Source organism: Hippopotamus amphibius, chromosome 12 (genome assembly GCF_030028045.1).
Source record: "Hippopotamus amphibius kiboko isolate mHipAmp2 chromosome 12, mHipAmp2.hap2, whole genome shotgun sequence".
In the NCBI taxonomy this organism is placed as follows: Eukaryota; Metazoa; Chordata; class Mammalia; order Artiodactyla; family Hippopotamidae; genus Hippopotamus; species Hippopotamus amphibius.
The window spans coordinates 88,365,283-88,500,641 of NC_080197.1; the positions used below are offsets into that span (position 1 = coordinate 88,365,283).

Below are 135,359 nucleotides of genomic sequence, written 5' to 3' on the forward strand. Positions count from 1 at the left end.
CTGCCTTTGTGATTATCCTCCTGTCTGTTGGTCCCCTACCCGGGGATGTGTGTCTTGACTACACTGTGTCTCTGCCCTTGCTACCCATCTTGTTGTTGTTCCTTCTTTACAGCTTTAGTTGTGGAGAATCGTTTCTGCTAGTCTTCAGGTTGTTCTCTTGATAGTTGCTCTATAAATAGTTCTCAGTCTGATGTGCTTATGGAGGAGGTGAGCTCAGGGTCTTCCTGCTTTGCCATCTTGCCCACTCCACCAATGTAGAAATTTAATCCAGCACTTAATTGTGAATTCAGTGAAATTTAGTGCTTCCTCAGTCATTTAAGATTTAATAGCTGTCCGTGTTCAAGATTTTCCTCTTCTTGTCTCTTACTGGGAGGTCAGTATTATGCTCTGCAGCCTGACATTATAATAACAGTGGTGTTGGTGACCAAGGGCATCTACTTTTCAACAGTGGCCTGGCTTGGTCCTGTGCTGGTCTCCTGCTCCACAGGTAATTTATCCCCTCTGGTCCTTAGGTGTGGCCCTCTCTGGTAATCTATCATTATATAGATTATCCTCTTTCAGTTACTGGCAAGACTGTCCACAGCACATCTTCTAATTCAACTTTTGTTTCAGTCATTAGACCCTTTGCAGGCCACCAACTCTCTCACTGTAAGCTAACATCCTTGCTCCACTAGTAAAACCACTGCCTTCCTATGTTGTTTTAAAGCTAAGGGAAATTCAGGGGGTGATCTCTGATCTCTTATACCTACATTGTTCATTCTGCCATTTCTAGTTTATGGTTGTTGCATCATAATCTGTGGGAGAATTCTCGAAGGGCTTACCTTTTTTTATGTACTCTATAGGGACCAATCTGAGTAAGACCAGAGGGCAGGCCAAGGCCTCTGGTGGGAACAGTAGAAATCTCACCATTGCTATTCATGTTATCTTAGCCTTTCCACGGTTTTCCATCCTTTTGGGGGTTGATGGATACTTTCTGAGTGGAGGGAAATGATGTCTAAGTTAATTAATTTGAACTATTGATTATTCCAGCCACTTGAGTTGAATCTAATATAACAAATCAGAGTTAAATAGAAAAGCCTGACTCTTTAAAAATTTTTTTAAATTAAAATATAGTTGAACTTACAAAACAGAAATAGGCTAACAGACATAGAAAACAAACTTATGGTTACCAAAAGGGAAAGATGGGAGGGAGAGATAAATTAGGAGTTTGGGATTGAAATGTATGCACTACTGTATATAAAATAGATAACCCACAAGGACCTCTAGGTGGATGGACCTAGAGTCTGTCATACAGAGCGAAATAAGCCAGAAAGAGAAAAACAAATACAGTATGCTAACTCATATATATGGAATCTTAAAAAATGGTACTGATGAACCCAGTGACAGGGCAAGAATAAAGATGCAGATGTAGAGAATGGACTTGAGAACACGGTGGAGGGGTGGGGGTGGGGGACAAAGGGGAAGCTTGGACGAAGTGAGAGTGTAGCATTGACATATATACACTACCAAATGTAAAATAAATAGCTAGTGGGAAGCTGCTGCATAACACAGGGAGATCAACTTGATGATGGGTGATGACTTAGAGGTCTGGGATAGGGAGAGTGGGAGTGAGTCGTGGGAGGGAAGGGATATGGGCATATATGTATAAATACAGCTGATTCACTGTTGTACAGCAAAAACTGGCACAACAGTGTAAAGCAATTATATTCCAATAAAGATAAAAAAAAGAAAGAAAAATCAGTATTTTCTTAAGTTTTAATGAAATAGTATATCAACACAGCATTTTTTCTCCTACAGCTTTATTGAGGTATAATTGACAATTGAAAGTTATGTATATTTGAGGTATATAACTGGATGTTTTGGTATATGTATACATTGTGAAATAATCACCACAATCAAGATAATTAACATATTGACTACTTAACATAATTACCACTTTCTTTTTTTTTTTTTTTTTTTGTGGTGAGAACACTGAAGATCTACCTTCTTAGCAAATTTCAAGTGTACAATACAGTATTATTAACTATAGTCCTATTGCTCTCCATTAGATCTCCAGAACTTATTTATCTTGCATAACTAAAATTTTGTAACCTTTGACTAACATCTCCCCATTTTCCTTTCCCTCCCAGCCGCTGACAACTATCATTCTCCTCTCTGTTTCTATGAATTTGACTATTTTATTTTCTTTTATTTTTTATTTTATTTTTTTTTGAATTTGACTGTTTTAGATTCCTCATATAAGTGAGATCATATTTGTCTACCTCACCCCGCATCACATGGCATGTGGAACTTCTCCTATCAGGGATTGAACCTGCGCCCCCTGCAGTAGAAGCGTGGAGTCTTAACCACTGGACCACCAGGGAAGTCCAGTATTTGTCTTTCTGTGTCTAGCTTATTTCACTCAGCAAAATGTCCTCCAGGTTCAACTATGTTGTCACAAATGGCAGGATTTCCTTCTTTATTAAAGCTGAATAATATTTCATTTTATATATACATCTCACATTTTCTTTATCCATTCATCTATTGATAGAATTTCAGTTGTTTCCATATCTTGACTATTGTGAATAATGTTGCAATAAACATGGGAGTGCAGATATCTCTTTGAGATCTAGATTTCATTTCCTTTGGGTATATGTTTAAGAAGGATCAAATGTTCTATTTTTAATTTTTTAAGGAATATCCATGCTGTTTTCTATGTTGGCTGTACCAATTTATCATCACTGACAGTGCACAAAGCTTTCATTTTTCTCCACATCCTCACCAACACTTGTTATCTTTTGTCTTTTTGATGGTGGCCGTTCTACCAGGTGTGAGGTGATATCTCATTGTGGTTTTGATTTGATTCCCTGATAATTAGTGATGTCAGGTACCATTTCATATATATGTTGGCTATTTGTATGTTTTCTTTGGAGAAATGTCTATACAGATCTTTTGCCCATTTTAAAATCAGGTTTGTATATACGTATGAATGTATGTATCTATTTATTTAGCTATTGAGTTGTATGAATTTATTGTATATTTCAGATCTTAACTCCTTATCAGTCATACGGTTTGCAAATATTTTCTCTCATTCTGTAGGTTGCCTTTTCACTTTGTTGATTGTTTCCTTTGATTTGCAGAAGATTTTTAGTTTGATGCAATCCCAGTTATTCCTGGTTTTGCTTTTGTTGACACTTTTGGTGTCATATCAAAAAATCATTGTGTAGGTCAAAGTCAAGAAGTGTACTCTCTCTGTTTTCTTCTATTAGTTTTATGGTTTCAGGACTTACATTTAAGTATTTAATCCATTCTGAACTTTTTCCAGCTTTATTGAGATATAATTGACATATAACATTGTGTACATTTAAGGTATATAGTGTGATGATTTGATACATGTATATATTGCAAAATGTTTTACCACAGTAGTTAGTTAACATATCCTTACCACATGTAATTACTATTTTTTCGTTGATGTTTTTCTGACGAGACCATTAAAGCTCTAGTCTCACATTTTACTTTCAAGTATACAAAAAAGTATTGTTAACTGTAGTCACTATGCTCTGCATTAGAAACCCAGAACTTATTCATCTTATAACTGAAAGTCTGTACCCTTTGACCAACATATCCTCATTTACCCCCCCCCAGCCCCCAGCAAACACCACTCTACTCTCTGTTTCTATGAGTTTGATGTCTTTAGAATCCACCTAAAAATGAGATCATACAGTATTTGTCTTTCTCTGACTTATTTCACTTAGCATAATGCCTTCAAGGTCCATCCATGTTGTTGTAAATGGCAGGATATCCTTCTTTTTTTGTGGCTGAATAATATTCCACTGTAGGTACCTAATTTTCTATATCCATTTTAAGTTGATTTTTGTATTTGGTATGAAATAATTATCCAGTTTCATTCTTCTGCATGTGAATATGCTTTTTTCCCAACACCACTTATGGAAGAGACTATCCTTTCTCCGGTGGATGTTCTTGGCTCCCTTGTCAAATATTAGTTGATCGTACATCTGAGGAATTACTACTGAGTTCTTGATTCTGTTCCATTGAGCTATGTGTCTGTTTTTATGCCAGTACCATAATGTTTTGATTACTGTAGCTTTGCAATAAAGTTTGAAGTCAAGAAGTGTGGTGCCTGCAGCTTTACATTTCTTTCTCAGGATTGCTTTGGCTATTTGGGGTCTTTCGTGGTTCCATACAAATTTTAGGATTGTTTTCTCTATTTAGTGAAAAATGCTATTGGAATATTGCTAGAGATGGCATTGAATGTGTAGATGACTTTAGGTAATATGGATATTTTAGCAATATGAATTCTTCCTATCCATGGACACAGGCCATGTTTTCATTTATTTGTGTCTTCTTCAATTTCTTTCATCAAAGTCTTTTCCTTTTATTTGATGAGTTTATATTTCTGTTATTCTTATAATGTACACTTCTTGAATTTTTCTGTGATGTTATAATTTTTAAACTTTTTTTTTTACATTTTTATGCTCTTTTGGTGTTATTTTATTTTCTATCATTTGTTTGTGACGAAAATGTCATGCCGTCCTTACACTTCTGAAGAACATTAAATACTGGATGATAATATATCATCTATACAGAGGTAAAAAGATGAGAACTCCCAAATTCTACAATTAGGCATTTTCATTTATATGTAGGGTCAAAATAAAAAGATTCATAGACTCTTAAGTCCCACCCTAGACCTTCTGACTCAGAATCTGCATTTTAACAAGACCCTCAGTTTATGAGCTCATTAAAGTTTGAGAATTACTGATTTAAACCAACCGCATAGTCTTAGTTCACAGATGGAGGTAGGGAAAATCAGTGAAGATTTTACCCAAATCATGTGTGTGACTTCTTCTGAGGGTCCTCTCTACATGCCTCCCAAGCTTGATTTTGAAGTTCAGGCACCCCCAACCCTGGTTCTGGCATGACCTTTTAAGGGGAAGTATTAGAATCTCTCTATGCATGTTTTTAATTTTTCAAGATGCTATACCTGCTCACAAACTCCTTTTTTTCTTACTTGCTTGGAGTGGGGGTGGTGGGTAGCATGTTTGAATCTTAGGACTTTCTTAAAGTGAAAAATCATTGTTTCCAAATAAGTACTTGCTTGTGCTATGTGACATCTTCTGCAATGTATCAATAATTCATTGGTAAAATAACTCTCCAAAGTGAAAAAAAAGAGATTCATAGATATGCAAGGTCTTAGAATATTTAATAATGTCCGTTTCTTAAAAAAAGATCTAGACAAGTGCACATTACAACAAAAGAAAAGCAGAATGAAATAATGAAGTCATGAATAATAATGGGTAACATTCAGATGGTGGGTATTAGTGCTCTAATGCTCTATATGTTCATTTAATACAATGCCTATATAATGTAGGTATTATTACTATATTATTCATAGGAAATTGAGAGAGAGAAGTTAAGTAATTTACTAGAGTCATAAAGCTTATATGGGTAGAGCAAGGCTATGAATACAGGCAACTGGGCTCTTAAGACTGTGCACCTAACCATTATGCTCTACTGTGGAAAGGGAAGCAAAAATGGAGAAAAGTGCTATGAAAGGAATGCCAGTGAATATTAAATAAATTTAAAATTAGAATGATCCCAAACAACTCTAGAAATTATGATTAAAATCCATAATATAATTGATTAAAAAGTCACATAATGTAAAGATAATAATTCGTGGATGATACCCAGGAACAATAATCCCAGAATGTAGAAGAAAAAGCAGGAAGGGAGTGAATTAAAGTGGTAGAGAGAAGAGGAGGATTATTAAACTAAAATAAATATATAATTTTTCATGGGAGGTGTCAACGTATTTTGTTCTTAGGGTTTAAATTCATAAATATATATTTAAGACATTTAAAGTTATAGAGAAAAATAAAAATACCATAGAGCACAACAAATTGAACAAAATCTTTAACAAAGTCGATTAATAAGACAAAAAATAATGAGTGACAAGATAAGCTATGTAAATGATTAATTCAGGAGATACAACATCAAACTCTGAGTTTTATAAAGAAAGTGATAGTGGTGGTGTGAGAGAGCTGAAGGGAAAACAGACCATAGGTCTACAGGTAAAAACCAGATATAATTTCTTGTGTTTTATTTTTCACTCTCAATATAGCCAGGGAGAGGGTGGTATAGGGCTGACTTAAAGTTAGTGGTCTGGAATTCTACCTTAAGTTCAAGCACTTGGCACACAAACTTATTTCCTTTTATTTTCTGTTCTTGTTCACTACCTAAAATATTGCAGATATTTCTTGCATGTCCTTTTCACAGCTGCCTTCACCTCCATGTTCTTTAGGCTGTAGATGAGGGGATTCAGCATGGGTGTGACTGTACTGTACTGCAAGGAGGAGAGCAAATCTAGGGAGGAACCAGAGGTGGGCATAAGATAGCGAATCAAACCTGACCCAAAGAACAGGATCATTGCAATGAGGTGGGAGGAGCAGGTGGAGAAGGCCTTGCTTCTGCCTGTGGTGGAGCTGATGCTCAGGATGGTGGAGACAATGCGAGCATAGGAGAAGAAGATTGGGAGGAAGGTTCCAAGACCATGCAGTAAGGTGGAGCAGATCAAGATGTCGATGTTTATGGAGATATCAGAGCAAGACAGAGGGAAGAGGGAGGGCAGCTCACAGGTGTAGTGGTGTATGATTTGGGCCTCACAAAAGTCCAGGTTAATAGCCAAAAGCACAATGACGACTGAGTTGAGAGAGGCCAGGCCCCATGAAGCCAGTACAAGCTTTACGCAGAGCTGGTTGCTCATCACTTGGCCATAGAGCAGTGGGTGGCAGATGGCAGCATAGCGGTCATAGGCCATCACAGAGAGGAGAAAAGCTTCAGTCCCTGCGGTGATAAACACAAAGAAGACCTGAGCCAAGCAGCCCTCGACAGAGATGGTTTTCTTCTCAGACAGGAGGTCCTTCAGTAGCTTGGGCACAGTGACAGAAGAGAAGCAGAGGTCTAGGAATGATAGATTACTCAAGAAGAAGTACATGGGTGTGTGGAGGTGGAAGTCAGCCCTGATCACCAGCAGCATCGTCAGGTTCCCCATCAGAGTCAGGAGGTATATTCCCAGGAAGAGCATAGAGAGCAGAGCCTCGATGCGGGGGTCGTCTGACAGCCCAGTGAGGATAAACTCGGTGATGGTGCTGTGGTTCCTTAAGGCCATTGTGGAGGATATTTCCTTGGAATAAAAAAGAGGGATGAGATCTTGTGGGAAAACATTCAGATGTTTTTCTGAAGCCTTGAGAATGTAACAGAAAATATGGCTAAAAGTAGTTAATGTGCATGGGCTGATCAACTGGGAGCAGGATGTCCTACTTGTGCAGTGGAGGAGCGAGGGGTGCGGACTTGGGAATGCCGGGTCAGCGCAAGTTAGAATGCTGCTTGCGCACGCAGATTGTTCTTCTGCTGTTCTTGCAAGGACCACTGCCCGCAGTCATGTGATGCCCTTTATACAAGGAAAAATTGGTTACTTCAAAGAAGACATTAATTGTGGGTTGTAACTGGGAGCATGGGAACCTTATGCTATCTTACTTCCTGAATGCCGGGAGCTCAATAAAAGCAATGTGGGATGAATCAGCGGGCTCTCCATCCTAGAGGTCTTGAGTCCCCCGGTCCCATCTTTCTCTTAAGTCTGTCTTTGTGTTTCTTTATGCTTTGCGGCACCCGTCATCCGCCCTGAGTTGCTGAGCTGGTCTTGGCAAGATCTTCTATTTTTTTCAGAGCTTCACTCATCTTCTTATACATTCCTCCCTGCTCTGCCTAGACTCTGTGCTCAGACATTTCAAAGCTGCCCTACCTGTATCTTAGTAAGTGTTTTCATCCTGTTTTGTTATCACTGCTCTTGGTTCCCAGTCTTCATATACTTCAGAGAATCCTATTCTTCTTCCATAGGCATTTACTGGAAAAATGAATATCTCTGGCTTGCCTACACATTCATAGTATATAGATTCTGCTCCACCCTTCTTATAGCTTAGAAATCCTAAAAATTCTAGCACATATCTGCAGTGATTTTCTAAACCTTCTCATCTCTTTTCACTTTCTTTTTTTTTTTTTTTTGGCACACGGGCTTAGTTGCTCCGCGGCATGTGGGATTTTCCTGGAGCTGGGATCGAACCCGTGACCTCCGCATTGGCAGGCGGATTCTTAACCACTGCACCACCTAGGAAGCCCTCTTTTCACTTTCTTAATCATAATTTTTTTGTTCAAAATCTTAATAGGATTGACATTAATTAGGCACAGTAGGTACAGTGCTTAGGGTCACAATTTTTGGTGGCTGATGAAAATGCTTTTCTATTTTTTTAATCAGAAGATAAAAACCAAATATAATGCAGATTGGATTATATTTGTCTTTATAACTATAATCATAAAGTATAAGTTTAAGTATATTTTTATGGAAAAGTGGACCACAGTGGCAAAAGTGTGTGAGGCCCATAAAAGTCATAATGTGTCTCTGCTCCTTACTTCATAAATAGCACATTTAACTTTAATAGAACTTTATTAAATACAGAGCACTTTCCAACATCAGTAATTATCAAAGAAATGCAAATCAAAACTATAATGAGGTATCACCAGTCAGAATGGCCATCACCAAAAAGTCTACAAATAATAAATGCTGGAGAGAGTGTGAAGGAAAGGGAATCCTCTTACACTGTTGGTGGGAATGGAAATTGGTAAACCGCTATGGAGAACAGTATGGAAGGTCCTTAGAAAACTAAAAATAGAGCTACCATATGATCCAGCAATCCCACTCCTGGGCGTATATCTGGAGAAAAACCATAATTAGAAAAGATACATGCACCACAGTGTTCACTGTAGCACTATTTACAGTAGCCAAGACATGGAAGCAAAGTAAATGTCCATCAACAGAGAAATGGACAAAGAAGATGTGGTACATGTATAAATGGAATATTACTAGGCCATAACAAAGAACGAAATAGTGCCATCTGCAGCAATATGGATGGACCTAGAGGTTATCATACTAAGTGAAGTAAGTCAGACAGAGACAAATATCATATGATATCACTCACATGTGGAATCTAATTTTAAAAAATGATATAAATGAACTCATTTACAAAACAGAAACAGATTTGCAGATATTGAAAACAAACTTATGGTTACCAAAGGGGAAACGTGGCAGGGGTGGGGATCTTGGGATGAACATACACACACTAGTATATATAAGATAGATAACCAACAAGGACCTACTCTATAGCACAGGGAACTCTGCTCAATATTCTGTGATAACCTATATGAGAAAAGAATCTGAAAAAGAATGAGTATATGTATATATATAACTGAATCACTTTGCTGTACACCTGAAACTAACACAACATTGTAAATCAACAATAATCCAATAAAATAAAAAAATACAGAGCACTTTCTTGATCGATCATTATCTTAATTGTTTCAAGGCAATTCAGTGAGATTTGATGGAATTATTATCCTTGGGATAGGGAGTTTTATCCCCATTTTACCTGTGAGAAGTCTGATATTAAGGCATGTTTTGTAATGTCATGTTGACAACAAGTAGAACAGGGACTAAATCACATTTTTTTTCTAATTATCAGCCCAATGTCTAGACTTAGTCCACAGGAATAAGGAACACTTTTTTTACTTTGACCTTCAGAGTTCTTCCTCATCTGCCCTTAACCTTTCAACCATTTTAACTGCTTTCAGAAAGGTCTGTTTATTTCCGTGTCTTTGCTTACATTCTTTCTCTTTTCAAATTCCATTGATCCAAATTCTTATGGGCCTTCCAATATACCCTTTAAACCTGCTTATTTCCTTATAGCCTGTCTTGATGGCTCTCTCCTTCAACACACAGCTCTCTGTTCAAATCACTTGCTTTCAGTTGTTATGTCATAGTCTGAATTCTGTTACTTTTCTTATGTTAAACATATATTCAGTGTCCCCCCTGGACTGTGAGATCCTTGATAACATGTGCCATAACTTAACAACAATAACCATAAATCAGCATTTCCCTGGCTCTGTTCCCACTTATTCTGTCCCCACCCATTAGCTTCTGATTACCTCTCCAATTCCTCTTAGATTATTTTGGAAGCCTCTATATGGCATCTCGTGTATGCCTCAGACAAGGCTTCTTGATGACTCTAAGTACAATCTCATGCTTTCACTCCAATGGCCCCAGTTACACTAATGCCTGGCAGAAGTATTGCTGATATTGTTGTTGTACATCAACATTGCTATGCTGCCTATCTACATTGCATAGGGGCTGCTGTTGTTGAATTTTAACGATACTATTGTGTGCACAGGTGTGCTATCGCACATCACTGCAGCATCGCTTTCTCATTTTTGTATAATTCACAAGTGATTTTGCCTTCATTGCAAAAACTCTTACATTCATGTTATGGATACATCATTCTTTGATTTTCCCAGAAGGGTCAAAGTGAAAACAGTCTCGTAATTTTCTTTTAAACTTTTCTTGCATCCTCTTACTCTAAGTATCAGCTGTGTGTCCAAGAGGCCCAGTTGGTGAGTAGTTTATATTAAAGGTGATACTGAGAATCATTTTGAACCCTAATTTCTGGGACTGTGTGGTAAGTCACTGTCCTATGTGAAGATTCCTGCCTCACTTGGACGTTTTGATGCTAATTTACCAGTATTCTGTTTTTGTCTGTCAGTCCACAGTCTGATCCCATAGTAATCTACTGTCCTCACAAAAACATAATCTTGCTGATTCAGAGAGCCATTTCTGATCCTTCTAGCTTGCCAGCAATCTATCATCAGGGGTGCTAACTTATATCAAGAGAAGCTTAAATTCTGATTTCATTAACAAACCCAGAAGCCCGAGCTGAAGTCCATCTTAGACCCAAGTCTAGGTTACCTGTGTGCCAGGATAAACAGGGCAATGTTCACCTTTGTGTGTCTTCAGGATGTTGGCTTAGACTCAGTGATGGTGAAGCATAACAGCTGGAGAAATGTCTTTTGAGGATCCTGCAAGGATAAAATGTAAATACTTTTGAAAGCAGTATCTTGAACCTCTACAAGCAAAATAAATGATGAATAGGAGCCAGTCTTTCCAATGATTTAGATATTTTAAAATATTTATTGATATGGCTATCTTTAAAATTGCTTCCTTTCTCCCACTTTCACTCACAAAGGGGAAACTGGCCAGTGTCCACAGCGGCTTCAAGCTCTCATCTTAAGAACACAGTAGCATTTGCAGAGAATCATTTTCTGTCCTGCCTGATATCCACATTTTATGTGAATAAAGGTGGCAGCTGCTTCTCAAGTTATCACTAAGAAAGGAATCCTCCTCTCCCTCACCATCCCTAAATAGTACCTCAAAGTGATAGCTGAGATTTCTTCAATGACTAGGGACAACTCTTTTCATTTAAATTCTATAACTAAGCATAAAATAAATCAAACTTGCAGTTATTCTTAGAAAGGGAAGATATTAACTTCATTGAATCCTGAGGTATATGAGACTGATGCCAGATTTAGAATATTTTGAGTGAGACCAGGAAAAGACTAAAGAGAAAGACAGAGAGGTTAATCATGGAGGGGTAGGAGATGTACAAAGAGGATTTCAGAAATGTCTTAGATAAGCACCTGTGTCACCCTTTGCCAACACAGATACTTCCTATCCGTAGCATACCTGGCCATTTGATCAATTTCTCTTACAAAGAGATGAAGTAGGATATTGGATATGTCTCTGATTTTATGGTTCTCAGAAGGTTCACTAAAATAAACATCTTCCTTAATTCAGCTGTTAGTAGACAAAATCACAGAGTTATTTCACCGATTTAGGCTTAAGCTCAAAGTTAAGAAGAACAACGCTGATGGAGATATCTTAGTTACCTTACCTCGCCTGGATCAGTTATTTGACAGCAGGTTTCCATAAAAAGAAAGCTTCTTTAAGTGTCTGGCAAAGAGCCTTGCTCACATTGACTGCTTAGAGACGTTTCTGGAATGAAGAAATGAGTGAAGGGTGTGTGTGTGGAAGGTCAGGCTGGGCGAGGTGGCTTGAAGGATCCAGCAGGCTGAGGGGTAACACCCCTAGGTGCATGGGGGAGGACTCTGAACTGGGGAGAAGGATACCAGCCCTGGAAGCAGGAAGGACCGAAGACACACTTCATCCATTTGAAATGACTGTCAGAGCTGTCCTCTGCTCTGCTCCCTTGCACTATTCACAGTGTCTCTGAGGTGACTAGATGTGAGAGTGATTTCAATAACGGAAAAAAATCTACTATGGTTCTTGTAACTGGAGTACTGAGCAAGCAGATAAATAGATACCTCAAACAGTGCAATATCTGTCTCTGATATCCTTATTTCATTCCAGACTTCAGCTTTCTGCAATCTTTTGGGATCCTGAAGCAGAGAGGATTTATGCCTAGGCTTTAAAGTGTCACTGTCCTGAGTGTTAAGCAGAGAGGGAAGGTGTCCAAGGCAGCTGTACACATGCACCATTTGGAAAGACAGATATTAGAGTCCCATCTGGGGGAGATGGTCTGCCAAGTGGGAGGATATTTCTACCTCTGTCTTAGGGATGAGGAATGGGTGGATCAGGAGCCTCCGGCTTTAGGACAAATGGAATGGCTTATGAAGTGGCAGGAGGTGGAGGTGGAGGTGGAGGAGAGGACAGGCAGCAGAATTAAAACATACACAGAACTTTACAGGCAGAAAAACAGGGGGAACGCCAGAAAATCAGAGGAGATATTACCATTCTTCTGGCTCTTCTTGGAGGAGGCAACTCCACATATTCTGTCTTTTCCTTCATGGGTAGACAAGTCATAGGTAAAGTCTCCCTACAAGAGAACCTCTGTCACAAGAGTCTGACTCGTTACAGAGTAGGTAGCTTTTTATCTTTGCCATCAACTAGTGAAGCAAATTAGAATAGTTTAAGCTCTGAAAGAGCTGGGTATGCCACAGAATCATGATTATTCCCCTGAATAACAACCTAGAGTGCTGTCATTCTGCAATGCAGGATACAGTATAGAAAGATAAGGACAATTTCTCTAAAGAAGCTCATATTTTGAACAACAATATTTCATTAAAACCTTCTTACGTGATCTCAGGTACAGTAATGTGCCTTCTTTTCATTTATTTCCTTTGTTGATTCTGAATACTCTTTTAAGAGCATCACTTAAAGAAAAAAACTCTCTAATAGCCTCTCTGTGCTTATATAGTGAAGGGCTGGGTTTGGGACCCAGTGGAAGCTGGGCCACTGCCCTGTATTCCCTGAAGTCTCAGCCTGAAGCCAAGCTCTAGACTCACTAACTACACAGTTTCCAGAAAGTTAAACTAAGTAGGAGGCACAGGGGATTCTTTCCAGGGCAGTATCTGAAGCGTCTGAATTAAGGCAATTATTTCAAACCTAGAAGAGAACTCTTATTAGGCTTGCAAGGGTGGGGGCTAAAAAGGGAGAAAGGAGAATAATAATGCAATTTTAAGAAGTATTTGACAGCTGAAAAGTTGACATTTTCCTCAGGTAACATGGAGCTGAGAATGTGCTTCAGGAATTGTCAAGGGAGCTAAGCTATGACACAGTACTGATCTGCAGGTCATTTTTGAGTGTACACTTGAGTTTTCCTTACTTTCCCAACTGAATTGTCTATTATGATTGAGAGAAGATAATTCCACCCTGAGAAATTGAGCCTCAAGTTTCTAGAGTTTCTATTGTTAGCATATAATGAATTTTTAAAAGAGTTTGTTAAAGAGTAATAATTCAAGTATATAATGAAATATTTTTAATAAATTGTACAATGGGTTTATAAAATATCTAAAGTCAAATTTTTTAGTATTTGAGGCAGAGAAGAGTCATCAACATTTTAATGAAATTTATGAATAAGTAACAAACACAGAGGACATGTTACTCAAATTAACCCAAGTGATGTAAACATCAATAAAACACCATTCATTTACCATTTCTTCAGTAAAAAGTGAGTGTCAGGCACTGAAAGATCCTAGAATGAACAAGATGTGCTCTTGCTCATCCACTTAAGTCTTCCTAGATGGAAATAGGCATTATCTTTAAATGCCATTGTTTGAGAGAGATTAAATCCAGACTTAACTGATTGCTTAGTATCTGATGGCATGTCAACAAATAAATATTTCAGTTCTAGAAAGCAAACATCACTCCTTGTAACAAAGGCCAATTTAGTATGATTTTTGTGGTTTTGAGACAATGTAGATCCTTGACTGGCATTGCATCTGAAAATATGAGTGTAAATAAGTTAAGAGCACTTAACATTTCTGGCAGTTTCAGACGACGTAAGTGGATGAGAGATAGGACCCATCTTGCTGATTGAGCAGTAGTGATTTCATGTAGCCTTATTGGTAGACAGGGAGAAGAGGGGCATAAATGAGTGAGGCTAGATCTTCTTAAGCCCTCAGTTAATCCAGAGAAGTTTCTACTTAAATCACTTTTATTTATGTTTTTATGTAAGATTAAAAAAATAATATAGTTAAGGCTGAGGTACGTTTGAAAACATTTGATCTGGTTTAGCTCTTTGTGTATTTTAAATGAGACTTGTATAAGATGAGGCAAAGCATGGTTTTCATGCAATAAATGTTTATGATATTCATAATTTAATTTATGCCACCAGTCAGATGCAACAAGCAGGATTATGAGGGTTTAACACTTATTAATATGAAAAATGCATGAGAATGACATCATGGAGAATAGATTTTATGGGATGCTTGGTTCATAGTAGGTATTTTAATAAATAGTTGTTATGTAACCACATGAATAAATTACTCTATTTCGTATATGTTGCATTTGAGATGTGTGTATAACATGTGGTAGGATGTGTGGGTCTACAGTCAGGAAGTTAGTTTGGACTAAAGGTATAGGTTAGAGTCATAGCCGTATGGGTGGTGATTAAAACTGTGGTGGTGAATAGAATAATGCCAGGAAAGACAGCATATGGAAAGAGAGGTTTCCCAAGGACAGAATTGTGGGAATAGCATCATTTATAGAGGAAGTAAGAAAGTGAAAGCTGCAAATGGACTGAGGTGTAGTTGTCTTTAGGTCCAGGAGTGACATCCAGAGGATCTAAAACCAGAGTTACCAGAGAAAGTAAAGCCTTATCAATACAGTCAAACTGCATGTTACTGACAGTACATACTGAAGGACCTGGAGGCACCACTTCAAAGATCATCCTTTAACAGTAAGTCCTTTGATTTACATAAATTTCTTCTGATGTTCCATACCCTGATTGTGTTAAATATCCATCTTCTGAGCTCTGTTTTTAAAGATGGGATAAAATAGAGCATGTTAAGTCCTATGGAAAAATGTTTATATTTATAGAGCAGAAGTTAAAAATGTAGGATAAAATGGTAAACAGTGATGAATATAATTGCTTTACAATGCTGTGCCAATTTTTAAGGTACACCCATATGAATCAGCTGTATTTATACACATATCCCCACCCTCCCACGACTCCCTCCCACCTTCCCTATCCTGGCCCTCTAAGTCATCACCCATCATTGAGTTTGTCTCCTTATGTTATGCAGGAACTTTCCACGAGCTATCTATTTTACATTTGGTGGTGTATATACATCAAAGCTACTCCCTCACTTCGTCCCAGCTTTCCCATTGCTCCCCCCACCAACCCCTGTGTCCTCAAGTCCATTCTCTACATCTGCATCTTTATTCTTGCCAGGTCACTGGGTTCATTAGTACCATTTTTTTTTTTTAGATTCCATATATATGAGTTAGCATACTGTATTTGTTTTTCTCTTTCTGACTTATTTCGCTCTGTATGACTGGCTCTAGGTCTATCCAGCTCATTACAGATAACTCAATTTCATTCTTTTTTATGGCTAATATTCCATTGTATATATGTGCCACATCTTCTTTATCCATTCATCTGTTGTTGGGCATTTAGGTTGCTTCCACGTCCTGGCTGTTGTAAACAGTGCTGCAATGAACATTATGGTACATGTTTCTTTTTGGATTATGGTTTGCTTCAAGTATATACCCAGTATTGGTATTGCTGGGTCATATGGCAGTTCCACTTTTAGTTTTTTAAGGAACCTCCAAACTGTCTTCCATGGTGGCTGTACCAACTTACATTCCCACCAACAGTGCAGGAGAGTTCCCTTTTCTCCACACCCTCTCCGGCATTTATTGTTTTTAGTAACTTAAAAATTGGCACAGCATTGTGAAGCAATTATATTCCAATAAAGAGCTTAGAAAAAGTATGCATATATTCAAAAATTATATGAATATTGGTAAAATTAGTTCCTACTAAGACATCTTCCCTTCTTGACACCTGCAGTTATCTATACCTACTGCGTTAATTCAGTCATTGCAAACCTTAAATAAGATGTAGGAATTTATTTAAACTCTGAAGTGATACAGGACAGCTGCATGAGTCACACTCAAAGCCAAAGACAAACGAGAGCCTGGTGGAGTGAGGCTGGTTAACAACTGAGAAGAGAAAAGCTGAGCGGGATGACAACAGTTCAGAGGAAATGGATTTGAATATCACACAATAAAGAGAAGTGCTTGGAATTTATGAAGTCCTCAAATACTCTACAAAAATGACCATTGTATAATTGAAATGTGAAAGTAAAATATGAAACGAAGGATGTCCTATTCTGCTATTGTACAACTTTGTCTGCAAAATTACTCCCCAAACCCTTTAAACACTTGATTTATTCTTTATTCTTTCTAAGAATTAGTGCACAGTTGCCATTATAGTAAAAGTTTAATTAAATAAAAATACATTTATTTTTATCATTTAAAAAAATGATGAAAAAAAAAATGATGTAGCAAGGTCCAGGAGAAGGTGGTAAAAGATTCACACAGCCCAAAGATTCACACAGCCCAAACACATATAGACACACATGCATGCACACACACCCCGCCCCAAGATTAGAAGTTATCCTTATGGAATTTTTCACTGGCACTGAAAGAAAGTGTTAAAGTTATGAGCAGATATAGATAGAATTTTAGGCATGGCGGAAATGATCAAGTGACTGTCAAGTATAACAGAAGATCATCTACTGCAATCTCTTGTTAGGTGTTAGGAGGAAGGAGGATGTTAGTTCTGAGTGTTAATGTATGTTTGAAGTATAAACAAAATTCCATGGAGGTTACTGTCCTGGATATAGAAATGGAGAATGTAAGTGTGGCTTGTGAATGCAGTAGAGGAACAAGTGGGCAAAGACATTGAAGGCATAGATATGAGAGTTGCTGAAATGATGCATCAGTAGTTTAAGACAGAAAGAAGTCACATGAAGCTCTCACAGGTTGATAGTGATGGATGGAATGAAGGGATGGACCGAAGGACTAGAATTTTTAGAGAGCTAGTGAAAAAGTGAGAAACTGGGTGGATAGAAGATTACAATCAGAGATTAAAGAACAGTGGTAGTACCATTCAGATAAGATGAATGATCAGATCTTGATGGTTACCTGACCAGTACAAGGCTAAAGTCAAGTTGAGCAACAGTGGTTAGAGTTAGACATTATAGAAATTTGAAATCAGGTTATTGGATGACTTAGCATTAATGCTGAAGTTGGCTATTATGACATTGGGAAATTACAGGAACTCAACACCAAAGTGTAGTTTGAATGGGAAGGAGGGATGAGAACAGCTGATAGAGCGAAACAGTGAAGGAGAAAAAGAGTGTTTTAGGGGTGACCTCCCAACTTCTGGGCTTAAGTGCGCCTGACCTCCATGCTCTGATGGGCCCATTACCTGGGTGTAAACAATTATAGCATCCAAGTCCCTTGGTCACAGTGATTAGTCTAGGAGTTATTAGACTTAACCAGCCTAATATAAAGTGCTTCCTTGGCAGTTTTTCTATTTGAACCTCTCAATTCTCCATTTTCATTCCTTCTTCTTCATACATAAATATGGTCAAACCTTTTTCCTATTAAAAAAATTCTCACCTTGACATCATTTCTTGTTATTTTCCTCTTTCATTCTTTTTAATGCTAAATTCCTTGACAGTGTGGTCTGAATTAACTGTTTTTTATTTATTTTTATTTATTTATTTATTTATTTTTTAAATTATTTTTTATTTATTTATTTTTTTAATTAATTTTTTGGGGGTACACCAGGTTCAATCATCTGTTTTTATACACATATCCCCGTATTCCCTCCCTTCCTTGACTCCCCCCACCCCGAGTCCCCCTGAATTAACTGTTTTATTTTATATCTTCCCACTTACTCCACACCCTGATGTCTGGCTTCCACCCACCCCTGCTACCACTGATACTGCTTTTACATATTCATGTAGAGAATTTTCATAGTGCGAGGAGCCATTCTGTGGATATGGATGGTCCAGGATTAACTTGACTCAAACCAGTTCTCAAGACAAATTAGTGAAAAGCCCATTTATATAAATGCACATTTACCTAAAACTTTGACTGCCAAATTTAGATTTTTCACATGATGGGATGGTTTCAGTCCCTCTGGTGACATAAATAATTCTTTCTTAAAAATATCACTTCATCGAGGCATGATTGACATAAAAAGTTCGTACATAGTTAACGTATACAACTTCATGAGTTTGAAGGTGTGTATACTTGTGAAGCCATTATGGCAATCAATGGTATAAACATATCTATCACCTTCAAAAGTTTCATCCAGCCTTCTTTATTTTGTTTTATTGTTGTGATAAGAACATCTAACATAAGATCTACTCTCTTAGCAAATTTTTGTTACAATACAGTATTGCTAACTGTAGGCACTATGCTGTACAGCAAATTTTTGGACTTATTTGTCTTCCATAATTAAATTTTGTACACTTTGACCACTGCCTCCCTGTTTTCCCTTCCCCCCCCGGCCCTGGAAACCACTTTTCTACTCTCTGCTTTTATGAGTTTGACTATTCTAGAGCCCTCACATAAGTGGGAGCATGTAGTCTGTTTCTGGCTTATTTCACTTGGCATAATGTTCTCCACTTTCATCCATGTTGTCCCAAATGACAGAATTTCTTTCCTTTTTAAATGAATAATATTTCATTATATATATTATATATGTAATATATATATTTATTATAATAAATACGTATAATATGTGATTCAGCATATGCTCCAACTGGATTCATATGATCTAGCAATCCTACTTCTGGGTATATATTAAAGAAATTGAAATCAGGATCTTGATGAGATATCTGCACCCCCATGTTCATTGCAGCATTGTTTACAACAGGCAAGACCTGGAAACAACGTAAGTATTCATCAGTGGATGAATGGGAAATGTGAGATACACACACACACACACACACACTCACTGTAATAGTATGCAGCCTTTAAAAGAAGGAAATCTTACCATTTGTGACAACATGGATGGACCCTGAGGACATTATGCTAAGTGAAACGTCAGACACAGAAGGACAAGTACTGCATGATTTTACTTATATGTGGAATCTAAAAAGTCAGCTGTAGTCAAGTAGAATGGTGGTTGCCAGTGCATGGGTGGTGGGGGAAATGGAGAGTTGTTGCGCAAAGGTAACAAGGTTTCAGTTGTGCGGGATGAATAAGTTCTGGAGATCTACTGTACAGCAAGCAACTATAGTTAACAATATTGTATTGTACACTTGAAATTTGCTAAGAGGTTAGAGCTCAAGTGTTCACACACACACTCATAATTATGTGAGGTGACGGATATGTTAATTAACCTGATTATAGTTATCATTTCACAATGTATACTTATCTTAAGATATCATATTACGTATTAAACGAACAATTATTTTTCAATTATATCTCAATAAAGCTGAAAAAAGTTTCAAAAAACATCTAATAGTTATTGACAGTATGTATTAAGTACTCACCTTTTTAACACATAAGGATATTATTTAATCCACACAACAACCCTAAGAGTTAGGGAGTATTATCAATCCTATTTTATATATGAGGAAACAAGGCACAGACAGGTTCAGCAACTTGCTCAAAATCATTGAAGTAAACATACTAGAGAAAAGGACATGGAAAATCATCACTTTTGTTTAAAGTATAAAACTGCTGCCTAATCCCAAATCACAAAGTCATGTACTCAACTTTCCCCTATACTATAAACCCCTGATCCTGCTTAAATCAGAAAACCACATGTTCTCCAGGTGCTCCTTAAGGTGACTCAGCTAAGTAAGTTTTTAGCCTAGATCTCAGTCACTGAAATAATTTTCTTTGGATAATCTGTTGGCACACCATGAAGTTCATCATCTTTGTCTCTTGGCCGTAAATGCAGGATAACCCAGCGGAATAATAATACCATCTTACTTTTGTTTGATAGGTTGTGTGTATTAATTAATTTTTAATTTACTGTTTCAGGAGTGCAAAATTATGACTTTATTTTTTACAGCTAATAATTTCTCTTTCAAGCTGCCATTTAAGTCTGATGCAGAAACTTATTTCAGCCACTTAATTATGAACTGAGTGAAAGGCAATAATTTTTTAGTCATATACAGTTTAAAACTCATTCACATTCATGATTTCCACTTTCATGTCTGTTACCATGGGTAGTGTTATGCTTTGGAGCAGGCACCAACTATGGTGTTTGCGGCATCTAGATCACAACAGCAGCTTCCTTAAGTCCTCCACATGTGACTCATCTCTTCTTATCCTCAGGTATGTCTCACTCCTTCTTGGCAATCCATATGGCTTGAACCACCCTCATCCAGTTGCTGGCAATACTGACCATGCTGAATCCTCTAATTCAACTACTACTTATTCCACTCATAGGAAACTTGACTGATCGCTAGCTCTCTCACTGTAAGATAATATCCTTGTATCTCTCGCAGAAACACTGAAATCTTCTTCTGTCTTCCCATGCCATTCTAACTCCAAGACAAACCCAGGAGATTGTCTCCTACCCTCTTAAGTCTACATAATTCATACTACCTTTTCTGGGCCATGGTGGTTGCATCATTGTTCGTGGGAGAATTTCAGAAAGCTTACTATCTTCCTGAGCCACACAAAGAAGCAAGACAATTCTTTTTTACTGTCACATCTTCATACTTAATGAGAGAGATAATCTTTAGTACCCATAGGCACTCAACAAACATGGTGAAAGGGTTGAGTGGCAGGGGGCAGAGCACCATTTGCTCTCAACTAACTCTCCTGAATTTTCTTCTGACTCTGTTACCCAGTTTAGTAAGGGTTTATATACACTTGTATTTTTTCAAATATTTTCATATGTTTTCAACTTAGACTCCAAGGATTTTGGTGTCTTTGTTCTCTGGTTCCTCTGTGCCTGGGCAGATGAGAATAAACTTGGGTAAAAAGTGAATAAAGCATAGGGTGGGAGAAAGTATTGGAGTTCCATATACTTTCTTTTTACTTTATTTACTTATTTATTTATTTGGTCCTCGTTGCTGTACATGAGCTTTCTCTAGTTGTGGTGAGCAGGGGCTACTCTTCATTGTGGTGCATGGGCTCCCCATTGCGGTGGCTTCTCTTGTTGCAGAGCATGGGCTCTGGGTGCATGGGCTTCAGTAGTTGTGGCACATGGGCTCAATAGTTGTGGCTCACAGGCTCTAGAGTGCAGGCTCAGTAGTTGTGGCGCACGGGCTTAGTTGCTCCATGGCATGTGGGATCTTCCTGGAGCAGGGCTTGAACTCATGTCCCCTGCATTGGCAGGCGGATTCTTAACCGCTGTGCCACCTAGGAAGTCCCCATATGCTTTCAATAACACCCTGTAACAGATGCTCCCCAGTTGTCTTTGTCACTTGACCCTCTTACTAGCTCCACGATGGTGAAAGATCATATATTATAATCTCAAGTTGGTATTCAGAGTTATTTACATAGAAGCTCATTTTCCTGACTAAACATCCATGCTGTTACTTTTATGTCTCTCATGGTTTTAAAACTGATATAGATATCATTTGCTTTTTCTAACCCATTTACAAAATTGTTTGAGGCAGCCCTGTCCTTCTTCTGTTTTTGTTACACTGTCTGTTCTCCACAACTGTGCCCTTTCTGATAGATAAGAATTTAAAAATTGTTTTGGGTAATAAATTTATTTAAGTAGACTTCATCTTCCAAAATGGTTTGAATGGATTAATTCATGCTAGGAAGGCTGAAAATGGAGGTCAATTTTGTAGTTTTGTAGTACAAGCCAAACCAAACTAAAACAAAACGGAATAGAACAACTAATCTTAGAATGAAGGAATGGCGGGTTTCAGACATGTTAGCTCATCTATGTATGTTTTCCTGCCTCAAACCACCTCTGTTTTTCTATTCATATCTGAGTGAGAACAATGGCCAGAACAAGGACTGAGATGTGTGGGAGCAAGAGAAATCTCACTATTGCTAGTGACCTTATCTTCGCTCTTTACCTTATCCCCTTCCCTAGGGGTTGTTAGATACTTTCTGTGTGAAGAGAAAATATACTTAAGTTATTAATTAGAAATATTGATTATTTCAGCCACTTGAGTTTTGAATCTAATACAGTAAATCAGAGTGTAAGATAGAAAAGCCTGACCCTTCTGAAAAGTTCATGGAATTCTGACCTCAAAACCATTTGCATTTCATATCGAATAATATTGCTAGACCAGAGGTGAGAGAGTGAATCCCTGTCCCATTTCTCCCTTTTCACATTTAACCCCAGTTTAAACACTGGAATCGTTCTTAAAAGGGGATTCACTTTTTTTGTTGGGTCACTTCTGCAGTTTTGAGAATTAGATGTAGATATCTGTGAGCAGTGAGGGTACCGGGGATTGCCTGAAATCCTTTGGCCTTCCAATATCTTCAGCACCTTTTTTCTTTGATAGATACTTTTTTTGTTTTCCCAAGCTTTCATGAGATACTGCACAACCTCACCACTCTCAGCTACTTTGTGTGTCCCAAGGCCCCTCTATTTAGAATTTGTAGATTCTCCACTGTCAGCAGTGATTTTTGGGAGGCCTGTGAGGGGAAGAGCTCTGTGAGCATGAGGTCCCATGACCATGCTGGCTGGAGGCTGGACTGGCCTTTTAATTTTGCATTGGTGGATCAGGAAATAAAGTTTTAACTTGTTTTAAAGGTGTTTCAATTTAAGTTAAAGTGTAACTGAAGGTGATTGTTGAGTTAGGAGGCATTATTCTCTGTTCTATGAGCAAATTTAAAGAAATTTAAAGTGTTGTTAGAAGTGCCATCATTACTTTAAATCTGTTAGTTGGTAACAGCAGCACTGATTTGCAAGAAAAAACTGCTACTGTGCTGAACCCAGGAATGGCTGTTTAGGTCACTTACATATTCAGTTCATGGCTTCCTTCAGATCTCAAGGAAGAAAGGGAATAAATTTTAGTACCCTGTAAAATGTCTCTTCTAAGAAGCCTCTCTTGGGTCTCTTAGCCAAACCTACTGGGGTGAGGCATCCATTGAGGAAACAGAACAGGCTCAGTTCAGACTCGCAGAATGTGGAGGCAAGTGCTCACAAGCTGTAAGAGCATCAGTCGGGAAATAAGGAACAAAGAGCTCAATAGACAGGGCTGTCCCCAAAGAATGTGATGGATATAGACATTTAGCTGTGATCTGCCAGAAAAATTAACTTCTTAGTCCAACGTTATTTTTTGTCAAAATTTGTAAAACCCAATCTCTGTCTTTGAAAATGCACATATCTGGTCACCAATGTCTGAGGGACAGTGATGACATCAGCTTTTACTTGGCCTTGTGTGAGGGCTTCTTATTGGCAGGATCTGAACTGAAATGCAGTTGGCAAAGGAATACGGGAAATGTAGTGCCCAGGCTTCTAACCCTTGTAATTTGGGAGGTCTTAGAAGAGCAGAGATAGTGCTAAGATTCAATAGACAATATCTAGCACAACTATATTTCTAGTTCTGTCAATTTTAGACAGGGTGCCTTTACTCCCTACCACATAACATGGATACATTATTTCTTCTATTCCTTGTTTCTCTTCTCCTTTAATTTTCCATTTCTCAACACTTTTCTGCTTTCTCCATATTTTACATTATTCAGGACTTTAATAGTTACCCTCAGTTTCGTAACTTTAATAGTGTGTTTGTGTTGGAAAATTGAATACCAAAAGCAATGGAATAACTGATGCAATATTATTCTCTGAGGAATGGTAGTGTGGTTCAACCTGTTAGTGGCACTAGATTTGTGTTGCTTATGGGGCAATAGTCTAAACCTCAAGTTTAAATTAAAAATTTTTTATATTCTACCCATTTCTGGTGATAATGCTACATTTAACAAGCTTGGCAGATTTATTTTTTCTTGCATAGATTAATTTTTCCCTATATATTGTAATTGTGTTTTTTAAATTATCGAAAGAGGAAGCCCGTGTCTTCTTTAATATATTCCTACACTTAAACATTTTCCTAATCATATTATTTGTTGAATAGTAATATTGGGCCCAATCCTCTATGAGATTCCTGTTAGTTTATTGTATACACATTTCTTTCCATAGTGTAGCAGATGCTGTTGATAGCTATCCTTCTGCTCTCACCATTACCACTTCAATGCACACTGGCCCAACTTCCAAACGTTAGTCGTAAATTTTTTTTTCCTGAGGCATTTCTGTTGCTGTTGATCCATGGTTGCTGTCAGCATCGCAACTACCCATATCTTACCTGTGGTGAACTGGGAAGGGAAATAGGTGCAGGAGAAAGCACTGGCGTATGCAATATCTTTAGCAATTGAAACATATAAACACAATGTCAAGAATAAGAAGTGTGCAGTGGCTTGTTTTTGAAATATAGTTGGTGTACTAAAGAAATAAAAAGACAGGCTTGGTTTAACCACATATCAACGTAAAGCAGAATATCAGAGCCAGGGGACTTTTATACCATTGTTCAATGACGTGCTTATCTCCTTCAGCCAGTAAGTAAACTGTGCTGAAACCCTGGCCTGGAATCTGAGTGTGTGAGCAGCTGAATTACCAAGAAAGCTGAATTCACAGTCAACAAATCTGCTATGTCCTTAGAGTAGATATATAGTATGCATTTAGTAGATACTGCCCAATAGTTTTCTAAAGTGGTTGAACCAATTTACAATCTGACTATCAATGTATGCGAGTCTAATTACTCCACTGCCTCATCAAAACTTGAATGTATGCAGTACTTTTATTTTTAGCATTAGAATGATTCCATTTATGTAAAGTTCAAGAACAGCATAAACTAAGTAACACTTTTTTTAGAAAAAGTTTTCTTATGTATTGTTTAGACCATAATGCCTAGAATTGCAACAGTAGGAACAAACTTGAGGATAAAACCCAATATATGAGGACGGCATATTAAAAAGTCTGAGTCACTGATGATTACTGAATCAACTAGAATCATTGATCTCCAGATTGCTTATAAATTCAGTGATATTCTTATGGGTTGTATAATGTTGATCATATTTTCTAGTACTGAAAGATGAGAATATATCTAAAAATATATCCTATATTAATTTAAGCATCTTTTATGTCATTGAGTTGTTTTTGTGCATATTAGCACTCATTATGTACTCATTAAGTTTAATCCTGAGGATTTTCTATTGAACTTGTGATAACAAAAGGATGCTTTTCTACATGATACATGTTTTTGGTTTCTCAGTTGCTGTTAGTACATAGAAACTCTATTGATTGTATCAATATTACAATTTTTAACCTATTCAATTCTTTTGGTGTGCCGATAGTTCTTTTTTTCCTAATAGAATTTTCGTAGACATTTCATGTTATATTGTCTTCAAATATTCATAGATTGTTTTCTTCTCCCTACCAAAATTTAAATATCAAATCTTATCTTCATATAACTGCCTGGTAGAGAAATTACATAATTCTGTTAAGTTATATGGGCAATAGTAACTGTTCTTTTCTGATTATATATTTCAACTGTAATTTTTCTAATCTGACATTCTATTATGAAGGGGGAATCATCTGAATCTTTTATTATGAAACATTTCAGGTAGAAATTGTTGTGAATTTTACTTTATACTCTTTGAGAAATAACATAATCTCTGTATTTTATTTTCCTCCCTAATAATTTTCTTGTATTGTTGATGTGCTTTGTGTAAGTATGTCTACACATTCTGTCCCAATCAACATGGCATAGAATTTCCAAATGGGGGTCCAAAATCAAGGGCTCCTTTGTAATCATTACTTGGGATGTTCAGGGAAACTCTGGGATCTTTTGTGTATCATAGTTGACTCTGTGAGGTGGGAGGGGTTGGGAACATAAAAGGAAGTTTAATTTTTGCAATTATGCTGAGTAAATATGACTTCGTTCACTACGTGAAATATTGCAAATATATTCTCACTGTTCTTTTCACAGCTGTCTTTACTTCATTACTTTTGAGGCTGTAGATGAGGGGATTCAGCATGGGCGTGATCACACTATACTGTATGGAGAAGAGTAAATCAAGGAAGAAACCAGAGGGAGGCATGAGATAGCGAAGCATACCAGAGCCAAAGAACAGGATCACTGCAATGAGGTGGGAGGAGCAGGTGGAGAAGGCCTTGCTTTTGCCTGTGGTGGAGCTGATGCTCAGGATGGTGGAAACAATATGAGCATAAGAGAAGATTATTGGGAGGAAAGTTCCAAACCCATGCAATAAGATCGAGCAGGTCAAGATATAGATATTGATGGAGATATCAGAGCAAGAGAGAGGCAAGAGGGAGGGCAGCTCACAGGTGTAGTGGTGTATGGTTTGGGCATCACAGAAGTCCAGGTTAATAGCCAAGAGCACAATGATGACTGCATCAAGAGAGCCCAGGCCCCACGAGATCAACACCAGCCTCACACAGAGCTGGTTGCTCATCACCTGGCCATAGAGCAGTGGGTGGCAGATGGCGGCATAGCGGTCATAAGCCATGGCAGAGAGCAGACAGGCTTCAGTCCCTGGAGCGATAAACATGAAGAAGACCTGGGCCAGACAGCCCTCTACAGAGATGGTTTTCTTCTCAGACAGGAGGTCCTTCAGTAGCTTGGGCACAGTGGCAGAAGAGAAGCAGAGGTCCACGAGTGATAGGTTACTCAAGAAGAAGTACATGGGTGTGTGGAGGTGGGAGTCAGTCCTGATAACCAGCAGCAGCATCAGGTTCCCCATCAGGGTCAGGAGGTAAATCACCAGGAAGAGCACAGAGAGCAGAGCCTCGATGCAGGGGTCGTCAGACAGCCCAATGAGGATAAACTCAGTGATGGAGCTGTGGTTCCTCAAGGCCATTTGTGGAGGATATTTCTTTGGAATAAAATAGAAAGAGAAATGAGATCAACTACAATTGTCTCTTTCCTTCAGTTCATCATCACTTCTTCTCATCATCGCACCCTGGTCATCCTGAGTACTGTATTATAACATCTCAAACTTGTCCTCGCTGTGTGTCAGTAAGAATGTTTATCCTGCTTTTTTCCTTACTGATCTTGGGTCATAGTCTTCTGAGAATCCTATTCCTCTTCCATTGGGAGTTAACTGGAACAATGAATGAATCTGGCTCCTCTACTCATATATGGTGTTTAGTTTCAGCCGGATTCTTCTTATAGGTTAGAAATCTTTATAATCATTTAGTTTTTTAAAAACATCATAGCACATATCTGCAGCAGTTGTTCTAAACCTTCTCTCAGCTCCTTTGTTTCCCAATCATTATTTCTTTGTTTGTGGTCATCAATACCTTTTAAGTTTAACAGCATCTTAACTTTAATGAGATTTTTATGTGTAGGGTCTTTACCCAATCACTCTTCCAATTTATTCTCACTATGATTTTGTGATTTATTTTGGCAGTCACTCATGTTCATTTTACTCATGATGAAACTGACATTCATGAAGAATTTGCAAAGCTATGCTGAGAAACAGTATAAGAACCAGGAAATAAATTCAACTATTTTTTCTGAATCAGTTCTATGTTTGGTGCATAGCACTATAGACTGTTTTCCTATTCTTACAGTTGGAGTTCTTCATTTTTCCTTTACTTTCCACCCTTTTAGGTTACTTTTGATACCAGGTAGATTTATATTTTCCTGTGTCTGTGCTCACACTGTTCTCTCCTTCAAATGTTGTCCTTCTTGATTCGTTTGTTCCAAATTCTCATGGCCTTTCCAGCCTGAGCTTTTCTCTTGTAGCCTGTGTTGACTCTTCCCTCCTCTAAATCCACAGCTCTCTGTTCAAACACTGGGTTACTTGCATTATGTCATAGTCTGAAATTTTCTTCTTGTCCTATTTAATGTTATAAATGTATCTTAGTTTTCCCCTGCAGTCTGTGAGCGTCTCGTGAACATGGACCCCATGATAACAACAGCAATCATAAATCACCAGTTCCTTGACTTCATTTCCACCCATTCTGTGTTAGCTTCAGATTATGCCTTTTAGATGATTCTGGAAATTTATATATGGCATCTCATGTGTGCCTCAGACAAGACCTCTTGACAACTCCAAGCACAATCTCCTTCTTTCACTCAGATATCCAAATAGCACTAATGCCTGGCAGAAGTTCTGATACTGAATTTCAAGGATGCTATTATCAGCACAGATCATGTTATCTTATGTCACTGCAAAATTTCTGATATATATTACTTTTTTTAGAGGGCACAGGCCTTGTTCCATAATGGAAGAAGCTCCTTACAGTTTTGGTGTGGATGCATTAATCTTTTATTGTCCTACAAGAGGCAGAGTGAAATATTACTAAAGTTTTCTCTTAACCATAACTTTCACCCTCTTACCCTCAGTCTCATTAAATTGTCCAAAAGGACCAGGATGGTGAGCAGTACATATGAGAGAGGATGCTATATTCTAAATGATTTTGAACCCTAATTCATAGTTCTGTGTCCTAGGTCATGTCCTATATATGAAGACTCCTGCACATCTGGGACATTTTAGGCTGACTAACCAGTCTTCTGCTTTTGTTTGGCATTCTATTGTCTGACTCAAGGTAGCCTTCTGAACTCACAAAAATATTAAAACTACTGTTTTCACAGAGCACCTGTTTTTGGCCATTCTATCCTTGCCAACAATGTATGACCCTGAAGTAAATAATCAAGAGAATCATAAATTCTGATCACATTAACTAACCCATCGCTTAAACTTAAGCCCATCTTCCCCCAGGCTAGGTTACCTGTGGGCCTGGACAAACAGGGCAATGCTTACATTTTGTGGGCCTTCAGGACTTGGATCCAGTGACGGTGAAGGATTAGCAGCTGGAGAATTTACTTTTGAGGATCCTGCGTGGATAAATTTGTAAATGCTGTTGAGAGCAAAACTTTTCCATGAAATCTATAAAAGTGAATTAAAATAATAAGTTGGACTTTTTTCTTTTTTGCAAAGCTTAGCTATTTTAATGTATTTCAATTATTTTTGTGTATTTTCAAGCTATCCTGAAAATTGTGTCTATTCTTCTACTTTCACTCACAGAGAGACCTGACCACAGGGTCTCTGGTAGGCTCAGGGTCTCACATTAAGTGAGAATATTTCTGGAATCTGTTGTATTTATTCAGTGTGGTATTCCTGGAGAATGTTCTTCTCTCTTGTTCTATATCCACATTAGTGTGCATGAAGACATCAACTACTGTATCACGTGATTTAGAGGGCATCACAGAGAAAGGAGCCGCTCCACCCTCCCCATCCTAAACAACACCTTAACAGCTGTGATAGATTTCTTTAAACACTAATCAAAAGTCTTGCCATTCCATCCCAAGGGCATGAGGATGGGCCACCAGAGAGAGGCCAGCTCCTTTGCTGTAGGGACAGGATGCCATGCCCTTCTAATCAGTCACTTGCCAGGAACACAGTGCTGTGGGGGACACCTTTATGCGCCCATGACCACTGAAGAGCCCCCAGGAGTAAAATCACTGTGGCCACAAAGGCACCATGTTGGCTGTGGGCAAACTGACTCCACAGCTTCCAATGAGGATGCACAGTGTTGGCATTACTATGCCTCATTTTGAAATGATTTCTTAGAATATGGATGCAAGAATATATTTTCTTGGCAATCTTGGTCCTTAGAAAGACTAATTGAAAACTCCATCTATAGGAAAACAGGCAGAGAATAGGTTGGGTAGCTCAATTGAACATGTATTAAAATGCTTGTTAGGGGTTTTAGAACTGCATCTCAGAGTGTAAATTTGGAGAAATCTCTCTTCCTGCCTATATAGTTAAATATATATATAAAACATAATATTACATAGATTAATTGCATAGATATAAAGATGTTTTATCTACGTGATTTAGGTAAGGTTTAAAAATAGTTTTCATGAAAATTGTTGAAACTTGTGATGGTTATATGACAGGACACTGTACTCTTTAATTACCCTTTGTCCATATTTAAGTTTCCATAATAAAACTTTAAAAAAAATCATTAAAAAATTCTTGCAATTCAAATTCTGGATCAAATCATTAAGGTATAAATCTGAGTTTTCATTCACTTACCGCGTGGAAGAAATTAGCTTCACTTCATACTTTCCTATGAGAGGCTGAGTCTCACAAGGGTGAGAATAGGAGAAAACTGTGGAAAGTGAAGGGTGGGGTGATTGATCTGCTGAAGGGTAAAAATTGTGAAAAGAGAATTTTAGAGAGATTCTAGACAAGTCTTGCCCACAGTGGTTGTTTAAAGATGCTTTTAAAATGAATACCTGCATTAATGGTGTGTGTGGGAGGTCAGCCTGGACAGGTTGGCTAAAGGGACCCCAGAGATGAGGGGCAGCATTCAGACTTTAGGTGCATGAGGGAGGAATTTGAACAGCAGAGAAAGATAGGAGTGCTGGAAGTATGAAGGGACTGAAGACAAACTTCATCCACTGGAGATTATTCTCAGAGCTGTCTGCTCCTGCATTCCCTTGTGTTATTCATACTGTCTACATGGGAACCAGATCTGTTTAACTAGCAGAAAATATTTTCTGCCATCACCCTAATGGAATTATGGGATAAGCAGCTTCAAAAACCCAGTATCTATCTGTGATACCCTCATTTCATTCCAGGTGTCAGCTTTCTGCTGTGAGAGGATTTATGCCCAGATTGTAAGATATCCCAGTCCTCAGTGCTATGCAAGGTGGGAAGAGAAGCCTTTCTGATAAACTGTGCAAGGCAGCTGGAACAAATGCATCTTTGGGAGAGTAGTGGTATCTGGGTCCCCTCAAGAAAAGAAGTTGGCATTCCAAGGAGTGGGGAGTTATCATCTCTAGCTCAGAGGGGAGGGAAGGGTATAGTGGGAGCCTCAGACTCTTGAATGAATGGAATGCACCATAAAGTGGCAGTGGTTAGGCGTGCAGGAGAGGATAATCAGCAGATTAAAACACACACAAAACTTTCCAGGAAGAAAAATAATGGGGACCATTGGAACATCAAGGACGATATTACCATGTTTTTGATATTTCTGGAGGGAGCAGCTCCTGAGTTTTCTGTCTTTCCTTTCACAGGCTGACACATCAGTGGTAAAGTCTCCCCATAAGAGAATCCCTGTTACAGGAGTTTGACTCTTCACGTACCATATAGCCCTTTCTCTTTGCTGCCAATGAATGATGGACATTAGAGTCATTTAAGTTGTAGAAGCACTGGAAATGTTACAGATTCAGGATTATTCCTCTGTATATCTTAACTTAGAGTGGTGTCATGCTGCAATGCAGGCCACAATTTGGAAAGACAAAAACAATCTCCCTATTGAAGCTCCAATTCTGCACAACTGGCATATGCTTCTTGAAAATCTTCTCACATGAAATCAAGTGCAGTAATATGCTTTCTTTTCATTTATTTCCTTTTGTGATTCTGAATACTCTTCTAAGAGCATCACTTCAAGAAAGCACTCTTTAATGGAACCAATCTGAAGGCCGACTGTGCTCACGCAGCCATGGGCTGGGTCAGGCACCCAGGGGAAGCTGGGCCATTGCCCTGTTTTCCCTGAAGTCTCAGTCTGATGCTGAGCTCTGAACTCACCTCACAGTTTCCAGTTAACTAGAAAGTCAGGCTTATTAGGAGGCACATGGGATCTCTTCAGGGCCATAGTTGAAATTTCTCACTTAAGGCAATTATCAAAAGCCTAGAAGAAGCTATTATTAGGTTAGTTGGGACTGAAAAGGGGAGAACAAGAAAGGCATTAAAGAAGTAATTAATCTGCTGGAAAAGGGACATTTTCCTCATGACCACATGGGGCTGCGAATGCCCTTTTGGAATTCTCGGGGGCTCTGAGTTGTGATATATCACTGAGCTCCAGGTCATTTTCTAGTGTAGATAAGAGTTTTTCTTTATACCTCGAGATTGTCCTTTACATTGATTACCTGAGAGGAGATAACCCCACCCTGGGAAAAATATTGGGCCTTGATTTTGTAGCGTTTTTATATTCCAAGCATATAATGAATTTTTAAATAGTGTGTTAGAGTTAATAGTCCAAGAATATAATGAATTAGTATTAATAATTTCTGCCATGTGTGATTAGAATGTCTGAAGTCAATGTTTTAGATTTCTTATCTGGGATATGTTAGATCACATTATCAACATTTTAATGGATTTGTATACAACTGAAAAACACAGAGGACACGTCTCAATTTAATTAAAGCTATGTATGGTCAGCAGAAATTTATTCATTGAGTACTTCTTGTTTTCTTGCTGTGTGCTTGGTACTGACAGATGATGGGGATTCATGATAAGTAATACATGTTTCTTGTCATCCATTTAAGCCCTTCTAGGTGGAAATTGGCATTATTTAGCAATTTCATTTTCTTGAGAGACGTTAAGTCCAATTCTAACTCATTCTTTAATATTTGACTGCACGATAGCAACTAGATGCCTCAGTTCTAGGAGGTGAACGTTTCTCTTTGTAATGGAGGTCAATTTGGCTTGATTTATGTGTTGTTTAGAAAATGTTGCTCATGGACTGTATTGCATCTGTGTATATGAAGTATACATAAGATGAGAACCTTTAACCTTTCTGGCATTTTTGAACTTGATGCTATTTTGTGAGAGATAGAAGAAATCTTTCTATGTAGTTGCCAAGGAAACAGGTGATTGAGCAATAGCAGTTTTACGTAGCCTTATTGGGAGTAGGAGAAGGGGAGGGTTAGGTGAATGAGGTTATTTCTCAATCCTCCAGTTAATCCAGAGCAGTTCTACTTTAATCACTTCTGTTTTTGTCTTTATATAAGTTTTAAAAACATAATGCTGTACGTTCATCGTCTTTGCAAATTGGAAATGTTCATTGAATGGTGTGAAGTGAAACAGGAAGTAGGAAGTGTACGTGATCAGGTATGAATAATGAAGTCACAGGATATTAAAACTAAATAGGCTGATAAGTTTAGAATATATATATGATATCCCTAGAGAAATAATTGAAACAATAAAAAGATATATGGCTAACTGTCCATTAGAAGAAATAATAAATAGTAATAATACTATGGATGATGCCATGAAGTAGGTGGCAATCCCTAATCATATATTTGTTGAACAACCCAAGGGCTCTTCCATTCTTGGCAAGAGAAGTGCTAACATCTTCTTTCCTAACAACACAGATTTTTTTGAATAATGTATTCAGGGCTAAAACATGTTGGTAAAAGTGCAGTCTGGTTTAACATTTTTTTTTTAATTAAATGAGGAAATGAAAGTGGCTTATGGAAGATGAGACCGTTGCAGAGCATGATATTCATGCAATAAGTTTTTCTGATATTCACAATTTAATTTATGCCCCCAGCCAAGTGCAGCAAACAGAAGGACTCTGAGAGTTTCACATTATGAGTGTGCAGAATGTATGGGGATGCCATAATAGGTATTTTAATAAATATTTATTGCTTGAAGATATGAATAAATGTACTCTGGTAGTGCAAATCATGGTGGTGAATAATATATAGTTGACCCTTAAACAAAGTGGGGGTTGGGGTTAGGGTCTCAAACCCTCCCCACAGTCGGAAACTGGCCTATAATTTATATTTGGCCCTTTGTATCCTTGGTTCCACAGCATTCAACCAACTGGGGATCATGTACTACTGTAGTAGTATCTAGTGAAAAAAATCTGCATGTAAGTGAACCTGTGTAGTTCAAACCCATATTGTTCAAGGGTCAACTGTAATGCCAGGAAAGAATGAAAGGTATTAAAAGAAGATTCCCATACATGGGGAAGAGAATCACTTTAAAAGGTAGTTGAAAAAGTGGAAACTGCAAATAGACTGAGGTGGAGTTGTCTTTAGATCCAGGGGAGACAGCCAGGAGATTCAAAAACAAAGTTTCAATAGAAAGACATCATCAAACTGTATCAACACCGATTAGGATGGAAGAATTTGCAGGCAATAGTTGAAGAATTATCCTTTGAGAGTAAATCCATTGCTTTAGATAAGTTTTTTTTTTTTCTTGATGTTCCCTACCCAAATTATTTTAATATTTATCATCTGAGCTCTAGGAGTATTCTGTGCACTGAATCTGAAATTGAAATTATACTACTGTGATATAGTTACCTGTTTATATATCTGCCATTCTCACCTAAAGGCAGAACTGTGTCTTTATTCATCTTTGTGTCTTTACAGTACCTGGGTGGCGAATCACCTTTACCATGTATGAGAATCACTTTAAAGATAGGAGAGAGATAGGGCTGAGGGCAACAGAGATGAGAGGGGATTACTATTTATTTTATTTTTAAATGTGAGTGAAATGAGCACATGTATACTTACAGAAATGAAACTGTAACTGAAAGCAAGTTCATGTGCCAAATGCAGTGAGGCCAAACAATACTGAAACATTGGAGTTTGGAGCAGAGCAAAGTTTATTGCAGAGCCAGGTAAGGAGATGGGTGGCTCATGCCCCCAACCCCCCTGAACTCTCCAAAGGCTTTCAGCAAAGCATTTCTGAAGGCAAGGTGAGGGAGGGGTGTGGTTGGTTGTTGCAAACTTCTTGTTCCAGCTGTCCATGTAGGTTAGGTCACCATGTTCCTGTAAACCTCCAATGAGACAAATGTTATTCTCTGTTATTCTCTGTTCTGCAACTTTATGAATGGAAAACTATTATATTCTTAAAGGTCAGAGCCTTGAGAATGGGCTACCCTGTATATTTCAGGCTATAGGCAACATTCTTTTACAAAAGATGCAGAGCCAGCATGACTAAGCACAGACAGCCGAGCACAAAGGTTAAAGGGGAAAGAAACAGATCAAACATGGAGTCAGAGTTGTTCTCTATTACAGCCGGACTCCTGGTTAAGTTTATGGAGAAAGAAGAATAATAATTCATAGGGTCAGGCTATGTTTGAAGTAGAAACCAAATTCCATACAGGCTAATGTTCTGGATATAGAAATGGAGACAGTAGGTGGGACTTGTGAATGCAGTGAAAGAACAAGTTGGCAAAGATATTGAAGGCACAGCCGTAAGAGTTGCTAAAATGTTTTACCATTGGTCCAGGATAGAAAGAAATTAAATAAAGCTCAGATGGGTGATAGAGTGATGAAAGGGATGGACTGAAGAACTGAAATATTTAGAGATCCATAATGCAAGTGAAAACATGAGAAGCTGGAGGATAGATTACAGTAAGAGATTGAAGATTACAGAGTTTAGATCACTCAGATAAGATGAATGATCATCTTTTGAGGTCACCACATAAGCATAGTGCTGAAATCAAGTGAAGGACTGTGAATGGAGTTACACATCATAGAAGTTTGAGATCAGGTTATTGGATGATTTATTCATATGAATGTTACTGTTGCTTATGTCAGGAACTGAGATCGAGAGGAAGACTGTGAGCCCATGACCAAAGTACACAATGAATGAGAGAGAAGGGGAAGACAGTGGCAAAAACAAACAGTGAAGACAAAAAGGGGCATGTTTTAGGGAAGAGTTACCAATGTCTGGGCCAAAATGCATCAGATCACAGTACCCCAATCTCCATCCACTGGCTCAAGACCTGGGTTCAGGCAGTCATAGCACCAAGGCATAGTGGCTAGTCTAGGAGTGACATTGAACCTAACTGGCCTAATATAAAGCATTTTCCTAGCAGTTTTTCTATTTGAACCTCTCAATTCTCAATGTTCAATTTTTTCTTCCACATTTTCTTCTCTTATTACCCATGCATACAATCGAGTCTTTTCTTATTAAAAAAAAAATCTTTAACCTGACGCCACTTCCTGGTACTTTCCTCTTTCATTCTCTAAACCTAAACTCCTTGACAGTGTAGTCTGAATTAACTGCTTTATTTTACATTTCCCTCTTTACTCAACATGCTGAAGTCTGGCTTCCACCTGCCACTACTGCTACTGATACAGATTTTACACATTTATGGTAGAAGAGAATATTTCAGAACATGAGAAGCCAGCTGGTAGCTTTAGACAGCCCAGGGTTAAATTGGTCCAAACTAATTCTCCTCAAGACTAATCACTAGAAGCCTCTTTGTATAACTGTGCACTTGCCTAAAATCTCTTCTACCAAATTAGATTTCACATATGATGGTTGGTTTCAATCCCTCTGGTGACTTAACCAATTCTTAATATAGTTTTTCTACTTTTTTTCCCTTTTAGCATTCCCAGAATTTTAAATTCAATTTCTCTTAATCCAAATAAATTTGCAATTAGACAGGTAAGTTTATGCAAATAAACAATTGTCATGCAAACAGACTCTCTTAAAGTCATACAAATAATTGTAAGCAGCAAATCTGAAGGTGAGTTCATCTAGAGAACATTCCCTTGTAACTAGAGAAACAAAAATTACAGCACTTCTTATTTTGTGTTTTGCTTGACACTGGGGTGTAAAAAGCAAACGGCAAGTATGAAACGAGATTGAAGTTTACCTTAAAGTCTTTATTCTCAAATCCAAAAGCAAGTTATGTGAGCATGTTATCGTCAGTCAGTTTGGTCTCAAGGAATAACCCTCACTGAAGTAATGGCAAGTTCGTTGTAACAATGCTTGTGAAAAGGATCCCAGGAAAAGCCAAATCTGAATTTCACGAAGAGCAAAAGTTATTACAAAGTCAGGGCACAGGAAGAACAGAACCTATAACAGAGCTGGACCAGATCATCTTCATTTAGTCATTTCCCCATGACAGTGACTCACTGCATGAGCATTTTCCAGTCAGTGAGATAATATCTTAGGACTTCCAGTTTAAACTCGAGAGAAGGTGAATATGTTTGATTCAGGCTATTACATATTTGCTTAATTTGAACAAGGTCCCATCGTAGGCTACTGAATAACCTATGGGTTATGTTCTTTCTAACCATTGGCTCACTTGAGTTTTGTACTTTTTGAAACTCATTTCCACTGAACACCTAAGAATACGTTAATGTAAACAACCTTTTAATGTAACGTAAATGATACACTAGTCATACTGCATGCCGCTTGGGAGAAGTTTATTTTCTCTGGATTATGAATTATGATGTAAGGAGTATCAAGATAAGCAGGGCAGATCACAGTGACTGGGTTTATATGAGCTGAGATTTGAACTTCATTCTTTTTTTCTCCTTTTTGATTTTTTTTTATTACTCAGGAAAGCTTCATTTTTTTTAAAGTTAGCTTTTTGACTCTGTGCTTGTGCTTTCAACACTTTCACAATGTTTTTCTGCTCCTCAATAAGGGAAGCATGCTTGATCCTGTCACGGACACATTTAGCACACATGGAACCACCATAGGCTCTGCTAACATCTTTTCGTTTTAGACAACCTCATAAGAACTTTAGGTCTCACAGCATGACCTCCTCGAAGTTGGCCTGGGCACACACCACATGCAGAGTTTGGTGCTTTGCCAGCTTTTTGGTATAAAGGTAAACAGTTCTGTTACAAGGGGTTCGGGACAGCCTGGTTTTGTTAGAGGCTGTATTGTAGGACAGCCTGTGATGGTATATGAAATGCTGAACCATATATCATCCCCAGAAGAACTGAACTTTATTCTTTAGGAAGGGAAAGTGACATGCTCTGATCTGTATATAAATTGATCACTCGACTGTGTGTGGAGACATAATGCAGGAGGAAAATAAGTAGGGTAAAGAGATTAAGAGGATTTTTTCTTGATTAGAGTAGGGATAATGAGGATGTGGAGAGTTTCAAGAACTATTTATTAGGTACGTTTGGAAGGACTTGGTGGTTGTTAGTGTGGGAAGCAGGGGAGAAGGAAGAGGAGGGTGATTACTAGGTTCCCAACTTGGGTGCTAGATAGATGGTATCACCAGTGACTGAGATACCAAATAATACAAGAAATTAACTTAAGGGGGAAATAATATATTTTAAGCTTGTTGATACAGGGGCATCAGTGGGTTGTAAAGAGTGCGATATCCAGTATTCAGATGGATAAAGAGATAAACTCTAGGTAGTGCTCTGGTCTGGGATGCAGATTTGACATTAAGCTGGAAATTAAACCACAAGAATTGGTATGAGCTCCTACTGAGAGTGAGTAGAATGAGGTAAATCATGAACAATGAACAGAGTCTTAGAGGATGCCAACATTAAGGGAGGGACACGAGCAGTTCTAATAGCCACAGTGAAATACAGCTAAGAGCTTTGGAATAATAAATGTTGCAAAAGACTATAGCATTTTGCACTTAAGATATTTTGAAGCTAGAACAGCTTTAGGACTTGGGGTCAGGTGATGAGAATATAGTAGGTTTAGCAGATTTCACTGTGGAAGCTTATAACTCCAAACTGTTAATGAATTAAAACAAGCATTTATTTCTTGCTCATTAATATGGTGTCTATCTCGGCTTGGCTCTGGTTTGGCTGAGATCATTTGGGATCAGAATCAGTTCTCTTCTATATATCTCTCATTCTGGTACCCAGGATGAGCATCAGTAGCTACATGGAGTAGGCTTTTTTTGTGGCAGAGGGTAAGCATTTAAGGAAGCAAATGGAAAGGCACAATGCCTTAAATTTTCTACTAAAACTGGCACACTGTCACTTCCACTCACATTTCATTGGTCAAAGCCATCCATATGGCCAAGTCCCATCCAGTGGGAGTTGGGAAACATACCAATCATAGAAGTAGAGGGAGGGGAATGTCAATATTTGATGAACAGTAAACCTATTTAAACATAGTTGGCAAAAATGGGTAAAGGGGAAGGTCAAATACTCTTTAGGAGGTCTGAAAAATAGCCAATAATTATTAACAATTAATATGCGTCAAGTACTATTTTAAGATTTTAACGTATAGGAGTATAATTTAATCAATATAACCACCCTATGAGTAGGTAATATCATCAACCTATTTTATAGATTAGGAAAGCAAGGCACAGAAGGTTCAGCGTCATGCTCAAAATCACTTAAGTAGAACTATCAGAGCAAAGGACATGAAGGGCCATGAGTTTTGGTTAAAGAGAAAGACTGCTGCCTAATTCCTAAAGACAAAGACAACATACTCAGCTTTCTCCTACTCTAAATCAGGGAATCATGTTATTTTTAAGTGCTTCTTGAGGTTCATCAGCAGAATAAGTCTTGGCCTTGATTATTTCAGTGACTGAAATAATTTTTTTATTATAATTGGTATGTGCACCACAAAGTTCATCATCTTTGTCTCTTGGCTATAAATACAAGATGCTTTGCATAATATCAGTACCATTGTACCTTTGCTTGATGGGCTGTGTATATTAATTTTTTAATCTGCAGACTTAGAAGTGTAACTATATAACTTTATTTTTTATATCTGACAATAATTTCTCTTTCAAGCTACCCATTTAGGTGTGATACATAAACTTAGTCCAGTCACTTGATTATGAATACAATGACATTCAGTAATTTCTTATTTAAAATTTAAATTTTATTATAATTCACGATTTTTACCTTTTTGTCTCTTACTAAGGGTCAATGTTATGCTCTTGGTCTGGCACCAACAGTGATATTGGTGAGGAGGGGCATCTACTTATCAACAGTATCTGCTTTTGTCATATGCTGGTCTCCTACTCCACAGGTAAACCAGCCCTCTTGTTCTCAGGCATCCCTCTCTTTCTCTGGGCAATTTATCATGATGTGAATCATCCCCATCCATTCTCTGGCAAGACTGGATATTCTGATTCTTCTAATCTAATTATATCTTATTCCCCTCATAGGACACTTTGCAGGCACTTGCTCTCTTGTGTTAAGCTTGCAGCCTTTAACCTCTAATAGGGAGCTATTCTCCCTCTCCCTTCCCATGCATTCCAAGCCCAGGGAAAGTCAGGAGAATGTCTCCTACCTACTTACATCTAATAATTCATACTGCCTTTTCTGGTCTTGCTTGTTACATCATTTTTTGTGGGCAGTTCTCACAGGGATTTACATTTTTCTGAGCCACACACGCAAGACTCATTTATTCTTCACTCTTACATCTCCAAACTTAAAGGAGGAATCTTTTAGTACCCATACGTGCCTCAAACATTGTCCAAAGGTAGGAGGCAGAATGACAGAGACCCATATGCTAACTGCTAACTCCCCTGAATTTTCCCCCATCTCTCCTTCCCAGTTTACTGAGGGAATGCCTAGTTGTATTCTCTTTAAAATATTTTCAAGCCTTTTCAACTTAGATTCCAAAGATTTTTGTGTCTTTGCTATCCAGTTTCTCTATGACTGGGCAGGAGGAACAGATTTGGAGGAACAAGTGAATTAAAGCATAAGGTGGAAGGAAATATCACACTTCTATCAATACATTTCATAACATCCTCTCTCAAATGCTTTCCAGTTGTCCATTGCCACTTGATCTTCTCACTAGCTCCACGATGGTGATAGACCAGTTATTATAATCTCACAATAGCATCCAAGCTTACCACATAGCTGCACATTTTCCTGACTAACCATTCACACAATGACTTTCACTTCTTTCATATATTTAAAAGTGATATAGATATCATTTGCTTTTTCTAACTTCACAAAATTGATTGAGAAATCCTGTTTCTCTTCTGTCTTTATGCAACACTTTCTTTTTCTTTACAACTTTGCCATTTTTTATAGACAAGAATTCTGAAGTTGTTTAGGGAAATATTTATACCTTCAGACCATTTTTTAGGTCCAAAATTGTTTGAATGGATTAATTTATGCTGGGAAGGCTGGAAACTAGAGTTCATTTTGGTCGACAATTTGGTAATACAAATCAAACTAAACTATACCATACCAGACCAAACCAAACCAAATGAAATTCAGAATAGCTAACCTTAGAGTGGTGGGAAAATGGTTTTAGACATGCTAACTCTTCTATGTGTATTTTCCTGCTTAATTCCACCTCTTCATTTTTTTCTGTTCATGTCCTCTAGAGCAGTAGTCCCCAACCTTTTTGGTGCCAGGGACCAGTTTCTTGGAAGACAATTTTTCCACTGACCAGGGGTGGGGGGGATGGTTCAGGTGGTAATGCAAGTGATGGGGAGCAGCAGATGAAGCTTCACTCACCTCCTACTCACCTCCTGCTCACCTCCTGCTGTGCGGTCCGGTTCCCAACAGGCTGTGGACTGGTACTGGTCCTTGGCCCGAGGAGTTGGGGACCCCTACTCTAGAGGCACAAATCTGACTGAGACTGATGGCTGGGCCAAGGACTGGAAGGGGTTGGAGCAAGAGAAATCTCACTATTGTTAGCCATGTTATCTTTTCAACCTTTTCCTCTTCACTTTGGGGGTTGATGGATACTTTCTGCGTGTAGGGAAAATATATGTAAATTAAATAATTTTAAATATTGATTATTCCAATCACTTAAGGTTGGAATAAGTCTAATACAGTAAATCAGAATTAAGGTAGAAAAGCCTAATCTTTCTGAAAAGTCCACTGAATTCTCTCCCTAAACCGCTGGTATCACATTAAGGATGATTACCACTGGACCAGGGCTGGGACAGTGATCTCCTGGCTCATTTCCTCTCCCTTCCCACACTCATCCTTACTCCAAGCAATTCTTCTCAAAAGGGCACTCAAGTGGATGGACCTAGAGTCTGTCATATAGAGTGAAGTAAGTCAGAAAGTGAAAAACAAATACCATATGCTAACACATATATATGGAATCTAAAAAATGGTACTGATGAACCCAGTGGCAGGACAAGAATAAAGACACAGACATAGAGAATGGACTTGACATGGTGGGAAAGGGGAAGCTGGGATGAAGTGAGAGAGTAGCACTGACATATATACACTACCAAATGTAAAATAGATGGCTAGTGGGAAGCTGCTGGATAGCACAGGGAGATCAACTCGATGCTTGGTGATGACCTAAAGGGGTGGGGTAGGGAAGGTGGGAGGGAGGCTCAAGAGGGAGGGGATATGGGGATATATGTATAAATACAGCTGATTCACTTTGTGGTACAGTGGAAACTGGCACAACATTGTAAAGCAATTATACTCCAATAAAGATCTAAAGAAAAAAAAAAGGCACTCAAATCTTTTGTCAGATTGCTCTCGTGGAGATGAGATTTAGGTACAGATATCTAGGAGCACTGAGGGTGTCAAAAAGTGGCTCAAAATTCTTTAGACTCCCCATCTCTTCAGCGACTTCATTCTTAGAACAAAAATTTCATTCACAATCTGTCATGAAATATCACTAGTTTGCAAGCTCACCTAGCAGTTTGCCACCCCAAATTCCCTTTTAAATAGAATTTTCAGATTCTTTACTGTCAGACAAGATTTTAGGGAGCCCAGAAAGGGGAAACATTCTAAGAGCATAAAGTCTCATGAGTATGCTGGTTTGGGGCTTCACCTGGCCTTTAATTTTTGCATTAGTGGACCAGGAAATAAAGTTTTAATCTGTTTTAAAGGTCTTTAAATATAAATTAAAGGGTAACCCAAGATGATTATTAAGAGGCTATTCTCTATTTTATGACCAAAATTTAAGAATTTGTTTTCTAAGTGTTAATGGAAGAGGTGCCAACATTATTATGAGCATGTTAATTTACTGGCACCTTTCCTGGTTTGTGAGGAAAGAAAACCTTCTCATTGACTCCAGCAGTGGCTCTTTAGGTCTTACATGTATTCCATTCTGGGCTTCTTTCAGATCGCAGGGAAGAAGGTGTTTACACTTTAGTATTCTGTAAAATATCCATAAGAAGTATCCTCTGGGTCTCCTAGCCAGGTACACAAGGATGAGGTGTCCATTGATAAAGCAGTATAGGCTCAGTTCAGGCTCTGTAAAATGTAGAGGCAAGACCTTACAAGCAGTGAGAGCAGCAGTCAGGAAAGAGGGAAGAAAGTGTTCAATACATGGGGCTGTCCCCTCAGAATATGAGACTTGTAGTTGTGATGTAGATGTGCGCTTGGCTTGGTTGTGATCTGCCAGTCCAAATTAGTTTCTTAGTTCTTCACTGATTTTGTTAAGAGGTTGTAAAACGTAATATTTGCTTTCTTTGAAAATACATCTGCCCACCAGTGTCTGAGAAACAATGATGCTATGTTTCCACAAGAAGCAGAGAACATGCCTGGGAATATATGTTTTTGGTATAGTCTAGTTTTCTTATTTATTGAGGTTTAAAACACACAAGTTATGTGTAGTTAACAATACTGTATCGAGCACTTAAAAAATTTTTTTTGAGCACTTAAAAATTTGTTATGAGGTAGAGATCATGTTGTGTTCTTGAGACAATATCAAAAGAAGTGATTAAGTGTACTCATCTTAAAGATACAAGCTTGATGAATTTTGATATATGCGTGTGCCTGTGTAACCACGAAGATCAAGATATAGAACCTTCCATCAGTTTAGGAAGTTCCCTCATGCTGCTTCCCAGTCAATCCATTCCCCATAGGGTAGCCATTATCCTGATTCCACTAGTAAATTTATTAATTTTGCAGCCTTTAAAATTGTATAAATGAAATTATAAAATATGTACTCTTTGTGTCTGGCTTCCCTTACACAGTATCCATGAGATTCATTTATTTGTTTCTTTTAAATTGCTATGTAATATTCCATTGTATAAATATACTACATGTATGAATTTATTTACTTATTCTCCAGGTTATTGACATTTGGGTTTATTACATTTTTTTGGTTAACGTGAATAAAACTGTCGTGAACATTCTAGTAATGTCTTTGCTGGATAATTACACTCATTTCTTTTCATATGTATGTAGGAATTAAGTAATAGGTCTTAGAATAGATATATGGTTTTGACTTATTAGATACCAGCACACATTTCCCTAAATTGGTTGAACCAGTTTACAATCCCACTACCAATGTTTGTGAGTTCATTTGTGCCATTTTATCATCAAGACTTGAAGACTTTGAGTATTTAAAAAGTTTAGTATTTAGAATGGTTTCATTTATATAAAGCTCAAGAACAGGCTAAACTAATAGTTCCCCTTCTTGTAGCTTTGTTTTGTGTTATATAAGACTAAGATGCCTAGAGCTGAAGCAGAATGGACAAGGCTGAGAGTGAAACCTAATACATGAAGATGGCATAGCAAATGGACGGAAAGAACCTGAATCATTGATGATTCTATTGACTTATTCAACCAGCTCTGGAACCACCTGTCTCCAGACATATTGATCATTCAATGATACATCCTCTTGTGGTTTATGTTAGTGTTTATCACATATTTCTTATTTGAAGATGAAAGCATGCTTAATAAATATATCTTATATTGACTTAAGTATCTTTGATGGGAGTTTTCAGTTTTGCAGTTTTGTTCATGTAGGCTTTACATATGTATGGTTAAGTTTAATTCTGGGATTTTATGTTGATGTTGCAATAGCAAATGGATACTTTTCTAAGTAATACGTATTTTTTGTTTGCTTGGCGGTTTTTTTTTTTTTTGTAGATAGAAACTACTTATTATGTCAATATATTAAGATTTTCACATCATTTAAATCACTTGGAGTACTAATATTTTTTCATTTCTAATGGAGCTCTTAGACTTTCCAGGTAGATAATTATATCATCACCAATATTTGTAGGTTTTTCTTTCCCCAAGCAAAATTTAAAGCTTATATTTTTCCTTATTTAACTGCATTGGGGAGAAATTACATGGTCCTGTTAAATAATATGGTAATAATTCTTTTCTGGCTAATTTCTTTAACTGTAATTCCTCCAATCTGATTTTATAACAAAGCATGTGGTGAGCTATTGATTAAAGTTAAATATTTTTTATGAAATATAGAAAGAGTCTCTCGAACCTTTTATTATTAAACATTTCAGATAGAGGATTTTTTTGTGTGTGTGAATTTTATTCTATGCTTTTGAGAAATCAAATCATCATGTATGTTAACTTTTCACCCTCATTAATTTGTTGTTTTATTAATGTGCTTGTGGAAGAATATTTTCACATTCTTTTTCAATCAACAGAGCATAGACTTTCCAAACTAAAACTTATGGCTTTACTTTGCAATAATAAAACGTGGTGTTCTGGCAAGCTCTGGGATCTTTTGTGCATCTTACGTGAGTCAGTAGAGGGAAGAAGAGGGAACATAAGAGGAAATTCAATCTTTGCAATTCTTTTTAAGCTCTTTATGGAATATAATTGCTTTACACTCTTGTACCAGCTTATGAGGTACACCAAAGTGAATCAGCTGTATTTATACACATATCCCCATATCCCCTCCCTCCTGTGACTCCCCACCACCCTCCCCGTCCTGGCCCTCTAAGGCATCACCCATCATCAAGTTGATCTCCCTTTGTTATACAGCAACTTCCCACTGGCTATCTATTTTACAGTTGTTAGTATATATATATCTATGCTGCTCTCTCACTTTGTCCCAGCTTCCCCTTCGCCCCCCGCCTCCCCCAACCCTGTGTCCTCCAGTCCATTCTCTGCATCTGCATCCTTATTCTTGTCTTGTCACTGGGTTCATCAGTACCATTTTTTTTTTTTGATTCCGTATATATGAGTTAGCGTACAATATTTGTTTTTCTCTTGCTGGCTTACTTCACTCTATATGACAGACTCAGGGTCTATCCATCTCATTACATATAGCTCCATTTCATTCCTTTTTATAGCTGAGTAATATTCCATTGTATATATATGCCACATTTTCTTTATCCATTCATCTGTTGATGGGCATTTAGGTTGCTTCCATGTCCTGGCTATTGTAAATAGTGCTGCAATAAACATTACGGTACATGTTTCTTTTTGGATTATGGTTTTCTCTGGGTATATGCCCAGTAGTGGGATTACTGGATCATATGGTAGTTCTATTTTTTTCCATAGTGGCTGTACCAACTTACATTCCCACCAACAGTGCAGGAGAGTTCCCTTTTCTCCACACCCTCTCCAACATTGGTTGTTTCCAGATTTTGTGATGATGGCCATTCTGATCGGTGTGAGGTAATACCTCATGGTGGCTTTGATTTGCATTTCTCTGATGATTAGTGATGTTGAGCATCTTTCATGTGTTTGTTGGCCATCTGTATGTCTTCTTTGGAGAAATGTCTATTTAGGTCTTCCGCCCATTTGTGGATTGGGTTATTTGCTTTTTTGGTATTAAGCTGCATGAGCTGTTTGTATATTTTGGAGATTAATCCTTTGTCCGTTGTTTCATAGGCGACTATTTTTTCCCATTCTGAGGGTTGCCTTCTAGTCTTGTTTATCTTTCACTGTGCAAAAGCTTTTAAGTTTCATGAGGTCCCATTTGTTTATTCTTGATTTTATTTCCATGATTCTAGGAGGTGGGTCCAAAAGGATCTTTCTTTGATGGATGTCATAGAGTGTTCTGCCTATGTTTTCCTCTAGGAGTTTTATGGTGTCTGGCCTTCCATGTAGGTCTTTAATCCATTTGGAATTTCTTTTTGTGTATGGTGTTAGGAAGTGTTCTAATTTCATTCTTTTACATGTAGCTGTCCAATTTTCCCAGCACCACTTATTGAAGAGGCTGTCTTTTTTCCATTGTATATTCTTGCCTCCTTTGTCAAAGATAAGCTGCCCATATGCACTTGGGTTTACCTCTGAGTTCTCTACTCTGTTTCATTGATCTTCCTTTCTGTTTTTGTGCCAGTACCATACTGTCTTGATCACTGTGGCCTTGTAGTATAGTTTGAAGTCAGGAAGCCTGATTCCACCAACTCCATCTTTCCTTCTCAAGATTGCTTTGGCTATTTGGGGTCTTTTGCATTTCCATACAAATCATAAGAGTTCTTGTTCTAGTTCTGTGAAAAATGCTGTTGGTAATTTGATAGGGATTGTGTTGAATCTGTAAATTGCTTTGGGTAGTACAGTCATTTTCACAATGTTGATTCTTCCAATCCAGGAACATGGTATGTCTCCCCATCTGTTTGTATTGGCTTTGATTTCTTTCATCAGTGCCTTATAGTTTTCTGCATATAGGTCTTTTGCCTCCTTAGGCAGGTTTATTCCTAGGTTTTTTATTCTTTTTGTTGCAGTGGTAAATGGGAGAGTTTCCTTAATTTCTCTTTCTGCTTTTTCATTGTTAGTGTATAGGAATACAAGAGATTTCTACGCATTAATTTTGTAAACTGCTACTTTACTAAATTCATCAATTAGTGCTAGCAGTTTTCTGGTAGAGTCTTTAGGGTTTTCTATGTATAATATCATGTCATCTGCAAAGGGTGACAATTTTACTTCTTTTCCAATTTGGATTCCTTTTATTTCATTTTCTTCTCTGGTTGCTGTGGCTAACACTTCCAAAACTATGTTGAATAATAATGTTGAGAGTGGACACCCTTGTCTTGTTCCTGTTCTTAGAGGGAATGCTTCTAGGTTTTCCCCATTTAGAACAATGTTGGCTGTTGGTTTGTCATATATGACTTTTATTATGTTGAGGTAATTTCCTGCTATGCCCGTTTTCTGGAGAGTTTTTATCATAAATGGATGTTGAATTTTGTCAAAAGCTTTTCCCGCATCTATTGAGATGATCATGTGGTTTTTATCCTTCAATTTGTTGATATGATGTATCACATTGATTGATTTGAGTATACTGAAGAATCCTTGCATCCCAGAGATAAACCGCACTTGATCATGGTGTATGATCTTTTTAATGTGCTGTTGGATTCTGTTTGCTAGTATTTTGTTGAAGATTTTTGCATCTATATTCATCAGTGATATTGGTCTGTAATTTTCTTTTTTTGTGACATCTTTGCCTGGTTTTGGCATCAGGGTGATGGTGGCCTCGTAGAATGAATTTGGGAGTGTTCCTCCTTCTGCTATATTTTGGAAGAGTTTGAGAAGGATAGGTGTTAACTCTTCTCTAAATGTCTGATAGAATTCTCCTGTGCAGCCATCTCGCCCTGGGCTTTTGTTTGTTGGGAGATTTTTAATCACAGTCTCAATTTCCATACTTGTGATTGGTCTGTTCATAGTTTCTATTTCTTCCTGGCTCAGTCTTGGAAGATTGTATTTTTCTAAGAATGTATCCATTTCTTCCAGGTTATCCAATTTATTGGCATATAGTTGCTTGTAGTAGTCTCTCATGATCTTATGTATTTCTGAGGTGTCCGTTGTTACTTCTCCTTTTTCATTTCTAATTCTGTTGATTTGCATCTTCTCCCTTTTTTCCTGATGAGTCTGGCTAATGGTTTATCAATTTTGTTTATCTTCTCAGTGATCCAGGTTTTAGTTTCATTAATCTTTGCTATTGTTTCCTTCCTTTCTTTTTCATTTATTTCTGCTCTGATCTTTATGATTTCTTTCCTTCTGCTCACTTTGGGGTTCCTTTGTTCATCTTTCTCTAATTGTTTTAGGTGTAAGCTTAGGTTGTTTATTCGAGATTTTTCTTGTTTCTTGAGGTAGGACTGTATTGCTATAAACTTCCCTCTTAGAACTGCTTTTGCTGCGGCCCATAAGTTTTGGGTTGTTGTGTTTTCATTGTCATTTGTTTCTAGGTATTGTTTGATTTCCTCTTTGATTTCTTCAGTGATTTCTTGGTTGTTTAATAGCGTAATGTTTAGTCTCCATGTGTTTGTATTTTTTACAGTTTTTTTTTCCCTGTAATTGATATCTAGTCTCATGGCGTTGTGGTCAGAGAAAATGCCTGATATGATTTCAGTTTTTTTGAATTTTCCGAGGCTTGATTTGTGACCCAAGATGTGATCTATGCTGGAAAATGTTCCATGTGCACTTGAGAAGAAAGTGTATTCTGTAGTTTTGGATGGAATGTCCTGTAAATATCAATTAAGTCGAGGTGGTCTCATGTGTCATTTAAAGCTTGTGTGTCCTTATTTATTTTCTCTTTGGATGATCTGTCCATTGGTGTAAGTGGGGTGTTCAGGCCTCCCACTATTATTATGTTACTGTTGATTTTCCCTTTTATGGCTGTTAGCATTGGCCTTATGTATTGAGGTGCTCCTATGTTGGGTGCATAGATATTTACCATTGTGATATGTTCTTCTTGGATGGATCCCTTGATCATTATGGAGTGTCCTTCCTTGTCTCTTGTAATAGTCTTTACTTTCAAGTCTAATTTGTCTGATATGAGTATTGCTACTCCAGCTTTCTTTTGACTTCCATTTGCATGGAGTATCTTTTTCCTTCCCTTTACTTTCAGTCTATATGTATCCCTTGGTCTGAAGTGGGTTTCTTGTAGGCAGCATATAGAAGAGTCTTGTTTTTGTATCCATTCAGCCAGTCTGTGTCTTTAGGTTGGAGCATTTAATCCATTTACATTTAAGGTAATTATTGACATGTATGTTCCTATTATCATTTTCTTAATTGTTTTGGGTTTGTTTTTGCAGGTCTTTTCCTTTTCTTGTGTTTCCTGCTTAGAAAAGTTCCTTTAGCACTTGTTGTAAGGCTGGTTTGGTGGTGCTGAATTCTCTTAACTTTTGCTTGTCTGGAAAGCTTTTGATTTCTCCCTCAAATCTGAATGAGATTCTTGCTGGGTAGAGTAATCTTGGCTGTAGATTTTTCTCTCTCAGGACTTTCAGTATGTCCTGCCATTCCCTTCTGGCCTGCAGTTTCTGCAGAAAGATCAGCTGTTATCCATATGGGTTTTCCCTTATATGTTATTTGTTGCTTTTCTCTTGCTGCTTTTAATATTTTTTCTTTGTGTTTAATTTTCGTTAGTTTGCTTAATATGTGCCTTGATGTGTTTCTCCTTGGGTTTATTCTGTATGGGACTCTGTGCTTCTTGGACTTGATTAATTATTTCCTTTCCCATGTTGGGGAAGTTTTCCATTATAACCTCTTCAAATATTTTCTCAGACTCTTTCTTTTTCTCTTCTTCTTCTGGGATGCCTATGATTCGAACGTTGGTGTGCTTAATGTTGTCACCAAGGTCTCTGAGACTATTTTCCCTTCTTTTTATTCTTTTTTCTCTTTCCTGCTCTATGACAGTTATTTCCCCCTTCTATCTTCCAATTCACTTACTTGTTCTTCTGCCTCAGTTATTCTGCTGTTTATACCATCTAGAATATTTTTAATTTCGGTTATTTTGTTGTCCATTACTGTTTGTTTGCTCTTTAGTTCTTCTGAGTCCTTCTTAACTGTTTCTTATATTTTCTGTATTTTGTTATCAAGATTTTGGATCATCTTTACTATCATTACTCTGAATTCTTTTTCAGGCAATTTTCCTATTTCCTCTTCATTTATTTGATCTTGTGGGTTTTTTTTCCCTGCTCCTTTGCCTGCATGGTGTTTCTGTGTTTTCTCATAGTAGTCCAAACTTCAGAGGTTGCTTGTCTCGGCAATAAAGTGGTCTAAAGAAGACTGTCCAAGCCCCAGACTAATGGCAGAGTGCTGAATCAAACAAATACTAAGTCAAGGAAACACATACATGTATAAGACACACAAATACTGAATCCAATAGAACATGAGGCACTAGAAAGACCTGACAGAAGAACCCCAGTATGCCATCAGACAATCAAAGATAAAACCAACAAAAATTCAAAACCAAAACCGAGCAAAACAAAAACAAACAAACAAACAAAAATCCCACCACACACACACAAACACAAATCCAGGGAGGTTTTGAATGCTAGGATCAAATATAATAAAGAGCATTAGTACCAGCAGACAGAATGAAGATTCTCAGAGTGAAATCAGACAATTATACCTAGAACTAAGATAAAGACAAAACCTAATAATAAAAACCAAAGCAGTGTGTCATCTGGAGAATAAAGCAAGGAAACAGAGCAGACTGATAATATTGCACATAAGTATATTAAGATAAAATAAACTAAAAAAGAATAGAATATAGGGCAACAGAAGAGCATAGTGTGACAGGAAATATGAAAATAAAAAGAAAGAAATAGAAATGTATAAAAGATAGAGATGAAAAGAAGGTAGGAGAGATACAGTCAGCACAAAAAACTTAGCTAGAAATAGAAATATATAAAAAGGCTAAAAATAAAAATAGAATAAAAAATATGTTATAAAACATGTATATCCCTTAGGATTAAGATCGTAATTAATAAAAAAACAAAAAAACAAAAAAACTAGAACTGATCCCAGAATGGACCAGATCAATAGAATTAATAATAATATTTCTGTTTCCTTGGGGTCTCAGCTGTAAGTGTCCTTCTACCCGCCTTGGGCTTTTTGTATTATTCTGTGACCAGCAGAGCTTCCTTTATTTTTCATCTGTAAGCGCTGATGTGTGAGGAGAGAGAGGGTACAATAGTGGCTCCTTCCCCTGGGAGTGAGTGAGCAGTGGTGCCCTGCCTGGATCATGGCATCTCAGGTGGCCGTGGTGGTGCCTGTTGCAGAGGGACTCCGGTGGCTCAGGTGTAAACAGAATGTCTCCAGAACTGGGCCACTCTGCGGGCTTTTGGCTCCTGGCTCTAGGGCATCCCTGCCGGGGGCCTTTGTTATACCTGAGTGTGCCAGCTAGGCCCACAGGAGTCCTTCCTTTCCGTCCCAGGCACCGAGAGAGAGGCTACACCTGTGGCTCCTCCCCGCTGCTTGTGAGTCAGCAGTATCCAGCCGCCACTATGGCCACGCAGCTTTCTGCGGTAGGCTCTCTCTGCTGTGGATTTCTTCCCTCCTGTCCTCTCAGTCTGTCTCCCCAGTGCCAACAGTGTTTCTCACCCTGAACCAGTTCTCTGGTTCTCACGTTTCAGCTCCCAGACCCCCTGTTCAGCTGTGAATCGATGTCTCAGTCCGGGCACGCTGAGCCGTGGTGCGGACCCTCTGTGTGTTTCTCACTCTTTCCTGTCTGCCAAAGCTCAGCCGCTTCACCCTCTTTTAAGAGTCCCAAATGCCTCCCTTCTGACCCAGGGAAATTCCCCATTGGAGAAGAGATTTCCCTGTCAGATAAGGGATGTTTGCCCGAGTTTGGCAATCTCCCCTCTGTTTTAGATCCCCCCACCCTAGGGTGTGGGACCCGTCCCTTTCCTTTCTTCTCCTCCTCTTTCTCCTTTTTTTTTCCCCCTCTTTCCTACCCAGTTATGTTGGGATCTTTGCAGTCCTTTCTGGTGTCCGAGGTTGTCTGCTGGTGTTCAGCTGGTTCTCTGTGGGAATCATTGCATCTTTTGGTGTATTCCTGATGCATCTGTCAATCTTTGCAATTTTAATGAGTAAATGTAACTTAGTTCTCTACCTAAAATATTGCAAATATTTTCCCAATGTCCTTTTCCAGCTGTTTTTACTTCCTTGTTCTTTAGGCTGTAAATGAGGGGATTCAGCATGGGTGTGATCACACTGTATTGTAAGGAAGAGAGCAAATCCAGGAAGGAACCAGAGGGAGGCATGAGATAGTGAAGCATACCCGAGCCAAAGAACAGGATTACTGCAGTGAGGTGGGAGGAGCAGGTGGAGAAGGCCTTGCTTCTGCCTGTGGTGGAGCTGATGCTCAGGATGTTGAATATAATACGGACATAGGAGAAGAAGATTGGGAGGAAGTTTCCAAGCCCAAAGAATATAGTGGAGAATGACAAGATACTGATATTGATGGAGATATCAGAGCAAGAGAGAGGCAAGAGGGAGGGCAGCTCACAGGTGTAGTGGTGTATGGTTTGAGTATCACAGAAATCCAGATTAATAGCCATAAGCACAATGATGACTGCATTGAGAGAGGCCAGGCCCCAGGAGCCCCACACCAGCCCCTTACAGAGCTGGTTGCTCATCACTTGGCCATAGAGCAGTGGGTGGCAGATGGCAGCATAGCAGTCGTAAGCCATCACTGAGAGGAAACAGGCTTCATTTCCTGCAGTAAGAGACACAAAGAAGACCTGGGCCAGACAGCCCTCTACAGAGATGGTTTTCTTCTCAGACAGGAGGTCCTTCAGTAGCTTGGGCACAGTGACAGAAGAGAAACAGAGGTCCACGAGTGATAGGTTACTCAAGAAGAAGTACATGGGTGTGTGGAGGTGAGAATCAGTCCTGATCACCAGCGACATTGTCAGATTTCCCATCAGAGTCAGGAGGTAAATTCCCAAGAAGAGCACAGAGAGCAGAGCTTGCATGTGAGGGTTGTCAGACAGCCCAGTGAGAATAAACTGCGTGATGGTGCTGTGGTTCTTCAAGGCCATTTGTAGAGGATATTTTCCTGTCATAAAATAAAACAAGAAGTGAGATCTCCTATGATTGTTCCTATTTCCTTCAAAGAATCACCTTTTTTTCATATATTTCCCCCTTTGCTGTCAGGGTGCTCTGCTGAGACACTCAGTGCTGCCTCTCACTGTACCGCAGTAACAGGTTTTATTCTATTTTGTCTTGGATTACAGTCTTCACATACATACAGAGAACTTCATTCTTTTTCTATAGGGATTTAACTGGAAAAATAAATATATCTGGCTCACCTGTACATTCATGGTAGCTAGCTTCCACCTGGAATTTTCTCATTGTTTGGAGAGCCTTATAATCACTTGGTTTTAAGAAACATTATAGTATTTATTGCAGCAGTTGTTTGAAAACTTCTCTCCTTTCCTTGTTTCCCAATCATTAATTTTTTGGTTATAATCATCCAGTAACTTCTAACTTCCTAAACAGCTCATTAAATTTCAATAAAAATTTTTTGTGTACAGAGTGATCTCAGTTTTTTCTCACAGTGATTTGGTGATTTATTTATGGCAGCCAATCATATCTATTTTACTCTTGAGAAATCTGATATTCAGGGAGATTTTGTAATGTCATGTTGACAACAAATAGAAAAACCAAGAAATAAGTTCCATTGCTTTTTCTAAATCTGGTGTCTAGGCTTGATCCACAGGTACTTAGACCATTTTTCCTGTTCTGATATTCTGAGTTCTTCCTTATTCGTCTTTAACTTACCTTTTAACCAAGTTGACTACTTTAAAAAAATAAATTTATTTAACTTATTTACTTTTGGCTGCATTGAGTCTTCACTGCTGTGCACGGGCTTTCTCTAGTTGTGCCGAGTAGTGGCTACTCTTCGTTGCAGTGAGTGGGTTTCTCATTGTGGTGGTTTCTCTTGTGGTGGGGCATGGACTCTAGGCATGTGGACTTCAGTATTTGTGGCACACTGTCCCAGTAGTTGTGGCTTGTGGGCTCTAGAGCGCAGGCTCAGTAGTTGTGGCACACAGGCTTAGTTGCTCTGCAGCATGTGGGATCTTCCCGGACCAGGGATCGAACCCATGTCCCTTCCATTGGCAGGTGGGTTCTTAACCACTGCGCCACCAAGGAAGTAAGTCCCCAAATTGCCTACTTTTGATGCCAGAAAGGTTTGTCTGTTTCTGTATCTGTGCTCCTATTATTCTCCATTCAAATGTTCCCCACTTTAATCTATGGATCCAAACTCTTATGAACCTTCCAGTTGACCTTAAATCCTTCATTTTTTCTTATACTCTGTCCTGACTTTTCCCTCCTGTAAACTCACAACCTTCTGTTTAAATCACTGATCTCCTTGTTCTCAGTTGCCTTCTGTCATAGTCTGAACTCTGATTTTTCCCTCATTAATGTTAAACATGTATCTCAGATTTCCCCTCCAGACTGTGAGCTCATTGAGAACATGGACCACATCTTAATAACAGTCACCGATTATTATTTCTGGCTTCACCCCCACACATTCTGTGTTAGTTTCACGTTATACCTCTCACATTATTAGAAAACCTCATATGGAGTCTCATGCATGCTTCAGATATAACCTCTTGAATACTCCAATACCTCCTTTCACTCTAATGCCCCTAATACCACCAATCCCCCATAGTACTAATGACCAGCAGAGGTATTGCTAATATTATCCATTGAAGTTGCCGTGCTGCCTACCCATGAAGGCTGCCTTTACCTGAGTGGAGTGTATCATCTTGTCACTGCAAATCTGCTGATGATCTCTCTTTTTTATAGAAGCAACAGGTACTTTTGCCATCACTGCAAGAAGGTTCTTTCATTTGTGTTGTGGATGATTTATTCTTTTATTGTCCTATGAAGTCAGAAAAGAAAAATTTGTGTGGTTTTCTCTTAACTGTTGCTTAAATCCACTTGTGCTACGTCTAAGGGTGTGTCCAAGAAGACCAGAATGGTGGTGGTCTATGTGAATGATGATGCTCACCTGAATCCAAATCATTTTGAACCTGAATTTATAGGGCTATGTAGTAAAGCACTGTTCTATATACAGTTTCCTTAGAGACCTGGGATTTTAAAAGATAACAGTGTTCTGCTTCTGTTTGGCAGTTCCTAATATAACCCCAGGAAGCTTTTTGAACTAAAAAAAATTCATATTATTTTTTCACAGAGCAGCTATTTCTAGTCCTGCCAACAATCTCTGACCCTATGCTAACTCATCAAGAGATGCTTAAATTATGATCCCATTAATAAACCCATCAGCCAAAGCTCAGGCCCATCTTAGACCCAAGCGTAGATTACCTTTGTGCCTGGGCAAAAGGGCAATGTTTACGCTTGTGTGCCTATGGGACGTTAGCTTAGTTCTAATGCTTGTGAGGCAAAAACAGCTGGAGAAATTATGTTTGAGGATCCTGCATGGATAAATTTGTAAATACTGTTGAAAGCAAACATTTTAAACAGAATCTACACAAGCAAAGTAAAATAATAAATTGGACATCCTTTATGAGGCTTAGATATTTTCATATCTATCTAAATGATTTGGATATTTTTAAGCCATCCTCCAAATTGCTTCAGTTCTCCACTTTCCCTCACAAGTTGACCTGACCACAGTGTCCTTGGCAAGCTCAAGGTCTCCTCTATTAACTGAGAGTATTTCTGCAATCACTTACATTTCTTCAGTGTAGTATTTCTGTATAATCATTTTCTCTCTCATTCTACATCCACATTTAGTGTGCATGAAGACATCAACTACTGTATCAGGTGATTTAGAGGGCATCACAGTGAAAGGAGCCTTCATCTTCCCTGCTAAATAACACCTTAAACTAGATTTTTGGGATAGATTTTTGAATGACCAAGAGCAAAGGCTTGCAACACATTCTAGGTCTGCATATCAGGAAAATAAATCTAATCTTTAACTACTACTTTGAACAGAAGACATTGGCTTTATTTCATCCTGTCATGTGAGAGACTTATGTGAGATTTACATGTGGGTGAGAACAGGCAAGACTAAAGTGAATAAAGTAGTGGTTGATCTCAGCAAAGCATAAAAGATATGAAAGCAGAGTTCCATTAGAAAAATGATACAGGTGAACTTATTTGCAAAGCAGAAATAGAGACACAGACAGAGGGAAAAAACATATAGATACCAAGGGGGAAAGAGGTGCGTGGGTGAATTGGGAGATTGGGATTGACATATATACACTACTATGTATAAGATAGATGACTAATGAGAACCTACTATATAGCACAGGGAACTCTCCTCAGTGCTCTGTGGTGACCTAAATGGGAAGGAAATCCAAAAAAAGAGGGGGTATGTATATATGTATAGCTGATTCACTTTGCTGTACAGCAGAAAGTAACACAACATTGTAAAGCAACTATACTCCAATAAAAATTAATAAAAATAAGAAAAGAATGGAGGATTCCAGAAGTGTCCAATTGAATTATTCTCAGAGTTTTTCCCTCCTTGGGAATAGTACTTCCTTGCACTATTCACACCTACTCACTGGTGACCAGATCTGAAGGTTTAAGAAACAGAAATATTCACTGCAGTTTATCAAACTGGAATTTGGGAAAAGCAGGGGACTAAGTGGCATCACTAGCACAGAATCGATCTGTAATATTTGGATTTCTTTCTGCAATGTTTTGTGATTATAAAGTATGAGAAGATTTATGCCAGGCCATAAGATATTCCTGTACCCAGTGTTATGTAGGGAGGGAAGAGAGATCATTCTCTTCATCTGTGCAGGTTTGATGGACTAATGCAACATTTGAGGGAATAGAGATTTCTAAGCCCTTCCCAGGGCGGGATATGATGCCAAGGGCTGAGATATTTTCATCTCCATCAGGGAAGAGGCATGAGTGAACAGGATCCTTGGCTCTAGAACAAATGAAGTGTGAGGAGGTGGAGATGTGGGAGGGGATGGATAGCAGATTTAAAACCTACACACAGATATTCCAGGGAAAAAGTAAAGATATCCTCAGAGAATCAGGGAGGAATTACCATACTTTCTGTTTTTCTGGAGAGGGCTCTTCTGAGTTTCCCATCTCTCCCATCATGGTTGACACATCATAGGTAATGTCTTCTCAAAACTGACCTCCTCTCATAGGAGTTTGATGTTTGACATATCAGCTTTTTCTCTTTGCTGTAAATGAGTGCTGCACATTAGAATAGTTCACACTCTATAAGCAGTATACAAATCATATAATCAGGATTATTCTCCTGAAAACATTAATTTAGAGTGGTGTCATTCCGCACTGTAGGCTGCTACAAGGAAAGACAATTTCTCTAAAGAAGTTCAAATTTGAAGAAGATGCATATATTTCATTAAACCTTCTCACATGATCTCAGGTGCAGCAATGTGCCTTCTCTTCACTTCTTCTGTGATTCTGAATACTCAGTTCTAAGAGCATCACTTAACGTACTCTTTAACGGAGCCAATCAGAAGGACATCTTGATTAGGCAGCCATGGGCTGCATTGGGCACCCAGGGGAAGCTGGGCCACTGCCCTGTATCCCCTGAAGATCGAACCTGAAGCCAAGCTCTGGACTCACTAACTACACAATTTCCAGTTAACTGGAAAATTAAACTTAGTAAGAGGTATGGGGAATCCTCTCCAGGGCAGTATTTGAAGTTTCTGAACTAAGGCAATTAAAGCCTGAAAGAGTACTCTTATTAGAGTTGTGGGGGCTAAAAAAGCAGAGCATAAGAATGGGACTTTTAAACAAATTTTAGTCTGCTGGAAAAGCAACATTTTTCTAATGGTCACACGTGGCTTGCAAATGTGCTTTAGAATTGTCCAGCAAGCTGAGTTGTGACACATCACTGAGCTCCAGGTTATATCCTACTGTACATTTGAATTTTTTTATGTTCACCATAGACTTGTCCATTAAAATGATCAAGTGAGAGGAGTTAACTCCACCCTAGAAATATTACTGGGCCTTGAATGTACAGTATTTTTTTCAGGGTAATATCCTGTTTTAATTTTTTAAAAAAGTGATATTCTGTTTAACATGGATCATTTCAAAATTTATTTTTAACAGATTTATTGAAATATAATTGACAAAAAATATATAGATTTAAGGTGTACATCTTGATTATTTTTAGGACCTTACTTAATTCCCCCCACCCCCATCCCAGATCTATTAAGGTATAATTGACAGATAAAAATTGTGTATATTTAAGACATACAAAGTGAAAGTTATTGGATCTTGAGTTTATAGAATTCTGTATTCAAAGTGTACAATGAATTATATGCATATTGATATATATTGTGTAATTTGATCTGCTAATTGTCATTGACTTTGGGGAGTGATACTGTACATTTTATTTCATATATATTTATTAAGAACACTTTGGAGATAGGATTAAGATGGCAGAGTAGGAGGACGTGCGCTTACTCCGTCTTGCAAGAGCACCGGAATTACAACTAAATGCTGAAAAATCATCAACAGAAAGTCACTGGAACTCACCAAAAAAGACAGCCCACATCCAGAGACAAAGGAGAAGCCACAATGAGGCGGTAGGAGGGGTGCAATCGCATTAAAATCAAATCCCATAAATGCTGGGTGGGTGACTCACGAACTGGAGAACAGTTATACCACAGAAGTCCACCCACTAAAGTTAGGGTTCTGAGCCCCACGTCAGGATTCCCAACCTGGGAGTCCAGCAAAGGGAGGAGGAATCCCCAGAGAATCAGACTTTGAAAGCCAGCGGGATTTGATTGCAAGACCTCCACAGGACTGGGAGAAACAGAGACTCCACTCTTGGAGGGCACACAAAAAAGTGTGCTCACCAGGACCCAGGGGGAAGGAACAGTGACCCCATAGGAGACTGAACCAGACCTACCTGCTGGTGTTGGAGGGTTGCCTGCAGAGGTGGGGAGTGGCTGTGGCTCACCAAGGAGAGAGGGGCACTGGTAGCAGGGGTTCTGGGAAGTGCTCATTGGCATGAACCCTCCCGGAATCCACCATTAGCTCCACCAAAGAGCCTGTAAGCTCCAGTGCTAAGTAGCCTCAGGCCAAACAACCAACAAGGTGTGAACACAGCCCCACCCATTAGCAGACAAGCAGATTAAAGTTTTAGTGAGCTATGCCCACCAAATCAAATTAAAGTCTTACTGAGCTCCGCCCAACCAGCCCTACCCATCATCAGTCCCTCCCATCAGGAAGCTCACAGGAGCCTCTTAGATAGCTTCCTCCACAAGAGGGGAGACAGCAGGATCAAGCAGTATCAGCAGTATTTCGTCTTGTGGAACTGAAAACCACAGCCACAGAAAGATAGAGAAAATGTAAAAGCAGAGGACTTTGTACTAGATGAAGGGACAGGATAAAAACCCAGAAAAACAACTAAATGAAGAGGAGATAGGCACCCTTCCAGAAAAAGAATTCAGAGTAATGATAGTGAAGATGATCCAGGACTTTGAAAAAAGACTGGATGCAAAGATTGAAAAGTTTACCAAAGACCTAGAAGAATTAAAGAACAAACAAACAGAGATATGCAACACAATAACTGAAATGAAAAATACACTAGAAGGAACCAATAGCAGATTAACTGAGGCAGAAGGGTGGATAAGTGACCTGGAAGACAGAATGGTGAAAATCACTGATGTAGAAAAGAATAAGGAAAAAAGAATGAAAAGAACTGGAGACAGCCTAAGAGACCTCTGGGACAATGTTAAACACACGAACATTCGCATTATAGGGGTCCCAGAAGGAGAAGAGGGAGAGAAAGGACCCAAGAAAATATTGGAAGAGATTCTAGTTGAAAACTTCCCTAATATGGGAAAGGGAATAGCTACCCAAGTGCAGGAAGCGCAGAGAGTCCCAGGCAGGATAAACCCAAGGAGAAACACGCCAAGACATATAGCAGTCAAATTGACAAAAATTAAAGACAGAGAAATTTTATTAAAAGCAACAAGGGAAACATGACAAATAACCTACGAGGGAACTCCCATAAGGTTAACAGCTGATTTCTCAGCAGAAACTCTGCAAGCCAGAAGGGAGTGGCACGATATATTTCAAGTGATGAAAGGGAAGAACCTACAACTAAGAATATTCTACCCAGCAAGGATCGCATTCAGATTCAATGGAGAAAGCAAAAGCTTTCCAGACAAGCAACAGCTAAGAGAATTCAGCACCACCAAACCAGCCCTACAACAAATGCTAAAGGAACTTCTCTAAGTGGGAAACAGAAGAGAAGAGAAGGACCTACAAAAACAAAAACAAAACAATTAAGAAAATGGTACTAGGAACATACATATCGATAATTACCTTGAATGTAAATGGACTAAATGCACCAACCAAAAGACACAGACTGGCTGAATGGATACAAAAACAAGACCCATATATATGCTGTCTCGAAGAGACCCACTTCAGACCTAGGCACACATACAGATGGAAAGTGAGGGGATGGAAAAAGATATTCCATGAAAATGGAAATCAAAAGAAACCTGGAGTAGCAATACTCATATCAGGTAAAATAGAATTTAAAATAAAGAAATGTCACAAGAAACAAGAAAGGACATTACATAAAGATCAAGGGATCCATCCAAGAAGAGGAGATAACAATTATAAATATCTATGCACCCAGTATAGGAGCCCCTCAATACATAAGGCAAATGCTAACAACTATGAAAGAGGAAATGCAAGGCAGAAATAGAGACACAGGTGTAGAGAACAAATACATGGACACCAAGTGGGGAAAGTGGGGAGGGTTGGGGGGCGATGAATTGGGAGATTGGGATACCAATTGTACACTCTAAATATATGCTGTTTATTGTCTTTTGTATCTTAATAAAAGTTCTTAAAAAAGAAAAAGAAAGAAAAAGAACACTTTGCACTTTAGGGCACATTGCTGCTTCATGCTGTGCCTTCTCATGCAAATTTCGCAACACCTGGAAAGAAGGCACGAATCCTTTTTGTGCCACAGAATTATGCTTTCCAAAATGTGGGTTGTAATCCACCAGTGGATCATGAAATGTCTAATAGAACATGACCAGCATTCTTTTTTAAAATTATTTTTATTTTATATTGGAGTATAATTGATTAACAATATTGTGTTAATTTCAGGTGTATAGCAAGGTGATTGTTATACATATACATGTATCTATTCTTTTTAAAATTCTTTTCCCATTTAGATTATTATAGAGTTGAGCAGCATTCCCTGTGCTATACAGTAGGACCTTATTGGTTATCTATTTATTTATTTTTAAACTTTTTATTTTATATTGGAGTATAGTTGATTAACAATGTTGTGGTAGTTTCAGGTGTACAGCAAAATGATTAAGTTATATATAATACATGTATCTATTCTTTTTAAAATTCTTTTCCCGTTTAGGTTGTTATATAATATTGAGCAGAGTTCCCTGTTTTTTATACAGCAGGTCCTTGTTGGTTATGCATTTTAAATATAGCAGTGTATAAGTCAATCCCACACTACCTATCTCTTCCCCCCACCCATTCCCCACCCCTGCCCCCTTAACCATAAATTCGTTCTCTAAGTCTGTGAATCTGTTTCTGTTTTGTAAATAAGTTCATTTGTATCATTTCTTTTTAGATTCCACATATAAACTGTATCATGCATATTTCTCTTTCTCTGTCTGACTTACTTCACTTAGTATGACAATCTCTAGGTCCATCCATGTTGCTGTAAATGGCATTATTCCATTGTATATGTGTACCACATCTTTATCCATTCCTCTGTCGATGGACATTTAGGTTGCTTCCATGTCTTGGCTATTGTAAACAGTGCTGCAGTGAACATTGGGGTGCATGTATCCTTTCAGACCATGTTTTTCTCTGGATATATGCCCAGGAGTGAGATTGCAGGATCATATGGTAACTCTATTTTTAGTTTTTTGAGGAACCTCCATACTGTTCTCCATAATGGCTGAACCAATTTACATTCCCAACAACAGTGTAAGAGGGTTCCCTTCTGTCCACACCCTCTCAAGCATTTGTTGTTTTGGATTTTTTGATGATAGATATTTTGTAATTGTCATTGACTTTTGACAACTTAATTGTTATGTGTTTTGGAGAAGGTCTGTTTGTATTGAGGTAATTAGTTGTTTTCTTAGCTTTGTGGACTTGTATATCCAGTTCCTTTCTAGACTTGGGAAGTTCTCAGCTATTATTTCTTTTCTTTTTTTTTAAACTCTTTATTGGAATTTAATTGCTTTACACTCTTGTACCAGTTCTTTAATTAAACTCTCTGCTCCTTTCTCTATTCTCTCCTCTTTTTTGGGATACATATTGCCTAATATTAACATTCCTAAAAGAGTCAGATAGTGCTGTAGACTTTCCTGATTTTAAAAATATCTTGATTCTCTTTTCTCTACTATTTGGATCTTTTCTAGATTCCTATCTTCCTGTTCCGTAATTCTCTCTTCCATATGGTCTGCTCTACGTCCAATGCTTTCTAATGCACTCTTTGTTGTCTTTGTTGATTTCTTCACCTCCAGAATTTTTGTTTGATTCCTTTTTAGAATTTCAATTTCTCTGCTAAACTATTCCTTCTGTTGATTAATTTTATTCCTGAGCTCAATGAACTGCCTTTCTTTTTCTTATAGCTCATCAAGTGTTTCTGTCAATTAGATCTCAGTATTCTGTGAATTTGTTTGGTCTTTGGAGAATTGTCATTTTCTTTTTGTGGTACAGTATTAACTGTGATTCTTCATGGTGCTTGATAAGTTGTTCCTCTGCTAGCATATTTGAGGAATCAAACACCTTTCTACTTGATTCTAATGATTCAATAGCTTAGAAATTAGAGGCTTTTCTTTTGTTTTCCAGTATGTGGGTGCTATAGTAGAAGTTCTTGGTTTCTCTTAACTAAGTTGCCTCTGTTTATATTTGAGAGTTGGCAGTTTCCACCCTTCACTGCCTTTGTCAGAGATATTGCCCCATGCCCTTGTTATCACTGTGTGTGCCTCCAGTGTCGTTGGTGCCTTGCTTCTGCCACACTGCCATCACTGCCTGGGGCACTGGGATGGTGGGCTCTTACACAGCATCCAGGATCTCCTGAGTTTCAGGCTCTGCATTTGTGGTGGGAGGAGGAAGTTTGGGAGGAGCCAGGGTCGTACGGGTGCCTCTGCCTCTGTATTCGTCAAGTTCACGAACTCCATTGCTGGGGGCAGGGCAGGGCAGGGGGTCAGAGTCATAGGTGTATTTGTGGTTGGAATCATGGGGTCCCAGGCCCTGCTGCTGCTGCTGCCCAGTTACTTATGGTTGTGAGTACTGCTGTGGTTGGGAGGCCAGAGTCTTATGCACTGCCTCCCCTGCTGCTACAGGGTTCTCTGTTGCTGTGGGCTCAGTTGCCATGGCTGGAGGACTGGGACTGCAGACACTACCTTCACGGTTCCCCTCATTCTGCCTCCTCTGTATGTTCCAGTCCACACAACTTTATTTTTATTTTTTAAAAATTTTTATTTATTTTTTTTCTCTGTCCTTTTCTTTATTTATTATTTTTTTTTGAGGTACACCAAGTTCAATCATCTGTTTTTATTTTTTATTTTTTTATTATTTTTTTTGGGGGTACACCAGGTTCAATCACCTGTTTTTATACACATATCCCCGTATTCCCTCCCTCCCTCAACTCCCCCCCCCCCCCCCGTCCCAGTCCTCTAAGGCATCATCCATCCTTGAGTTGAACTCCCTTTGTTATACAGCAACTTCCCACTGGCTATCTATTTTACAGTTGGTAGTATATATATGTCTATGCTACTCTCTCACTTCGTCTCAGCTTCCCCTTCACCCCCCCGCCTCCCCAAACCTCGAGTTCTCCAGTCCATTCTCTGTATCTGCGTCCTTGTTCTTGTCTTGTCACTGAGTTCATCAGTACCATTTTTAGATTCCGTATATGTGAGTTAGCATACAATATTTGTCTTTCTCAGTCCACACACCTTTAGATGTACAGATATGTGGAATTCCGTGGCATCCTGGTGTGCTGGGCATGGGGACCTTTGTTGACTTGTGAATGTGTTATTGGTTTTATATTTAAGGGGAGAGACAAAAGGAATATCTCACTTCATCATGATGCTAATGTCATTCACAAAGTTCATCATCTTTTTCTCTTAGCCATAAATACAGAATGCCCCAGGACGGTATCAATACTACCTTGCTTTTGCTTGATGAATCATATATTAATGTTTTAAGCAATAGCCTACTTACATTTTGTGTCCCCCTCCCCCCAATTCATGTGGTGAAGCCCTATCCCCCTAATGTGACTGTATTTGGAAATAGGGCCTATAATGGGATAATTAAGGTTAAATGAGGTCATAAGAATAGGACCCTTGGGACTTTCCCCGCGGTCCAGTGGCTAAGACTCCGCACTCCCAATACTGGGGGCCCAGGTTTGATCCCTGGTCAGGGAACTAGATCCTACATGCTGCAACTAAGAGTTCACATGCTGCAACTAAAGACCCTGCATGCTGCAACTAAAGATTCCAAATGCTGCAACTAAAAAAAGATCCCGCAAGCCACAACGAAGATCCTACCTGCCACAACTAAGACCCCGTGCAGCCAGATAAATAAATATTAAAAAAGAAACTTAAAAAAAAAGAATGGGTCCCTTATGATAGGATAATATGATAGGATTAGTGTCCTTATAAAAAGAGACACCAAAGTTCTCTTTCTCTCCCTTTCTTTCTTTGTGCGCACAATGAAGAGGTCATGTGAACACACAGCAAATTGGTGGCTGCCTATAAGCCAGGAGGAGAGGTCTTACCAGAAACAAACTATACTGGCACCCTGATATCTGACTTCCAGCCTCCGGAACTGTGAGATAATAAGTTTAAGTTACCCAGTTTGTATTTATTTTATTATGGCAGCCTCAGGAGACTAATATATCTCCACAATGCAAAAATATACAACTTCATTTTTTTATAGCTAATATTCATTTCTCTTTTAAGCCCCCATTTACATCTGATGCAGAACTTAATGAGTTAGTTAATCACGAACTCAGTAAACTTTAATGATTTCTGAGTCATTTAAGGTTAAACCTTATTTACATTCAGAGTTATCCCTTTCTTGTTTATTACCGGGGTCCATATTATGCTCTGTGCCTGGCACCGATGTTACTGTGGTGCTGGTGATGAGAGGCATTACTCTGAAACAGTGGTCTACTTTAGTTCTTTGTTGACCTCTTGCTCCACATGCTGCTCCCCTGCTCTAGTCCTTTGCTGCCTCTCTTGCTCTATCATGACATAGCTCATCCTTATTTCCTGGTAATACTGACCATGTCACATCTTTGAATTCAACTCTCATCTGAGTCAGAGGACCCATTTGCAGGCCACTAGCTCTCTTATTGTAACCTAGCATCTTTGCCCCACTAGTAGGCACACTGAAGTCTTTGGATGTCCTTCTGTGGCATTCTAAGACCAAGAGAAACTCAGGAGATTGTTCCTACAACCTTACATGTCCTCAATCCACACTGCTTTTTCAAATCTCTGCTGGTTACACTATATTTTGTGTGGACTTCTCAATGGGCTTATCATGTTCCCCCCACCGCTCCCACTCCCAGGAGGCAAGACTCAATTCTTTACCCCATACCTCCAAACGTAGTAGAGGGTGAATCTTTAGTATCCATATACATACATCAAATGTGGCCTAAGGATTGGGTGGTAACATGTCAGAGCCCTCCATGCTCACAGTGAATTTTCCTGCATATTTTCCCAATTCTCTCCTCAATTTGATTCAGGTCTAGTTGCATATTCCTTCAAATGTTTTCATGCCTTTTAAACTTAGAATCCAAGGAGTTTGGAGTCTTTGTTCTCTGATTCTACTGTGAATGGGCAGATGGGGAAAACTTTGGGTACCAAGTAAAGAAAGCAGAGTGGAAAGAAATATCACAGTTCTATTAGTACTTTCCATAACATCCTGCTTGAGATGCTTTCCACTCGTTCTTTATCTAACTGACTCTCTCAGTAGCTTCATGATGGTGACTGACATACAAGATTATCACGATTGTCTATTTGACATAAAAGATTATCACATTGAAATCCTTTTTCCACTTAAACATCCATGCATTTTCATTTCTTTTTCCCAGTGTATATAAAATTCACATAGCTATCACTTTCTTTTTCAAACATTGTTTGAGTCATCCCTATCTTTCTTGTGTTTTTATTTTATGCTGTGTTCATTCTTACAACCTTGCCTTTTTCTATAGATGAGTATGCTCAAGTTGTTGTGGGAAGTATTTATCTATTTCTTCAGACTGTTCATTATTTCCCAAATGGTTAGACCTAACTTGTGGTGGGAAACCTGGAGTCTGAGGTCAATTTTGGTTGCCAGTTTTGGAAAAGAAATCAAAACAAAAGAAAACAAAATCGAATGCAGCTAATCTTAGAATGGTCGGAGAGAGGTCAGATTTGAACACATGTCCTCATGTTGTACACATTCCTCGGCCTGAGTCTCTCTCTCCTTTCTCTTTTCACATACTCTATAGGGACCAGTCTGAGGAGGACCAGAGGCCAGGACAAAGCCCAGCAATGGCTGGAGCAAGAGAAATCTCCCCATTTCTAGTCATATAATCTCAGCCTTCCCACTGTTCCCCTTCTCTTTGGGGTTTGATTGATGTCAAGGTTAGTTAATTTGAAATATTGATTATTTCAAGCACCTGAGGTCTGGGCATAATCCATTACATCAGCTTTAAAGTGAAAAACCTGATGTTTCATAAAGTCCACTGAATCCTTGCCCACAAGACCCTATCATATATAGGTTGACAGCATGGATCAGAGCTAGGACAGTGATCCCCTATACCATTTCATTCCCTTCCCACACTCATCACTTCCTCCAAAATTCAAATCTTTCTCAAAATGAGACTCATTTTTTTGTCAGGTCACTCCTGTGGATCTCATATTTAGAAAGTCATCTATAAACAGTGAAGGTGACAATAGGTGGCTTGAAGACTTTAACCTGCCCATCTCTCATCAACTTAATTCTCTGATAGAAAATTTGTTATTTTCTTAATCTTTCATGAAATTCTGCACAAGCTCTCCCAACTGGTTTATCACCACAAAATACCTTCTATCAATACATAGAAATTTCAGATTCTCCACTATCAAAGATTTTGGGGAGGTCAGAAAGGGGAAAAGTTCTACTATCCTGAGGTTCCTTGACCATGCTGGCTGGGGGCTGAACTTAGGCTTTTATTTTTGTAGTGGTGGACCAGGGAATAAAGTTTAACTTGTTTTAAAAGTCTTGCAGTAAATGTTAAAGAGCCCAAATTGTCGAATTCAGAGGCATTATTCTCTACATTATGCCCATAATGTAAGAATTTGTTTCCTAAGTGTGATTGGAAAAGGTGCCAACATTATTATGAGCCTCTTAATTTATTAACACCTGTGCTAGCTTGTGAGAAAAGTCTGCTTTCTTGTTGACCCTAGGAATGATGGTTTATGCCATTTACGTATTCAATTATGAGCTTCCTTCTGGTCTCAGGGAAGAAAAGGATTAAGTTTAAATATGCTGAAAAATACCTCTTCTAAGAAACTTTACGTTGGTCTCCTAACCAAGTACACTGAGAAAACAGCACAGACTCAGTTCAGGTTTTGCAAAATGCAGAGGCAAGGCCTCACAAGTAGTGAGAGCAGGAGTCAGGAAACAGGGAATAAGGGTTTAGTCAATAAGGCCTGTCTCCAAGGTATATGGTAGATGTAGTCTGCCAGGCCAAACTTGTATCTAAGTCCTCCATTACTTTATTCAGTAGCTGTAAAGCCTAATAATTGCTATCATTTTTTGCCATATTTTTGATCTATATCTATATATCTATATATATGTCTATGTCTATATATATATCTATATCATCTATCTATATCTATCTATCTATCTATCTATCTATCTATCTATCTATCTATCTATCATCTATCTATGTATGTAGGAAGCAAACCTATGCCTTCTTTACCATTTTGCTATGCTTATCCACTTTCTTAATTATATTCTTTGTTTAACATTGAATATTGGGCTGAATGGTCTCTGGAATTTTTATACATTTATCATTCTCCCATTTCATTTTACAGTATAGCAGATGCTGATGGTACCTATCCAACAAATATTTCACCCTTAGAATGTCTATGCTTACTGGTCCAACTTAAAAATGTCAGTCTCTGGATCTTTTTCCTCAGGCCTTTCTATTACGTTGCGTCCTACTTTATTCCCAGCATCCCAGCTACACAACTTTTACCTGTGGTAAATTGGGATGAGATACAGATAGAAGGGAATGCATCAGCATATGCAGTATCTTTAGCAATTGAAAGATATGAGCATGGTAACAATCATGAGAAGCGTGCATTTGGTTTGTTGTTGTGAAATGTAATTGGTGTGCTCAAGTAACTGGTTAACCCAGGACAGCCTTGGGTTAAACAGTTACCAGCCTAGTGCATGGTGTACACGAAAGCTAAAAGGACTTTCTGAGAGTTTTAAAAGAAACCCTTTCTCCTGTAATCAAAGAGCAGACTGTAGTGAAAATGGGCCCAGGACCTGACTATTAGAGTAGTTCAAAAGAGGGCTTAATTCACAGCTCAGCAAATATCCTATGCCATATTTAGGGGCTTAATAGAAAAGGATTAGGACTGTGAGACTTGGGATGGGGACATCTGGATGAATATGCTTCAGCTTCCTGAATCCCCTGAATCATCAGAGCCTATAGAACTGGCTCACTAACCTTTGCAAGATTATAGCAGTTTTTCCTTGCTTGAAGACCATACAAAAGTCACACCTGAGGCAGATATCTGGTAAGATGTTATGTACCCTCTCTTACCTCTCCCAGTGGCTTCTAAGACCAACGACTGGGGTCAAGTCTTAGCATGGTTGGACTGAGGAAGTATAGCCCTGCTATGGGAGAAAGGGGATTATTTACCAAACCAGCTATAGGATATGAATAATATGTACCCATGAGAACTGAGAAAACATGCCTGAGAATGGATCTTTTAGTGTAGTTTAGTTTTCCTGTTTATTAAAGTATAAAATACACAAGTGAATTGAATGAAGTGCACTCATCTTAAAGGTGGTGCTTGATGAGTTTTTACATATATACGCACTTATGTAACCACCACACAGATCAGGATACAGAAGCTTCCATTAGCTTAGAAAGTTCCCTCATGTCTCTTCCTAGTAAACCCATTCCCCACAGGCAAGCACTGTCCTGACATCACGTGTTGATTATTATTTTCTCGTTTCGAACTTTATATAAATGAAATCATGTGTCTGGTTTCTGTTATCCATGTGTTGTCCAAAGCCTGCTTTTTATTGCTGTAAAATATTACATTGTTTGAATATACTAAAATTTCTTTATCCATTCTCCAGTCGTTGGGCATTTGGGTTGTTTGCAGTTTTTGGCTACAGTGAATGAAGCCGTCATGAACAGCCTAGTAATGGCATTGCTGGATATATATATTTATAGCTCTTTGGTATATACCTAAGAATGTGATTCTTGGGCCTTAGAGCAGTAGCATGGTTTTGATTTAACAGACACTGTCACAGATACTGTTCTGAAGTGCTGAACAAGTATATATTGAGTCCAGTTACTCTCCCTCCTCATCAGACTGGAATGCTTCCAGTATTTTCAATTTTAGCATTTAGAATGATTCCGTTTATATGAAGTTCAGGAACAGGCTAAACTAGTACTTCCTCTCCCTTTAGATTGGTGTTGTGCTGGAAAAGAATATGATATCTAGAGTAGCGGCAGCAGGGACACATGTGAGGATAAAAATCAGTAGATAGAGAATGGCATATAGCAAATGGGTGGAAAGAACATGAATCATTAATGATTCTACTGAGCTACTGAACCAACTCTGAAACACTATCTCCAGGCCGCTTGTTAAATCAATGATAAATATTTTTATGGTTTATGCTACATTAAATCATATTTTGTTACTTGAAGATGAAAGCAAGCGGAATGGATACGTTAGAAATCAAATACATTGATTTAAGCATACTTTTTGTCATTTACTTCAGTTTTGTTGCTTTGTTCATATGGGTTCTGAGTGCTTGTTATTAAGTTTAATCCTGAGGTTTTTATATTGATCTTGCCATAGCAAGTGGATGTTTTTCTATAAGATACATATATATTTTTGGTTTATTGCTGGTATATAGAAAAACTACTGATTGTATGAATATTTAAATTTTTTTACCTTGCTAAACTCTCTTGGAATAATAATTTCTCATTTCTAATAGAGATTTCTTAGATTTTTGGGTAATCGTTATCACCTCCAAATATTTGTAGATCCCCCCTTCCATATTTAAATATCATATTTTAATCTCGTCTCACTGCATTGGAGGGAAATTACATAATAAGTAATATGTGATAGTGTTTTCTTTTAAACTGTAGTTCCTCCAGTTTGATACTATATCATGAAGCATGTGGTTGAATATTGTGTAACATTAAATATTTTTATGAAATAAAGTTATTAGAATTTTTTTATTATTAATATTTGAGGTCAAAATTGTTGTTGAGGGTCTTCCCTGGCAGTCCAGTGGTTAAGAATTCACCTTCCAATGCAGCTGGTGCGGGTTTGATCCCTGGTCAGGGAGTTAAGATCCCACATGCCTTGCAGCCAAAAAAACCAAAAACATAGAACAGAAGCAATATTGTAACGAATTCAATAAAGACTTTAAAAAATTGTCCACATCAAAAAAACTTAAAAAAAATTGTTGTTGAATTTTACTTTAATCCTATTAAGAATCTATTGGGGTGATCATATGATTATTCTCATTTTAATTTATTGAATTGAAGAATCAAAACAATAAGGTTTCATAGTCATGGGTTATTGTTTAGATTATTATTCTTTCAGTACACTTTTAGATTCAGTGAATTAATATTTCATTTAGGCTTGTCTAAATATTCATGGGAGAATGATAATTTTTCAGATTTTGAATCAGTTACTTAAGTTCTAGAAATGCATCGACAATTTTCCATATTATTCTGCCTTCTAAAAAAATACATATAACATTAAAGTTTGCAAAAACTTATTTGAAAAACTGTCAGTGCTTTTTGCCCTTTTGAGCTCATTCTTTGATTATGTTTTGTTTTTTTGTTTTACACATTAAATGACTCAATTTTATTTTTCTTGGTTATATTTTCTTGAAAAGAAACAAAATCCTGTTTTTCAAGTTTAATGAGATGAATCTTAGTATTTCCTTATAATTTTTATTCTTTATATCAGTGTTGTATTATTAGGTTATTTTTCTTTTTTCTTAAATATATTCTACACAATTATGTCAAAATTTATAGATCTTTTTGAATAACTAGAGCCTGGATTTATTTCTTGATTACATTCTTCTGTTTTCTAACATTAATTTGTGCTTTTAGTTCCTTTATCCTCCTTTTCTTATAAGTTTTGTTATCTTTCTAATACTTGGATTTAAGCATTCAGAAACTTGTAATTTTTTCTTGTTTATCAGTAAGTTCATGTAAGGATAGATTTTGTTTCTATTGGAACAACATTGGCAATATTTTTTTAGCTTTAGTATATAATGTTCTTATGTTCATAATATTCTACACAGACTATTGACTTTTTTTTTAACATAGGATTTTTGTTTTACAAAAGTTTTACTTAAAAATTTTACAAGTAGTTGGGATTTGAAAAGGTTAACTTTTATTTAACAAATACCTCTCTTGTTTTCAGTTCTTTCTGCAACTCTTCATAGTCAGACACTAAATCTCCTGAAATGATCATTGTATCTTTTTACCTCATTTTTATTTTGTTGTCTTATTGATCTTCTTGTGGAAGATTGTTTTCATATTCCCTTCCAACCAACAGCATAGACTTTCCAAACAGGTAGCCAAAATCAAGAGCCACTTCCTTGGAATAACAGGATTAGATGTTTGGGTAAGCTCTGGAATCCTTCTTTGAAATTATCTGACACTGTGTAGTTGGAGGAGATGGGGACAAACAAGGAAATACAAAGGAACACAGTCTTTGTGGTTTTGCTTAGGGCTGTCTTTGTTCACTATCTGAAACATTATAGATATTTCCCCAATGTCCTTTTCACAGCTGCCTTCACCTCCTTGTTTTTCAGGCTGTAGATGAGGGGATTCAGCATGGGTGTGACTGCACTGTATTGTACAGAGAGGAGCAAATCCAAAGAGGAACCAGAGGGGGGCATGAGATAACAAAGAAAACCTGAGCCAAAGAACAGGATCACTGCGATAAGATGGGAGGAGCAGGTGGAGAAGGCCTTGCTTCTGCCTGTGGTGGAGCTGATGCTCAGAATGGTGGAGAAGATACGGGCATAGGAGAAGAAGATTGGGATGAAGGTTCCAAGTCCGTGCAATAAGCTGGAGCAGAGAAGGATATTGGTGGTGACAGAGATATCAGAACAGGACAGGGGGAAAAGAGCAGGCAGCTCACAGGTATAGTGGTGTATGATTTGGGCATCACAGAAGTCCAGGTTAGTAGCCAAGAGCACAATGACAAATGCGTTGAGAGAGGCCAGGCCCCACGAGATCAACACCAGCCTCACACAGAGCTGGTTGCTCATCACCTGGCTGTAGAGGAGTGGGTGGCAGATGGCGGCATAGCGGTCATAGGCCATCACAGAGAGTAGACAGGCTTCCGTTCCTGAAGAGAAAAACACAAAGAAGACTTGAGCCAGGCAGCCCTCTACTGAGATGGTTTTCTTCTCAGACAGGAGGTCCTTCAGTAGCTTGGGCAGAGTGACACAAGAGAAGCAGAGGTCCACAAATGATAGGTTACTCAAGAAGAAGTACATGGGTGTGTGGAGGTGAGAATCAGCTCTGATCACCAGCAGCATCGTCAGGTTCCCCATCAGAGTCAGGAGGTAAATCACCAGGAAGAGCACAAAGAGCAGAGCCTCGATGCGGGGGTCGTCAGACAGCCCAGTGAGGATAAAGTCAGTGACCGTGCTGTGGTTCCTCAAGGCCATTTGCGGAGGATGTTTCCTTGGAATAAAATAAAAAATGGGTGATATTGCCTATGATTGTTCCCATTCTTTAGGGCATCATCTTCTCTTCTTAAACTTCTATCCCTACTCTGCCTGAATTTGTGCTCATATATCTCAAAGCTGCCCTCACTATATCTCAGTAAGAGTTTTTGTCCTTTCTCGTTAGTCACCAATTTAGGTAACAGTCTTCACATACTTTAGAGAATTCTATTCCTGTTCCTCAGAGATTTACTGGACAAATAATATTTCTGGCTCACTTGAACATTAATGTTATTCAATTTTCATTGCATGCTCTAAATTTTAGAAATTCTTAAAATCCATGTTTCAAAAACCATTATGCAACATAACTGTGGTGATTTTTTCCAAACCTTTTCTCCTGTCTATTGTTTTTTCATTCAAAATAATCAAAGGCTTCTTAGTTCTTAAACAGCACGTTAAATTTTAATAGATTTTTTTTTGTATACAGAACATTTTCTCACTTCTTATCTCTGTTCTCAAAGCAATTCTATGAGGTATTTCAGGTATGAACACTTATCTTCATTTTACCTCTGAGAAATATGACAGAGACTTGTTAACAACCAGCTAGCACCAGGAAATAAATTCCATAGTTTTTTCCCTAATTCTCATCTGAATATCTAGGCCTGGTCCACAGGAATAAAGACCACTTTTCCTATCTTGACATTCAGAATTCTTCCTCTGTCCTTAACCTGTATTTTAGCCTGTTTGGCATCTTTTGAAACTAGAAAGGTCTGTTTATTTCTCTCTTTTACTACATTGTTCTCCTTTTGGATATTCTACTTTATCCACTGGTCCAAACTCTCCTGTGCCTTCCAGACTTACCTCAAATCCTGCTATTTCTCCATCAAGTGTAGTTAAAATCCTGATCCTGTTAACAAAGTAATCAGCCCAAGCTCCAGTTCATCTTAGGCTCATGTCTGGGTTACCTTTGTGTCTGTTCACCTTTGAGAGACTTCAGCTAGTGGTGGTGATGCATAAACAGCTGAAGAATTTACATTCGAGGAACCTGCTTGGGTAAAACTGTAAATATTGTTGAAAGCAAACATCTTACTTGGAAATATACTCAAGCGAAGTGAAATGATACATTTGTTATATTCTTTTCAGGGATTTGGATATTTCATGTATTTATGAACAGGGTTATCCTGAAAATTGTTCCCACTTTTCTACTTTCACTGACAAGATGGACCTGACCACAGTACCCTGGGGAGTTCAGTCTCAACCAAGAATAGTGTAGCATTTCTGAAGACTATTTTTCTTTCATATGCCACCATCCACATCTTGTGTGGATGAAGGTAGCAGCTATTTGTACCATATGATCTTGGGGGTATCACAAAAAAGGACCTCACCCTTCCTCATCGTTTGAAATAGTATCCCAAGCTGAATTCAGGGATTTCTTTAATGACCAAGGTCAAAGTCTTCCATTTAATTCTAGATTACATTCTGAGTATGAAAATGAATTTTAAGCAGGAAAATAAATTACAGCTTTCATTCACTGTTCAGAATAAAAGACATTGGCTTCATTACATATTGACATATGGGAGACTAATATAGATTTACACATGGGTAAGAACAGAAGACTGAAGTTAAGGAAGGACTCAATAAAGAGTAAAAAATGTGAAAAAGAGGACTTCAGAAGTGTTCTAAACAAGCCTTGCTTGTTGGATATATTTAAAAGAATAAAGTGACTGAAGGACTTATTTGGAACTCAGTCTCCAAGGTGGCTTGAGGTTTTCTGGGGTTTGGGTACTCTATTTGGACCCTACATGCATAAGGGAGGAATTTGAAGGTACTGGAAGCAGGAGGGAAACAAAGGTCTACTTGACCCACTTGAAATTATTCTTATAGCTGTCCTCTCCTATACTCTTTCACACTATTCATACTGTCACAGTGGTGACTAGATCTGATGGTAGTTTGAATAACATAAAAAGTACTAATGGAAGTTCTGTACACGCAGGGGAATAAGTAGCCTCAACAGGCTAATATCTGTCTCTAATATCCTCATTTCATTCCAGGTGTCAGCTTTCTGCAATCTTTTGGGATCCTGATGCATAAGAGGATTTATGGCCAGGCTGTAAGATATCTTTGTCCCCAGTGTTGTGAAGGAGGGAAGAGGGATCTTTATGAGAAGCTGTTCAAGGCAGCTGGGACAAATGCAGCATTTTCAGGAACATGGATATCAGGGGCCCATCTGGAAAAGGAGATGCCCACCTTGGAGTGGGAAGTTTCTATCACGAGCTCAGGAAAGTTGCAGGAGCTTCAGGATCTAGCACTAGAGGGATATATCAGGAAATTCTGAGGGAGGGGGTCAAAAGAGAAGCTGGTCAGCAAAATTAAAATACATATAGACCTTACTAGGAAGAAAAAATGGGGGGGGGGGAATATCAGGATGTTTTGGAGGATGTTACCATATTCCCGGCTTTTCCTGGAGAGGCCGTTCCTGTGTTCTGGTTTCCCATTCAGGTAGACACATCATAGGTAAACTCTTTCCGTAAGAGACCTGTGTCACAAGAGTCTGACTCCACAGTGCAGATAGTGTTTTCTTTTTACTGTCAATAAGAAGTGGCCATTAGAATAATTCAAACTTAAGAAACACTGTGAATGCCACAAAATTAAGATTATCTCTTAAAGCATTTAACCCAGAGTGGTGTTATTCTGCAATGCAGGCCACTATGTGGAAGGACAAGACCAAGTTCTCTAAAGAAGCTAATATTCTGAACTGGTATATAGTTCATTAAAACTTCCTCACATGATCTCACATCCAGTAACCTGCCATATCTTCATTTATTTCCTCTGTGATCCTGAATACTTCTTAAGAATACCACTGACGGAAAGAACTCTCTAACAGACCCAGTCAGAAGGCCACCTGTGCTTATGCAGCCAAAGGCTGGTTGGCACCCAGGGGAAGCTGGGTCAATGCCCTGTATGCTCTGAAGCCTAGCCTGAAGCCAAGTTCCGGACTCACTAATTACACAGTTCTCAGTTAACTAGAAAGGTAGACAGTAAAAGGCACAGGGGACTATTTGAAATTTCTGAAATAAAGCAATTATTTAAAGCCTAAAAGAGAACACTTATTAGGCTGGTAGGGACTGGAGAGGGAAGAATAAGAAAGGGATCTTCCTCCCACTCCAGTCTTATTGAGACATAATTGACATATTGTGTAAGTTTAAGATGTACAATGTGATGATTTGATACATGTATATATTGCCGTATGTTTACCACATAATGTTAGTTGACGCATCCTTCACCTCTCATAATTACAATTTTTTGGTTGATCTTACGGTGAGGATATTTAAGGCTTACTCTCCTAGCAGCTTTCAATATACAATACAATATTATTAACTACAGTCACTAGGCTATATATTAGATTCCCAGAACTTATTTATCTTAAAACTGGAAGTTTAGATTTAGATTACTGCCATATCTTGCCTATTGTGAATAATGCTGCAGTAAACAAGAGAGTGCCTATATTTCTTTGATTTCTTGTTTTCATTTCTTTCACATACGTACCCAGAAGTGGAATTGCTGGATCACATGGTAGTTCTGTTTTTATTTTTTTTGAGGTACCTCCACACTGTTTTCCATAATGGCTGAACCAATTTACATTCCCTCCAACAGTGCACAAGTATTCCCTTTTCTCCAACATGTATTATTTGTCATCTTTTTGCTGTTAACCATTCTGACGGGTATGAAGGGATATCTCATTGTGGTTTTGATTTGCATTTTCCTGATGATTGATGATGTTGAACATCTTTTCATGGATCCATTGGCTATTTGGATGTCTTCTTTGGAAAAATGACTATTCAAGCCCTCTGCCCCACTTTTTTTTTTTAAATAAATTTATTTATTTATTTATTTTATTGGCTGCGTCAGGTCTTTTTTGCTGTACACGGGCTTTCTTTAGTTGCGGTGAGTGGGGGCTACTCTTCATTGTGGTGTGTGGGCTCCTTATTGCCATGGCTTCTCTTGTTGTGGAGCACAGGCTCTAGGCACGTGGGCTTCAGTAGTTGCCGCACATGGGCTCAATAGTTGTGGCTCATGGGCTCTAAAGTGCAGGCTCAATAGTTGTGGTGCACGGGCTTAGTTGCTCCGCGACATGTGGGATCTTCCTGGACCAGGGATCGATCCTGTGTCCCCTGCATTGGCAGGCAGATTCTTAACCACTGTGCCACCTAGGAAGCCCCTGCCCCACTTTTAAATAGATTTTTTTTTTGGTTATTAAGTTCTGAGTTATTTATATATTTTGAATGTTAACATCTTATCAGATATATGGTTTGCAAGTATTTTCTCCCATTACTTTTGTTGTCTCTTCATTTTTTTGTTTTTTGGTTATTTCTTTGGTTGAGCAGACTTTTTAGTTTGATGTAGTCCCACTTATTGATATTTGCTTGTTGCTTGTGCTTTTGGTGTTATGTCAACAAAATCAGCGCCAAGACCTATGTCAAGGAGGCTTTTTCCTGTGTTCTCTTCTAGGAGTTTTATGGTTTCAGGTTTTACGTTCAATTCTTTAATCCATTTTGAGTTTATTTTTGTGTATGGTATAAGATAGTAGTTCAGTTTCATTCTTTTGCATGTGGCTGTGCAGTTTTCCCAATTGAAGAAACTATCCTTTCCACATTATATATTCTTGGCTCCTTTATCGTAAATTTGACCACATATGCATGGGTTTATTTCTGGGCTCTCTATTCAGTGCCATTGATCTATGTGCCTGTTTTTATGTCAATATTATATACTGTTTTGATTACTATTGCTTTGTAATACAGTTTGTAATCAGGAAGTGTGATGCCTATGGCTTTGTTCTTCTTTCTCAAGATAGCTTTAGCTATTCAGGGTATTTTATGGTTCCATACAAATTTTAGCACTTTGTTCTGTTTCTGTCAAAAATGCCATTGAAATTTTAATAGAGATTGAATTGAATATATAGATTGTATTGGGTAGTATATACATTTTAACAATATTAATTCTTTTAATCCATGATCATGGACTATCTTTCCATTAATTTTTGTCTTCATTTTCTTTCATCAATGTCTTATAGTTTTCAGTGTATAGGGCTTTTCACCTCCTTGATTAATGTTATCCCTAAGTATTTTATTCTTTTTGGTGTAATTGTAAATGGGATTGTTTTCTTAATTTCTTTTTCTGCTAATTTGTTATTGATGTACAGAAATACTACACATTTTTGGATATTGATTTTGTGTCCTGCAACTTTATTGAATTTGTTTATGTGTCCTAACAATATTTTTGGTGGAGTTTTAGGCTTTTCTACCTATAATATCATGTCATCTACAAATAGAGGTAGTTCTATTTCTTCTGTTAAATTTGGATACCTTCTATTTATTTATATACCAACATAGCTATTTATCTATTTTTTAAAAAAATTATTTATTGTTGCCTAATTGCTCTGGCTAGGAGTTCCAATACTATATTTAATAAAATTGATGAGAGTGGGCATCCTTGCCTTGTTCCTGAATTTAGAGGAAAGCTTTCAGTTTTCCATTGTTTGATGTTAGCTGTGGCTTGTCATATATGGCCTTTTTATATTGAGGTATGTTCCCTGTTATACCCACTTTGTTGAGAGTTTTTATCATGAAGAAAATGTTCATGGATGTGCCTGTTTGGATGTTGAATTTTATCAGATAATTTTTCTGCACCTATTGAGATGATCATATGATTTTTATTCTTCACTTTGTTAATGTGGTATATTACACTGTTTGATTTGTGGTTATTAAATCATCCTTGCATCCCTGGAATAAATTCCACTTGATCATGGTACATGATCTTCTGAATATATATTGTTGAATTTTGTTCACTAATATTTTGTTGAGGATTTTATGTTCATCAGGAATATTGGTCTGTAATTTTCTTTTCTTAAAGTGTCCTCATCTGTTTTTGGTATCAGGGAATGCTGGCCTCATGAAATGAATATGGAAGTGTTCCTTCCTCTTCAGTTTTTAAGGAGAGCTTGAGAAAGAGTGATATTAATTTTTTTTTAAATGTTTGATAGAATTCATCAGTGAAGCCATCTGGTCCTGGGTTTTTGTTTGTTGACTGGTGCTTTTTTGTCTGGCTTAAGAAATCCTTACTATCTTGACATGACAAAACATTTCCTATATTGTCTCTAGCCCTATATTTAGAAAAATTTATTTATTTATTTATTTATTTACTTATTTATCATCTTTATTGGATTATAATTGCTTTACAGTGTTGTGTTTCTGCTGTACAACAAAGTGAAGCAGCTATATGTACACATATATCCCCTTCCTCTTGAGCCTCCTTCCCTCCCCATCTTACCCCTCTAGGTCATCACAAAGCACCAAGCTGATCTCCCTGTGCTATACAGCAGCTCCTACCAGCCATCTGTTTTACACATGGTAGTGTATATCTGTCAGTGCTACTCTCTCAATTTGTCCCAGCCTCATCTTCCCCTCTGTGTCCACAAGTCTGTTCTCTATGTCTGCGTCTCTATTCCTGCACTGCCACTTGGTTCATCAGTACCATTTTTCTAGATTCCATATATATGCGTTAGTGTACGGTCTTTATTTTTCTCTTTCTTGACTTACTTCAGTCTGTATGACAGTCTCTAGGTCCATCCATGTCTCTACAAATGATTCAATTTTGTTCCTTTTTATAGCTGAGTAATATCCCATTGTATATCTGTAGCACATCTTCTTTATCCATTCATCGGTTGATGAACATTGAGGTTGCTTCCATGTCCTGGCTACTGTAAATAGTGCTGCAATGACCATTGGGGTACCTGTATCTTTTTTTTTTTATGTGTGTGTTTTTGACTTATGGTTTTCTCAGGGTATATGCCCAGTAGTGGGATTGCTGGGTCATATGGTAGTTCTATTTTTAGTTTTTTAAGGAACCGCCATAGTCTTCTCCATAGGGGCTGTATCAATTTACATTCCCACCAACAGTGCAGGAGGGTTCCCTTTTCTCCACACCCTCTCCAGCATTTATTTGTTTGTAGAATTTTTTTAAAGCTCTTTATTGGAATATAATTGCTTTCCACTGTTATGCCAGTTTTTGCTGTACAACAAAGTGAATTGGCTGTATTTATACATATATCCCCATATCCTCCCCCTCCCACGGCTCCTACCCACCCTGCCTATCCCAGCCCTCTAAGTCATCACCCATCATCAAGCTGATCTCCCTGTGTTATGCAGCAGCTTCCCACTAGCTATCTATTTTACATTTGGTAGTGTATATATGTCAATGCTACTCTCTCACTTCGTCCCAGCTTCTCCTTCGCCCCCACGCCATGTCCTCAATTCCATTCTCTACATCTATATCTTTATTCTTGCCCTGTATGTTGTAAGGTGATACCTCATTGTGGTTTTGATTTGCATTTCTCTAATGATTAGTGATATTGAACATCTTTCCATGTATTTGTTGGCCATCTGTATGTATTCTTTGGAGAAATGTCTGTTTAGGTCTTCCACCCATATTTTGATTTGGTTGTTTGTTTTTTGATATTGAGCTGCATGAGCTGCTTGTATATTTTGGAAATTAATCCTTTGTCAGTTGCTTCATTTGCAAATATTTTCTCCCATTCTGAGGGTTGTCCTTTTGTCTTATTTATGGTTTCCTTTGCTGTGCAAAAGCTTTTGAGTTTGATTAGGTCCCACTTACTTATTTTTGTTTTTATTTCCATTACTCTAGGAGGTGGGTGAAAAAAGATCTTGCTGTGATTTAGGTCAAGTGTTCTTCCTATGTTTTCCTCTAAGAGTCTTATAGTGTCTGGTCTTACATTTAGGTCTTTAATCCATTTTGAGTTTATTACAAAACATTTCATATATTGTCTCTACCCCTACATTTTAAAACATTTATTTATTTATTTATTTTATTGGAGTATAGTTGCTTTACAATATTGTTTTAGTTTATACTGTACAGCAAAGTGAATCAACTATATGTATACATATATCCCCTCTTTTTTGGATTTCCTTCTCATTTAGGTTACTGCAGAGAATTGAGTAGAGTTCCCTGTGCTATACAGTGGGTTCTCATTAGTTATCTATTTTATACATAGTATCAATAGTGTATATATATCAATTCCAATCTCCCAATTCATCCCAGCACCCTCCCTTTCCCCCTTGGTATCCATAAATTTGTCTGTGTCTCTATTTTTGCTTTGTAAATAAGATCACCTATACCAATTTTTTCAGATTCCACATATATGTGTTAATATATGATATTTGCTTTTCTCTTTCTGACTTCACTCTGTATGACAGTCTCTAGGTCCATACATGTCTCTGCAAATGACCCAATTTCATTCCTTTTTATGGCTGAGTAATAATCCATTGTATATATGTGCCACACCTTCTTTATCCATTCCTCTGTTGATGGACATTTAAGTTGCTTCCATGTCCTGTCTAGCCCTGCATTTTTACTTTTCACATTTAAATGGATAATCCACCTGGACTTAAATTTTGTGTATGCTGTGCTAAGGCTCAAGTTCCATTTCTTCTCACTAAGACAAGTTTATTGACCACTACAAATCAAAGTCTTATCTGTATGTGGATATGTGTTGGCGCTTACTATTTTCCATGAAAAATATTAGAATTAGCTTGCTAAATTTTATAAAATTTATTGGTGAGATTTTTGCATGGAATTAAATGAAATCTATTGATAAACCTGGGGAGAATTGACATTTTTATTTTATTGAAACTTCTAACTTAAATACAATGCTGGCTGAGGTTTAGTCTCAGCTCTTCAACTCTGAAAAGGTTTTTAGATTTCTTATTTCTTCTTGAATCACTTTTGGTTAATTGCATTTTAATGGGAGTTTAGTTGAACTGTTTTATCTAAGTTTTTCAATTTATTGATATAATGTCATTTATATTATCCTCTCATATGTTTGATCTTTGTAGTATTTTATTTATATATCCTATTTAATTCCTAAGATGGTTTATTTGGCGCTTCTCTCTTTTTTCTTGATTAAACTTGACAGAACTTTGTCTACTTTATTTGTGTTTTCAAAGAACCAATCTTACTTTTTATTTTATTGAGAAGTAATTGACATAACATTATATTAGTTTCAGGTGTACAACAGTGATCTGATATTTGTATACACTGCATAGTGATCACAGTAGTAAGTCTAGTTAAAATCCATAATGACACATAGCTACAGTTTTTATGTCTTGTTGATAAGAACTTTTAAGATCTAATGTCTTTTTACTTTCATATATACAATATGGTATTATTAACTATAGTCATCATGCTGTACATTACATCCCCAGGGCTTATTTATTTTATAACTGGTAGTTTCTACCTTTTGCCCCCCACCCTTCATCTACTTCACCCACCCCTCACCTCCTTACCTCTGGTAACCACAAGTTTGCTTTCTGTGTCTATGAGTTTTTTTTTTAATTGAAATATATTTGACATACAACATATAAATTTAATGTTAATTTGGTATATTTATTATTGTAATAGTATTGCCATTTTAGCTATTATTAGCACTTCTATCACATTACATAAACATTATTTCTATTTTAGTGGTTGGTATAATTAAGTTCTAGTCTCTTAGCAAGTATGATGATTATAATAAAATGTTGTTTATATTCATTATACTGTGTATTAGATCTCTTGGATTTATTTACTACTAACTGAAAGTTTGTACCCTAAACAACAGCAGTCTATTCCCTAACCGCCATCCTCTGATAACCACTATTTTACTCTGTGTTTTTAAGAGTTTTGGTTTTTTAGATTCCATATAAAAGTGACATCATACAGTACTTGTCATTCTCTGTTTGACTTGTCTCACTTCGCATAAAGTGCTCAAATCCTCATTTTTGGAAATGGCAGGCAGTCCTTCTTTCTCATGGCTGAATAATATTCCATTTTATATATATACACACACACACATATATACCACATCGTCTTTATCCGTTCATCTGTTGATGGACACTTAGATTATTTCCATATCTAGCCTGTTCTTAACAATGCTGCAATAAACATGGGATTGCATATATATATCTTCGATATCCTGTTTTCATTTCCTTTAGGCATATACCCAGAAGTGGAGTTGCTGGATCATATGGTAGTTCTATTTTTTACTTTTTGAGGAGGCTTTATATTGTTTTCCATAGTGGCTGAACCAATCTCCCACAACATAAATACCCTGTGTTTGATAACCTCTACCAATAATGACATCAGGTACCCTTTGCAAGGCTTAGTAAGAGATTGCAAAACCTATGATGCTACCATTAGTTATCACTGATCCTTCTCTGGCTATATAAAAAATTGAGGATTAAAACAAATGGGAAAGGGTATTCTTGGCTTTATTGGGAATTACTGTTTATGTGGGATGCCATTTCCTTTTCTTCCCATGGGGAAGGAAGTGTTGCTTTCTTTTTGTAGAATCCAAATGAATGGGGTCCTAAGAGAAGCACTCACATTAACAGAAGACGGCTGCAAGCAAGAGGCAGTTCTCATTTCTCTTTTGGGCTTCTGCTTTAGCAGTAGACTTTCTGATCTTTCCCCTATGCCTCTCTGGACCAGGAAGAGAAGAACTGGAAAATCCACAGGATGGAAGGTGGGGTGGTAGAAAAACAGCAGCCTGCTTACCCCCTATTTTGCAGGGCAAGGATGTGTGAATTTCCTGGGGGGAGTCAACTGGTCATCTTGATAGAGACCTGGCTTTGGACTCACACAACTGTCACATTCAAGGAGGTTTATGGGTGAAGTTTTTCTGAAGCAAGAGGATATGGGGTGCTGCTGGTATTGGAGAAGAGGTGGGATACAAGAGTGTGAATAGGAGTCAAGCCTTCTAGGTCAGGGGACTGTGCAGTGAGGAGAATCAACAGAATCTTCCAAAGAACTACCACATGCCTCCTCCAGAGCTAATGTTTGTACAACTGCTGCCCTGAGGTCATTTTTTGGGTCAGCCATTGCGAATGAGTAAACAGTGACAATCAACAGTGAGAAAATAACAACATGGCTAATTATAGGAAGTCACTTGTTCTGTTCCTACTGTCTGTTTTTTGTCTCCAAAATTGGAGGAATTGGGTCTTGAAGGGTGGTAGAGGGGATGTCTCTGGGCCATATTAGGCCTCTTAAAATAGTTGATCTCAGCTCACACCTGCATTTGAAGAAAGAGAGCAGTGAGACCTCAATTAAATTAGGATACATATCTTAAATTAGAATGCACATTTATTAAGCACAGTGATCAGTACATTAAGGATCTGCTTAATATCTCTTTAAACAATAAGAAATAGAGATTACACAGCCCAGTTGAATTAAATGACTGGGGGAAAGAAACCCAAAACAGTTTCATGTATATATGTCACGGAGTTGGGACTGCTCAGTAAATGGATTGTGTTAGAATCTCTATGTACAGAAGGTATTAGAAAAAAAATATACCTTACTTTGGATGCTGAAATTATTTTTTGAAAATCATCATCTTTTAACTTATGTGCTTTCTTATTATAACTAAAAAATTAGAAATACAGATGTGTTATTCATTAGTACATGATTCAGTATATATATCTCACATGTGGAAAAATAAAGTAAAATGGAACTTAAAAGTGTTTTCATCTATTAATCATATACATGACTATAATGGTATATATAATAATTCTCATTATTGCTGTACAGAAAATAGCATTGGATAAGTGCAAGTTATCATACTTTAAAACACAATGAATTTTTGAGGAGAATCATAAGTAGTATGTAAAAATTCTCAGAAAATACAAATTTGGTGTGTCTTATAACACATATTACATATTTCATAAACTCTTGCTAAAATAATGAAAAGGAAGACTAAAAACTCTTGCATTCTCCAAGTAGGCTAGCTGGAAAAAACAGTGCTGAAAGCAGGTGAGCTTTTGGAGAGGGCTAAATTTTCTTGGGTTTCCCTGGAATGAGCAACATTCCCCCTCAAGTTCCAACTGTCAAGTAATAGAAGAACAGAGTTCTTGGCATCACCCAAGTCACTCAACTGATAATCACTCTGGGCAGAACTTTTAGCACTTTTGTCGATCTGCAAGGCTTCCCATTCAGAGCTCAAACCCCTCTATGGGCCCCAAATCAATAACTTTTCTTTCCCTGAGATTTAACACTTTTGGTGAAATCTTATGTTCTTCATTGCCTCTCTATACATTTAATTCTAAAAAGATAATTCAATACACACACAATTTTACTCAATATCAATGAAATGATAGAGAAATAAATTATGATTAAATACAACTTTTGGCCAAGATGATTATATTTCCATTGATGTGCCTTTTAGCAGTATTGAATCTGAACCATCCTCTCCCATCCTGACCCCACCTTCAAAGTATCATTGTGCCTCTTTCTTATGCTTTTCTGTGGCATATTTCAGCATCTAAAACAGAGGGCCATCAGGAAGATTTTAGTGTTAACTCACCAGATATCCTGAAGCCTGTAGTTCTTTCCTAGTTTATCATCTCTTTATAGCTTGCTACATGTACCACTGCAAACATTTCCCCAGGGTTCTTCTCAAAGCTGCCTTTACTCCTTCGTTTTTCAGGCTATAGATGAGGGGATTCACTAGGGGGGTGACCACACTATACTGTATGGAGAAGATCAGCTCTGGAGGTGAACCTGAGGTTGGCATGAGATGACGGAGGAAAGCTGAGGCATAGAAGAGGCTCACTGCAGTGAGGTGGGAGGAGCAGGTGGAGAAGGCCTTGCTTCTGCCTGTGGTGGAGCTGATGCTCAGGATGGTGGAGACAATGCGTGTGTAAGAGAAGAAGATCAGGAAGAATGTACCAAAGCCATGTAGCAGTGTGGCGCCTACTAGGACAGTGACATTGGTGGAGATATCAGAGCAGGACAAAGGGAAGAGAGAGGGCAGTTCACAGCTATAGTGGGGGATGATATGAGCCTCACAGAAGTCCAAGTTCACAGCCAGGGGGATGTTGATGACTGCATCCAGAAAACCCAGGCCCCATGAAGCCCACGTCAGATTCACACAGAGCTGGCTGCTCATCACCTGGCCATAGAGCAGAGGGTGGCAGATGGCAGCATAGCGGTCATAGGCCATCACTGAGAGCAGGAAGATTTCTGTTCCTCCAATGTCAAACACAAAGAAGGCTTGAGTCAGGCAGCCCTCTTTTGAAATGAGTTTCTTTTCAGACAAGAGGTTCTCCAGAAGCTTGGGCACTGTGACTGAAGAGAAGCAAAGATCCAGGAAAGAGAGGTGACTCAGAAAGAAGTACATGGGTGTGTGGAGGTGGGAGTCAGCTCTGATCACCAGCAGCATCAGCAGGTTCCCCATCATGGTCAGGAGGTAAATCCCCGTGAAGAGAACAAAGAGCAGTATCTGGACTTTGGGGTCAGCAGACAGCCCGAGGAGGATGAACTCAGTGATGGTGCTATGGTTCCTCAAGGCCATTTAAAAAGGATGTTTCCTAGAAATGAACATAGGAATGTACGTGAAACTTCTCTTTACTACACCCAATTATGGAGGAAGGGATCCACTTTTATGTACTTACTCCTAATTATTTGGATTTTACATATGCCCTTATCAAATGTCTATAATCTTTGCTTTCCCTGCTAGTGTTCTGTTTCAAACTCACTATGATTTTTCCATATAGCTGCTATTCTGCTTTAAAGACACTGAAGAAATTTGCTAATTTGTGCAGACCTTGTTTATGACTAATTTATTCTATCTCCTTCAACTGGGCATTGCTTTGTCAGCAATATTCTATGCACGTTTTGTAAACTGTGGCAGTTGCTAGGGGGCTATTTCAACATTTGTCTTCTCTCCTCTGTGTTCCATCCAATCTGTCCTTCCTCCATTTCAAAACCCTCCGAGGATCTGTAACTGCTTGATAATATAATTGTATCTTTCTTTAGCTTTTTACCATTGACACTACAGATTAACATATATTGTCAATTTGACTCTCTGGGACAAGATTAAAAGATGAGAGAGAGAAAAAGAGAGAAAATCTGAATTTTGGTTATGGAGAGAAAGGATAAGGAGGATATTGCTTGATATCTTCTGCAAATTATAAATTTGAGTATCATAAATTACATAACTTGTTCAAGTCCCCAATCTATATGCCTAGATTCTAGAAGACCTCAAGACCCAAAGTCTTTCTTCCATACAGTGACTTTCATTTAAGGCTTGGCCTTCATTTGGTGATTGTTTTGCAATATACACAAATATCAAATCATTATGTTGTATACTTGAAGCTAATAAAATGTTATGTGTCATATTTCAATTAAAAAATTATCATTTTCTCATTTAATTTCACAAAACATTCTGGGTAGATCATTATGTCCTAATTTTTCAAATGTAGAATGAGAAGTGTGTGAATATCTTGTCTTACCAGAGTGAATAAGTGACTCCACCAGGATTTAACCTGTGTTTTCATTTTTGTGTTCTCATCTGGTACTTCTGCCTCCCATTTTCTTATGTATTTCTTAAAGATGCTGGCTCTCCTCTTGTGGCAGCCATTGAGGTGCTCCAATTGGGTGTACCTTAAAGAACTTAGCGTTCAGCTGAATATGCTGAGCTTGCTGACAGCATCCAGTTGATGCTTTGACGTTAACTGCAGGTTTAACAGAGGCCAAACTCTTCTCAGGCAGTCAGTGACCAAGCATACCTTAGATACTACATTTTGGCCATTTCCACCTTCTCTAAGGGGCAATCATTGCTCCAGAGCCCACACTGGGTTGGATGAAACCTTGTCAGATATGTATTGTAGTCTGAAGCTCTCCCTAGATGATTCTGCTTTCTTTCCCTCTTTCCTGTTACCAGTGTCATATCTGATCATGGTCTGAAGGCTTTTCTAGCCCAGTTCTATTTCCTTCCTCTTTATCTTTCACGGGCTTCTTTCCCCTCTCCCCCAATCTCATACAATACTACTTCTATTGATACCTGAGTATCTGTTCTGGGAGAACCTCAACAGACATACTCTGTGCTAATTCATTAGCTCACCCACCACAAGAATCTCTCTTCATTCTTACGGTTGCTGAATCACTATCTTGCTTTAGCAGTTCGTGGTTAGAGTGTTTATGGCACATTTCCTTCTTTTCTTTTTTCCCCCCCAAACAATAATATTACAGTTCCTTGAAGAGAGTGATTATGCTCTAAATTACTTTGTATGTCCATACCATAACACTTGGCCCAGTGAAAAACACATATGATGGGTTTTCCATCACAAATATGTTGAATGAAAAAAGGAAGTCATGAAGTGAACTGGGTTGACTGTTTAGCTAATGTTCTTTGGGAAAGTCTGCAGAACCGTAAGCCTGATAAGGATTAAGCACTAAGAAGACAATAAAGTAGGAAGCAAAGAATGGAACATGTGTATGTATGTGTTTGCATGTGCATGTATAGATTGTCTCAATTTTGAGTGGCTGGTAGTGAACTTAACATATCTAATGCCTACTAGGCCATTTCAGACTATGTCAGAAAGGCTGTTGAAGCCCATAACATTCACTTGGTCATTCATTTTTTTTCTGGACATTAATTTATTTTGTTTATTCATTCATTCTTAAATACATCCTTTCTGTTAATTTATTCATCTCTACATTTATTTATTTTTTGATCATTCTTCCATCTCTTCATTCGTAACCCCAACCACTCATACATGAATTGCCTGTTATATGTCAGGTAATGCTAGGCTTAAAGAGGAAAACAGCCTTGTATATACTTATGTTGAACTGTTATATGCATATACTTTTTTCTCCTAGACTTTAAGTCACTCTTGTCCAGACAACTTCTCTTTCTAGACTTTTTCCTCATGTTCATTTTGAAATTCATTATGGGACTGTACACTCAGGTTGTGCCTCTTCATAAAACCTCCCTCACTTGGTAACTTCACACAGTCTTCTGACCAGTCCCTTTGACTTGTTAGTCTGCCCTTTTTTCTCTACCTTTGTCCTCACACCACAGAGTATGATGTTGTTTTCCAAAGGACGTATAGCAAGTTAAATCCTGAAAAAGTAGCCAGATTTCCAGTCCTTGTGCTTTTATTTACTTGAACAGAAGTAAGTCACAGTGTTTCTAACTCTGCACCAAAGAACATGCCAGCCTCTGCAGAAGATATTAGGGAATTGTTATTTAAGGATCCAAATCTGGAAAGCTTTGGTCCTGGTAGGAGAGCCTATGTGACTCAGCAGTGGGGCAGGAGGCAGGCTGAGTATTGTATTCTATTTGTTTGTAAAATAGTCTTGACACAGACCTTTTTATGGATGAGGAACTGAGCCACAGAAAAGTTAGGTAACTTTCTCAAGGTCATAGAGATTGTAAGAGTTAGAGTTGGATTTGGGCTCAGGAACATGGCATGCGACATGCTTTGTCATACTCTATCCAAGAGGACAGGTTTCTAGGTCATTCCTTGGAAAGGAAGGTCTGTAACATATAACATGAAGTACCTAAAATCTTGTTGCCCTTACATGTATTTAATTTTTTAAAATGTTAGATACTTTCATAAATACTAGGGTTGATGGATAGTTGAGAATGAGATGGAGAGAGGCTCAATATTTCCTCTATTCACTGAATGTGGGAGTATTCTGTATGACCATATGCAGGTGGGATGGAGTAGGAACTGAGTACTCCGTGTAAAGTGGTAGAAAGACCATAGGTGTCTAGACAGGCACCTGGACTGGGGAAGGGATGAAAGTTGGAGGAAACTGAAAGGATATTTTCCCTCAAACTTGTTCAGACTTCTGCCCCTCTCTCTATGTGCTTCACATTATCACTATTTGTTGGGGTCAAGTAATAGCAAAAAATTCAACTTTTTATAGTATATGTAGTTTGGCATCCTAGAAGAAGAGGGTTTCCTCTGAGTTACCATTATCTACTATTTACACTGGTATATTCTCTGGTCTACTCTGATCGGCACTGGTGTACTCTCTGCTCTCAACTATCTACTCTGGTATGCTCTCCCCACCCATCATGACCTTTATGCTTCCACCTGCTGGTCCCGGGTTTCATTAAACGACTAGAGCCCAGGCCAGTGCAGAGTTTGAACCCAGGATGCAAGATGTGCCTGATCCCCAAACTCAGCATACCTTATTGAGGCTAGGAGCACAAAGGCCCCACTGTGTGGAAAATGTGATTCCTAGGTCAGGGAGCTCAGTCTCCAGCAGATAGAAAGTTAATAAGAAGGCAGAATAAGAAGGGTGAATTAGTTTAGGGAAAGACAGGGACCAGGAAAAAGAGATGAGAAACTTCAGAGCAATCATAGTGGACCTTACCAAGTTCCAGGCTTTTTATGACTCAGATTTCTGGTCGCTCTAGTCTTTTCATGGTGGGATCTCATATGGACTGTGATGGTCTCTATGCCATTGGGATTCAGTTTTTCTGTAGCCTATTACAGAAAATGTAAGAAGTCCTTTTTTTCTGGTTGTAAGTCATAGTGAAAGCAGAAAACTGATACCCCACAGTATCTTCTTAAAGGCAGAAGCTTCAAGACACTCATCCTCTTAGTTCTGAATCGATCCTGCCTCTCTATTCTACAAAATACACGGAAAGACTATCAAATCCTCAACAAAAGGTGTGAGGAGCTTCTCTCCAGTGGTCTCAGGTTCAACCACATAGGCATCTATTTATTTAAGTTCCTCTCTGATTCTAAATACGGTCAAAGGAGAACCTGTGAAGTGAGTGACTCTCACATATAACCCTTCAGAAGGGTACATATAGATTAGGCAGTCAGCAATTGGCTGGCTGAACCTGGCGTCCCAGAAGATGAAGGAGCCAATGTCTTAAAAAAAAGAAAAAGTATAATTGACTTACAATATTACATTAGTTTTAGATGTAGGACATTGGCCAATGCCCATTATTCTCTGGAGTCACAGCTTGAAGCCCAATTTGAAACTCATTAACTAGACAAGTTGAAATTTGCAAGAGCCTCAGGTGATTCCATTAAGTATGGTCTTTTGGAACTTCTGTGTTGAAGCTATGGCCTAGGATGAGAACTCTATCCCAAAATATAGCATGTGCCATATTGGTTATTCACACTGAAGGAATTTGAGAAATGCTGTGTGCAGGAAGGACCTCCTGATTTTCTTTGAAGAAGATCATAAAACCCTCATGTGAGAGGTGCCCTCCTGGAAGAGAGGGTCATCCTTATCTCCAAAGATGAAGGCACACAGAGAGGAATCTGAACGCACTGGCCTTGCTAATCACATTCCTCCCCTTGCAGTTTACTACGCCTAGCTCACCTTTGTCCTGTGACATCTTTCCATGACTTTTCAGTCTTTCCATAAAAACACTCAGGTCTGTACCCTCAATCAACATTTCCCCATTACTGGAAATGTTAGCTAACACTGTGGTAGTAATCATATAGCAACGTCTGTGTTATCAATATGGTGTAAGCTTTAAGCTTACACAGTGCTATATGTCAATTAGATCTCAATATAGCTGAAAAAAAATCGCTTGGGTTTACCTATTTCTTCCTGTCTTCATTTCCTTATGAAGGCTTCCATGTCACGTAAAACATATAAATTTGTATGCTTTTCTCTTGTTAATCTGTCTTTTGGTATAGCGGTCCTAGTCATGAATTTAAAAGGGCAGAGGAAAAAGATAGTTTTCCTTCCTATAAGTGTAGATACCCTAGTTGACTCTGGAACCCGTGGATTCATACAGTATTTAGGGAATTATTTAGCAATCTTTCTTCTTTTAATCTTGAGAACTTCTGAAGGCCAGAATTCAAAAAGAGACAGAGAGAAAATAAAGAACATAGTCACAACACAATCCCCTTGTTTAGTTGCTACATTCTCACCTACTTATAAACAGATTTGTCTTTCATAATATCCAAATTAAGGTATAAAATCAAGCAATGTATTACAAATATTGTCTTACAGTATATTAGACAAAAGTCTTTTAAAAGACTAGAGTTTTACAACAAATAATTGTCATTTAAATATATTATTTGGTACAGTTATTTTTTACAGTTATAATATTAAACACATATTTAGCACTCACTAAAATATATATTCTTCATGTACACATATACAGATTTTACTAATAAAAATAAATTTGGTGTCCTAGAGGAGTGTGGTATGGTGCCTTAGAGAAAATGATTTCGGATGTGAAGATTATTTTCAAAATAAGGTAATGAAACATGCTTCTTTGCATTTTATGCAGAAATACCTAAGTGTATATCCTCTTCAAAATTCTGTTAACATATTGACTCTCATTGTGCTTTTGTGAACTGCAAGATAAGAAGTAGTCACCTAAAGGTTCCTTAAGTGGTCCTATGTTGCCTTCTGCTGAGGCTGTTATAAAATATTGTTGTTTTGGAGAATAATTCAGGCAAGGCTGATGATTTCCAGTACTCAAGCATATTTACTGTCAGTTGACCATTTCCTGTGGGAACTCATTTGCCTGTATTGGAGAAATATAATTAAAAACGAAATCTCCCAATCCAGAAAACTTCTCCACAAAGGTAGAAGAAAAAGAAAACACTTTTATTGTTAAATAGTTACTAAACCAGAATGTGATAAAAGAAAATCTGCTAAGAGGCCATACAGAAAGTCTCACTTTTTTATATAGCCAAGCAGATAGAACTCATTACATACATGTTCTTGAGATAACTAACTAGTCACCAAGTAAGAGAATTTAACAGCACCATTTGCTTCTCATAGTTCATCTCATATTTACCTGGTAATTGAGGTGGCCATCTCTGTTTGCTAATTGGCTTTATTTAAAGGAAAAATAAACTTCTCACACCTTTCTGACAGTTTTGAAGGGAGGCACATATTGCATTCACTTGCTTCCTTGATGACTGTAGGTCAAAGAGATGGCTTCCAGGTCCTTGAGAAACATATTCCTGCATCATAAAGCTGGTAAGAGGCTGGTTTAGCTTTTTAAAAGATCTGCATGCATTTTAAAGAGTCAGAGAAAGAATTTACAATTTTTTCACAGTAAACGCTCTAAGAAGAGGGTAGGGGGAGGAGTCCCCTTTATTTTCACAGGGAGAAATAAGCCTCTTATTTTTAATTTGTATTTGCTCGTACACCTGTCACTCTTCTCCAAAATCAAGCCCTATTTCAGAAACTTTGCAGAATGAGAAGGTGCCTTTTCCACCTAGATCATCTTTGGTGTTCCCTTGGTGGCTGCTTAAAAGGCCATAGATTTTCATTCCTATCTTGGTTGTGTAACCCATACCCTGGAACATGAAAACAAAGAGGAGAATCAGTCACCTCTTTCAGCCACCCAAATCATTCAGTCACCTGAATCAGGTATGATTTTATACCACTGTATGTCTGGATGAAATTTGCATCTTTACGGAAGAAGGTATGATAAGTTATAGAGGCACCTTTTTCATTTGTGGAACCTATGCATACCGATGGTTGTCACACAGTTGGTGTGGCTTTTGCAATATGGGAGGCTGTCACCCATTATTTACTAACTTTCACAGAAGGGTAGGTTCCACTATCCCTGGCATGAATGAAGCATATTGATTTGGGGAAATAAAGTTTCCATGAAATGAGGTTACATGTCCTATTGCAGAGCTGAAAGACTTGGTTAACTCTTTAGAACAAATCAGCAACTACCTGAACATTCTCCTAATCTGTTACTGCTGAGAGCTATTGGTCATTAGAAATATAGTCCTATACATTCATATGGCTCTAGATTTTACATTTGTTAACCGAGGCGGGGTTAGGGATATTAACAACAAGGGTACTCAGTCTATATTCCTGACAAAGCATTTGTCCTCAGTGATAAAGCACATCCAAAAAGAAGCTGACCAGTGGTAGTATATGGAAAACATAGAGCACACGTGCATGAGAATTTAGGGGAAAGGATTTGAAGTAATTCTAGAAATATATTTCATATTTAGCAATAATATTTTTGAATGTTGTATAATTTGTAACCTAAAAAGGTGAATTACAAACTCTCTAACGCAGATTTTAAATGCTAGTGCATAGTGGAAAAGAAAATCATGTGTGCAAGAGATGAGATACCATGCAGATTCAAATATAAGATGTGCTACCTACAGAGTGACACTACTATAATATTGCATGGCTCATATTCATTTTGTAAGTGATCCCATTTTTGGCTTTAACTAAAGTAATTTCAACACTTGCCTTTAAAAACTCCAGGCCTTCCAATTGCTTGTCAGAAAAATCTCAGCAAGATGAAAAGCAGAAAATGCCTACCTTCCAGCTGCAGAAAAGCAGATACTATTCTATGTGAAATGTGTCCTTGTAACACTGCAGAACTTGAGACGTTGCTATGTAACCACATGCATACATCATGAGCGTTTAATCTCTAAAAGGCAGTAATTTCAATAGGCTGTTTTATTTAGCGGTACGTTGCCTTGGAAATAAAATTTAGAGTGACATTCTGTTTTTGAAAGTGATTATGAGTTTTTGATATTCATTTCTTAAGGCAGAACAGGGTAATTGGAGCCTCTTTCTTCTATCACATGCTGTAGTTAAGAACAAAATTCATGAACATGTTGGATTTACTACTTAGAGGGTTTCAGTCCTGTCTTATTTAATAGACCAGTATCAAGAACTCTAATGGTGTTCATAACCATGGATCCGGTTATTTAGACTCTGAGAATAATCCTAAATAGAGAAAACGTCATGCTCAAAATTGGTTAATGCATTGTTGCTTATCACAGCACAACTCTCCCCTATGTACAATTTGTAAAAACATGAGAAATGAATAGAGAAAGAAACTGGTATTATGGTAAAAGGCTGAAAATATGTCTAATATAGTGGAATTTTTACATCAGATTTGGGGTGTGTACTCAATGACACGATAATAATTGAAAATTAGGTTTTTGAAAATTGGAAGTAAAGGGAAATATTTATGATACCATTTTTGGTATAATGATAGTGTTGATGAATGTATCAAAGAATGCATGCAAAAACATTTTTCTGTAGAACAAATTTAGAAGAATAAAAATATAATTATTTCTGTGTTAGTCATTTAGGTAGTTGATCTACTTTTAATATTTTGTTATTTAAATATTTACACAGAAAATGTCAATTAGTGCTAATTAATAAAATATGATTCAATGGTTATAATTTAAAAAAATGAAAAATAAAGTGCATCAAATTTTAAATGTTTTAACATATCCATCACATATTTTTATTCTTGCTGTTAATTAGTAGAAAAAAATATAGTGACAAATTAGGAACAAAAACCGAGTTGGCGTTTTGTTTCATACAAAGTAAAATATAGAAAAATAGCAAAAGAAGATGAGAATCTTCAATAAGGTTTAGTGAATTACAAACGAATACTGCATGTTTGATAAAACTTGTTAAAATGTGCCAATGCAAGTAAGATAAATTGGTCAAAATCCCCCCAAAGGATCAAAATAGGAACATAGATTGAAAATGAAACAAAATGTTAAAATGGGCCAAAACAAGTTTATCTTATATGAAAATCAAAAGTTGGATAATTATAGAGAAAATTTTTTTACAAGGAGAATTGATAATTGGCAAAATGACTTTTAGGCAAACATCTTTTAGATGAACAGTCAGGACTTCTGCAGGTGTTACCAAGTCCAAGCTCATACTCTTTGCTGAATGACAGGCCAATAATTGAGGGATGAGTTGGGGCAAGGAGTAATGACTTTACTCATAAAGACAGCAGACTGAGAAGATGGTGGGCTTGTGTCCCAAAGAACCGTCTTGCCTGAGTGAGAATTCAGGCTCCTTTTATACTGTAAGGGGAGGGAGTAAAGTCAGACATTTCCTGGTTCCGGTCAGCCTCCTGAGGGGATGTGTTAATTTCTTCCTCCCTGTAGTCATTCACAGATGGACCTGGTTAGGATATTTCCTGTGAGCTAAACAAAGGTATTTTAGCTTAATGCTCATTACCTGGGAGGCAGGGTTCCTAGAGATGGGCCATTATGTGTAATTTGAGCTTATAGGCAACATGCCTTTAATGATTAACTTGTAGTAGAGTACAAAGGTTCTTCCCTCTTACAAAGGTAATTTGAGGGTCCCCGGTGGGCACAGAGACACAAAGTGAGAGCTGTGGAGAAAGAGAAAGACCGTGGGGCTTCCCAGCACTCTTAAGGCCCTCCCCACCCCAAATTTGAAAGAAGTTATCACAGGCTTTATGTAGGAGCATATTTCTATATTTTGTTTCACTGTAAAGTCCAGAACAGAGGTTTGTCTTCACCATTAGTCCCAAGCATTGGTGCAGTGGATTTCTTAGATTCTAGGACAAATGGAAGTTCTGCATTTGACAGTTGTTTACTCACTTCCCTTTCTAGAGGGATTCCTTCCCCAATGCTATTTAACACTATTTGCTTTTATTGAGCCCTTTCCCTTTCCACATCTCTCTTGTCTCCCCTCCACATCACTCTGGCTTTAATCCCTTTTATGCTATTTTTGTAGTAATAGTGTCACATTTATAAATGTACTTGGTGTGAAAGGAAGAATTGTAAAGATAGTCCCTCAAGATTCCCACTCTGGTTATCAAACACTAATCTAGAAACTGCTGTGAAGGTATTTTGTAGATGTAATTAGAGTCCCAAATCAGTTGACCTTAAAATACGAGATTATACAAGTGGGCCTAATCTAATCAAGGGAGCCCTTTTAAAGCAGAGCATTATCTCCAGGGGGGAAGGAGAGAGATTTATCACATGAGATGTACTCCACACATGCTGGCTGTTTTGAAAATGGAGATTGCCATCTAAGAAGTGAAGGGACTTCTGTCAGCAGAGATCGATCCTTAGCCCAGAGGCAGCAAAGAATTGGGGTCTTCAGACCTACAGTTTCAAGGAACTGAATTCTGTCAAGAACCTGAATGAGCTCAGAAGCAGATTCTTCCCCAGAGCCTCTAAGTAAGAGTCAAGCCCAGCCAACACCTTGATTTCAGTCTTGTGAGATGCTAAACAGAGAACCCAGTGGAGTCTATCCAAACTTTTGACCTCGAGAACTGTAAGGTAATTAAAGGGTGTTATTTTTTAATTTGCTAAATTTGTGATAATTTATCATGGCTGCAATAGAGAATGAGCATACCTGATAAACTGCAACTCCCATCCATTGACCATATCTATCTATTTATGCCTGTCTCCGGAGACATTACCCCCACCATCATCCTTTCCTCCACCCCGAAAAGCCCAACTCTTTGTTTTTCCTTCTTCAGAGACCCAGGATTTTTTATTCCTAGGAAGTTTGTTTTTTTTCCTAACACATTAATTCAAATACAAAATTGAGGACAAAAAATATTTCAGGGTCTGTCCCAATTTGAATGATTTTCAAAAATGTGAATCATAAATTGACATGTCATTAACTAAATCTATCAAACCAAGAGAGTTTTCTGACTCATGCTCTGTCTCTGAGAAGGATTGATTCTGAGCTCTGGCAAGCAAAACGGCTCCTAGCACTTTCTTTGATAATTTTTAAGAAGGGAGAATCAGCAATGCACACGGCAACATGTGACAAAATAGGAAATCAGGAAGTTCTTAATGTCAATCATTAGATTTCTTGTTGCAGTTCTCTTCTGTTTCTTTCATGGTATATCTTTTCTATGCTCTCTGTGCCATTGTAAATATTTTAGAATTGTTCTTCTCAGAGCTGCTTTCACCTCTTTGTTCTTCAAACTATAGATGAGAGGATTCACCAGGGGAGTGATTACACTGTACTGTATAGAGAGGATCAACTCCAGAGGTGAACCTGAGGTTGGCATGAGATAGCGAAGAATGGCTGAGCCATAGAACAGGATCACTGCAGTGAGGTGGGAGGAGCAGGTGGAGAAGGCCTTGCTTCTGCCTGTGGTGGAGCTGATGTTCAGGATGGTGGAGACAATGCGGGCATAGGAGAAGAAGATCAGGAGGCATGTCCCAATGGCATGCAGAAGGGCAGAGCAGAGCAGCATTGCAGCATTGGTGGAGACATCAGAGCAGGAGAGGGGGAAGAGGGAAGGCAACTCACAGGAGTAGTGGTGGATGGTTTGGACCTCACAGAAATCCAAATTCAAAGCCAGGAGGATGTTGATGAATGCATCCAGAAACGCCACGACCCAAGAGCCCCACACCAACCTCACACACAGCTCTTTCCTCATCACGTGTCCATAGAGCAGAGGGTGGCAGATGGCAGCATAGCGGTCATAGGCCATCACTGAGAGCAGACAGGCCTCAATCCCTGTAGTGGCAAACACAAAGAAGACCTGAGCCAGGCAGCTGTCTACTGAGATGGCTTTCCTCTGAGACAGGAGGTTCTCAAGCATCTTGGGTACAGTGACTGAAGAATAGATGAGGTCTTGGAAGGAGAGATGGCTCAGGAAGAAGTACATGGGTGTATGGAGGTTAGAATCTGTATGGATCACAAGTATCATTAGCAGGTTTCCCAGAAGAGTCAGAAGATAAATCATCAGGAACAGAATAAAGAGCAGAGCCTGGATGTGGGGGTCGGCAGACAGCCCGAGGAGGATGAACTCCTTAATGCTGCCGTGATTCCCTGAGGCCATTTATAGTCACTGTTCTTTAGAGAAAACTTAGGAAGAGGACTGAAATCTCTTCTTTCTACAGCAGTTTCCAGAAAGTATTGCTCTGTTCTCTTTCTTTACAGCGTTGATCCTTGAACAACACGGGTTTGAACTGTGATAGTCCACTTACTGAGTTTTTCAATGAATATCGTACTTCTGTTTTCATTTTACAGATCTTTAAATTAACTAAGTGTGAGGAAAAGATTTGTGTTAGATTAAAGATCACAATACGTGAAATCAAAAGAACTAGTATTTGAGTTCCGATTTAATCCAAACCGTTTTATCTTCCTGCCCTTGGATGTGTCATTTATCAATGCCAGTGTTTTTGAGGCAGAGATAGCAGTACTCAGATTTTTGACTGGGGGGAGGGTGTGGGAGTGGTTGCTGCCCCTAACTTCTGTGATGTTCAAGGGTAATTGTCTAGTCCTTCCTGCCTGGTATGATCTTCATTTCAAAGCTCTCGTATCTACCAGCAATGGTTTCATGGAATCTTCTCCCCTGGCTTTCTGCTGTGCCACCTGTGAACTCTGCATCTGCCCCACTGGACTTTTCCTAACAAGGACAAAATGTGAGGGTATCATCAACTACACAGGCCTACTGGAGAACTGCCCTATGAGTATATTATTACCAGCTCCTTCGTCTGGGCCCTTGTATTCCACAGCACTGCTCATCTTTTAGGGATTCCAGCAGACATCCTGGATAGGCTGGTGCAGATCTCTGCTCACCTTTATTACCTGATCTTTACTGCCTTATTCAAAACCCTCTGATGGTTCATTAACTGATTTAACGGTAGCATGCTGTGTTTGTGTAGCAGTTTATCTAGTACAAATGACTTTCACACATTTTCTACTGTGGTGTATGTGTATGTGTATTTGGAATGGTGAGAGAAGGGACTGAACTCATTCCACAGGTGAGAAAATTTAAGCCCAAATATTATACAACTTGCCTAGATCCCCACACTGATCCGTTTTTTGAACAAGGGTTTGAATCTGCTTCATTTGGTTGTAAGACAAGGACTTTTCTACTATACCACTTGCTTAGAGAACAAGCCAAACTCCTTAGCTGGATTTAAAAGCACTGACCACCCATGGTTTCTCTAGATGCCCCACTGCTGGGGCCAGATAGCTTTGCTGGTTTCTGATCACCCCATGAGCCTTCCTGTTTTCTCTGACTTGATTCAGGCTCATATATTTTGTGGTGCTAGTAATTGATTGACAACTTATTTACTTTGAAATCCCCTCATTTATCACCTGTTCCATGAGTTCTTCGATCAGTTCTTTCTCGTTTCTCACAGAAATCTCTGTGGAAATCATTAACCCCATTTTTTTTCAGATGAGGAAAATAAAGATAGATAAGCAAATTCAAGACTAATTTACCTCATTCTAGTCCAGGGACTTAAAAACTTGTCTGCTTCCCTTTGATGTGTAACAATTCATCAATACACTGTAAGTTTGGCCTCCATCTGTATTACTATCTTTCTTTATCATTTAGTGATGTGTGTGTCATTTCTTATCTCTACAATGAGAGTGCAGTTTCTACAGTGACAAGGCAGGAATTAGGCTGTTACTTTCTATGCCTTTAATCACACACCACACACACTGATCAATATATAATGGACCTGCAAACAATTATTGTTAAATAAAGACAAAATTAAGAAAATTGGACAGATTATGTAACACAAACTCTTGGTGATTATTTCCAAGCCCAGAGGTCAACTTTAAGTTGTAGTCAAGGGAAAAGCATTAAGGGGAACTGAAATTAGGAGAGAAAGGGAGGAGATGGACTGCTTATCTCCTTTTGCTATAATAGACTGACAGAAGGCTTAGCTCCTTCTGAAATCACCAACACCTACAGATCCCTGCTTCAGAGGGTCACCCCACACTTTGCTTAACTTGCAACATCCATTCATCTATCCATCCATCAAATTATTTAATACATATTTTTGAGTCTGTTCACTCTAAGGCACTGTGTTGTACATGCAGTTGAAGACAGTCTGCATTGTATTTTTGTTGAATTGTTGGGTGATTGCACCTACCTGAGAGACTATTCTCCATTATCTAGGTGTGACCAGTCCATCTAGCCTGTTTTCTCATCATCAGATAGAACCCTGACATGTGGTTGTACATTCAGATTCAGGCCTTCCTGGGGCCCTCATGTCTGCTTTGCTATCTGCTAGAGTAACTCCGATCTGCCCCTTGAACTCTGGATTGTTCCTGGGATCTCAAGCTTTGTTGTCTACCAGACAAATCTAACCTTGGTCTGTCTTGCAAGACTTGCAGTAAAAGATATGATCCTGCTCAGAAGGTAAATTTCCCAGTTCTTGAACTTGCTATTGTGTCCCATCCTACCCCTGCCAATGTGCCTATCAAGGACTCACATAACTCCCGAACTCTGAGCCCTTATTTAGGATGTGTATATCTGAATTACCTATGAGTGTGTGATCTGTCGTCCAAGGGGTTGGCCCCAAATAGTGAAGATTCAGCAATGAAGAACCTGCAAAAGTCAGTTTTATCTCTGAGTCTGTAAAATACTTTTGAAAGTAAAGAACTTCTCTGAATTTTGTGCTAACAAAATAATACAGTGAACAAAAGTCATTCTTTTCAAGAATGTGAAAATTTTTAAGAATTTGGGATTTAATATCACAATTGTTATAGAAGTTGGTCCAGTTCTTCCAGATTTACTCTATAATATAGACCTGACCATAGGGACCAGTTCCTAGCCTGAGAACACTAACATCTTCAGAGATTATTAAGAGAAGCTGTTGATTATGGATCCAAAACCTGAAACCTTTTATCCTAAAATGGAAGTACCACAATATATCAGTGAGGCAGCTACAGTATGTGATTTCATGACCCATCTCTCTTCAGGCCCCAAGCATAGAACTTTTTACTAATGATACCTTCTTTTAAGGAAGGACAATATTTGTATGTTAATCTTTAAAAAAATAGCGAATTACTGATACCAAGATCTTCTCACTTACCTCCAAGAAGAAACACAGTGAATTCAATTCAGCTCAAAGTTTGAGTGAGTGGTTCTAGATCTAAAAAATGGGTGTGAGAGTAGGGAGGTCATGAGATAATTCCTAAGAAGGTAGAACTAGCAAGGGAAGCCTGAGGGATTCCCCCAAAACTGTTTACCTTACCAAATTTCCTGGAACTGCACACAAAATGAAAACAAAAATTCATTTCAGCATTCCACACTTTTCCCCCCAAAAACTATCTTAAGTAAAATATAGACTTGAATTCAAGTATCATCATAAATAATCACCATCTTCCTTTCTACTGAAATTTCAACATTGGAGATTGCTTTTACTGAAGTGAGTATGTGTCTAAAGTAAAATCAAACAATTTTGGAAAGGGTTGCACATTGAAACAGTTATCCAGTATCATGTCTTTAGGCCTGATGAGCCCATCAGTGATTCCAATGCGACTAGTAGTTAAGGCCCAATAATCAGAATATGAGACTTAATTCAGTAGCTGTCTGATACTTGTCTTGGTGTACTTACTCAGAAAATGTTGAGGTCTTAAATTAATTAATGGATAGATCAGTGAGGTTAGGAGGAGAGGAAGCTAAAATGATCTAGTTCTTTCAGGAGGGACCTGGTGACCAGAGTGAATTTTTATAAATAGATCTCCCACTGTTCTTTAATTATTTTAGCAGGGATCAGAGATCAGATTGGGAAAGGGTAATAATAGCAGAAAAATGAATTCTGTGCACATATAGGATTGAGGACCTGGGAAAATGAGGCATACCTTAGGGTAAAAATATTTTCTGTCAAAATTCAAGGTGTCCCTTTTCCCAATGATTAACATTATTCACTGAGTAAACACGGACCTCCTCATTAGCTAATCAGAGAACGTGAGGACAAAAGCCCACTGGAACATACTAAGAAATACACAGTTTAGGGAGTTTCAAGATGCAAAGGTTTACTCTCTATTATGTTGTAAAGTAAAGTGAGAAAGTGAAAAGAGATGTCGTAGAGATTGAGAGAGAGAAGGTCTGACAAGGAGATGTAATAAAACTGTAAAGTGCAGGGAAAAAATTTGGGAAACACTTTCAGAAAAAGCATAGAAAATATTACCATGCTCCTACATTGTCCTGGTACAGAAGACGTTTTGTAGCCCTGGCCATTTCCAGGTAGCAGAACTTGTCTGGGGTTGTAAGAACCAATACTTCAGTAAAGTAATTCTAGGAAAATCAACAGCTTTTATTTTTCCGGTTGGGAGTCACAATAAGGGCAGCAAGACAACGTCTTAGATCTAGACAGTCCTGAAGTCTTTGTCACCCACATCTCCACTGGAAACAGTGAAAAGATTCTCGAGTCCTCAGTAAGTGGAATTTGGTGAGAGATTTCTCTCAGATGCTCTCAGGCCCAGCTACAGGGCATCTCCTTATTTAGTTTCCTCTATGATTATAAATCCTGTGCTCAACCTAATGGGCAGGAGAGTGAATCTCAGCTCTAACTTCTCAGAAAAGCAGATATAGCTCAAACAGTAAGTTGATTGGTGGGCTGAGCCTGAGAACTAAGAGTAAGAGGGACCAATGCCTTTTATTCCCTGGAGTTAAAGCCTGAAGCCAAAATTACATGAGTTAATTAGGGAAGTTTTTTGTTTTTGTTTTTCCTGTGAAACGAATTTATTCAAACTCATCACTTCCATTTACAATATCATCAACTTTTACATCACACATCTACTTTTTGAGTCAATTAACAAAATTTCTCAGAGCCCTTTATCACTTCTGTCCAAATCTTGATAACTGCTATTTGATAATGATTGTGGCTTGAGGGCAGGGATGTAACCAATGTTTCTGGGAAGTGAAAACTGAGCCAAATTCAATATGAAATCCATTGATAAGTTCTCATGCAAGTAGCTAGCATAGTAAGTTTGGAGTTAAAGTACCGATTGTACCATGTTAATAAGAATATTTGTGTTCATTCTTCTTTGGTGGGAGTGAAGATGCAATCACCTGAGCTAAATTCTTTGGAAGACTTAGGTTGTATTTTAACAATTCTGTTTGTATTTTAAACTTAGAGAAGTTAACCCTCTCATACTTTAGCCCACACCTTAGTGAAAGAAAAAACTGGCATTTACAGTGTTCACCCCATTAGTATTCACTTATATTTTCCAGATAAAGGGCTGGAGACCATCTCTTCAGTGACAAATGTGTTTGGTTTGACTTAATCACCACCACAAGGCACATCATTTACCAACATTTGCTACAGGACAATTTTAACAAGTGGGGTGATTCACCCTAGAAGAGGAGAGAAAAAAGAATGTAAAACACCGAGAGACACAGAGGAAAAGGAAAGCATGGAATTAGAAAGCTATCTGTGCCTTCAAGAAATGCTCACTTCCATAGAACCCATAACCTTGACACAGAAAAGTGCACAAATCTTAAGGGTTCATACAGTACAATGAACTATCACAACTGGAACATATCCAGCCAAGAACTAGAGCATACAACAGCCCAGAACCACACCCACATACCTTTTGTATGCCTTCCTCCCCCAAATTAACCAATATCTCTTATATTTTTATTTGTTTTTAAGGATCTTGGCCACTGTCATTCTAGAAGTTTCTTAGCCAAGCTCTTTTGAGGAAGTCTTTGGTATGCTTGTTGACTAAGTCTTCCATGAGTCAGGTGCTAGATTTGAGCAGTGTCTCAAAGTTTAATAGCGGCTGGAAGGAGAGAAGTAGAGGCAGGATGAGGAGTTAAGGGTTGTGATGGGAGACACAAAACTACCATCCTTCCCCTTCCATGTCCTGGGAAGCTACAGTGCTTTCTCTCCTTCTACTACTTACCTCTTCATCGTGGACACAGGCAGACACCTGATCTGTATCCTTTCTGGGTTGCTGTGAAGCTCTAACAACATAATGGATATGAAAACATATTGAGCAGGATAAAGTACTGCACAATTATTGTATCCCTTAAGCAATGTGGTGGAGAGACATTGATAGCAGAGCGAGTTATTTTAAACAAGAGGAAGACAATTGCACATATATCCTGATACTGACCAGGAGTCTTGGCCTTCCCCCATCAATAGAAATTGACTAGAGGTCAGACAAGAAATTCAGGCAAGGCTTTATTGGGGCCCCTGCTAGAGCAGGGGGCAGCAAGAACAAGCAACAGATTCCCTTTCTCACTTGTTCCCTGAGGGGTCCAGCTTGTTCCCTATATGGGGTGTGGGTAGGGATGTGTCCAGGGGTCAGGGCAGAGGGAGGCTTAAGTGGTGGTGTATGCAGGGGGCATGAACAGTACCCTGATTTGCTCTGGGCTCTTCAAAAGTGGCAGGTGAATTTTTCAATCTTTTGCATCTTTTTGTCCATAATTTGCCCCAACTGCATATGCATGCAGTTATTTTTAGTCCCATATAGTTTCTTTGTATTTTGTTGCTTGAGGAGAGGTTCCTTTAGGTGCAAGCATTGCAGCAATGTAGCAAAGGGCCCCAGGTCCCAGCCTGTCTCAGAACCACAGGAAATTCCCTCAGATGTTGGCTTTTTATCTTGATTTTGAAATCTTACTGGGGATCCTTGGGTGAGAACTCCTGGGTATCTGGTGGTTTTTCTTTTCCTCCCTTCTTCCTTCCCTCTCTCCCTCCATTTTCAGCTTTATTGAGTGATAGTTGAAAAACTAAAATTTTATATATTTAAAATGTACAATGTGATGATTTGACATATACATACTTTGTGAAATGGATACCACAATCAGGTAATGAACACACTCATCACTTCACATAGTTATCATTTTTTGCATATATACGTATGTGTGTGAAAATACTTGCGGTCTACTCTCAGCGTATTTCAAGTACTAACTATAGTTAGAATATAATGCTGTGCATTAGATTCCCCAGAGCTTAGTCATCTTATAATTGAAGGCTTGTACTCTTTGACCAGCATCTCTTCATCTCCCTCACCCCTCTGCTTGGTAACTGCTATTCTACTCTGTTTCTATAAGTTCAACTTTTTTTTTTTTGATTCCACATATTTGTGAGATTATAAAATATTTGTCTTTCTCTGTCTGGCTAATTTCACTTAGCATAATATCCTCTAAGTTCACCCAAGTTGTTGCAAGTGTCATTATATCCTTTCTTCCTCATGGTGTATATTCCTTTATATATAGATAGAGATAGAGATACAGGTATACATATACATAGACACCACATCTTCTTTATCCATTCACCCACTGATGGACATTTAGGTTTTTTCCATCTTTGCTATTGTGAATAATGCTGTAAAGAATATGGGAGTGCAGATATCTCTTCAAGATACTAATTTTATTTCTTTTGGATATATACCCAGAAGTGGAATTGCTAAGATCATGTGGTGTTATATTTCTAATTTTTTGAGGAGCCTCCATACTGTTTTCCATAATTGCTTTTCAAATTACATTCCCACCAACAATGTAAAGGGTTCCCTTTTTCCATATCCTCAGCAACACTTGTTTGTTGTCTTTTTAATAATACCCATTCTAACAGGTGTGAGGTGATATCTCATTGTGGTTTTGATATGCATTTCACTGGTAATTAGTGATGTTGAACATCTTTTCATGTGTCTGTTGGTCATCTGCTTTTCCTCTTTGGAAAATGTCTATTCAGTTCTGAGCATTTAAAATTTTTTTAAAAATATTGAGCAACAGATTTCTGTATATTAATTTCGTATTCTGCACCTTTACTGAATTCCTTTATAAGTTTTAATAGTCTTTGGGAATAATGTTAGGTTTTTTAATATATGGTATCATGTCATCTACCTGCAATGACAGTTCTACTTCCTTTTCAATTTGGATTCCATCTTTATTTATTCATTTATTATTTATTGTGTATGATTGCTGTGGCCAGGACTTCCAATACTATGTTAAATATAAGTGTCAAGAGTCGGCAACCTTGTCTTCTTCCTGATCTTAGAGGAAATGCTTTCAGCTTTTCACTGTTGAGTATGATGTTGGCTGTGGGTTTGTCATAAATGGCCTGTATTGTGTTGAGGTATGTTTCCTCTACATCCATTTTGTTGAGACAGTTTATCATAAATGGATGTTGAATTTTGTTGAAAGCTTTTCTGCATCTATTGGAATTTTTAAAAGATTTTTATTCAGTTCTTAATAGGCTATATCACACTGATTGATTTGGGGATACTGAACCATCCTTGCACCCCTGGAATCTCACTTGATCATGGTGTCTGACCCTTTTAATGTGTTTTTGTATTTGGTTTGCTAATATTTTGTTGAAGAGTTTTGCATCTATGTTCCTCAGGGATATTGGCCTGTACCTTGAGAAAGATAGGTGTTAAATCTTCTTAAATATTTGCTAGAATTCACCTGTGAAGCTGTCTGGTCCTGGACTTTTGTTTGTTGGGAGTTTTAAAACTTAATGATTCAGTGTCATTACTGGAAAACAGTCTGTTCATATTTTCTATATATTCCTTATCCCGTCTTGGGAGAGTATCCATTTCTAGGAATTTATCCAGTTCTTCTAGGTTGTCTATTTTATTGGCATATAATTATTCATAGTAATCTCTTATAATCCTTTGTATTTCTGTGGTGTTGGTGTCACTTCTTTTTTATTTATTTGGGCCCTCTCTTTTTTCTTGGTGAATTTAGATAAATGTTTATTAATATTTTTTTGAAGAACCAGCTTTTAGTTTCATCGATCTTTTCTATTGTTCTTTTATTCTCTGTTTCATTTATTTGTGCTCTGATTTTTATGATTTTTTTCCTTCCTACTAACTTTGGGTTTTGCCTGTCCTTTTTCTAGTTCCTTTAGGTATAAGGTTAGGTTGTTTATCTGAGATTTTTTCCTGTTTTCTGAGGTAGGCTTGTATTGCTACAAACTTCCCTCTTAGAATAGCTTTTGCTGAGTCCTATAGATTTTGATTCTCGTGTGTCCATTTTCATTTGTCTGCAGGTATTTTTTTATTTCCTCTTTGATTTCTTACATGGACCATTGGTTGTTTAGCCTCCATATATTTGTGTTTTTTGCGTTTTTTTCCTATACTGTTGTGATCAGAAAAGATATTTGATGCGATTTCAATCTCCTTAAATTTATTGAGAATTGTGTGTGGCCTAACATGTGATCTATCCTAGAGAATGTTCCATGTGCTCTTGAAAAGAATACGTATTCTGTTGCTCTTGGTTGAAATGTTCTATATATATCTATTAAGTACATCTGATCTAATGTGTCATTTAAGGCCAGTGTTTTCTATTGAATTTCTGTCTGGATGGTTTCTCCAAAAGTCTTTGCCTAATATGAGTGTTGCTAACTGCAGCTTAATTTTCAATTCCATTTGCATGGAATTCCTCTTTCCATCCTCTCACTTTTAGTCTGTGTTTTTAAATCTTAAGTGATTCTCTTGTAGGCAGCATATATGTGGGCCTTGTTATTTTATCCATTCAGCCACTCTATATCTTTCGATTGGAGCATTTCGTTGATTTACATTTAATGTAACTATTGATAGGTATTATTGCTATTTTGTTAGCTGTTTTCAGATTGCTTTTTTAGTTCTTTTTTATTTCTTATGCTTCTTTTGCTTTCTTCCCTTGTGATTTGATGACTATTTAGTGTTATGTGTGAATGCCTTTTCTTTTTTTCTGTGTGTATCTATTATATGTTTTTGGTTTGTGGTTACCACAAGGTTCATATATAACTATATATATGTGTGTGTGTGTGTGTGTGTGTATAAAATTATGTGTGTATATATATATGTGTGTATATATACACACACACACACAATTATTTTAAGTTGATGGTATCTTAAGTTTGAATGCATTCTAACAACTATTCCTTTTCATTCCCCACAACAATGTTTGATATCTTGATGTCATATTTTACATCTTTTTTGTGTGTGTATCCTTAACTACCCATTAGGGATATAGATGATTTTACTACTTTTGTCTTCTTACCCTTCCTATAAGTTTGTAAGTTGTTGATCAGTAGATCACTTTGGTGTATGTTTACCTTTACTAGTGAGGATTTTCATTTTGTAATTTTTATATTTCTAGTTGTGGTCTTTTCCACTTAGAAAAGTCCCTTTAACATTTCTTATAAAGCTGATTTAGTGGTGCTGAACTCTTTCAGTTTTTGCTTGTCTATAAAACTATCTCTTCTTAAAATCTGAATGGTAGACTTAATGGGTGCATATTCTGGTTGTAGGTATTTTTCTTTTATCATTTTGAATATATCATGTCACTAACTTCTGGCCTGCAATGTTTCTGCTAAAAAGTCAGCTGGTAATCTTATGGGAATTCCCTTGTATGTAACTAGTTGCTTTTGTCTTGCTGCTTTCAAGATTCTCTGTTTATCTTTAATTTTTTACCATTTTAATTACAATGTGTCTTTGTGTGGTCCTCTTTGTGTTGATCCTGTTTGGAACTTTCTGTCCTTCCTGGACCTGGAGGTCCATTTCCTTTCCCAGATTAGAGAATTTTTCAGCTATTATGTCTATAAATATGTTCTCTGCCTCTTTGTCTCTCTCTTCTCCTTCTGGGACCCCTATCATGCTATATTTAGTATACCTGATGTTGTCCCATAGGTCTCTTATAGTACCCTCATTTTAAAAAAAATTCTTTCTTTCTTTGCCTCATCTCGGGTGATTCCCCCTACTCTGTCTTCCTAATTGCTGATTTGTTTCTTTCTAAGATATAATCTCCTGTTGATTCCTTATAGTGATTTTTTTTATTTGTTATATATAATTTTTTTTATCTGTTTGTTACTTCTTTGCATTTTCTAACTCTTTGTTGAAATTCCCACTGTTCTAATCCATTCTTCTCTTCAGTTCAATGAGAATCTTTATGATTATTACCTTAAACTCCTTATTGGGTAGATTGCTAATCTCCATTTTATTTAGTTATTTCTCTGAAGTTTTGTCTTTTTCCTTCACTTGGAACATAGTCCTCTGTTTCTTCATTTTGCTTAATTCTCTGTGTTTACTTCTACATCTTAGGTCAGTTATTTATCTTCCCTGATCTTAGAGAAGTGGCCTTATGTAGGAGATGTCCTATGGTGCTCAGCAGCACACTCCTCTTTGATCACCAGAACTGTATGTTCTAGGGTTGTCCCCCATGTGGGGTGTGTGTGCCCTTCTGTTGTGGCAGGGCTGAATACTCTAGGTGCACTCAGAGGGTGGGGCAGGCTCCTGGCTTGGTTGGCATTAAAGTTGTGTCTCATATAGTGGTTGTGGAACAGTTAGAGGGCAGGGTATGTTTCCAGTGAGATTGGCTACATGACTCTGGGGGGATGCTGCCAACCCACTTGTGGGTGGGGCCATGTCCCCATGTGGCTGTCTGTTGTACCCCAGGGTGTGTAAAGCTGATGCTTGCCTGGTGGGGGTGGGACTGTGTCTCCATGGGGCTGTCTTTGTGGCTTGGGGTGCCAGATGCTAATGCCATCCCACTGGAGGATGGGGCAGGTTCCCCTAGAGGCTGCTTGCAAACAAAATATTTTGTACTTTTTGCTATAATATAATACTATTTTATTCATTTTTTTCCTCAAATTTTTCCATGCTTAGTCTTTGAGAACTCTTTCATTTGACTTCTGTGTCCTTTTTATGTAATCCCACCATCATGGGTGTTTTGTTTAGTACTTCTTTACTTTCTGTCACACAAGGTGCTTCAGGCTCATATTGTATTCTCTCTGCCCCAGCCTTGGAATCAGTCAATTCTCCATGTATCCCTGGTTCCTTTTATTGTAGAATGATATTAGAAACCAAGCACTGGGCACTGAGTTATTTAGCTCTTTGCTAATGGGGTGTTGTTAATTTTAGGCCCTTTGAGTGACAGAGCAAAAAAAATATACATGTGTGTATTAAGCTATGTTTGGACACATATCTGCAAATATTTCTATATGTATCCAAGGAGTAGAATATTTTTATTTTTTTATCTTCCTGGATACCAAAGAAAGAGCCACAGGCAACATTTTAGAATTATGTGTAATGTTGACTTTTTATCCTTTTAAATTTTTTTTCATATTTTTCAAAATAAAAGTGCATTGTTTTATAATTGGAGAAACAATAATATTAAATACTTTTATGAAATTGACAAATTACAAGAAAATGGAATTATTTATCAAAATTGTAGAGGAGTAATTGTAATGTAGACATAAAGTGTATAAAATTTCATGTATCATTCACTAAGAACAAGACAATGATAAAATATATGAATGAGAAGAGTTATGAATTTAAAAACCTATCATCTCTTTTGCCAATTGATACCCAAGGAAAGGGAGCAACCACATGTTTCTAGTGAGTTTACCTCTCTGTACATTCTCATCCTCTTTTCTTATCCTTCACTTATCTGGTTGGTGGATATATGTGTGAGAGATTCCCTATTTTAGGTTATCTGAGTTACCAAGGTGAATCATCCAACAACAGGAGAGAATGGAGGCTACTTATTGAGTGGGGGAGGTGAAAGGGTATTAGAACATAGGATAGGCTTTTAGAGTTCTTGAGGTAAGAATATGAACATAGCTTTTGAAGACACTGCAGAGGTGGAGGCCACCCTTATATGCATCCTATACTTTTGAAGAAAATTTCCTTGTGATTCCAGTAGATTGTATATAATGCACGGAGACTGGAGGGGAGTCTGAAGAATCTCTGTGAAGAAGTCTCTTGTCAGTCTGTTCCATTTTGAGAGTCATCTGTTCCATTTTAAGAGGTATCTGCTTAATGTAGGGTGTACTTGAGGGAGAAGAAAAATAATCCCTCAAAGATATTTGAGTTTCAAGAAGAAATGGTTAGGGGCTTCCCTGGTGGCACAGTAGTTAAGAATCTGCCTGCCAATGCAGGGGACATGGGTTCGATCCCTGGTCCAGGAAGATCCCACATACCATGGAGCAACTAAGCCTGTGCAGCACAACTACTGAGAGGAGCCACAAGTACTAAGCCTGTGAGCTGCAGCTACTGAAGGCCTCGCATCTATAGCCTGTGCCCTGCAACAAGAGAAGCCACTGCACTGAGAAGCCTGCTCACCACAGCAAAGAGTAGCCCTGGCTCGCTGCAACTAGAGAAAGCCCATGTGCAGCAATGAAGACCCAACACAGCAAATAAATAAATAAGTAAATAAATGTATTAAAAATAATAAAAATAAAAAATAAAGAATAAGTGGTTAATACATAAATAAATATAGGTAAACCACAATTACGCTAATATAATAAAACTGATCTTTATTTGGCAATGAGATGTGAGAAGTCATTGATAAATGCATGTTATTAACAATATTTTAGTTGTTAATCTAAACTGTGGGATCATGGAGGGTTTATAATACCATTTCAATAAAAGCAAACAAATACTAAAGTAAACAAAATAAAGTAAAAGATGTACATGTACAGACCAATGATTACACATTATGAAAAAAAGATTATGACTAATTATATTCTGTGAGGTGAGATCCCTTTTTTTAAAATTTTTTATTTTTAAAATTTTTAATTTAATTTTTATTTAGTTTTTTTTATTGGAATATAATTGCTTTACACTCTTGTACCAGTTTTTGAGGTACACCAAGGTCAATCATCCGTATTTATACACATATCCCTGGATCCCCTCCCTCCCTCAACTCACCCTTACCCTCCCTGTCCCAGTCCTCCAAGGCATCATCCATCATCGAGCTGAACTCCCTTTGTTATACAGCAACTTCCCACTGGCTATCTATTTTACAGTTGGTAGTATATATATATCTATGCTACTCTCTCCCTTTGTCTCAGCTTCCCCTTCACCCTCCGCTCCCCCAAACCTCGAGTCCTCCAGTCCATTCTCTGCGTCTGCATCCTTATTCTTGTCTTGTCACTGAGTTCACAGTACCATTTTTAGATTCCATATATATGAGTTAGCATACAATATTTGTCTTTCTCTTTCTGACTTCACTCTGTATGACAGACTCTAGGTCTATCCACCTCATGACATATAGCTCCATCTCATTCCTTTTTGTAGCTGAGTAATATTCCATTGTATATATATGCCACATCTTCTTTATCCATTCATTTGTTGATGGGCATTTAGGTTGCTTCCATGTCCTGGCTATTGTAAATAGTGCTGCAATAAACATTATGGTACATGTTTCTTTTCAGATTATGGTTTTCTTTGGGTATGTGCCCAGTAGTGGGATTACTGGATCACATGGTAGTTCTATTTGTAGTTTTTTAAGGAACCTCCAAATTGTTTTCCATAGTGGCTGTACCAACTTACATTCCCACCAACAGTGCAGGAGAGTTCCCTTTTCTCCACACCCTCTCCAACATTGGTTGTTTCCAGATTTTGTGATGATGGCCATTCTGATTGGTGTGAGGTGATACCTCATGGTGGCTTTGATTTGCATTTCTCTGATGATGAGTGATGTTGAGCATCTTTTCATGTGTTTGTTGGCCATCTGTATGTCTTCTTTGGAGAAATGTCTATTTAGGTCTTCTGCCCATTTGTGGATTGGGTTATTTGCTTTTTTGGTATTAAGCTGAATGAGCTGCTTGTATATTTTGGAGGTTAATCCTTTGTCCGTTGTTTCGTAGGCAACTATTTTTTCCCATTCTGAGGGTTGCCTTCTTGTCTTGTTTATGGTTTCTTTTGCTGTGCAAAAGCTTTTAAGTTTCATGAGGTCGCATTTGTTTATTCTGGATTGTATTTACATGATTCTAGGAGGTGGGTCCAAAAGGATCTTGCTTTGATGTATGTCATAGAGTGTTCTGCCTATGTTTTCCTCTAGGAGTTTTATAGTGTCTGGCCTTCCATTTAGGTCTTTAATCCATTTGGAGTTTATTTTTGTGTATGGTGTTAGGAAGTGTTCTAATTTCATTCTTTTACATGTTGCTGTCCAATTTTCCCAGCACCACTTATTGAAGAGGCTGTCTTTTTTCCATTGTGTATTCTTGTCTCCTTTGTCAAAGATAAGGTGCCCATATGTGTTTGGGCTTATATCTGGGCTCTCTATTCTGTTCCATTGATCTTCCATTCTGTTTTTGTGCCAGTACCATACTGTCTTGATCACTATGGCCTTGTAGTATAGTTTGAAGTCAGGAAGCCTGATTCCACCAACTCCATTTTTCCTTCTCAAGATTGCTTTGGCTATTCTGGGTCTTTTGTGTTTCCATACAAATCATAAGCCTTCTTGCTCTAGTTCTGTGAAAAATGCCATTGGTAATTTGATCGGGATTGCATTGAATCTGTATATTGCTTTGGTTAGTGCAGTCATTTTCACGATGTTGATTCTTCCAATCCAGGAACATGGTATGTCCCTCCATCTGTTTGTGTCGTCTTTGATTTCTTTCATCAGTGTCTTAAAGTTTTCTGCATACAGACCTTTTGCCTCCTTAGGCAGGTTTATTCCTAGGTATTTTATTCTTTTGGTTGCAATGGTGAACGGGAGAGTTTCCTTTAGTTCTCTTTCTGCTCTTCCGTTGTTAGTGTATAGGAATGCAAGAGATTTCTGTGCATTAATTTTGTATCCTGCTCCTTTACTAAACTCATCAATTAGCGCTAGCAGTTCTCTGGTAGAGTCTTTAGGATTTTCTATGTATAATATCATGTCATCTGCAAAGAGTGACAGTTTTACTTCTTCTTTTCCAATTTGGATTCCTTTTTCTTTAATTGCTGTGGCTAAAACTTCCAAAACTGTGTTGAATAATAATGGTGTGAGTGGACACCCTTGTCTTGTTCCTGTTCTTAGAGGGAATTCTTTCAGTTTTTCCCCATTTATAACGATGTTGGCTTTTGGTTTCTCATATATGACTTTTATTATGTTGAGGTAATTTCCTTCTATGCCCATTTTCTGGAGAGTTTTTATCATAAATGGATGTTGAATTTTGTTAGAAGCTTTTTCTGCATCTATTGAGATTATCATATGGTTTTTATCCTTCAAGTTTTTCATATGATGTATCACATTGATTGATTAGCATTTATTGAAGAATTCTTGCATCCCAGGGATAAACCCCACTTGATCATGGTGTATGATTTTTTTTAATGTGCTGTTGGATTCTGTTAGCTAGTATTTTGTTGAGGATTTTTGCATCTATATTCATCAGTGATATTGGTCTATAATTTTCTTTTTTTGTGACATCTTTGCCTGATTTTGATATCAGGGTGAATGTGGCCTTGTAGAATGAGTTTGGGAGTGTTCCTCCTTCTGCTATATTTTGGAAGAGTTTGAGAAGGATAGGTGTTAGCTGTTCTCTAAATGTCTGATAGAATTCTCCTGTGCAGCCATCTGGCCCTGGGCTTTTGTGTGTTGGGAGATTTTTAATCACTGCCTCAATTTCCGTACTTGTGATTGGTCTGTTCATGGTTTCTATTTCTTCCTGGTTCAATCTTGGAAGATTGTACTTTTCTAAGAATGTATCCATTTCTTCCAGGTTATCCAGTTTATTGGCATATCATTGCTTGTAGTAGTCTCTCATGATATTATGTATTTCTGAGGTGTCAGTTGTTACTTCTCCTTTTTCATTTCTAATTCTGTTGATTTGCATTTTCTCCCTTTTTTTCCTGATGAGTCTGGCTAATGGTTTATCAATTTTGTTAATCTTCTCAAAGAACCAGGTTTTAGTTTTATTAGTATTTGCTATTGCTTCCTTCCTTTCTTTTTCATTTATTTCTGCTCTGATCTTTATGATTTCTTTCCTTCTGCTCACTTTGGGGTTTCTTTGTTCTTCTTTTTCTACTTGTTTGAGTTGTAAGGTTAGGTTGTTTATTTGATAATTTTCTTTTTTCTTGAGGTAGGACTGTATTGCTATAAACTTCCCTCTTAGAACTGCTTTTGCTATGTCCCATAAATTTTGGGTTGTTGTGTCTTCATTGTTGTTTGTTTCTAGATATATTTTGATTTCCTCTTTGATTTCTTTAGTGATTCCTTGGTTGTTTAGGAGTGAATTGTTTAGTCTCCATGTGGTTGTATTTTTTACAGTTTTTTTCTTGTAATTGATATCTAGTCTCATGGCATTGTGGTCAGAGAAGATGCTTGATATGATTTCAATTTTCTTGAATTTGCCGAGGCTTGATCTGTGACCCGAGATGTGATCTATGCTGGAAAATGTTCCATGTACATTCGAGAAGAAAGTGTATTCTGTAGTTTTGGATGGAATGTCCTATAAATATCAAGTAAGTCAAGATGGTCTAATGTGTCATTTAAAGCTTGTGTGTCCTTATTTATTTTCTGTTTGGATGATCTGTCCATTGGTGTAAGTGGGGTGTTCAAGTCTCCCACTATTATTGTGTTACTGTTGATTTCCCCTTTTATGGCTGTTAGCATTTGCCTTATGTATTGAGGTTTTCCTATGTTGGGTGCATAGATATTTACCATTGTGATATGTTCTTCTTGGAGGGTTCTTCCTTATTTTTAATTACAGTTTTATTGAGATATAATTGACCTACAGCACTGTATAAGTTTGAGTATAACATTATGATTTGACTTACATACATCCCGAAATGATTACCAGAATAAGTTTAGTGAACATCCATCATCTCATATAGATACAATAATAAAAAAAAGAAAAAATTTTCCTTGTGATGAGAACTCTTAGGATCTACTCTTTTAACAAGTTTCATATGTAATGTACAGCAGTGTTGATTATGTTAATCATGTTGTACATTACATTCCTATCACTTACATATCTGTTAACTGGAAGTTTGTATGTTTTGACTACCTGCATCCAATTCCCCCTTTCCCTACCCCTACCTCTGGTAACCACAAATCTGATCTCTTTTTCTATGAGTTTGTTTGTTTGTATGTTTCATTTAACATAAATATATTCTATTAATTAATTTATTTATTTGGCTGTGTTGGGTCTTAGTTGCTGCATGTTGGATCTTTGTTGCGGCATGTGGGATCTTTTGTTGTGGCACACAGGCTCTTTGTTGCATTGCATGGGCTTCTCTAGTTGCAGTGCATAGGCTTCTCTCTAGTTGTGGTTTGTGGGCTCCAGAGCACATGGGCTCAGTAGTTGTGGTGTGCAGGCTCTCTAGTTGTGGCATGTGAGCTCCAGAGTATGTGGGCTCAGTAGTTGAGGCACATGGGCTCTCTAGTTGTGGTGCATGGGCTTAGTTGCTCTGCAGCATGTGGAATCTTAGTTCCCCCACCAAGGGCTGAACCTGCATCCCCTGCATTGGAAGGTGGATTCTTAACCACTGGACTATCAGGAAAGTCCCTGTATGTTTGTTTTTGAAGTATAATTGACTTACAATACTATGTTAGTTCCTGGTACATTTCAAAATGATCAGCATGATAAGTCTAGTTACTATTCACCATAATAAGTTGAGTTATCATGTGAGGTCTTAAAGGCAAGGAAAAAAAGAAAAAATGGAAATAAGGAAGAACGGAAGGAAGATGGATAAAAGGAAAGAAGGAAAAAACTCTGGCTTCAGATATTTTTGGAAACATTTAATGATGAATAAAATAGATCAATATTAGAAACACTAAATGTTTCACAGCATCTATTTCATATTTTCATTCTTATTATGAGAAAGGGGAACAAAAACTGAGCAGGTGCTAACTTGCTTCATAAATCCTTGCAATATAAAAATGTATGAAAAGGCGAAATAGTAAAAATAAGACAAGAATCTTTAAAATATATAACTTTGGTGAATCACATATAAGAATTTAATATTTGATAAACATTTTCTAAAATAATTCCATTAAAAGGTAAAGGGAAATTGAAAGGGAAAACTGAAAATCCCTTAAATCATCAAGAAAGGTAAAAGAGAATAATAGGCATGCAATATGGCATAATTGTAGGAAAAGTCTGGAACATATCTTATGTGCAATTTTGAAGTTAGGTAAATGTAGATTTTTTTCAATGAATGTCTCACTAGATTTTAATAAAAATTAAAAAAAATCTACATCTCCTTTAGAAAAAAATATTTAGGTGAATTTGGATCATCTCCCAAATCTTGGAGAGGTCTTTCGAGTAGCCAGGTGGGAACAGAGACATCGTGAGATGGTAGGGCTGCAAAAAGGCCACCAAAGCAAGGCAGTTCTTCAAGGTTCCTTGAAAATTTCTTAGGATTCCAGAGTTTGAAGAAAGAATCATTGACCCCTTCAGACCATATTTTGCCTGAGCATAGAGCTAGAGGAATTCTTTCCTCCCTTAGGGTCCTCTTTGTTTGTTGGTGCAGTGAATCCCTCAGACCACCTAAGGGTGCGAGTGCACGTATAGACCTGGGTTTCCAATTCCTGTCCTCCCAAGTGTGTCCTTTTTCCTTATTCTTCTGACCCTTACTGAAGTCTTCTCCTTCTTTAATTTCCCTTTGTTATTCCCATTCTCCCTTCTGTCTCATGTTCTCTCATCTGGTCACCTGTCTTTCTCTCTCTCTCTCTATCTCCCTCACCTGAGGAGGGTCATGTTTACAGGATTGTTTGGTACACTAGTTAATTTTCTCTTGGCTCTAGGCCCACGCTTATCTCGTGTACTTGGCTTTATATTACCAGGATGAGGTCCCTACAGAGGACATTTCCCAAGTTCCCATTGTTGGAGGCCTCTGATTAGCCTCAGCCAATGGGAAGAATGAGCAGAAAGTAAAAGAGGCAGCTGATCTGGTTCTGATGGAGGCAGGGCAGTATCCCTTCAGCAGTCCCAACATCAGCCACATTTTTCCTTGCTGATGACCTGCCACCTGGCCTCAGCGCCTCCTCAGCCCCCAACAATGGTGCCCCCCCGTGAAACAGCAGGGCTGATAGCCACCCTAGGAGTGGATTCCCTCCCCTTTGCTACCAGGTGAAGGTGCCAGGAAAGGCACAGAGTATGGGTAATGTCTGCTTTGCCGTAATAGCATATTCCCTCTCTCAGTAATTCCTGTCTGCTTCTATATTTTCTACAAGTCCCTCTTCAGTCCAAGCTCAACCCCAACCCTATCTCAACCTCAAGTCTAAAGTTCATGACTCTTTATTATCAGTGGCCTTGGGTCTTTTATTTCTAGTAAAGTTTCCCCTGTAAATCTCAGATCCAGATAAAAATGCAGATTCTAGACAATTTTCTCAGTACTAATTTCAATGAGAATGTTTCATAAATAAAAAAGAGAATTAGTCTGTATCCAATTATCACAATCTCTTGGATTGAAATTATTAACTGACCCATTGCTTTGTCCCTGAGCTAATTAACTGAACAAAACTTTTCTCAAGCATTTCAAATGAAACAGGATCTTGTAAGATATTCTGTCACATCTATAATGAACTAAGAAAATTTTCCCTAAGTTTGTTATTCAAGCAGCTGATGAGATGCTTCCCCATTTGCCAATCATTCTTACCTGTTCTCTGCTATCTGAGATTCTGTGAACCTTTTTGCAACATTCTTTTCAGAGCTTCTTTAACTTCCTTGTTCTTCAAGCTGTAGACAAGGGGATTCACTAGGGGAGTGACCACACTATACTGTATAGAAAAAATCAACTCCAGTGGGGAACTTGAGGTTGGCATGAGATAGCGAAGAGAAGCAGAGCCATAGAAGAAGCTCACTGCAGTGAGGTGGGAGGAGCAGGTGGAGAAGGCCTTGCTTCTGCCTGAGGTGGAGCTGATACTCAGGATGGTGGAGACAATGCGGGCATAGGAGAAGAAGATCAGGAATAAAGTTCCAGAGGCATGCACGATGGCAGAGAACCCCAGGACTGAAAAGTTGATGGATATATCAGAGCAAGATAGAGAGAACAGAGATGGCAGTTCACAGCTGAAGTGAGGCATGACATGAGCCTCACAGAAGTCCAAGTTCAAAGTCGTGAGGGTGTTAATGAAAGCATCCAGAAAGCCCAGTCCCCAGGCAACCCATACTAGACCCCTGCACAACTGTTTACTCATCAGCTGACCATAGAGCAAAGGGTGACGGATAGCATTGTAGCGGTCATAAGCCATGGCAGAGAGCACAAAGGCTTCAGTCCCTGCAATGGAAAACAGGAAAAAAGCCTGAGCAAAGCAGCCTTCTACTGATATTGATTTCTTCTCAGATAGGAGATTCTCCAGCATCTTGGGCACAGTGACTGAGGTTAAACAAAGATCCAGGAAAGAGAGGTGACTGAGGAAGAAGTACATGGGTGAATGAAGGTGAGATTCCATCCTGATCACCACTATCATCATCAGATTCCCTGTCATGGTTAGGAGGTAAATCCATAGGAAAAGTACAAAGAATATAACCTGGTTGTGGGGGTCGGCAGATAATCCAAGAAGGATGAATTCTGTAATGGTGCTGTGGTTTCCTAAAACCATGATAGAAGGTATTCCACTGGAATGAAAGCAGAAAGAAGTGTGAAGTAGTCACCTACTCTTCATGCCATCTCTGAGTTTCTGTTTCATTCCATGTACACATATATCTCTCTTCAGCCTGCTCTGAATCATTTACAAGGAGTTAAAAAAAATCCCATCTCCCTCCTTCCACAGAATTCTTCCTTCCCTTAATTGCCAGCTGCATAACTCCTGGAACCCCAAATCAGCCAATCTATACTCTTTCCCCTGGTGGCTCCTCTACCAAAAGTAGCTGTGAAGAACTTTAATTTTTCAGTTTATTCTATGACTAACTGGTTTCATCTCCTTGAACTAAACCTTGGTTTTTTGTTGTTTTTTTTTTTCCCCACACCTCATGGCTTGCAAGATCTTAGTTCCCTGACCAGGGTCTGAACCCATGCCCTCTGCAGTGAAAGTGCAGAGTCCTAACGACTGGACTGCCAGAAAATTCCCCACTATCCCTTGCTTTTATCCTGTAACAATACTGGTCAAATTATATATCCGATACCTTCCTAGAGGAGTGATTCTAATCATCTCTGATTTCTCTGAGTCATGCAGACTTTCAATCTCCATTTAAAACCTTGCAGTAGTCCAATATTACTTAAAAAAACACGCTATATTTATCATATTTAATAATTTTCTTCATACATCTTCATTTTTTAAAAAATAAATTTATTTATTTATTTATTGGCTGTGTGGGTTCTTTTTGCTGTGTCCGGGCTTTCTTTTTAGTTGCAATGAGTGGGGGCTACTCTTCATTGTGGGGCACGGGCTCCTCATTGCCATGGCTTCTCTTGTTGCTGAGCTCGGGCTCTAGGCGCGTGGGCTTCAATAGTTGCAGCACATGGGCTCAATAGTTGTGGCTCATGGGCTCTAAAGCTCAGGCTCAATAGTTGTGGTGCATGGGCTTAGTTGCTCCATGGCATGTGGGATTTTCCTGGAGCAGGGATCGAACCCATGTTCCCTGCAGTGGCAGGCAGATTCTCAACCACTGCGACACCTAGGAAGCCCCCCAGGAAGCCCCCCATACATCTTCATTTTCTTCGCGTCTCTAATATATTTGGTTATTTGATTCAAGGGACAATTTTGAAACATATGTGTGTGTGAGTATGTGTGTGGTGGGAAATGGGGATAAGGAAGGAGTTTGCAAATCTGTATTTTTAACAGTTAACCCTCCTACCCACCCCAAGATTCAGATTGATAAAAACTTGTTCAGTTCCTAAGTTTGAATATCCAGGATTTATACCCACTCTTATACGAGTCTGTGGCCAGAACTTATTCTGCAGAGCTGTTTTCATAGTTCCTCCTGAATAAAGATAAACTTCTCTGGTTGGCATTTAAGGATTATCTAGTTTTTGTAGTAAATTCTATACCTGCAGATACCCTGCTTTACTTGGTCTTTTTTGAGTATTGGTGATGGGTATTTTAAAAGTTCCCCAGGTGGTTCTGGTGAGCCTCCAGTTGTAAAATCAGGGCACCAACTGGTCAGACCAGACTTGCCCTGGTGCCCTCATTACTCTTCTATTGTCTACCTTCAGCTGATATTCTGTTGAATTTTTTTTCTTTTCAAATTTTGACCAAATCCTAGTTACTCTTGAATCTTCACTGTAATTTCTACCTCCTCCATTATACATCTGTCTTGATTACTTCCTTCCCTGCCTTCACAGATTATGGAAAAGAATGACACCTATCATTTCTTTGGTGTCAATTATGTCTAGGTATTTATTATCAGACATTTAGCTTTTCCTCTATTTGAAGATCACAACAAAACTATAGGTGCTGCATTATCTCAAATTTTAGAATGAGGAAATTGAATCTGAAAGTGTTAACAGTAACTTGCTGATATTGAGAAAGTGAGTGGATAAGATTTACATCCATCCCAGGTCTATGAAACTATAATATCTGTGATTTTTATGTTCTGGCTGGCTGATATTCATTTCCTTAAACCTATTTCCTTGTCTCCACTCTGTGTTCTCTTTTACACCTTATTCTCTAAACTATATTGGGCCTTCACTTGGATATTTATCTTGCTCTGGTTTTCAGCATGATGTGTGAGTAGTATTTCCTTTTTCTCCAAACACATTGCTTACCTATGGAGAACAGATTTGGTATTCAATCATCTATATTATCTTAAACCCTGAACATACAGCAGAATGAGAGGCATATGATGGGTCATTAATATTTGTTGAATGTAGAAATAATGAAGTGAATAGGACATATTATGTGTACTTTGTTTGAGGAAAACCCCCAGCTTGAATTCTAGTTTCAGAAATAAACAACTTGAGAATGATTGGGAAGTTGTGGAGAAAGGAAAGGCTACATGGGGTTGTGCGATTGTCAGAAGACTAACCTTCTGTTGTACCAACTGGCATCTAAAGATTCCTTCCCTCCAGGGAGCACCTACTGGCTCATTTTGGGCCACACTCGGAGGGTTGCTTAAATCCATGACACTTATTCATCTATCCATCAGATAATTTATTTACTAGTTACTTATTGATTTAGTCACAATATTTTATTTGTCCACTCCATTTTCCATCTTGTCAATTCAGTCATCTGTTAATCTGTTTCATTCATTTATGCATTACTTCATCAATTCTGTCATTTATCTAATTATTCAAAATATTATGGATTTATTTTGTGCAAGGCCCCCTACTTATAATAGATTGGGCAAACAACCTTGCTTTACCTTTGCTGAACTGTTGTGTGAATACACTTATTTGTCCTGTTTTCCTAGTCGCACTTCTTTAGCACCCAGGGTTGAATTCTTGCACTGGTTAATTTTTCTTTTTTGTATCCAACTTGAAATTTCAGACTCTATTCCTTTGCGAGTGCTCTTTCCTGGTATGATAACTCCTTACTGAAATCCTGACCTGTCAACTAGAGCTCTGAATCAGCTTTGAGTTCTCTAAGCTTTCACTCGGGGAATTTCACCACAGTCTCACATTGTTCTTGCCCAAAGAACTCACTATAACAGATTCTTTTTTTGCTGGGACAGCCAATGCCCTGCTTTTCCTAACTTCCCTTTATTTTCCTATTTCTTATTTAGACAAGTTCTCATGTTTTCACCCCCTTATCAGAACTCATATTGAAATTACCTCTCGGTTTGATCTGGTGAGCAATTCATAGCCCAGCGTGGTGACCTAAATTAATTCATATTCTCCCGTGAAGATAAATAACCAGATGGAAAAGTCAATTTTTCCTGTCTCTGAGTTTGGAAAATCTTACTGAAATAAACAGTGTCTTTGTATTCTTCAGTAGCAAAGTAAACAGTTCAGTCCATTCGCTTTAACTGGAGAGTTTCTCAAAATTTGTGATTTACTGTATGTTTTTTGCCATACATCTGTTCCATATTTACTCTCCAGTTCTTCCATATTTACTCTCAGTGTAGACCTAGTTACGATCCAATTTTTTTTCCAGCACTCAACCTGAGAAAACTCTAGGATATCCAAAGGACTTTGGAGAAACCATGAGTTAGAGATCCAATATTTGAAAACCTCTGTCCTATGCTAATATCTCACATGACCCATCAGCAACGCAGATGGAAGCCCAAGTTGTGAGATTCTATGACTTTCTCCCCTTGGCTCCCAACATAGATCCTCTGACTGTGATCAAGTGAAGATAAGGCCTCATTTCAGTCTTACAGTGAAGGTTAAGCACTAATTTCAAATTCTCTTCACTTACCTTGAGAGAGAACACAGTGGCTTCAGTTCACATTAAAGTTGAATGCCTATTTTGAAATTCAGGAAAAGGTAAAGGGAGAGAAGTTTTGGTGCTTACACAGAGAAGAGAGGAAGATAAGAAAGTAGATCTCAGGGTGATCCTCTTAACACAATGCGCTGTTTACCAATTTGCCTGGGTAGCTGTGTGTGAGCACTTCTCAAATAGATCAGCTCTTGGTATCTTGTATATGTTTGTGTCAGATATCATCTTAAGGAGAAGTAGAGCAAGAAATTGCATTTCTGGATCATTGAAGAATAATAAAAAATAGTTATCACTTTCCATCCTATGATTTTTGACTGAAGTTTATACTACTGTGGATTCATTTTACTTAAACTAACATTTGCCTAAATTTAAAATTCAACAAATTCTGAAAGCAAAAGAACAGCAATGCCATTATAAATTATTAATTCATTTATATCCAATGATTTTATATCATTTTCAAGAAGATATTCTAAGGAAAGAGTCTCCAAATTTATCTACTTAGTACAATCAAACACAAAATGTCAGCTAATTACATTAATTAATGGATAGATTAATGAAAGTAGGATGAGAGATAGGTCTAGTGCTGGAAGGCAGAAATAGTCTGCATAACAATTATTGGGAATATAAGAAACTCAGAAGAGCATACAGACCTTGGGTATCCCAAGGGCACCTTGAAATAGAGAGAAGGGTTGCAGCACATGTGGTTTGTGTGCATGGAACTTCACATACCTTAATATTTTCCTTAGAATCTTCTTGGATCTTGCTCTTCCTCTTCAACTTTAACCATGGATATTATTGATGACCAGAGTATTGTTGATGACTGAGGTGGTTAATAACAGAAGAAAAGTATTTTTAGCACATGTATTAAGGGTCTAAAAGAAGGAGGAGGATGTTGGGTCACCAAAGTTTATCTACTATGATGTGCTTTTCCCTACTCCTTCCCAGAATAGGAATCTTCAAGCTCTTGGTTTAAACTCCCCAAATCAATGCAAATTCCATAACCAGTGTGTGCTCAACACTGAAGAGCTTAGATAGGATTTATTTAGTAGATGCTAAGAGCTTCAAAGGAGAGAGACACCCATAAAGTTATTAGTGTGTGAAATTTGGTCTGCAGCACAAGGAAAAGATCATGAGAGAATTCAAGGTAAAAGAAATTGTCCGAGATGGCCCATTCTTCATCTAGACAGAAGGCTAGATGAGGGAAAGAAAACAGAAACTGGAAGTCTCAGGTGGAAATGAAGGAAAACTTTAGAGAAATCATAGAGGTCTGGGTTTTTGTGGCACAAAACTCATCTTTTGGCTTTAGTCGCACCATGGTATAAGATGTCATCTTTGGTCAGGTGATCCCTACATATAGGAAAACCAATATTTCTATAGCTGAATTTCAGAAAGTATACTTGTTAAGGTTTTCTATTTACAGATATCACAAGGGAAGGAAAACTGACCCACTCAGATGGAGAAGCTGAAAACTGCCTTGGTCCTGCCACATTTGAATTCTGAAAGGAGCACAGGAGAAACTTCTCTCATTTCATCCCAGATCCAATCACAGAGGCTACTTTTCATTTAACACTCTTCATGAGTCTATATACTGGGCAAAAATATCAGTGAAGTAAGTGATTTTCAGATATAATCTAGCTGAAGAGAAGCCAGATAGGCTAGTGGATCTGTGGAACTCAGTAGTACAAGAGAGCTGTAGTCCCTGAGGTTAAGTCTGAAGCCAAATTTTGAACTTATTAAGAAGTCTGTAGAAGTCCTAGGGGAATCTTACAGATATAGGCTATAGAACTTTAGGACTGAAGTTCTTAACTGTAATCCCTGGAGTATTGTGGATTTTAAAAGTGGGCAAGCTGACAAGTCTTTGCCTGTTGGCCACTGACTGGAGAGATAATTCATTAGGCAGGTGTTTAATGAAATGTAATTCACCTGACAGTTTACTTTCCCATATTCACAGGGAACAGTATCTTTAAACACATCTGGGATGAACAGTTTGGTTACTAAATCTATTAAAAAATCAGAAACAGTTATTTATGACACTACCCAAATTGCATCGAATGCATCTATGAAACCTTATTTTATTCAACAGTGCTGTGAAAAAGCAGCACAATCACAGGTTCCTGCTTCACCTTCTCATGGAAGGTATCCTTATCCTGAGAATGAGTTGTTAGACCATAATGAGTCTACACAGCTTATGTGAAATTTTTGTTATAAAACATTTTTATTTAAAAAATTGAGATATAATTGATATGTAACATTGTGTAAGTTTAAACTATACACAATGTGATTTGATACATGTAGATACTGCAATATGATTGCCATTGTAGCATTAGCTAACACCTCTGTCATGTCACATAAATATCAGATTTTTGTTTTTTTGTTTTTGGTGAACAATTAATATCCAGTCTCTTAGCAAGCTTGATGTTTATAATACAGTATTGTCTATAATCTCTATAAGGTGCATTAGACCTCCAGAACTTATTTTTCTACTAGTTGCAAATTTGTACCCTTAAACAACATCTCTCATATTCCACTATTCCCCAGCCCTTGTTAACTACCATTCTACTCTGTTTTTACGAGCTTGACTTTTTAAAAATTCTACATATATATGATACCATGTAGGATTTATCTTTCTCTGACTTATTTAGCATAAGGTCCTCAAGGTCCACTCATGTTGTACAAATCCCAGGATTTCTTTTTTTCTCATGGCTGAATAATATCTGTATCTATCTCTTTATCTATATTGATAGTGGACAGGACCCTGTGGGGCCTTCTCCAGGACAGAACCCCCCTACCCATGTTCCCAGCCTCTTGTTTGTAGAATAGCTTTAGCCTCCTAGGCCTTCCCTGAGTTCCAAAGAGCAAATTTGATCAGAGAAGTTAGAAAATGCAGAAGCAAAGGAAAACAGTCAAGCAATACAAAAATAACAAAAGTTTTAGCCATAAAACAAAGTCAGGGACCCTTAGTTCCTCCTCAAGGGCTATAAGTAATATTCTGAGCCATATCCTTGAGTTATTTTGCAGATGCTAAAACCCCCACCAGGTGGAAGAAGTTAACTGAATGCTGGCTACCAACACATACACCTGTTGGAACCAGAAGGTTGATGACTGAGATTCCCAAAACATCAATTAATCAGAAGGATGTCCATGAGCTTACCCCTAATGTTGCCTTTAAAAACCCTTCCCTGATAGCCGTTGAGGAGTTTGGGTCTTTTGAGCATTAGCTGCTTGTTCTGCTTACTTGGCCCTGAAATAACATACTTTCCTTCCCCACAACCCAGTGTCAGTAGATTGGCTTTGCTCCACGTTGGGCAAGTGGACCCATTTGGTTTGGCAATGATATCTCTATCTATCTCTGTCTATATCTACATCCATCTCTATCTATCTATTTATGTATATAGTTGACCCTTGAACAACATGGGTGTGAAATGTGTGGGTTCTCTTAATGCTTACTTTTTCACTCAATGCTTACTATAGTACAACACAATCTGCAGTTGGTTGAATCTGAGAATAGGGCAAACGGTAAAGTTATACTTGGATTTTTGACTGTGGTGTTGGTTCAAGTTATACTTGAACAACCCTGCATTGTTCAAGGGTCAACTGTATATCTGTATCACATTTTCTTTAACCATTCATTCCCCGATGGACACAAGTTGTTTCTATATCTTGGCTGTTGTGAATAATACTGCAATAAACATGGGGATACAAGTATCCTTCTAATATCCTGTTTTCATTGCCTTTGAGAATATACCCAGAAGTGGCCTTGCTGGATCATATGATAATTTTAGTAATTTTAAAAAAATCTCAGCAGTTCTTTTATTTTTTAAAATAATTGACATGTAATGTTATATCAGTTTCAGGTATAAAACATGATTCAATATTTGCATTCATTGTGAAATGATCTCCACAGTATGCCTTGTTAACATCCATCAACTTACATCGTTACAATTTTTTTCTTGTGATGAGAACTTTTAAGATTTACTCTCTCAGCAACTTTTAAAAGTATGCAATACTGTATTAAATATAGTCACCATGGTACTTACAATCTCCATGACTTATTTATTTTATAACTGAAAGTTTGTAACTTTTGATCCCTTTTACCCATTTATTCCATCACCCCACCCCCTGCCACCGCAACCACTGATTTCTTACGTGTGTATGAGCTTGTTTTTGTTTCTTTAAGTTCCACACATAAATGAGATCATAGGGTAATTATCTTTCTTTGTCTGATTTATTTCACTTAGCATAATGCCCTTGGTGTCCATCCATGTTGTTGCAAATGATTTCATGCTTTTTTATGGCTGAATAATATTCCATTTTCTTTATCAATTTATCTATTTATTGACACTTAGATTGTTTTCATATCTTAGCTATTGTAAAAAAAATGCTACAGTGAATATGGGGGGCTGCTTATTTATTTATTTATTTGAGAATAATAGCCTATTTTTTTTTAAGAATTTTCATTGAGATACAGTTAACATACAATAAACTGCATATATTTACAGTGTACAATTTGGTATCCCAATCTCCCAATTCATTCCCCCTGCAATCCTCCCCATTTTCCCCACTTGGTGTCCATATGTTTGTTCTGCTTATTTATTTCTGACATAGTGTTTTTGTTTTCTTTGGGTAAATACCCAGAAGTGGAATTGCTGCATTATATGATAGTTCTATTTTTAATTTTTTGAGGAACCACCATACTATTTTCCATACTGGATACACCAATTTGCTTTCCCACCAACAGTGCAGGAAGTTTTCCTTTTCTCCACATTCTCACCAATACTTGTTACTTCTTGACATTTTGATAATAGTTATTCTAATAGGTGTGAGGTGATATGTTGTGGTTTTGATTTGCATTTCCTGAATGACTAGTGATTTGAGAATCTTTTCATGTACCTGCTAGTACATCTGTAAGTCTTTTTTGGAAAAAATATCTATTCAGATTCTCTGCCCGTTAAAAAAAATCAGATTATTTTTTTGCTACTGAGTTGTGCGAGTTCTTAATATATTTTAGATATTAACCCCTTAGATACATGATTTGCAAATATTTTCTCCCATTTAGTAAGTTACCTTTTCATTTTCTTAATTGCACAAACATTTTAGTTTGGTGTAGTCCCACTATATTTTTTTTATTTTATTGCATTTGCTTTTGGTGTCAGATTCAAAAAAATCACTGCCAAGGCCTCTGTTAAGAAGCTTACTGCCTATGTTTTCTTCTAAGAGTTTTATGGCTTTAAGTCTTACAAATCAAGTCTTTAATTCATTTTGAGTTAATTTTTGTGTATGGTGTAAGATAGTGGTCTGGTTTTATTCTTTTGCATATGGCTGTCCAGTTTTTCAAACAACATTTTTTGAAGAGACTGTAGTTTCCCCATTGTATATTCTTGTCTCCTTCATTGTGAATTAATTGACCATATATGCATGTGTTTGTTTCTGGGCTCTCAATTCTGTTCCATTATCCATATGTCTGCTTTTATGCCAATACTATACTGTTTGACTACTACAGCTTTTAATATAGCTTGAAATTAAGGGAGTATGAAGCATCCGGCTTTATTCTTCTTTTTCAACATTTCTTTGGCTATTTGAGGCCTTTTATTTTGTACAAGTTTTAGGATTGTTTGCTCTAGTTATGTGACAAATGTCATTGGTATTTTGAGAGGGATTTTCATTGATCTGTAGACTGCTTTGGATAGTAGGGATTTTAGCAATATTATTTCTTCCAATCCATGAGCACAAAGTATTTTTTTATTTATTTGTGTCCTCTTCAGTTTCTTTCATTAATGTCTTATAATTTTCAGTGTATAGGTCTTTCATCTCCTTGGTTAACTTTATTCCTAGGTATTTTATTGTTTATGATAAAATCGTAAATGGGGTTGTTTTCTTAATTTCTCTTTCTGATAATTTTTTTAGTGTATAGAAATGCAACAGATTTTGTATATTGATTTTGTATCCTGCCACTTTAATAAATTCTCTTATTAGTTCTAATAGTTTATGGTCGTGTCTTAAGGATTTCCTATATATAATATCATGTCATCAGCAAATAGTGACAGTTTTACTTCTTCCTTTCTAATTTGGATGACATTTATTTCTTTTTCTTGCCTAATTGCTCTATCTGGGACATCCAATTTTATATTGAATAAAAGGGGCAAGTGTGGGAGTCCTTGTATTTTTCATAATCTTAGAAGAAAAGCTTTTAGCTTTTCACCATTTACTGTGATGTTAGCTGCAGGCCTGTCATGTATGGCCTTTATTTTGTTAAGGTATGTTCCCTATATACCCACTTTGTTGAGAATTTTTATCATAGATGGATGTTAAATTTTGTCAGATGCTTTTTCTGTATCTCTTGAGATAATCATACAATTTTTATCCTTCATTTTGTTAATATGTATCACATTGATTCGTTTGTGGATGTTAAACCATCCTTGCATCCCAGCAATAAATCCCACTTGATTATGATATATCATTCTTTTAATGTATTGTTGAGTTTTCTTTGCTAATATTTTGTTGGGGATTTTTGCATCTATGTTCATCAGGGATATTGGCCTGTAATTTTCTTTTATTCTGACATCTTCGTCTAGTTTTGGTATCAGGGTAATGCTGGCCTCATAAAAGGAGTTTGGAAGCATTCCCTTTTTCTCTATTTTTCGAAAGAGTTTGAGAAATATTGGTATTAATTTTTCTATGAATGTTTGGTAGAATTCGCCAGTGAAGCTGTCTGGTCCTGAACCTTTTTGTTGGGAGGTTCTATTGTAAGTTTTTGAGGAACTCCCATATTGTTTTCATACTGGCTGAACCAATTTACATTCCCACCAATAATATACAAAGGTTCTCTTTTCTCCAGATTCTCACCATTTGTTATCACTTGTCTTCTTAACAATAAGCATTCTGATAGTGTAAGGTGATGTTTCATTGTGGTTTTGATGCACATTTCGCTGATGATTAATAATGTTGAGCATCTTTTTATGTACCTGTTGGCCACTTGTGTGTCTTCTTGGGAAAAATGTGCATTTAGCTCCTCTGGCCATTTAAAAATCAGATTGTTTAACTTTTTGCCATTAAGTTGTGGGAGTTCTTGGTATATTTTGAATATTAACTCCTTATCTGATACTTGGTTTGAAAATAGATTCCCCTAATCTATCAGTTGCCTTTTCATTTTGCTGATAGTTTCCTTTTCTGGGCAGAAGCTTTTAAGTTTGGTGTTGTTCCACTTCTTCATTTTTCTTTTGTGTGTGTGTGTGTGTGTGTCCTTTTGGTGTCATATCCAAAAAAAGCATTGCTGAGACCAGTGTTGAGGAGCTTATCCATGTTTTCTTCTAGGATTTTTATTGTATCAGGTCTTATATTTAAATTTTGATTCATTTTGAGATAATTTTTGTGAGTGGTATAAGATAGGGGTCCAATTTCATTTTCTGTATGTGTTTATCTAGTGTTCCTAACACCATCTGTTGAAGATACATTTCTTTTTTCATTGGATGTTCTTGCTCCTTTGTCAAATGTTAGTTGACCATATATACAGGGGTTTAATTCTGGGCTCTCTATTTTATTCCACTGGCCTATGTTACTGTGATTATGTCAATACCATACTGTTTTGATTACTATAGCTTTGTAGTATAGTTTGAAATCAGGAAATATCATTCATCTGGCTTTGTTTTTCCTTCTTAGAATTGCTTTGATTATTTGGCATCTTTTTTGGTTCTAAATTAAATTTTTGATTGTTTTCACTGTATCTGTGAAAAAAGTTATTGAAATTCTAATAGAGATTCTATTGAATCTAAAGATGGCTTTGGGTAGTATAGACATTTTAACACTATTACTTCTTCTGAAACATGACCATGGGAAATTGTTCCATTTGCTTGTCTTCTTTGATCTCTTTCAACAAAGTCTTAACGTTTTCATTGTATAGTATAGATTGTCTACTTTCTTGGTTAAATTTATTTCTATGTATTTTATTGTTTTTGATGCTATTTTGAATGAGATTGTTTTCCTTATTTCTTTTAAAAATGTTTCATTGTTAATATGTAGAATTGCAACTTATTTCTGTATGTTGATTTTGTATCTGAAACTTTACTGAATTCATCGATTTGTTCCAACAGTTCTTTGGTTAAGTCTTTGGAATTTTCAGTATATAAGTTCATATTTTCTGCATATAATGACAGTTCTACACTTTCCTGTCTGTTTTAGAAGCCTTTTATTTCTTTGTTTTGTCTAATTACTCTAGCTAGGACTTTCAGTACTATATTGAATAACAGTGGTAAGAATGCACACCCTATCTTGTTCCTGACCTTAGAGGAAAAGCTTTCAGGTTTTCAGTGTGGAGTATAATAATAGCTGTGCATTGTTCTATATGGTCTTTATTACATTGAGATATGTTCCTTCTATCCCCAATCTGTTGAGGGTTTTTGTTATGAAAGAATTTTGTATTTTGTTAAATATATTTTGAGAAAATTCTATGATTTTAACCTTTCATTCTATTAATGTAATGTATCATAAATATTAATTTGCATATATTGAAACATCCTTTCATCCCAGGGAAAACTTCCTCTTGATTATGGTGTATAATCCTTTTAATGTATTCTTAAATTTGGTTTGCTAATATTTTGTTGAAAATTTTGGCATCTCTTTTGCATTAGTGATTTAGTCTATAGTTTTCTTGTAGTGCCCTTACCTAGTTTTGGCATAGTGGGAATGCTGGCCTCATAGAATAAGTTTGGAAGTGTGTCTCTCTCTTCAGTTTTTTTGGGAAGAGTTTGAGAAGTATTGGCATTAATTCTTCTTTAAATATTTGGTAGAATTTGCCAATGAAGCCATCTGGTCCTAGGGTTTTCTGGGAAATTTCTGATTACTGATTTACTCACTTTACTCATTTTTGTCCCTTCAGATTTTCTACATTTTCCTGATTCAGTCTTGGTAGGTCATATATTTCCAGGAATTTATCCATTCTTTTAGATTCTCCAGTATGTTGGCATATAATTGTTCATAGTAATCTCTTATGATCCTATATATTTCTATAATATTATTTGTGATATCTCCTCTTGCATTTCTGATTTTATTTATTTGAGTTTTCTCTCTTCTTTCTTAGTCTAGCTAAAGTTTTATCAATTATGTTTATCATTTCAAAAAGCCAGCCCTTAGTTTCATTGATCATTTCTGTTGTTTTTCTGCTCTCTATATTTGTTTTTGCTCTGATTATTATTTCTTGCTTCTGCTAACTTTGGGCCTAATTTGTTCTCCTTCTAGTTTCTTGATGTGTAAAATTAGGTTGTTTATTTGTAATCTTTTTTTTTCTTTTTTGGCCATGCCACACAGCATGTGGGATCTTAGTTCCCCAACCAGGGATCAAACCTGTGCCCCCTGCAGCAGAAGTGTGGGGTCTGAACCACTGGACTGCCAGGGAAGTCTCTTTAATCTTTCTTGCTTTTTAAATTGAAGTTTAGTTGACTTACAATATTGTGTTATTTTCAGGTGTACAGCAAAGTGATTCAGTTATATATGTAATATATTTATATAAAATATATAATTTCAGATTATCTTCTATTATTCATTATTAAAAGATAGTGAATATAGTTTCCTGTGCTATACAGTAAATCCTTGATGCTTATCTGTTTTATGTACAGTAGTTTGTATCTGTTAATCCCATGTTTCAAATTTATCCCTCCCTAACTTGCTTTCTCCTTTGGTAACCATAAGTTTGTTTTCTATGTCTGTGAGTCTGTTTCTGTTTTGTATACAGATTCATTTGTATTATTTCTTAGATTCCACATGGAAGTGATATCATATAATATTTATCTTTTTCTGTCTGACTTACTTCATTAAATATAATATTCTTTAGGTCCATCCATGTTGCTGTAAATGGCAATATTTCTTTTTTTTGGCTGCGTAATATTCTATTGTGTATGCGTGTGTGTGTGTGTGTGTGTGTGTGTGTGTGTGTGTGTTCTTAAGCCAATCATCTGTTAATGGGCACTTGAGTTGTTTCTATGCCTCAGCTATTTTACATAGTGCTGCTGTGAACATCGGGGTGCCTGTATCTTTTTGAATTAGAGTTTTCATCTTTTTCAGATATATACCCAGGAGTGCAATTGATGGATCATATGGTGGCTCTATTTTAGTTTTTAGAGTAACATTTATACTGTTTTCCATAGTAGCTACACTAATTTACATATCCACCAACAGAGTAGGAGGGTGCCCTTTTCTACACACCCTGTCTAGCATTTATTATTTGTAGATTTTTTGATGATGGCCATTCTGACCAGTGTGAGGTGATACCTCATTGTGCTTTTAATTTGCATTTTTCTAATAATTAGTGATGTTGAACATCTTTTCATGTGCCTATTGGCCACTCATATGTCTTCTTTCAGAAATACCTATTTAGATCTTCTGCCCATTTTTTGATTGGGTTGTTTCTTTTTTTCTTTCTTTTTCTTTTCCAGTTATTTTTTAATTACACGTGAATACACCTGCATTTTAAAAAAATTTTTTAAACAGCTTTTATTGAGATATAATTGATATACAATTGACATACTGCATATATTTAAAGTGTACAATTTGATATTTTTTCTTATTAGTAATGTATATATGGCAGTCCTAATCTCCCAGTTCATCCCACCCCAACCCCCCCACCCCTGGTTTCCTCCATTGGTGTTCATATGTTTGTTCTCTATCTGTGTCTCTATTTCTGCCTTGCAAACTGGTTGATTTGTACCATTTTTCTAGATTCTGCATATATGTGTTATATGATATTTGCTTTTCTCTTTATGACTTACTTCACTCAGTATGACCATCCATGTCTCTAGGTCCATCCATGTCTCTACAAATGTCCCAATTTCATTCCTTTTTATGGCTGAGTAATATTCCATTGCATATATGTACCACATCTTCTTTATTTGTTCATCTGTTGATGGACATTTAGGTTTTTTTTTCAATATAGAGTTGTATGAGCTGTTTGTATATTTTGGATATTAACCCCTTGTCAGTTGCATCATTTGCAAACATTTTCTCCCATTCTGTAGGTTGTCTGCTCATTTTGTTGATGGCTTCCTTTACTGTACAAAAGCTTATGTGTTTGATTAGGCCCTATTGTTTATTTTTTGCTTTCATTTCTTTTGCCTTGGAAGATTGATCTAAGAAAACATAACTAGGATTTATGTCAGAGAATGTTTTGCTTACATTCTTTTCTAGGAGTTTTATGGTGTCATGTCTTATACTTAGGTCTTTAAGCTATTTTGAATTTATTTTTGTATATGGTGTGAGGGAGTTTTTCTAATTTCATTGACTTATATGAGGCTGTCCAGCTTTCGCAACACCATTTGTTGAAGAGACTGTCTTTTCTCTATTTTATACTCTTGCCTCCTTTGTCATAGATTAATTGATCATAGCTGTGTGGGTTTATTTCTGGGCTCTCTATTCTGTTCCATTGAGCTATATGTCTGTTTTTGTGTCAATACCACACTATTTTGATGACGGTAGCTTTGTAGTATAGTTTGAAGTCAGGGAGCCTGATTCTTCCAAAAAATTTAAAATTTTTTGTTCTAATTTTGTGAAAAATGCCATTGGTAATTTGATAGGGATTGCATCAAATCTTTAGATTGCCTTGGGTAGTATGATCATTTTAACATTATTGATTCTTCCAATCAAGGTACATGGTATATCTTTCCATCTGTTTGTGTTGTCTTCAATTTCTTTCATCAGTGCAGGGAGCTTTTTGGTTGTTTTGTTTCGTTTTGTTTTGTTTAGTATGTATTCTGTTTCACTTCTAGTGATCACACTGTTCAAATTATCTGTTTCTTCTTAACTCGGTTTTGGCAGGCTGTATGTTTCTAGAAACTTGTCCAATTTTGATTTTTTTAAAATATCTCCGTCGTATTGGTTGTTATTTTTCCTCTTTCATTTCTTATTTTGTTTATTTGAATCCTCTCTCTTCTTGGTGAGCCTGGTTAGAGGTTTGCTGATTTTGTTTAGATTTTAAAAAAACCAGCTATTGGTTTTATTTATCTTTTCTATTTTTCAAAATCCCTTTTAATTATTTCCTATCTGATTTTTATTATTTCCTTCCTTCTGCTGATTTTGAGTTTTGTTTTTTCTTTTTCTAATTCTTTTAGGTGGTAAGTTAGGTTTTTTACTAGATAATTCTTGTTTCTTGAGGAAGGCCTGTATC

At 37.7% G+C, this 135,359-nt stretch overlaps 6 protein-coding genes, 1 non-coding gene and 1 pseudogene across 7 annotated transcripts; all 8 read right to left on the minus strand.

Annotated features, from left to right (window-relative positions):
- Nucleotides 1-6,229: 6,229 nt before the first annotated feature.
- LOC130833684 (olfactory receptor 8S1-like) lies at nt 6,230-7,165 on the minus strand. The gene has a single exon (XM_057703565.1). The coding sequence runs from the start codon at nt 7,163-7,165 to the stop codon at nt 6,230-6,232; it is 936 nt and encodes a 311-aa protein (XP_057559548.1).
- An 18,966-nt stretch (nt 7,166-26,131) lies between these two features.
- Nucleotides 26,132-27,067, minus strand: LOC130834093 (olfactory receptor 8S1-like). Its single transcript, XM_057704171.1, has one exon. It carries the CDS (start codon nt 27,065-27,067, stop codon nt 26,132-26,134), a length of 936 nt encoding a protein of 311 aa, XP_057560154.1.
- Nucleotides 27,068-33,201: 6,134 nt separating this feature from the next.
- On the minus strand, nt 33,202-33,322 carry LOC130834240 (U6atac minor spliceosomal RNA). The gene has a single exon (XR_009048625.1). It is a non-coding gene; the product is annotated as a U6atac minor spliceosomal RNA (small nuclear RNA).
- Nucleotides 33,323-52,119: 18,797 nt separating this feature from the next.
- LOC130833561 (olfactory receptor 8S1-like) lies at nt 52,120-53,054 on the minus strand (annotated as a pseudogene).
- Nucleotides 53,055-72,003: 18,949 nt separating this feature from the next.
- LOC130833547 (olfactory receptor 8S1-like) lies at nt 72,004-72,927 on the minus strand. Its single transcript, XM_057703287.1, has one exon. The coding sequence runs from the start codon at nt 72,925-72,927 to the stop codon at nt 72,004-72,006; it is 924 nt and encodes a 307-aa protein (XP_057559270.1).
- Nucleotides 72,928-85,387: 12,460 nt separating this feature from the next.
- On the minus strand, nt 85,388-86,323 carry LOC130834094 (olfactory receptor 8S1-like). The gene has a single exon (XM_057704172.1). It carries the CDS (start codon nt 86,321-86,323, stop codon nt 85,388-85,390), a length of 936 nt encoding a protein of 311 aa, XP_057560155.1.
- An 11,049-nt stretch (nt 86,324-97,372) lies between these two features.
- Nucleotides 97,373-98,329, minus strand: LOC130833552 (olfactory receptor 8S1-like). Its single transcript, XM_057703295.1, has one exon. It carries the CDS (start codon nt 98,327-98,329, stop codon nt 97,373-97,375), a length of 957 nt encoding a protein of 318 aa, XP_057559278.1.
- A 20,229-nt stretch (nt 98,330-118,558) lies between these two features.
- Nucleotides 118,559-119,494, minus strand: LOC130833566 (olfactory receptor 8S1-like). Its single transcript, XM_057703310.1, has one exon. The coding sequence runs from the start codon at nt 119,492-119,494 to the stop codon at nt 118,559-118,561; it is 936 nt and encodes a 311-aa protein (XP_057559293.1).
- Nucleotides 119,495-135,359: the final 15,865 nt, after the last annotated feature.

Bases quoted from the DNA above. Each gene is read 5' to 3' on its own strand.
- LOC130833684 (XM_057703565.1), bottom strand. From the start codon at position 7,165: ATGGCCTTAAGGAACCACAGCACCATCACCGAGTTTATCCTCACTGGG.
- LOC130834093 (XM_057704171.1), bottom strand. From the start codon at position 27,067: ATGGCCTTGAGGAACCACAGCTCCATCACTGAGTTTATCCTCATTGGG.
- LOC130833547 (XM_057703287.1), bottom strand. From the start codon at position 72,927: ATGGCCTTGAGGAACCACAGCACGGTCACTGACTTTATCCTCACTGGG.
- LOC130834094 (XM_057704172.1), bottom strand. From the start codon at position 86,323: ATGGCCTTGAGGAACCATAGCACCATCACTGAGTTCATCCTCCTCGGG.
- LOC130833552 (XM_057703295.1), bottom strand. From the start codon at position 98,329: ATGGCCTCAGGGAATCACGGCAGCATTAAGGAGTTCATCCTCCTCGGG.
- LOC130833566 (XM_057703310.1), bottom strand. From the start codon at position 119,494: ATGGTTTTAGGAAACCACAGCACCATTACAGAATTCATCCTTCTTGGA.